We start from the raw sequence: 132,376 nt of genomic DNA on the forward strand, positions 1-132,376 counted from the left end.
CCAGTTTTACTTTTGATAGCCGTGCTTTTGTATACAACATACTATGATGTAGTGTAAATACACCTGACAGCAATAACTTAAGCATACCCTTAGAATGACCCTCTATGGCAGATGCACCTGAATGTGTGTTCTGAGCTAGGGAATCCAGGGCATGGCCATCTTGGAGATTCATTTCTTATCTATGATAAACATCTGATGCCCCAGACTTTCCCGTAGAACTTGGGCAGCACAGGAGATTGAGGCCCTGAGTTTTGAGTTAGATGAAGGTTGCCAGGTAGAGGTCATTATGGGGAGATTGTTAAGTGAAAATGCTATATAAACTACATGCTCTTTGCAGGCAGTTGTAGTTTTCATGCCCAGCGCCTGCCACTGGGCTGTGCAATTATGTTGTCTAGCCTGCCGCCACTGGACTCTCCCCTGTTTGTAAGCCCCTAATAAAACCCATGTCTCGTTTGCTGGCTCTCGGTTTCTTCTTTAGCTTTTTGAACCTGATGCCTTCTCTAGTGAGGTTAATGGGGCTTCTGCACAACATATGAACAGCCAAATGTAAGTTTTATTAATTTTTAATTATATTTTTCCTTACTTATTGTGGACATTTTACTTTCCTCACTTTCTCTCTCCAAATCAAGTATGAGCTTTTTAAATAGCAGCAGCTGTCTTTAGTTACATGTGAATCCCCAGCATTTAATGCATTGTCTGGTACACAAATATAAAGTGAATATTGAATAAGTAACAGCCTTAAAATACAAGGCCCTCTTATTAAACTGTTAAATTGTTTATAATTACTTTATAAATTATAATAATTTATAATTATACATTTATCTTTATAATTACTTTAAACATATAACAGTGGTAGGAAGTAAGAACACAGTGAGGAAGAGCAGTGGAAATCTGTGGGAACTGCTTTTTTCCAAAGTTGTGTTGAAAGCTTCAGAAACCAAGGAATTGAAACCTATTTCATCATTGTTTCTAAATAGCAGGGGTTGATAATATGCAGATCCTCCATTAGCAGAGATGGATCTTGTAGCTTTGTTCTTTCCTCAGACATTTTGGTGGTTCTTAGGGTTACTGAGATTGATGATTCTTCTAGGTCTACCCGCTTTCAGCAGATTTCATAATTGCTTTTAACCTCACAATACCAGGAACAGAGTAATCTTGGGGAAATAAACACTAGATATTGTCAGATTAGTTCAAGATATAGTAATGTTTGAGTATCTGGCTCACATTTTAGGATACCTTTATTACGTTTTTATAAAAATTCAATAAGAAGACTGGTGATTTGAAAATAACATTGATGTTGAGTTTTAAAAAAAGGAGCCAATTGGCTTATAAATTTTATATGGACCTGTATTTTGTAGGAGGAGTTGTTGAAATGGGTGTAAACAATACCTCATTGGAGAGTAAAATAGGAAAGTTCGTTTTCACAGGCCCGTGAATTTTTGGCGGCCAAGGGGACAAACATTTATTAAATCTCTACTAAGGTATAAATAACATGTTTTAGACCATCTCAGCAACTAGAAGTGAGATTTTTGCAGAGGTGAATAAGTCATGCTGGCAAAGCAAAGGTGAAACAGTTCGAGGTAATTTTTTTTTTTTTAACAGAGTCTAGCTCTGTCGCCCAGGGTAGAGTGCAGTGGCGCGATCTTGGTTCATTGCAACCTCTGCCTGCTGGGTTCCAGCGATTCTCGTGCCTCAGCCTCCCAAGTAGCTGGGGCTACAGGCATGCACTACCATTCCTGGCTAATTTTTGTATTTTTAGTAGAGATGGGGTTTTGCCATGTTGCCCAGGCTGGTCTCAAATTCCTGGCCTCAAGTGATCCACCCACCTGGGCCTTCCACAGTGCCTGGATTACAGGCGTGAGCCACTGTGCCTGGCCATCCAAGGTATTTTTAAAGGTGAAATTCTTTTTGAAACTACAGTTTCAGAAAGCTTAGCTCTATAAATTAGTAAAGAAGGGAAAAGATGGGCAAAAGTAGTGAGGGGTGGAGTTTTACTTGCCATTGCTGTGATTAAGAAAATCTGGGCTTCGGCAGCTAGACTGTTAGCAATTTCTGTTACCAATTACAGAACCCAGTTGCTGAGTTGGTAGAATACTATGAAAGAAACTAGAGGAGAAAGCCTTCTTCTAAAGATACTGGGGATGGCAGAGGTGGAATCTCAGATTTTCTAAGATGTCTGAGTGTCCTTTTGAGGATGTCATTCATTATAGATATCAGGGTATTTAGACTCAGAGTTGTCTGTCACCTTGCTGTTTCTGCTCACTTATTCCCAGATGAATACAGTTCCCCTTAAGGACAATTAACATATTTGGAACAGGAATCTGGATCAAAGTGAATTGAAAGCTGTCTTAGGAACAGCATGGGAAAATTTAGCTGAGGCTGAAATTGGAAGTAGGTGCTGGGAACTTCCTGCAGAGTATGCGGTAGTCAGAAGACCTAATAGGTAAGGCAAGAACCTCATGCATTGCCCAGGGCTCTAAGTGACAGCACTGAAAGAACAGCCAGTAAGGTGAGGTGGGTCAAGTAGCCTTACCCTGAGTTCAAAGCAGAATGACTATTCCAGCATGAAGTATTACTACCAACATCATTGCTTCTCTGAGGATCAGAAGGGACAGAATGATGACAACTGAAGCTGAACTTATTCAGTGACAATGCCTATGTGACTTAACCAATCTAATATAATTGTGATTTAAATCAACTTTAACAACAAATCTTTAATAGGAGTGATCTGTGCCCCTTCAGGTTATATGTTTGTATGTGAGGAAAGTTGGCCTCATCTCCACTGGGGATGAGGATTGCTTTTTGGCTCATTTATTGCCCCCTATAATTAATGGCAATGACACCAAAGACCAGGTTAGTCCAAACATGGGTACTTGTACCCAACAAAGCGATAAAAGTTTGAATCCCTTTTCTCTGCAAAGTTCCTCAGCATACTCAATTTTTTCCTTAAAGCAGCTGAGGTTTAGGTAAAGGGAGAGGCAAAAGGCTGCACAAAGGGGCAGAGTCACTCAGTGCCAGGAAGCAAGATTTACTTTAAGATTCAGGCCGGGCATGGTGGCTCATAGCACTTTGGGAGGCTGAGCCAGACAGATTGCTTGAACCCAGGAGTTGGAGACCAGCCTGTGCAACATGGTGAAACCTCATCTCTCCAAAAATACAAAAATTAGCTGGCATGGTGGTGTGTGCCTGTGGTCCCAGCTAGGAGGATCTCTTAAGCCCAGGAGGCGGAGGTTGTGGTAAGCCAAGATCGTTCCACAGCACTTCAGCCTGAGTGACACAGTGAAACTGTGTCTGAAAAAAAAAAAAAAAAAAGAAAGCAGCAAGCAACTGCCTGCTCAGGCACACAAAATGAACTGCTTTACCTCTGCCCAAGCTGTATATCTTCATTGATAACACCACTTATTTGAGCTTTGGGCACTCCATGGCGCAGTAGCCACAACCACATTGCCTATCAGCTGGGGATAAGTAGGGATTGCTGTCCCTTTGTCCTGATAACATTCCTTCCTCTTCCCACTCAAAGAAGCAACAACCAAGTTGCCATTTAGGCACCTTGTTTCAATCCTGCCTCTTACCACTCAGCCAATATAAATTTAACAGATAGCATGCTGGTGGGCTTTTACCCTTCACCTACCTACGACTTGGACAAAAGCATTTGCTTCTAGGTCTTGGGTAGTTTTGAATCTTCTAGCTTGGCCCTCAAGGACCTTTTGTTCTTTCTTTTCTAGAAAGCAACTGCATTCTGTCTTCATCATCATCATCACCAAAACTGTCATGAACTATATAAGCTCTGAGATTTTACCCTATATACTTAGCTTACTCACAAGCTAATCAGCTAGAAGCTGTTACTCTTTCATGATTAGTGGCAGAAGATAAAAGACTCCTGGGTCAGAGACTAAGGACTTTATTACTCACAGCAAAGCAATAACCACAGCTTCATGTTGGCTTTTTCTATTTCCCATTCCTTTACTCCCACAGTGATGACACATGGGGCCAGTGATGGGTACCTATACACTCAGGGAGTTGTACTGCAAAACAGGAACACTGTTTTTTTGCAAGATCCACTGCGTTTGTAGCAAACAGAAACAAGCTTGCTTTCTGTCTGGAGGAAGACATGATTTCATTTCTGAAAATTGCTCACTGCACTTCATCTTTCAAGATTGCTGATTGAAACATAATCCTAAGAAATAACTTAGATAAAGAGCAGTCAGCATTTTATTATTGCCATACTATGGGCAAAGGGACACTAAGGGCAAAGGGACACCAAGGGCACATGGAAAATTGCTTCAATCAGCAGGTATAATCTTTAATGAAGGGGAATTTGGCAGTATCTAACAAAACTACATATGCATTGACCTTTTGACTCTGCTCCTATTTCTTAAGATTTTAACCTGAAGATATGTGTTAAGTAATACAGAAATATAAACACTCAATATTTTTTATTTCAGAATCATTTTAAAATGTTGGAAACCTAAATGTCCAGACATAGGAGAGTGGTTGAATTAAATATTGTACGTCCACACAATAGAGTACTATGCTGCCACAAAAAAGAATGAAGATTTCTATGACGTGATACAGAGTGATTTTCAGTATATACTTTATGAAGGGGAAAAAAAATAAAGTGAAAAAAATTTATATAATGCTACCTTTGTATAAAAAGGAAAGGGAAGGTTAAATACACATGCCTATTTTGTTTTGTTTTTGAGATAGGATCTCGCTCTGTTGCCAAGGCTGGAGTGCAGTGGCACAATCACAGCTCACTGCAGCCTTGACTTTCAGGCTCAAGTGATCCTCCCACTTTAGCCTCCCAAGTTGCTGGGACTACAGGGATGTACCATCATGCCTATATATTTAAAAAAAAATTGTAGAGACAGGGGTCTTGCTGTGATTTCAGAGTTGGTCTCAAACTCTTGGGCTCAACCAGTCCTCCTGCTTTGACCTCCCAAAGTGCTGTGATTATAGGTGTGAGTCACCACACCTGGCCTCACATGCCTATATTTGCAAAAAGAAATACAGGAAAGAAATAAAAATCAAATGTGATTGGTTACCTACAAGAATTGGGTAGGAATGGCATAGATAAGATGGAAGGTAACCATGTTAATGTTTTGTGTACTCAAATATAATAAAAGTCAACAAATATAAGGAGAAAAAATAGCCCAGGGAACTTCCGAATGCACTATTTTGAGCATCAAGCCATGCATGCATGGGGGAGACATTTCAGCCAAAATAAATTAATTGAAATTTGAACAACTGCTCATTTCAGGTAAGACAGAGTGAGTTTTTAGTTTTATTTCTGCCAGGTTAACTGTTTTCTTTAAAAAAAAATCAATTTAAAAATTCCAGAATCTCTACAGCATATCATCCACAATGTTGAGAACATAATCCAAAATTACTTGATACACAAAATGCAAGAAAATGTGGCCCATTCTTAAGAAAAAAGACAATCAATGGAGAAAAGTGAGAAGACAAGGGCTGTGGTTTGAATGTGTTCCCCAAAGTTCATGTGTTGAAAACATGATCCCCAATGTGACACTATTAAGAGATGGGGTCTTTAAGACATGATTCGTGAGGCAGATCCCTCATGAATGGATTAATGTTATTATTGCAAGAGTGAGCTATCACAGGAATGGGCTCCTACTGAAAGAATGTTTGGCCCACTATTCTCTGTCTCACATGTTTGCTTCCTCCTTCTGCCATAGGATTACCCTCTCCAGATGCTGGTGCCATGCTCTTGGACTTCCCAGCCTCCTAGAACTGTGAGAAAAAAAATTTAAAGATTTAACAGGAGGTGGCCAAGATGGTCAACTAGAAGTAGCTAGTGTTTGTGGCTCTCACAGAAACAAATGGAAGGAGAGAGTAAATAACAGCACCTTCAACTGAAACATGCCGGTAGTCACTTTGGGAATAGTCAAGGAAACAACCCACAAAGAACAGAGAAAAGCAAGGCAGGAAAATGGCCCATCTGGAAGCAGCACAGAGCCAAGGGAGCCTCCCCTGCCCAGGGAAGGGGTGAATGAGTGTGTCACCCCGGGAACCCAGACTTCTCTCACAGATCTTTGCAACCCTTGGGTTGGGAGATCCTGTCGTGAACCCCTTTCACCAGGGCTTTCAGTCTGACTGACACACAGAGCTACAGGGAGTCTCAGCAGAGGCCCCACGAGGGGACACATGGAGACTTGGGAGCCTTAGATACTAGATGGCTTTCTGGGCATCCCAGCAAAAGCAGATGCAACTCCAGCAAACTGGGAGATGAGACACCCCACCCCGTACATACCCCTAGGAAAGAGGCTGAATCCAGAGGGCTGAGCAGCAACAGTCTACAGGCCCCACTTCCAAGGCACCTCACAGGATAAGACCCACTGGCTTGGAATTCCAGCCAGCCACCGGTAGCCAAGTTGGAGCTCCTGGGGGAGGGGAAGGGCACCATCTTTGCTGTTTGGGCGACTTAACCATACCAGCCTTTGGGCTTTGGAAAGTCCAAGCCAACCAGGGGTGGAAGGGATTCCCCAGCATAGCACAGCTGCTCTACAAAAACATGGCCAGACTTTTTTTTAAAGTGAGTCCCCAATCCTGTTTCTCCTTTCTGGGTGGGACCTCCCAGCTGGGGTCTCCAGCCACCCCTGCCAGTCAGAGTTTTGAAACCTCCCTGGGACTAAGCTTCCAGAAGGAAGGGCGAGCTGCCATCTTTGCTGTTTAGGTGACTTAGCCATTCCAGCCTTCATGCCAACCACAGGGTAGAAGCGGTACCCAAGCAGAGCACAGCTGCTGTATGAAAATGTGGCCAGACTGCTTCTTTAAGTAGGTCTCTGATTCTGTTCTTCCTCATGGGGCAGGACCTCCCAACTGGGGCCTCCAGCCACCCCTGCTGGCGTTCTCTGGCCGTGAACACCTGCAGGGAGACAGGCACCCCCATATCCACTAGCACTCTGCTGCAGCTGCCACGCCACAGCACTTCCCAGCACAGTGGACCGTAAACCATGAGGAGCCACAGGACAATGGCAGGGTTCAATATGAGTCCCCCAGAGTTAGAGAACGCAGTCCAGGAGTTGGAATCTGAGCTTTGGCCCCCTAAAATCTCTCAAAAATGAAGCCAGTTGACAGAATTCACCTTATACCACAATCAAACCCTCAAGGTCATCAAATAGGATGAAACAAACAAACAAAAAACCCAAAGGTCAGCAACCTCAAAGATTGAAGATCAGCGCAAGAATGATGAAAACTCAAAAAGCCAGAGTGCCTTCTTTCCTCCAAAGGACTGCATCACCTCCAGCAAAGATTCAGAACTGGGCTGAAGCTGAGAAGGCTGAAATGACAGAAGTAGAATTCAGAGTATGGATAGGTACAGAGTTCATTGAACTACAGGTATATGTTGTAACCCAATACAAGGAAGCTAAAAATCATAATAAAACATTGTAGGAGCTGACAGACAAAATAGCCAGTATAGAGAAGAACATAACTTAGCTGATAGAGCTGAAAAACACATTACAAGAATTTCATAATGCAGTCACAAATATTAATAGTAGAATAGACCAAGCAGAGGAAAGAATCTCACAGCTTAGAGACTAGCTTTATGAAATAAGGCAGACAAGAATAGAGAAAAAAGAATAAAAAGGAAATGACAAAACCTTCAAAAAATATGGGATTATGGAAAGAGACCAAATCTATAACTGATTGGTGCACCTGAAAGAGATGAGAATAAAACCAACTTGGAAAACATATTTCAGGATGGCATTCATGAGGACTTCCTTAACCTAGCTAGAGAGGCCAACATTCAAATTCAGGAAATGCAGAGAATCCCCAGTAAGATACTTCACAAGAAGATCATCCCAAGGACATATAATCATCAGATTCTCCAAGGCCAAGATGAAAGAAAAAATGTTAAAGGCAGAGAAGAAAGGCCAGGTCACATACGAAGGGAAGCCCATCTTACTAATGGTGGACTTCTCAACTGAAACCCTACAACCCAGAAGATATTGGGGGCCAATATTCAACATTCTTAAATGCCAACCCAGAATTTCATATCTGGCCAAACTAAGTTTCATAAGCAAAGGAGAAATAAGATCCTTTTCAGACAAGCAAATGCTCAGGGAATTTGTTACCACCAGACCTGCCTTACAAGAGCTCCTAAAGGAAGCACTAAATATTGAAAGGAAAGACTATTTACCAGCCACTTCAAAAACATGCTGAAGTACACAGACCAGTGACACTATAAAGGAGCCACATGTAAAAAGTCTGCAAAATATCCAGCTAACATCATGATGACAAGATGAAGTCCACACATATCAACACTAACCTTAAATGTAAATTGACTAAATGCCCCCAATTAAAGGACACAGAGTGGCAAGCTGGATAAAGAGCCAAGACCCATTGGTATGCTGACTTCAAGATACCCATCTCACATGCGGTGACACACACAGGCTCAAAATAAAGGGATGAAGAAAAATCTACCAGGCAAATGCAAAACAGAAAAAAGCAGGGGTTTCAATCCTAGTTTCTGACAAAACAGACTTTAAACCAACAAAGATTAAAAAAAAAGAGAGAAGGGCATTATATAATGTTAAAGGGTTCAATATAACAAGAAGATCTAACTATCTGAAATACATATGCATCCAACACAGAAGCACCCAGATTCATAAAGCAAGTTCTTGGAGGCCTTCAAAGAGACATAGACTTCCACACAATAATAGTGGGAGACTTTAACACCCTACTGACAATATTAGATCAAGACAGAAAATTAACAAAGATATTCAGGACCTGAACTCAGCACTAGATCAAGTGCACCTGATGGATATCTACAGAACTCTCCGCACCAAAACAGTAGAATATACATTCTTCTCATCGATGCATGACACATACTCTAAAATTGATCACATAAACGTTAGCAAAACACTCCTCAGCAAATGCAAAGAACTGAAATCATAACAGTCTCTTGGACCACAGTGCAATTAAATGAGAAATCAGGACTAGGAAATTCACTCAAAACCATACAATTATGTGGAAATTGAATAACCTGCACTTGAATGACCTTTGGGTGGATAATGAAATTGTATTGGAATTCCTGGCCAGGGCAGTTAGGTAAAAGAAAGAAAGAAAAGGCAGGAAGAGAGGAAGTCAAACTATCCCTATTTGCCGACAACTTGGTCCTGTATCTAGAAAACCCCATAGTCTCAGCCCAAAAGCTTCTTAAACTGATAACTCAAGCCCAGTCTCAGGATGCAAAACCGATGTGTAAAAATAACTAGCATTTCTATGCACCAACAGCAGGCAAGCCTAGAGCCAAATCAGAAATGAACTCCCATTCACAACTGCCACAAAAAGAATAAAATACATAGGAATACAGCCAACTAGGGAGGTGAAAGAGCTCTACAAGAACTGCAAAACGCTGCTCAAAGAAATCAGAGATGACACAAACATGAAAAAACATTCCATGTTTATGTATACAAAGAATCAGTGTCATGAAAATGGCCATACTGCCAAAAGCAATTTATACATTCAATGCAATTCCTTTTAAATTACCATTGAGATTCTTCACAGAACTGGACAAAAACTATTTTAAAATTCATATGGAACCAAAAAGCTCGAATAGCCAATGCAATTCTAAGCAAAAAGAACAAAGCTGCAGGCATCACGCTACCTTACTTTAAAATATACTACAGGTCTACAGTAACCAAAACAGAATGGTTCTGGTACAAAAACAGACATGCAGACCAGTGGAACAGAATAGAGAACCCAGCAATAAGACTGCACACCTAAACAACTATCTGATCCTCAACAAACCTGACAAAAACAAGCAATGGGAAAAGGATCCCCTATTCAATAAATGGTGCTGGGATAACTGGCTGGCCATATGCAGAAGATCAATACTGGACCCCTTTCTTATACCATATACCAAAATTAATATGGAGTAAAGATTTAAATGTAAAACCCAAAGCTATAAAGATTCTGGAAGACAACCTAGGCAATACCATTCAGGACATAGGCATGACAAAGATTTTTGACAGACACCAAAGGCAGTTGCAACAAAGGCAAAAATTGACAAATGGGATCTAATTAAAAGAGCTTCTTCACAGCAAAAGAAACTATCAATGGAGTAAACAGACAACCTACAGAATGGGAGAAAAGGGAAGTGCTACACACTTTAAAACAACCAGATCTCGTGAGACGTCACTGTCATGAGTACAGCAAGGGGGAAGTCCACCTCCATGATCCAGTCACCTCTCATCAGGCCCCTCCTCCAACAATGAGGATTATAACAACATGAGATTTGGGTTGGGACATAGAGCTAAACCATATCAGACATGAACACTTTTCAAAAAAAGATATACATGCAGCCAACATTCATATGAAAACAAGGTCAACATCACTGATCATTAGAGAAATGCAAATCAAAACCATAGTGAAATACCATCTCACACCAGTCAGAATGGCTGCTACTAGAAATAACATGCTGGTGAGGCTGCAGAGAGAAAGGAATGTTTATACACTGTTAATCGGAGTGTAATTAGTTCAACCATTGTGGTAGACAGTGTGACAATTCCTCAAAGACCTAAAGACAGAAATACCATTTGACTGAGCAATCTCATTACTGGGTATATAGCCAAAGGAATATAAATTGTTCTACTGTAGAGAAACATGCGTGCATATGTTTGTTGCAGCACTATTCACAATAGCAAACACATGGAATCAACTTAAAGGCCCTTTAATTATAGACTGAATAAAGAAAATGTACATATACACCATGGAATACTATGCAGCCATAAAAAAGAACAAGATCATTCTTTTTCTTGCAGGACATGGATGGAGCTGGAAGCCATTATCCTTAGCAAACTAATGCACGAATAGAAAACCAGTTACTGCTTGTTCTCACTTGTAAGTGGGAGCTAAATGAGAACACATGGACACATAGAGAAGAACAACACACACTATCAGAAGGGTCCTATCAGAAGGTGGAAGGTGGGAGAGGAAGAGGATCAGGAAAAATAACTAATGGGTAGTAGGCTTAATACCTAGCTGATTAAATAATCTGTACAACAAACCTCCATGACACAAGTTTATCTATGTACAAACCTGCACACATACCTCTGAACTTAAAAGTTTTTTTAAAAAAATATGAAAGGTTGGCCAGGTGCGAGTGGCTCACGCCTGTAATCCCAGCACTTTGGGAGTCCAAGGCAGGTGGATCACAAGGTCAGGAGTTCAAGACCAGCCTGGCCAATATGGTCTCTACTAAAAATACAAAAAAAAAAAAAAATTAGCCCGGTGCGGTGGCAGGCGCCTGTAATCCCAGCTTCTCGGGAGGCTGAGGCAGGAGAATCACTTGAACCTGGGGGGCGGAGGTTGCAGTGAGCTGAGATTGCGCCACTGTACTCCAGCCTGGGCAACAGAGTGAAACTCCTTCTCAAAAAAATAAATAATAAAATAAAAAGTTACTGAGTCTGTGGTTTTCTGTTATAGCAGCAGAAAATAGACTAAGACAGAAAATTGGCACAAAGAACTGGTCATCATTGGTCAAGCCTGTAGTCCCAGCTACTTGGGAGGCTCAGTTGGCTTGAGGCCCTGGAGTTCGAGGCTCTAGTGTGTCATGATCTTGCCTGTGAATAACCACTGCACTTCAGCCTGGGCAATGTAGCAAGATCTCATCTCCATTTAAGTAAATAGGTTTTTTGTGACAAAAAAATGGTACCTAGAAATGGGGCTCTTGCCGTAACAAATACCTGAATATGTGGAAGTGGCTTTGAAACTAAGTAATAGGCAGAGGCTGGAAGAGTTTGGAAGAGCAGGCTAGAAAAATGACCGTATTGCCATGAATGGAGCATTAGGGGCAATTGTAATGATTGTTTAAAAGAGGCAAGCTATAGGGGAAGTCTGAATCTTCTTTTAGATTACTTACATGGTTGTGACTGGCATGTTGGTAGAAATGCGGACTGTAGAGACCATTCTGATGAGGTCTCAGACAGAAATGAGAAGGTATTGAAAACTGGAGTAAAGGCCATCCTGTTACAAAGTTGCAAAGACCTTGACTAGGTTATGTCCATACCCTAGGGCTTTATGAAATGGAGAATTTAAAAGCAATGAATTAGGATATCTGCCAGAAGAAACATCTAAGCAGCAAAGCACTCAGCCTGCTGTGTGGCTACTTTTAACTGCATTCAGTGAGATGTGAGAGCAAAGCCATGATTAAAGACAGAATTTATAATTGAAAGTAAAGCAGAAAGATTTGGAAAACTCAGAGTCCAGCTATTACAGAGTGAACTTTACAGAGTGGAAAACTTTGGGAGAGATTACTAAGCGTGTGGGCCAAGTGCTGTTTGCTAAAGAGATTACTGCTATAAGGGAGCCAGATATTCATCAAGATCATGGGGGAAAAGACTCAAAGGTATTTCAAAGATCTTTGAGGCTTCCCCTTCTACCACAGTCCCAGAGCTCTAGGAGGGAAGGATGTTTCTGGAGGAAGACCTGGGACATCTTCCACAGGCTCACTCTTCAGAGCTGCTTTGGGCCCCTGCTCCCCACATTTCATTGCAGCACCTCTTGGCCACCCCAGCTGTGGCTCAGGCAGGCCCAGGTGTGGCTCACGATACCATTCTGGAGGTTACAAACTGTAAACTTCGGTGGCATCTACATGGTACTAATTCTGCAGGTACACAGAATGTAAGAACTGTGGAGACATGTCTTCCTTCACCAAGACCTCAAAGGAAGGCATGGACAGCCTGGGTGCCCAGGCAGAGATGTATCACTAGGGTGGAGCCACTCAGAGGCTCACCAGGGCAGTGCCTAGTGGAGCTGTGGAAGTGGGGCCACCCCTGAGATCCTGGAACTTTAGGGACACCAGTCTGCAACTCCAGCCCAAGAGAACTGAAGCATGGACTGAGCCCTGCAAAGCCATAGGAACAGACCTGCCCAAGGTTTTGGGGGCCCAACCCCTCACCCCCAACAAGTTATAAGCTGTGTCCAGCATACAGGACATGGAGTCAAAGGAGATTATTCTCTGGTTTTAAGATTTAATGCTGTTTTTACTCTTGAGTTTTGAACTTAGGACCAGTTACCCCTTTCTTTTTGCTTATATCTCTATTTTGGAATGGGAATGTCTATCCTGTGTCTGTCCCACTATTGTGTTTTGGAAGTAGATAACTTGTTTTGATTTCACAAACTTAGAGCTGGAGGGAGTTTGCCCCAGGTGAATCAGGCCTTGAGTCTCAACCATATCTGATTTAGATGAGACTTTAGACTTTTGAGTTGATACTGGAACAAGTTAAGACTCTGGGGCTATTGGGATGTAATCACTGTATTTTACATTGTGAAGACATAAATTTTGGGGGCTGGGGAAAAATGCTACAGTTTGTATGTATGCCCCAGAAGTTCATATGTTGAAAAAAATTAATCTTCGATGTAACAGTATTAGGAATGGGGCTTTTAAGAAGTGATTAAGACATGAGGGCTCTTCCCTTATGAATGGATGAATGCTTTTATCATGGAAGTGGGTTAGTTACAGTGAGAGTGTGCAAAATACATTGAAATACATCGAGCATTTCACAGGAGAGTAAATATACACAGCCAAAAAACTGAAGGAACAAGTGAAGAGGTGTTCAACATTGTTAGTGATCAGGGAAATGCAAAGCAAGACCACAATGATATTTTATGTCCATTAGATTGGTAAAAATAAAAATCAAATGTTAAAGAAGATGTAGGTCTACTGGATTTTTAAAATGTTAACAGGAATGTAGATTGATGGAATCATTTTGAAAAATAGTTTGATATTATCTCCAAAACTTCAAGTCTAGCAGTTTTACACCTAAACATATACACAATAGTAATTGATGCATACATACAACTGGGGACATACACAAGCATGTTTATTGTAGCACCATTCACAATAGCAAAATCTTGAAACAACCATAATGCCCACCAACAAGATGAATAAATTATGATATATTTACATAATGAAATATTCAGCAGTCAAAATTAATGAACTACATCAATATACAGTACTATGGGTGACTCCCAGTAATAAAAGTGAAAAAAGTTACATCCTAAAAGGTTACAAATAGCATACCATTTTTGTAATTTGTTTTAAACATAAAATTTTTCAGGACTATAAGTACAAAAAGAGGATGAACATGGGATTTCAAATGATGGTTATTTGGGGTGGATGAAAATGCATAAATTTCATTGCAGAAATATTAATTTATTTGATTACTAATATATGTATTATGTATTAATGTATTTTTATTAGACACCCACTGAGCATGTAATGTATTATATGTATTGCCTACTAAACTCCAAAATATTACTAATTTCAAACTACATCTGGATACAGTGGTTTCCGTTAAGAGCTTGTGAATCTGTAGAGGCCTGGAATGAAAGGCAGCAATGGAGATATATTTTGAAGATAAAATGGAGGAGACTTGCAGATAAACTTGATTTGGGGGTGAAGAAGAGGGAAGGATCGAGGATGACTGCTAGGTTAGCTGGGCTAAAGGTAGTGTCCTTTCTTGAAATGGGGAATGGGAATGTGGACTACATAGGTTTGGGAGGGTAATCACATCGATCTGGTATTAATAAATGCTTAAATCTGTAACAGTTGCTGTTTGACTGACCTTGATGTAATTTTCAAATACTATTTCCCTGTACATTCCTTCTCAGCTGCCATGACTCTGGGAGATGGCTGTCAATCTCTGGTCCATTTTCCCTCTGTGGATAAACAGAGTTTCTAATTCCTGGCTCAGTTGATTCTTTTGTTCCACACAGGCTCTCTTGGTAGGGAGTAGGCTGTCACTAGCCTCTTCCACAGTCACTCAATTTCTGTTGTTTTCACTTAATTTGCCCACCAGGCTTTCTTCTGACATAAAGGTTTTTTGGAAGTGTCAGTCCACCAAACATATACTGAGCTCAGAGGGAACAATGGAAGCTACAACAGTTGCTGGCCTGGGAAAAAGACCTCTGCCAACAAGGGGTGATGGAGATGTCTTGACCCATTTAATTTTGCTATAGACAATACTTGAGGCTGGTTAGTTTACAAAGAGGCTTATATGGCTCATGATTCTGTGGATTGTGCAAGAAGCATGGAGCCAGCATTTGCTCCTGTTAATGGCCTCAGGCTGCTTCTACTTGTCATGGAAAGTGGAGAGCCTGCATGTGCAGAGATCATATGGTGAGAGAGGAAGCAAGAGGGGAGACACCAGGCCCCTAACAACCAGCTCTCATGGGAACTAATAGAGCAAGAACTCACTTCTCCCTCCCCAGGAAGGGAATTACTCTATTCCTGAAGGATTCATCCTTGATGTAGTTTGAATATATGTCCCCACTAAATCTCATGTTGAATTGTAATCCCCAATGTTGGATGTGGGGCCTGGTGGGAGGTGTTTGGGTCATGGGTGCAGATCACTCATGGCTTGGTGCTGTCCTCATGATAATGAGTTCTCACAAGTCTAGTTGTTTAAGTGTGTTTCACTTCCCGCTCAACTCTCTCATGCTCCTGCTTTCACCATGTGACATGCCTGCTCCTGCTTGGCTGTCTGCCATGAGTAAAAGCTCCCAGAAGGTGAACACATGCCGGTGCCATGCTTCCTGTACAGCCTGCAGAACTGTGAGCCAATTAAACCTCTTTTCTTTATAAATTACCCATTCTCTGGTATTTCTTTGTAGCAATGAAAGAATGGCCTAACAACGCCTGACTCAGATACCTCTCACTATGCCACATCTCCAACATTGGGGATCAAATTTCAACATGAGATTTGGAGAGAACAAATATCCAAACAATAATGGGGATGACCATTTTTACATGATAAAGAATTTTTCCCATATAACTCTTCTCATCCTAAACTACACAGAACACCCAGCCTTGACCCCAGTGCATGCAGGGACAAGTGAGTAGACTACAGAAGGCAGCCACGCTGAATATGCAGAAGGATGATTTCTGGGGCATCCCAAGCTAGAGTGAAAGGAGCTTGAAATGCAGCCAAGAGTAGCTCCCCTTCCAGTAGGGTGAAGTGGGCAACCCTGGGGCTAAGAGAAGGAGGGAGTATGCAAAATGGGACCTAAGTTCACATCCCCAATTGCTCTGGGCCTCATTGTTGGTCCCACATCCACCCACCTAGACCCTGTATCAATCTCCAGTAGTAATGTGATGATGTCATGTTGCTAATTATTTTTGTAGAGGTGGGGTCTTGCTTTGTTGCCCAAGCTGTTCTAGAGCTCCTGGCCTGAAGTGATCCTCACACCTCGGCCTCCCAAAGTGCTGGGATTACAGGCATGAGCCACCATGCCTGGCTACACCTTGCTGATTTAAGAGAATCATATATCCAGTAAATATGTAATCACACTATTGTCCTTTTCTGAGCCTCAGGTGAGATTGAGGTCTGTAAAGGAAAGCTTTACAAATTTAAGAGCAAACTATGATTAAGGCTATATGTCAATGTCACATGCTTATATTTGAACCTATTCTTGGGAAGCATGTCTTTTTAGATAGTAGACACCTAACTTTGAAGTTACAATAGTTCATTTTGGAATTCTGAAATACAAAGCATTATGTTTTTACAAAAAACTTTAAAAATGGTTTTTCCAAAATAGATTATTGAAAAGATAATTGAGGTTAGATTGATAACCTGGCAAATTCTACAAAACATTTGAGGAAATTATACCAATTCTCTACAATCTCTTCCAGATGGTAGAAGCAAAAGGAATACTTTCTAACTTGTTTTATGAGTTCAACATGACCCAGGTATCAAAAACAAAGACATTACAAGAAAAGAACACTACAGACCAATACTTCTCTTGGACCTAGAACTATCTGTTTTGTATCTATATAGATGCCAAAATCCTTAACAAAATATTAGCAAATTGAATTTTAAAATGTATAAAAATTATACACAACAACCAAGTGGGTTTTATTCCAAGCATGCAAAGCTGGTTCAATGTTTGAAAACCAGTTAATGTAATCCGTCATATCAAGACATTAAATAATCACATAATCATATCAATCGATGCAAAAAAAGCATTTGACAAAATTCCACAGACATTCATGATACAAACCCTCAGCAAACTAGGAATAGAGGAGTGCTTCCTCAACCTGATAACTATCTACAAAACACCTATAGCTTACATTATACTTAATGGTGACCAACTAGAGACTTTTCCATTAAGATCAGTAACAAGGCAAGAATGTCCTCTCTCACCACTTTTTCCACATTATACTGGAAGTCCTAGCTAATATAATAAGACACAGAAAATAAAAGGTATACATGTTGGGAAGGAAGAAATAAGACTGTCTGCAGATGACATGATTGTCTATGTAGAAATCCAAAAGAATCCATAACAAAAAATCTGGAACTAATACATGATTATTGTAAAGTTTTAGGATACAAGGTCAAGACATAAAAATCAACCACTTTCTTAATTCCAGCAATGAACAAGTGAAATTTCAAATTAGAAACACAATACCATTACATGAACACCCCCCAAAATGAAATACTTAAATTTAAAACTTCTTTTTATTAGGTATAAAATTTTTAATATGCATGAAATCTATATGATGAAAACTACAAAACTCTGTTGAAAGAAATAAAATATTTCATGTTCATGAATAGAAATAATATTGTCAAGATGTCATTTCTTCCCAACTTGATCTATAGATTCAACACAGTCTCAACCCCAGCAAGCTGTTTTGTGGATATCAACAAAGTGATTCTAAAGTTTATGTGGCAAGGCAAAGGATCTAGGCTAGCCAGCACAATATTAAAGAAGGAGCAAAACTAGAAGACTGACAGTAGCCAACTGCAAGACTTACTATAAAGCTATAATAATAAAGATAGTGTCATATTGGCAAAAGAATAGACAAATAGATCAATGAACAGAATAGAGAGCCCACATAAATACAGTCAACTAATCTTTGACAAAGGAGCAAAGGCAATGCGATGGACAAAAAAATAGTCTTTTCAACAACTGGTGCTGAAACTAGATATCTACACACAGACTTTACCTCCTTCACAAGAATTAACTCAAAATGGATCATAGAACAAAATGTAAATCCCAAAACTATAAGACTAGAGGATAACAGAGAATCTAGAAGACTGGGCTTGGTGATGATATTTTTGATAAAACACCAAAGGTATGATGCATGAAAGAAGTTATTGGTAAACTGGGCTTCATTAAAATTAAAAACTTCTCTCCAAAAGACACTGTGACAAGAATGAAAAGATAAACCACAGACTGAGAGAAAATGTTTGCCAAAGGGATCTTGTAAAAAGGACTGTTGTCCAATATATACAAACAACGCTTAAAACTGAACAACAAGAAAACAACCCAATTTAAATATGGGCAAAAAGAAGCTAGGCATAATGGTGCATGCCTGTAACCCCAGCTACTCAGGTGGGGGATTGCTCAAGCCCAGGAGTTTGGGACCAGCATGGGCAATGTAGTGAGACCCCATCTCAAAAATGGTAAATAAAATAGGCAAAAAGATCTGAACAGGCACCTCACCAAAGAAGATGTACAGATGGCAAATAAGCATATGAAAAGATGTTTGGCTGTGCATGGTGGCTCACGCCTGTAATCCTAGCACTTTGGAAGGCCGAGGCATGAGGTTTGAGCCCAGGAGTTTGAGACCAGCCTGGGCAACATAGGGAGACCTCATCTCTACAAAAATGAAAATTAGCCAGGCATGGTGGTGCAGAGGTTTGTTTGAGCCCAGCAGTTTGAGACCAGCCTGGGCAACATAGGGAGACCTCATCTCTACAAAAATAAAAAGAAAAATTAGCCAGGCATGGTGGTGCATGCCTGTAGTCCCAGCTGCTCACGAGGCTGAAGCAGCAGGATTGCTTTGAGCCTGGGAGGTTGAGGCTGTAGTGCACCATGATCTGCCTCCAGCCTGAGTGACAGAGCAAGATTCTGTCTCACAAAAAAAAAAAAAAAAAAAGAAAAGAAAAAAGATGTTTAACATCATATGTCAGTAAGGAAATGCAAACTAAAAGAACAGTGAGATACCACTACACACTTACTACAATGACGAAAATCCAAAACATTGACAACACCAAATATGAGGGAGGATGTGGAGCAGTAAGAAGTCTCATTCATTGCTGACTGGAATGCAAAATGGTACAGCCACTTTGGAAGACAGTTTGGCAGTTTCTTACAAAACTAAACACTCTTACTGTATGATATAGCAGTCACGCTTCTTGGTATGATATTTACCCAAATGAGTTGAAAATTTACGTCCACACAAAAACCTTCACATGGATGTTTATAGCAGCTTTATTCGTAATTGCCAAATCTTGGAAGCAACCAAGATGTCCTTCAGTAGGCGAGTGGAAAACTAAACTGTGGTACCTCTAGACATTGGAATATTATTCATGGCTAAAAAGAAATGCACTGTCAAGCCATAAAAAGACATAGAGGAGCCTTAAATGCATATTACTAAGTAAAAGAAGCAAATTAAAAAGACTGTGTGATTACAATTATATAATTGTATGTTATTCCGAACAAGGCAAAACTACAGAGGCACACACAAAAAAATCAATGGTGTCAGGGGTTAGAGGAGAGGGAGGATAAACAGATGGAGCACAGAGGATGTTTGTGCTCTGTGCTCTGAGGATGTTTGGGCTGTGAAACTATTCTGTACTGATGGATATGTGTCATTATACATAGCCAAAACCTACAGAATGTACACCAAGAGTAAACCCCAATACCAATAGTAAACTATTTTACACCAATAGTAAACTATGGCCTTTAGGTGATAATGATGTGTCAATGTAGGTTCATTGATTATTGATTGTAACAAATGTATCACTCTGGTGAAGGATGTTGATAGTGGGGGAGGTTATGAATGAGGAGGGGAAGGAGTATATGAGAACTCTACTTTCTGCTCAGTTTAGCTGTGAACCTAAAACTGCTTTAAAAAATAAAGCCTATTTAAAAAAAATACATAACCAAAACAAAAATAACTATGATAAAAAGAAAAAAAAAACCGGTTGCCTGCAGGGGTTAAATGGGTGTGGATGTGGAGGATGGGAGATAAAAGACAGTGGAGCCAGGCTCAATGGCACATGCCTATAGTCCCAGCTACTCAGGAGGCTGAGATAGGAGGATTGCTTGAGCCTAGAAATTCGAGGTTACAATGAGCTATGGTTCCACTCCAGCTTGGGTGACAAAGCAAAACCCTGTCTCTTAAAAAAGTGGGGGAGGGGCAAATTAAGGAGAGGGACCTTATACTGAACTAATAATGATAAAATGTCACGAAATGAAGAGTTTAACTCATTGCTCTTCACTTTCAGTCCAAAGGAAAATGAGATTATTTGTATGTGCTTCATACAAATTATATCAGCTTTAGCAGGTTACTTGTCATATTTTGACACAGTATACACTGATTTTGTCCTTACGTCTTCACATTTTGAACATACCCTTTACAGGTAAGAAGGAATTATCCCCTAAAATATAAGGATAAAAGAATCTGGAATCTAGGCCCGACGCGGTGGCTCACGCCTGTAATACCAGCACTTTGGGAAGCCGAGGCGGGTGGATCATTTGCGGTCAGGAGTTCAAGACCAGCCTGTCCAACATGAGGAAACCCCGTTCTTACTGAAAATACAAAAATTAATTGGGCAGTAGTGGTGTTCGCCCGTAATCCCAGCTACTCGGGAGGCTGAGGCAGGAGAATCCCTCGAGCCTGAGAGGCGGAGGTTGCGGTGAGCCGAGATCCGACCACTGCACTCCAGTCTGGGCGAGAGAGTGAGACCCTGTCTCAAAACACAAAAAACTGTAATCTGCATTCAATTTTTCTACAACACACCCCCAAACAAAAAAAACTTGTCTTGGCCAGGCGCGGTGGCTTGCGCCTGTAATCTTGGGGAGGCCGAGGCGGGCGGATCACAAGGTCAGCAAATCGAGACCATCCTGGCTAACATGGTGAAACCCCGTCTCCACTAAAAATACAAAAAGTTAGCTGGGCCTGGTGGCAGGCGCCTGTATTCCCAGCTACTCGGGAGGCTGAGGCAGAAGAATGGCGTGAACCCGGGAGGCGGAGGTTGCGGAGGTTGCAGTGAGCCGAGATTGCGCCACTGCACTCCAGCCTGGGCGACAGAGCGAGTCTCCGTCTTAAAAACAAACAAACAAAAAACAAAAAAAAACTTGTTTTGTACCTCTCCATAGCTTAGTATTACTTTTTAACACAAACACCTATTGTTCTCTGTCTGCATGCACTGGAATTGAGGTCTGTGGATGTGCCTTTCCTGACAATATTTCTTCACGCTTGCTGCCCACTGGTGCTGTGAGGGCACAATAACGAATGTTTACTTTGCCCTTGCACTCTTCACATCTGGGAACCGCAAAGGAGCGCGGTGGTCGGACTGTCAGCCTCGCCTTCTATTCTTTGATTTCCAGTAACTTATCTTCGAAAGATTGCTGGAGGGAAAGGCTCAACGTCTCTTTTGGGATTTTCCTAAGCAGAAAGACCTCATCCTAACAAAACTGAGGCGCCAATCCTACTGGCTGGCAACTTTCGGCAGGAAGGGTGATTCTATTTGAAGATTAATCCTAACTCTGGGACCCCTTGGGAATGTCCAGGAGCTAGGAACGCAGCGCCGCGGTCTCTCCAGCCTCTGGTCCCTCGGAGCAAGCAGTGCGCCGGTGGAGCAGGTGCCTCTGGGGCCGCACGGAAACCCAGCCAGGCCAGTTCCTCCACTGCGTCGGTAGGCGGCGGAGACGCTGCGCGTGCGCGCAGGGCAGACGGTAGTGCGGAGACGACGCTCCCAGGCTCCTCCGGTCTCCCCGGGCAGCATGAAGACCGCCGAGAACACCAGAGGAACCGGCAGCGACGGGCCGCGGAAACGAAGCCTCTGCGTCCTCTGTGGCCTCCCCGCGGCAGGAAAATCGACTTTCGCGCGCGCCCTCGCCCACCGGCTGCGGCAGGAGCAGGGTTGGGCGGTCGGTGTTGTCGCGTATGATGACGTCATGCCCGACGCGTTTCTCGCCGGGGCAAGAGCGCGACCGGCGGTCAGCACGGAGGGGCGGGGCCTGGGCCGCGGGGCGGGGCGGGGCGGGGACACTCGCGTCCACGCGGTCCTGGGTGATTTGCCATGAGCGCCCATTGCACACTAGACCGTGCTTGGTGTGGGAGGTGAAGTTCGAGAAAAGTGGAGCTGGGTTAACATAGTTACTGCAGAGGGTGAATGCGTTGGCTGTAGAAAGTGGTTACAAAGCCAACTGTTAGAACGATGCATTTTAGAGGCTTATCTGTATATTTGATGCGTGTATATGTTGTATATTCTATACAGTTGAGTCTTCAGACAGGGTCAGGTTCTCAAGTCAGCGTGCAAGGTGGAAAGCCCCTGTAGTCAAATGCACTGTCGAAAATCCCTTAGGAAGTTTCTCCTTAGGAGAGGGAAAGAAGTTCTAAAACTTTAACGTCTAGCTACGGGTGGATTCAGGTTTTGTAATTTGAGGAATCCTCTTTAAGAAAAGGAATAAAAACTATAAGTAACAAAATTTCTAGGGTCCCTCAGAACGATAGAGGCTGTACAAATGCATTATCAGACCTATGAAGCTTCATCTTTGTTCATCTCAAAGTAAATCTGCCTCTGCCAGCTTTGGGAAAGATGGCTGTTTCTTAGTTGACCACCAGAGGAAGTAATGGGTTTGTATTTACGGAACAACTTGTATGTTCCAAGTACATCTCTTTAAGCCTTCCTCATCTCACACTCAGCACAGTGAGATACATCCTCTTGGAGAAGCATGTGGAAACTGAGACCACTGGGGGAAGACTAGATTACATTCGTGTTTCTCATGCTCACTCTTGAGTAAATACTCTGAAATATTCTGAAATGTTAACATTATTATTTTTGTTGTTTAATGCCTAATGTAGATGAATTTACAGAAATCAAATGCACATGTTATGTGACTCTACTTTCTAAGTATATATACAAAAATACAGTACATTTGGTGCATGGGCTCTCCAGCAAAGTGTATCTACTTTCTCATTCTTGGTTAATTGTGAAGTAAGTGCAGTGTCAGGATAGCGCAGGATTGACCTGGATGATAGTATTTTCAACACTTCGGAGAAAGCTGAAAGTTGTCGATAGGGATTGTTGTATTTGCTGGCTTTCCCTTCACTTGTATTATGTTGTTTTTTCCACGCTTTTCCTATGGACAAGGACTGTGGGACTCATCTGCTCACTTAGGAAGTGATATGTGTTTCCAATTTAGTGGGTTTAGCTGATGTGTTTGTTGTATGTAGTGTAATCTCAGTGGTGGTAAGGCATGGGCAGGCAAGTGAGAGTTCTCACTCCCCTGTCCTCGTGTTTTCCCTCCAGCTTAGATTTCTTAACTATGTCAGGATTCTCCACAGCCCTTGACCAGCACAAGATTACTTGTATTCTCAAGCTGTTTATTCCCCTCAGTTTGTTTCCTCCATCTTTCTCCATCCCATATCAACTCATTTGTTAGCCTGAGGTCTTTTCTTCTTGACCCAGAGACTTTTCACCTGATCTTTTTGCTGTCTACTACCTTTCCCATTTCAAGGGAAAACCTGCATTATTATATCTTAGCCAGACTATTTTGGCAGGATGCTGATTTTGACTCCACCTTTCTCTTGGATGATAAATAAGTTCTTTCATTTATTCACTTATTCAGTCAGTCATCCATTTAATATACATTTCTGGAGCACCTATTAGGTGCCAGACCCTCTGCTGGAGGCTGAGTATGCAATGGACAGTGTGATCTAGCAGAGAGAGAAGTGTAAACAAATGTTTAAACTGTGTAAGCACTGCTAGAGTGGAGATATATGTATAGAATGGGGTTTCATGATGGGCAAGGGAGAGGCTGAGCTGCCTTCTGCATGGTTGAGTCTGAGAAAGCTTTACACAGCACTAGTAACATTAGTTTTCCAGGCAGAAGGAGTGGTATATATGGAATCATGTGAAACCAGGTGTGTTAGAGAACTACAGATGGTTCCATATTGTGAGCTGAAATTTTCATATGGGGCAGGGTGGCAGTGAGGCCAGATGACTGACCACCCTAGTGGCCTAATATGAATTGCAATTCTTTGGTCTCTTGTAGCCATCCCAGTGGAAATTGCTTCGACAGGAACTGTTGAAGTACCTGGAATACTTCTTGATGGCTGTCATTAATGGGTGTCAGATGTCTGTCCCACCCAACAGGACTGAAGCCATGTGGGAAGATTTTATAACCTGCTTAAAGGATCAAGATCTGATATTTTCTGCAGCATTTGAGGCCCAGTCTTGCTACCTCTTAACAAAAACTGCTGTTTCTAGACCTTTGTTTTTGGTTTTGGATGACAATTTTTATTATCAGAGTATGAGATATGAAGTCTACCAGCTGGCTCGGAAATGTAATTAAAACTTTTTTTTTTTCTTACACATGGAGATACTTATTCACATATCAAAAACACTATTGTCTTCAATGATAATTTAACTTGATTAGGAGGTTATGTAGATTTACTTAATTTTAAAAGCTAGATGTTCAGTATTGCAAATGCAGTTTTTCCTACTATAATTGTCATAATTTGTCTAATATATGTTTATTTCATATTTTGGAAAAATAGTATACCAGTAATTCTGTCATTTTAAACTGTTTTCAGATTCGTTGGGCTTTTGCCAGCTCTTTTTAGATTGTCCTCTTGAGACCTGTTTACAGAGGAATGGCCAGAGGCCACAGGCACTGCCTCCTGAGACCATCCACCTGATGGGAAGAAAGCTAGAAAAACCCAACCCTGAGAAAAATGCTTGGGAACACAACAGCCTCACAATTCCGAGTCCAGCATGTGCTTCGGAGGCCAGGTATTCCACTCAGTCATCCCTCCCTGGATGCTCCCCTGTGCCAGGTATCATGGTCAGTGCTTTGTCTGTGTTGGTTTAGTTAGTCCTCACACAGGCGTTGGAGAGACATTATTCCCCACTTTGTGTGGAAGCCAAAAGTGAAATGGGAAAATTTAGTTTGTCCAGAAAGATTTGAACCCAAGTTTATGTCTGCTCATAACTGTTAGGATTATACTGTCTTCCAGTAGTTGGAGCAGGGAATTCAGAGAACACATCTTTGATTCTCTTGCTAAAATAGATAGTCTAAATAGGTTGGCTGGTAGTTTTCTTATAGAAAGAGATCTGTGAAAGAGTGCAACAGGTACTGGGTCCTATTTGCCTTAGAGCTCACCATAGTTACACTGCTTTTGCATATGTGAGGCTTGTAGGTTATGCTGTCTAATGCATTTCATTCATTATGTATGTCTTGAGAGTTCTAGAGCAGCATATTTCTAGCAGAAACTTTGCTGGCAATGGAAATGTTCTATATTTGCATTAATATGGTAGCTGCTAGCCACATTTGACTATCGAACCCTTAAAAGTAGCTAGTGTAACTGATGACCTGAATTTTTTTGTTTAACTTATTAATTTAAACTTAAGTAGCCTCATGTGGCCAGTGGCTGTTTATTGGACAGCGCAGTTCCAGAGGTATATTGCCCGCATTTCCTTAGTTCCTGCATATTGTCCACGAGGGATCGGTATCAGCTCACTGCAGGCTTGACCTCCTGGGCTCAAGCAATTCTCCTGTCTCAGTCCCCTAAGTAACTGGAACTACAGGCCCACACTGCCAAGCCCAGCTAATTTTTAAATTTGTTGTAGTGACAGGGTCTCACTATGTTGCCCAGGCTGGTCTGAAACTCGTGGCCTCAAGCAATTCTTCCAATTTGACCTCCCAAATTGCTGGGATTACGAGCATGAGCTATCACCCCCGACTAATATTTTCTTAAATTTTGGGTTACATTGGGAACAGTGTCTATAATTCCTTTTGAAATTCTTTTTAGGAATCTTATCTTAAGGTTATAGTTCCCTTAAAAAAAATTTGCTATGCTTTACCTCTTTTAAGACTGTAAACAAGCTGGGTGCAGTGGCTCACACCTGTGATCCCAGCACTTGGGAGGCCAAGAAGGGAGGATCACTTGAACCCAAGAGTTTGAGGTTGCAGTTGAGCTATGATAACGCCACTGCACTCCAGCCTGGGTGACAGTGAAACCCTGTCTCTAAACAAACAGACTAAATAGAACAAAAGGGCATGGATATGAAAATTAGCTAGTGATCACTGGCTGAATAGTCACTAAAACTCAAATTCTCTCCCAGTTCTGAACACTTTATATATATGGTCTCATTCAGTCCTCACAACCACCCTTAACGGGTAGAAACTACTATCCCCATTTTATAGATGGGATAACTGAGGCCCAGATAAGTAAAGTAATATACCCAGGTAGGAAGTGGCAGAGCCAAGATCTGGACCCAGTGGGATCGCACTCACTCCAGAACCTGGGCTCTTTTCAGTGTGAGGAAGATCGTCTTGAGGTTGAGCTTTAACTTGATGAGCTCACTCGCTTAAAACTTTTTAGTGCCACTCCCATAATCTGAGTAAAATTCAAACTCCTTACCCTAACTTATGTGATCTAACCCAGATTAATTCTCCAACTTCATATTCTGCCACTCTCCCTCCTGGCTTCTTTTCAACCTTTCTCTATGGCACGAACACAAGGAGCATGTTCTTGCCCTGGGGCCCTTGTACTTGCTGCCCCTCTGCCCTTCCCACATTCTTATACTTGACTGCCTTCACTGGCCATCCTAACTAAAGCAAAGAACATTAGTTGGGCTACCCTGTCACTCTTATCATTGTCACTTTATTGTCTTTGCTCACTTATCTACTTGTCACCATCTGAAATTATTTTTTGCTTTATTTAACTGTTTATCTGTCTCTATTACATTATCAGCCTTGGCAAACGCAAGGATCTTGCTACACCCCCAGCTCAGCATGTGGTTGTACAGTATTTTTCATATAAGACATTCAATAAATATTTGTTAAATCAATGAATGAATTCTACCTGAAACCTTCATGGACCTTTGCTCAGTGAGAAACTTTGCTCATCCATATCCAGTAAATAAGCGGGAGCCAGAAAGTAAAGACCAGGCATCTTTCCATAGAGAATAAAGTTGAGCTCTTGTGGCCCCCGGTTCAGCCTTAAGAGGGGAAAAGAGAATGACTTTTCAAAGCTTATTGACATGAGTCTTAGGAAATTGGTATTTTTTAATGAGGGGTCCTTAGCTTATCATTTGTTTTGAGCTACTGCATTTGGATTTTCTACATGGAAGCTAGCTTCTAAATCATTTAGTTTTTTTCCTTTTGTTAAGAATCTTGGGTTATAGCAGTTTCATTCCTCTAGAATTCAGTTTAATATTCATAAATACAAGTTCCTTAGAAGTCAGATGTTGGCTGGGCGTGGTGGCTCACGCCTGTAATCCCAGCACTTTGGGAGGCTGAGGCAGGCGGATCACGAGGTCAGGAGATCTAGACCATCCTGGCTAACATGGTGAAACCCCATCTCTAGTAAAAAATACAAAAAATTAGCTGGGCGTGGTGGTGGGCGCCTGTAGTCCCAGCTACTTGGGAGGCTGAGGCAGGAGAATGGCGCGAATCCGGGAAGCAGAGCTTGCAGTGAGCAGAGATCACGCCACTGCACTCCAGCCTGGGTGACAGAGCAAGACTCCAGGACTCCGTCTCAAAAAAAAAAAAAAAAAGTCAGATGTTGGATATAAGGATCTATTGTATTTTATCCCATTTTCTCTGTAGCCTGGAGGTGACTGATTTATTGCTCACTGCTTTGGAAAATCCAGTAAAATATGCTGAGGACGATATGGAACAAAAGGTAAACTTCCAGTGTAAATTTAATGTAAATGAGAAGGAACAACTTTTTGTAGGAAGATCTTTTGAGCTGAATATAAAATGTGAGTGAAACGAGAGATGCGTTGTCATTGGCTTGGCCTCTCACCAGCACTCGCTGCTGACAGCTCATGCCGGCTGGGCAAAGCGATTGTTAAACTTTCAGAAGTGTTGGAGCCTGTTGATGGTTTGTTGGTAGGAATGTTTACATCACAGAAATTGGCAAACACTACAGATAGGTCTGGGGTTTTTTTCCGGGAGAGTCAGTTATTAGACATTCACCAGCATATCACCGCCCAGCTGGAACCCAGTTTACCACTGGATCTGATTTGGTTGGACTCTCTTGTAGGGAAGAATAACAAACAGAAAAGCCGCTTAAACTTTTCTTTTAGTCCCTTCAAATACATGTGACCTATTCTTTAGCCATTTATTTTCTAAAACTATGTGACTTCTAATAACAATGTCTGTATTAACATAGGACACAGACAGAATTATTTGTTCAACTAACATCCTTCATAAAACTGATCAGACACTCCGAAGGATTGTATCTCAGACAATGAAGGAAGCAAAAGGTATGATGTGTCAGTTATGTGTTCAGTTGGTATGACTGTGACTTTCTACTGCTACTGTTATTCCCGACACTCAGTTTATTAGTTTTCAGTCATAAAAGTTCACATCATGTTTTCAATTTAATTATGCAATTTGACTAAATATAACTAAAAATTCTGCCTCTGGAACTGAGTGTTCATCCATCCAACAAATTTTTACTGAGTCGCCTTACTGTACTAGGCCTTACTCTAGATGCTGGGGAATCGGCAGGGAGCAGAACATTCTAATGAGGAGACAGACAAAACATGATTACATGAGTATATGCCCATGCTCTGAAGAAAATGTAAGTAAGGTAAGGCAGTGTAGTGATGGGAGGATTTATTTTTAAAAAGGTAATCAGGAAGGCTTCTCAGAGATGACATTTAAGCAAAGATGGGTAAGAGCGAACCATGCAGCTATCTGGAGGATCATTCTAGGCAATGAACACATCAAGTGCAGAAGCCCAAAGGTTGGCTGGTTGCAGTGTTGCAGAATCGAGAAGAGGCCATTGAGCATGGGGTGAGGTAAGAAAGGGGGAAAGGTAGTCAGGGGCCAGGTGTAAGATCAGCATGGAATTTGAGTACAGTCAATGTATTATAAATCTGAATTTACATAATAGATGAAATATGTGGTAACGAGAGTTTTACACAGTAATTCCATTAGGTTTTGAATACTGTATTGCTATATTTAAAATTGTACCTTTAAAAACCAGCAATGAACATTTTTTGAGCACCTTTCTATACGTTAAGCGCTTTACAAATACTGTTTCTAATCTTCACAGTCCTATAAGGTAGGTGTAATTTTACAAATGGGGAAATGGAGGTTCATAGAGGAACAAGTAACTTGTCCAAGGCTGAACAGCTACTAAATATTTGGGTAACCTGGGGTCCAGAATTACATCCAGTTCCAGTCTGTGCTTCCCATTCTGCTCCCCTGCATCACCATCATTTATTACCTTTACAAAAGCTTAGAACATTGGAAAAGGAAACAATATACCAGCCATACTGTTTTTGAATTTGTATAGAACTATAATCTACCAGTTGATTTTATATTGTAACCCAGGGTATAACCCAGTACACGAACTCATGTGTGGAAACAAGTTTCACAAAACACCTTCACATGTTTAATGAACTCTGTGTTCTACTTGATTTCATTTTAGAAAAATACCGATTGCCACTTATTAATGGGTAACATTAATAAGTTTGAGAAACAGAGGACCGGAACAGAAATGGCATCATAAATAAAATAGACAAAAAATAGTTCCAGGAGTTCTCACTCAACCATTTGCCTTTCTTCTTTTCTGTCTATAAAATGAAGCAAGGTCCTGGGGGATTGTGGGGGGCAGGGTTATGCCCAAATCACTCTTATATCCCACCTATTTAAAAACATACAGATAGAGAGCCATATATATATACATATATATATATATTTTTTGGGGGGTCAGGGGAGGTAGTAGTAGTTTTTAATTTGTGCTTAATTAAAAATTCAGTTCCTCTACCATCAGGAAAGTGAAAAGACAACCCATAGATGGGAAAAAGTATTTGCAGACATATATCTCTTAAGGGACTTGTATCCAAAATATATAAAGAACTCTTACCACTCAATAATAAACACAACCCAATTTTTAAAAGGGCAAAGGATCTGAGTAGACATGCTCAACATGATTAGTCATTGGGGAAATACAAATCAAAACCATAAGATAGCACTTCACACCCACTAGGAGGTCTAGAATTAAAACGTCCAAGTGTTGAGGATGTGTAGAAATGTTAGGAATGTCAGATGATACAGCTGCTTTGGAAAACAGCTAGCAGTCCCTCAAACATACCGTTAGCACGTGACCCAACAGTTCCATTCTCAGGTGTATACCCAAGAGAGATGAAAACATGTTCACATAAAAACTTGTACATGTATGTTAATGGAAGCATTATTCCTAATAGCCAAAATATGAAAATAACCCACATGTCCGTCAGCTGACCAACAAAATTTGGTGTATCCATACAACAAAATATTATTCAGCCATAAAAAGGAATGAAATGCTGATATATGCTATACAATGTGGAATAACCTTGAAAACATGATGCAAAGTGCAAGAAGTCAGTCCCAAAGACCAAGTGTATGTATACTTCCAGTCATACGAAATGTCTTGAACAGGGAAATCTTGAGATAGACAGTGGATGTGTGGTTGCTTAGAGATGGGGGTGGGGGGGGGGTGGGCAGAAGGGAAGGTGGTAAGGAGGATGATAGCTAAAGGATATGGGTTTTTGTTTTGCTTTGTTTTTGAGATGGAGTCTTGCTCTGTTGCCCAGGCTGGAGTACAATGGCACGATCTCGGCTCACTGCAACCTCCACCTCCCGGGTTCAAGTGATTCTCCTGCCTCAGCCTCCCGAGTAGCTGGGATTACAGGCATGTGCCACCATGCCCTGCTAGTTTTTGTATTTTTAGTAGAGGAGGGGTTTCACCATGTTGGCCAGTCTGGTCTCGAACGCCCGACCTCAGGTGATCCGCCCACCTCGGCCTCCCACAGTGCTGGGATTACAGGCTTGAGCCACCAGGATATGGGTTTTTGAGATGATGAAAATGTTCTAAAATTAACTGGTGATGGTTGCACATATCTGTGAATATACAAAAAAAAACACTGTATCATACAGATTAAATGGGTAAACCGTATGTGAATTATGTCCTAATAAAGCTAACAGAAAAATAAAGTTCAGCTTCTCAGTAACACTGCCCACGTGTGGCTATTGGCTGCTGTATTGAATAAAGCAGATATAGAACAGGTCCATCATTGCAGAAAGTTATGTTGGACAACTACTGTTCTAGATATTATTTATCAGGTTCAAAACTAAATTGTCATCTACTTCTGCTTTTTTGCCTTTCTGCTTAATTCAGTAAGGTAGTAAGTCAGCTGTCTTGAGTTTTCTTGGCAACAACAACAAAAAGTCCCTTTCAGGTTAGTCTTTTCTGCTCACACGTTTCCTAACAAGTTATTTAAATTCTTTGACTTGTTTCAGACGATTTTTGAATATCACATTGAGACCTTTTTTCTATATATTACACTAACTCAATTGTGATTGTTTATAGAATCTAACTGGTTTGTTTAATCAAATTAATTTCCTAATGTCATTAGACACCCCGGATTACTTTAATTTACACCAGTAATTTGAGAATATCTTTTTATTTTAGATGAACAAGTGCTTCCTCACAACTTGAAGCTTCTAGCAGAAGAACTTAACAAGCTCAAAGCAGAGTTTTTGGAAGACCTAAAACAAGGAAACAAAAAATATCTGTGCTTTCAGCAAAGCATTGACATATCAGATGTCATTTCTTTTTTTCATTATGAGAAAGATAATATTGTACAGAAGTATTTTTCAAAGCAGCATTAAAATTTCTGAACTGCCAATCAAATGTCTCATTTTGGTAAGCTTTTACAAATCTGTTAAAACAACGGTGTTGTATTACGATGTTTTCTAGGCTAGTAATGCCAGAGTGAGTCAGTCACTTGTCAGATGTGATGTGGATAATTAAGCACAGAGGCAGCCTTCCTCATGTGCCAGGGCACTTAGGGTAGGGCTTGGGGGACAAGAGTCAAGTTAAATGGATCTTGAATAAAGAGAAGAAACTAGGACGGGGACAAGTTGCGGATGTATGGAGCTGTTTTGTTTTTTAAGTCGTGATAAATCTTCTCAGGTAAGGTATTTTAGAAATTCAAAGCAGTGTAGTCATAAAATCTCTTTCTTTCATTAACTTAACATTTTACTAGCGGAAAATTACTAAAACACTAATTTGATCTTATTTTCCAAAAAAGAAAAACCAAGGTCATTAGAAAGTCTTATTTATTTATTACAAAAGCAAAGCTTCATTCACAATATGAACTGCATACTAGATATAGTTATTTCTGCATTAAACTGCTTTCCGGAATCCCTAAACAATATAGTGTATTGTACAACCATAATGCAAGTTATGTTTTGCATACAAAATATGTTCTTTACATCAAAGCACATGTTAACAAAAACAAGTTCTAGAAAGCATATACCCTCTAAGACTAATGAAAACGTCTTTAGCAGGGAATTAAAAAAAAATTAACATTCATTTGATAAATATTTTGTAGAACTTGAAATGAGGATTTTATCTCTGAGTATTTTTTGTAGTATTCCCCTTGTCCAGTTTTTGCAGAAGAATGGCAAACACTTATTTCTAAAATGAAATAGCCCTGGAAACACCCAGTGGAATTTTTTCAAAGTAAATGTCTAGCCTTAACTTGAATTTCAAGAAGTTGTAGCTACATACTACATTAGTAAAATCTGAAATAAAATTACTCCCAGTTAATCTCTTCACAGTTTCTTAAAAAAATATTAGTGGAGATAAATTATCTACCAACTTTAAAAATCTAAACTTATGTTCACTGAACAAAAATAAATTTAGTTTCAGAACATTGCCTGTTAACGGCAAAGTACTATAAATAGTGCATGTTAAACTCTTCCCAACAACTCATTTCTATAAAATATTTGATTAAAAATAAAATGAGAGAAACATTCAATTCAGAGGGGAAGACACGAACATCTTTTCAAATACAGAATAACTCACAGGAAATTTAAATAAAATCTAAATATTTAAAAAAATACCATACCAAAAAAGCCTCTAAGGTAGATTTGCCTCAAACATTTTAGTGCATTTAGAATAACTGTAGCTTCTTAGCATCAAAACCTTTGGGATATCAACTGTGCTCTTTAAGTCAAGGCAAAATTATAATTTTACATTCCGGTATGTAATTATGAAAAAAATCTTTTCCATGTTTAAATTAAAATGCACCTTCACAACATCCATGGTCAGTTGTTAGAAAAAAATGCATTTGACTGAGAATACAGAGTTAATAAGCTGGTTTTAACAAGGGAGTTCTCTTTGTTTCATGAAAATTTTCATTTTCTATTTTGGGGTACTGCTTTTATCTGAAGAATAAAAATGGGAAAAAATAACCACAAAAACTTCCAAATGACAACCTGTTTCTGGCAACTGATAAATACTAAAGCCAAGTTACACACTTGGAAACTACTGCAGTAAAGTGGATCTGAGCAGTCCGTGATTTAAGCAACAATGTAACAGAATTGTAGAATTTTAAAGTACAAGATTTGACAAAGAAGAGAGTTCCAGTTTGGAGAAACTGTCCTTGATGCTGCTCTTTAAACAATGCAGTAGCTTAGACTGGATGCTAAACTGCAAGAACTCATTACAGTGGCTTTCTAGCATCTGAAAGGGAAAGCAGAGATTCCATTAACTTGGCACTTGGGGGTTTTGTGGGTACATACCACCAATATTTCCCTTTCCTTTACTATTAGAGGTCTTTTTTGGTTAATAGATGCTTAATATTCTCTTTAAGATGCCAATTAGGAGCACATTCAACATATGAACAAAATTAAAAATAGAATTTTTGCAAAGTACACAGAAAAGAAACCAAGTTAGTAACAATGTATTTTATTGTTTGACCAAGCTCTCTTCAGAGTACGTGAGTTATTACACAATATAAAAACAATAGCCTCCTATTCAAAATGAATTACTCTATATTTAGTAAGTCTTATTTTTATAAACAAATTAAATGTCATGTTTAGATGCATTTTATATTCATTTCCACACCTTTTTATCCTTTCTTACTAAAGCGATGATTTAGTTTCTACACAGTTTCGTCACTGTACATGAAGACTGGTAAAACTGCAAATAAGAATTACAATTTGAAGTCACAGAAAATATTTTAAATGGCTAATTCTGAAGAGGAGACAAGAATCCATTTTGGACACGTTCTCAGTTTTGTAAATATGACTTCACTATCACATTCTCTCATGTGTTTCCATACCCACCTTTTCTTGGAAATTATGGGCAGTAAATGGATAGAAGGAAGGAAAAGGAATCTTGAGAAATTTGTTTGGAGGCTGCATTTTAATAATAAGGATGACTTCACTTTATCTCTTTGGTCATCAAAGGAATAGGAAGAATAAGAGATTCTCATTATAGTTATCCACCTCACCTAACAGTAATGATATCAGAATGAAGGATTTAAATGAAAGTCAAACTGACAGGGGAAAAAGGCATCTAGCACTCTAGTGTATTTACCTGTGAAAATAAAAATCCAGTGGAAGACTGACATGTGTTTAGACATTGAATAAACAAGTTATTTTAAATATTAAAAGAATTTTCAATTTCAAGTCTTAACTGTTTTACATTTCCCCTTGTGGAAAAAAGAAAATTTTACTAAACTGAAATAGCTTTACTATTATCAGCTGAAATGAAACTACCGATTCAACTTAAGAAATGTGAACTAAATGATATTTCAATTAATAGCAATTTTTAAGGCAATTTCTGTACTAAACACTGAAATGAGTAGTAATAAATTCTGTAAAAGTAATTTATTCTACCATTTTGAAATATGGCAGAAATAACATCCAGTTCAATGCATATTGAAACATCAAAAGTATGGATAAGCCTTGAAGTTTTTATGGACCATAAATGTGAGAAATTCAAATGAACATCTTGTAAGATTATGACTGCACTCCAATTCTCCAATGTCGAAAGGAAAGGAAAAAAGAGACACCAATGTGTCTAACTGTTCTAATATATAAATGACCCTGACCAGATTTTTATGAAAAAAAGGGGAAATTTTATTCCACTGTCAAATTTATATTCTATAAATATAATGTATAAGCCTTGAATTAGCAGACACTTTATTAGGGATGACCAAAACAAAAAACAAAAAAAACCAAACCACAAAAACAGCAAAACTAAGTAAAATATGACTATTTTCAATCAATGTTGGTTATGTTGCCCTCTTGCAAAATGACAGGCAAAATCATACTTGTTTTTACATTTGCATCCACATATATTACACTGAAAAGGATTTTCATACCCATGACATCCCATATGAATAGTGTAAAGGATGTTGTCTGCAAAGTACATATCACAGTGCTGGCAGTGGTGCAGAAGCTGAGGGTCCTGGACCGGCAGGGCTGGGGCTGGGGTGCTTGGCTGGCTGTTTCCTATGCTGGGAGTGCTCGTGTGGGCACTTGGCTCACTGCTTGGACCTGCCACTGGACTATAGTTCCTTTGACTATGGGATGGCCGAGGTTCTGGGCTTGTGGGAGAGGAGCTCTGAGGAATACTTGCTGATACGGCAGAAACTACTGCTTGGGTAGAGGGCTGCTGAATCATGAAAGGCTTTTCATCAGGGCAGGGAACTACATCAGGGGATGCAGGGTTTTGGTTTTCGGGTGGCAGACTGGACAACTGCCCTGCTAGAGTCGAGAGCTGATTCAAAGGGTTATCAACCATGAGTTCTTGGGGGTCCCTTGGAAGGCCACCAGTTGGTGTGGTTTTTGCCATACTTTCATAGGAGTCAGTCTGGATATTTGGGATTTCGTGGGTAAAATCGTTAAGGTAGTCTGGTTTCTGAACCACCATGGAAGGTGGACTTAAGTTGATTAGTGCTCTTCTGCTATAGCCCAGATTGCTTGTTTTCTTCTGTAAAACCCCCCACATTTTCTTGCTGCTTAAGGAAGACCTAGTACCTTTAATTGGTACCATTTTATGCTTGCGCCTTCGATGATGGGACAAGTTACTTCGATCACTGCAGCGGAAGGAACATAATTCACATTTGTATGGTTTTTCTCCAGTATGAGAACGCATATGGGCTTCCAGATGACGCTCATAAGCAGATGCAAATGGACAAAGATGACATCGATGAGGTTTTTCACCTGTTTCAAAAGAAAAATGATGGAGAAACTACAAGAGTAGTTCATTTATGGAAAGTTTTGCTTGTCCATTCATTGGACAACTGGAAATTGATCAAAAAGAAAATGCTTTCAGAAAGTCATATTTGCATAGCATATGAGATTGTTAAAATTTGTAAATAAACCCACAAACTGAAATAAAGCTTAAGAACTCATCAGCAACAACCTGAAATATGCATTGATGTTGTATTAGTCAATACAGTATAAAAACTGTTATGGCTTCGAATGCATTTAGAGAGAAGAAACAGTACAATTGAAATATTCTAGTAATAGTCTTACATAATAATGAGTTTATCAAAAGTATGTCTCAGAGTTATATGTTCATGTATACATTTATATAAATTCATATTCACACACATACACACATATGCATACCCTTTGCTCACAGAAAAAAAATACAAAAAAAGCTTTTTTTAAAGTCCTTATATGAAATAGAAAGCTCAGAATTGAAATGGGCTTGCTAGTCTGAGATATGCAAAGCATCCCTTCAAAACTGCTAGTGCTTCTCCTCCATCTTCCTACTCTTCAGCTGCCAGAAGGAACAACTATAGTTAATGTTGTTAACTGAAGACTGCCCAATTATGTGAAATAAACATTTGGAATATGAGATTTAGAGTCATTCATCTAGTAAGTATGTGTCACATGCCCTCCTAGGCTCTGGGGGTACAAAGATGGTCTTGTCACAATTGCCCTGTCCTCAAGAGGCTCTCAGGCTACAGTGATGTGATGAATGAGCACAGGATGCATGAAGCACACAGGAAGGACGTCTGACCTGGTCTTGGGCAGGGGGCAGATGTAGTTGGGAAAGTTTCTCAGAAGGGACAGCTAAAGTGAGATCTGGGATTAGCAGTACCATCTGCAACTGTATACTTTCTGAAACTTTTCCCCCTTTCGGCAACTGAAACGTAATAGGATAAAGATTAAAACATTTTATCACATCGCAGTGCTTTAGCATTATTCCTTCCCAATCTGAGAGGCAGACAGATGTTGAGAGATTATTTGGATCAAGAGGGAAACACGGCTAAGGAAGGAGAGGATCTACAAAGGGCATCACTTCTGACCTGTTTGTATGTTGTTATGTTGTTGCTTTGAAAAATGGAGTAACTTTCCCATTTATTCGAACTTTACATAAACCTTCATTTTTGAATACTAAAACTATTTCTATGACAAACCAACCTGCCCCCCTTGGACCCTCTCCTGCCCTCACAGAAATGCTTTTTCCAGCTGTCTTTCCATTACCTGTGTGGATTCTGATGTGTTCAATAAGCCGGGCTGTTCCTTTGCTGGCATAGTTGCAGTACCGACACTTGAGCTTCCCATCAAAGGTCCTTTCAAACCCGTCTACTAACATTCCTGAGTTTTCATCCAAGGAAACTTCAACAGATGGGTGATCAAGTCCATTTTGATCACCATCTGTTCCAGCTATAAACAAAGTACCGCAAAAGAAATTATGCATCTCAGAATCAACTCAATTTAGCATTTCAGTTTTAAGTGGTTGAAAAATCTTATAAATTGACAGTTCACTTCTCACAAAAGTTAAGTCCATTTTATAACAGACTTTCTGAACTGAGGCTAATTTTATACAAAAGCAGCAATACATTCTGTATTATATTCTGAGAACCTTTTATTGAGGGATCTCAAATTATTTACACAAGGCCAGTGCAGTGGCTCATACCTGTAATCCCAGAAGTTTGGGAGGCAGAGGTGGGGGGATAGCTTGAGGCCAGGAGTTAGAGACCAGCCTAGCCAACATGGCAAAACCCTGTCTCTACTTAAAAAAAAAAAAAAAAAAAATTACAAAAATTAGCTGGGCATGGCGGTGCACACCTGTAGTCCCAGCTACTCAGGAGGCTGAGGCATGAGAATCGCTGGAATCCAGGAGGCAGAGGTTGCAGTGAGCCAAGATTGTGCCACTGTACTCCAGCCTGGGCGACAGAGCAAGACTGTGTCTCAAAAACAAAGAAAACAAAATTACTTACACACACATTGTACTGGTCCTTAACATGTTTTTGAAGAAGTGAACAGGTGAGGAGGGAGGGGAATAAAGAGATTCACTGGAGAGTGATGGCACAGTTACACACAGGTGTTTAGCACCCTCGCTATTTCTACAACTGTAACTGGCAGTCAAAGAATCTCCAAAACCCTAACTCTATTTATTTTAGTCTGAAGCACTGAATAAGTTTTCCACATCCCAGTGTTTATATGTACGTTCTAGATCTCTGTTCCATTTAGGATCTTAAAATTCTAATTAAGCCCATAAAGGAAAGTATCATCCCTGATACCTCTGAAGGTTAAGGTTTTAAGAATCTCAGAGATAAAACATGTTTGGCTGTTTGCTTTTAATCTAATCTGACTACTTTTTTGTAGAAAGAAACTGAAGAGACCTGATGCTCATAATCAGGAAAATCGGCAAATGGCTGGGACTACAACCCTGGTCTCTTGAATCCTGTTTGGAAATCTGTGCGTTAGGAGGGAAATTTCCATTCCTACAGCTTCATGGGAAAAGGTCTACTCCATTTCAGGAGGTAACAGTGCTGGCATGCACAATTCAAGCCCCCTGCTTCACCGGTTCCTCACTCCTCACTAGGAGAAGTGATTCTGCTGGTTGAGACAAGACCAATAACCAAGAGGGCTACACTGCATTCGAGGGACAAGGCTCAGTGTCTTCCTCTCTCCCACTGTTTTCCCAAGCCAGTCACTATCATATTTTAATGTGTATGTGAATTACTTGGGGGATCTCATTAAAACACAGATTATAATTCAGTAGATCTGGGGTGGTGTCTGGTGTTTTGTATTTCTAACAAGCTCCCGGGTGATGCCTGGTCCCTGCTGCCAGTCCCTGCATTATAAGGCCGTACCCAGACTATCTAGGTCAGGGGTCAGCAAACTTTTTCTATAGGCATGAAATAGTAAATACTTCAGGCTTTGTGGGCCATATGGTCTCTACCACAACTACTCAACTCTGCTGTTTTAGCAAAACAAACAAAAACAGCTACAGAAAATATGTAAACAAATGAGCATATCTGTGTTCCAATTAAATTTTCTTTATGTGGACTCAAGTTTGAACTTCACAGAATTTTCACGTATCATTACATTATTCTCCTTTTGACACTTTTAAAACCATCTTTAAATGTAAAAACCATTCTTAGCTTGCAGGCCATACAAAAACAGCAGTCCAGATGGGGCCCACAGGCTATAGTTTGCTGACCTCCGAGCTAGGTTAGGAATAAATTCCAGTTTTTTGTGGCAAGCAAATTAGACAAAATTTACCTCTAGCAGGCTCAAGGAGGTCACGACCACTTTCTCTATTTTCATTTCTCTTCTTGGATAGGTAAACATGGTCAGCCCTTTCTTCATTTTAAGAGAGAAGAAACTGAAACCCCTATTTTTGTCTCAGGTCGAATCCAGATTTCCTGATGGCCTAATGGTTTGTATAGTGAAGCTGATGTTCCAATCCCCTTTGGGTTCTTTGTGTCTAATGCTAGCTCATAAAAACTGGAGGACAGGAAGGGTATTTGGAGCCCCTAACCTTCCAACAAGACCATAATGCATCTCCAGACCATGTTAAGTACTCTCCAGCAGAAGTCTGATATGTTTAAAAAAGGGGGAAAAAATGCCCTGTATCTTTCTAGAAAAAACAGAATGATTCACATTAACGCGCAGTGGTCTTCACAGTAACAGCTACACGCAATCATAGTACGTGTATAAAAAGTGAATTGCTTAGTAGTATTAAAATGAGTCTACCTCCCTGAAGAGCCTCTGCTTCTTTGTCCCCACTAACTGATCCAGAAATCATGTTCACGTGATGGGTCTGCTGAGTCAGGTATTCCTGAAAATCTTTCACGAAGTCCAAAGGCTCTGGTTTTTTTTCACCCATCTTTGCTTTTTTAACATTTACAGTTTGTTATACCTAGAAAACAAAACTGAAATAATTTTACACTATTTAGGGAGATCTAGTACATAGCAAACAAATGACAAAAGCTATTTTGTGCAAGACACTATATAAAGCAAGAGAAAACACAGTGCCTGCCTTTCAGCATCTTATAATCTTCCTGGTGAACTAAAGACATACACAAAATGGCAAAAAATCAATATATTTAATAATTAAATATAAATACGGATTCAAACTTAGTCATAGAGGATGGGAAGAAATTTCAAGGGCAGAAAAAAAGAGAAAACAAGTTCAGATTAAAGAAATAAGAACACAAGCAGAGATTATTGATGAAGAAGACAATAAAGAAACCAAGGAGGCCGGAGACCAACATAGGGAGAACTTGTCCCTACAAAAAAAAGTGTTTTTAATTAGCTGAGTGGTGGCACATGCTGATGGTCCCAGCTACTCAGGAGGCTGAGGTAGGAGAATTGCTTGGGTCTGAGTGGTCGAGGCTGCAGTGAGCCGTGATTGCACCACTGGACTCCATCCTGGTCGACAGAAGGAGACTAGTTTCTGGATGATGGACATGTTTCTAATCTGTGCTATTCCTACGCAGTTGCTACTAGCCACATATAGCGACTGAGGCACTTGAAATTTGGCTTATACCTATGACCTGTGTTTTTAATGTTATTAATTTAAATAGAAATAGCTGCATGCAGCTAGTAACTACCAGCAAAGGCTCTTAGACATAGTGTTCACATGAATGAGTAGTCTGCAAATAAGTGGTCTAGAACTAGGGGTTGCAAAGTTTTTATGAAGGGCCAGATAGTAAATATTTTAGGCTTCGCAAGCCATGCTCATCTTTGCTGCAATTACTCAACTGTGTCACTGTAAGGAGCCACAGACAATAGGCAGCCACAGACAATATGTAAACAAATGGGTGGGGCTATGTTCCAATTAGACTTTATAACAACAGCCGTTGAGCCAGATTTGGCCTACAGGCCTTAGCTTCCCAACCCCCGCTCTAGAAATATCCAAATCACCACCTCTACTACCTATCATCCTATCCACTCCAAGACTAGGGAAAAATAAAAAAGTAAAAGAAAATCCCTGACCGTAGTGTAGAAAGGGAAAGTCTCTTGTGGGTTCTGCAATCACAAGCTGGTCTTCACATAGGTTTATGGCCCAAATTCACAAATAAAATAGCCAAAAAAGTTTTGTAGTAAGAATAAGATGAAGTCTAGCACCTGGGATAAAAAAGGTCTTTTCTTCCAGGAAAAACAATTTTTATGAAAATAAGTACAATTCTCTGGTAAATATACCTTATAAAATCTTCTTTTTCTAAACTCAAACTATTTAATGAATAATTTTCCATCTAAAAAAGCTTCCATCTTTAGTAGCCAGTGGTAGACAAAAAATTACTCACTTTCAGCATATATGCTTAACTTTTTCTTGAAGTCTTGTACATATATAGAAAAGCACATAAATCATAAGAGCAGAGCTCAATGAACTGTCACAAAATGAACACATTCATAAAATCAGTACCACAATCAAGAAACAGAAGGATGCCGGCATCCCAGAAGCCCCCCTCGTGTACCCTTCCAATGCTAGGACCCTCGGCCCTGACAAGGGTTACAGCCATCCTGACTTCTGACTCTGTAGATTAGTTTTGTCTGTTCTTCAGCTTTATGTAAATGGAATCACACACTATGAACCTTTGTCTGGCTTCTGTCACTCAACGTTGTAATTCTAAGATTCATCCATATTGTTGCATGCAACTGAAGTTTGCTCAAATTTACTGCTGGAGTCTGTTGTATGACCATGCCACAACTAATTTACCTCTTATACTGCTTTTAGATCATTTGGGTAATTTCCAGTAATTGGCTGCTGTGAATAAAGTTTCTATGAACATATTACTACATGTTTTTTGATTACGTACATTTCTGTTCGTTGTATAGGAGTGAAACTGCTGGATCAAAGGCATGCATATATTCAGTTTTAGATAATGTCAAATAGGTTTTCAAAGTGATTATAGCAATTTACACTCCCACTAGCAGTAAACAAAACTGCTGCTGCTCCACATCCTTGACAATACTTGGGCATTTTTTGCCTTTTTCGTTTTAGCCGTTCTGGTGGGTGTCTGGTGGTATCACATTAGTTTTAATTTACATTCCTTGATGACTAATGAAGATGTAAACTTTTTAATATATACTAATTAACCACTTAGATACCCTCTGTTGTATAATGTCTGCTCATACCTTTTGCTTATTTTTCTATTGTGTTGTCTTTTTCTAATATGGAAGAATGCTTTATAATGAGTCCTTTATTAGGATATGTGCATCTTAAGTATCTTCTCCCACTGTGGTTGCCTTTTCATTTTCTCTTCTTTTCTTTTCTTTTTTTTTTTTTTTGAAACAGAGTCTCACTCTGTCGCCCAGGCTGGAGTGCAGTGCCATGATCTCGGCTCACTGCAAGCTCCACCTCCCAGGTTCACGCCACCTGCCTCAGCCTCCCGAGTAGCTGGGACTACAGGTGTCCGCCACCACGCCCGGTAAATTTTTTTGTATTTTTAGTAGAGATGCGGTTTCACCGTGTTAGCCAGGATGGTCTCGATCTCCCGACCTCGTGATCCGCCCACCTCGGCCTCCCAAAGTGCTGGGATTACAGACGTGAGCCACTGCGCCCGGCCTTCACTTTCTTAATGGTAATTTTTGATGAACAGAAGTTCTTAATATAGGACAATTTACCCATTTTTATCCTTTACATTTAGAGTTGTTTGTGTCCTAGTTAAGAAATCCTTGCCTACATCTTACTTGAAGATGTTCTCCTATACTTTCTTCTAAATGCTTTTTATTTTACCTTTCATATTTTTATCTGGACTTGAGTTTTGTGTATGGTGTGAGATAAGAGTCAAAGCATACTTTTTTCCAAAGAGATATCCAACTGTCCCAGCAATGTGTACCTAACAGATCAGCCTTTCTCTACTAAGCTCTGATGTCTTCTTTTTAAATCAAATGATTATATGCATGTATGTGGCTCTGCTTCTGGATTCTCTGTTCTGTTCCACTAGCCTATGTGTCCTTGCTGCCATACCAGATACTCTTAATAATAAGTCTTGCTATCACAGTAATTTAAGTCCCCCTGCTTTGTTTTTCTTCTTCAAGAATAGGCTGTTCTTGGGCCTTTTCAGCCTAAGTTTTTAAATAGTAGAACTGTAGGGTTGAGGCATGAGGGGGTTCCGCAAAAGCAGATTTTCCAATTTACAAAAATATGACCAACTTTTTAAGAATCAAAACTTCTTCTCTGACTTAACTCGAAATCTACTGGAAATAGACCAACATTTGACATACCATTAATATGAATTATTGTACTTTACAACCACTCAGTAACACAGGGCTGTTTTTGTTTTCCCTGTTTCCTGGCTTCAGACTGATCTATCTTATTTTCGTACTTCTTGTCTTCTCTCTTCACATCTAGTCTCTTCTTTGTTCCAAACATATTTAGCCAAATAAGGACTTACAGGTAACTGAATTCTCTTTTCTTAATTTAATACTTGTGAATCGTTCCTTTCCCCACTTTTTAGAAGCTACGGTAGTTCTAGGGGCTTTTAAAAATTATTAGTGGCCGGGCGCGGTGGCTCACGCTTGTAATCCCAGCACTTTGGGAGGCCGAGGCGGGTGGATCACGAGGTCAAGAGATGGAGACCATCCTGGCCAACATGGTGAAACCCCGTCTCTACTAAAAATACCAAAAAAATTAGCCGGGCATAGCAGCAGGCGCCTGTAATCCCTGCTTCTCGGGAGGCTGAGGCAGGAGAATCGCTTGAACCCGGGAGGCAGAGGTTGCAGTGAGCCCAGATTGCACCACTGCACTCCAGCCTGGCGACAGAGCAAAATTCTGTCTCCAAAAAAAAAATTATTAGTGCCAGGCACGGTGGCTCACATCTGTAATTCCAGCACTTTGGGAGGCCGAGGCAGGCAGATCACGAGGTCAGGAGTTCGAGACTAGCCTGGCCAGCATGGTGAAACCCCGTCTCTACTAAAAATACAAAAAAATTAGCCAGGCGTGGTGGCAGAAGAATTGATTGAACCCGGGAGGTGGAGGCTGCAGTAAGCTGAGATTGTGCCACTGCACTCCAGCCTGGGAGACAGAGCAAGACTCCGTCTAAAAAAAAAAAAAACCAAAACATTATTAGTATTACTACCCCTTTTCAGGCAGAAAAGCCTATTTTTTAGAAAAGTCTAGGAAGTTGAGGCTACTGAAAGTTTATCCTCTGGACAAGTAGAGTATAGTCAACTCTATATCCACAGGTTCTGTTATCTGTTGATTCAACCAACTGCAAAACAAGATTATTTGGAAAAAATGGATGGTTGCATCTATATTAAACACGTACAGACTTTTTCTTTTCTTTTTTCTTTTTTGAGACGGAGTTTCGTTCTTGTTGCCCAGGCTGGAGTGCAATGGCGCGATCTCGGCTCACTGCAACCTCTGCCTCCCAGGTTCAAGCAATTCTCCTGCCTTAGCCTCCAGAGTAGCTGGGATTACAGGTGCCCGCTACCACACCTGGATGATATTTTTTGTATTTTTAGTAGAGACGGTTTCACCAGACTTTTGGGGGGGTCATAATTCCCTAAACAATACAGTATAACTATTTACATAGCATTTACATTGTATTAGGTATTATAAATAATCTAGAGCTTAAAGTATGCAAGAGGATGAGATTGTGAGTTATATGCAAATACTAAGCCATTTTATATGAAGGACTGGAGCACCCACAAATTTTGCTATCTACAGGGGTCCTGGAACCAGTACCTACCAGATACGGAGGGACAACTTTAAGACTATGAACAGGGACCTCCCTCAGCCTTAGTTTCCTATTTTGTAAAATGGAATCATAATCCAACTTGCAGTGCTATCTTAAGTTTTATAGGTAAGTATACATAAAGCGTATTGTGACATGTATCACATATGGTAGGCTATCAGAAAATGGCGGCTATTTTTCTAATAATTATTTTTGTAGCAAATAGAAAAAATGGTTATAACTTGGATTTTAAAGTTCTCACCACCCCTGATTCAGTTATTCCCCTTTTTCTATGGGTTCATCAACGTGGTTGAAAAATATACTGAGCATCTGTTTCTTAGTTACAACGAAACAAACATCTTCCACCTTAGTCTCAAGTAATTCCAATTTGCAATTTTTCAAATCACTTTGCAATTTCTCAAACAGATCTTTGCTTATTTTACTTATAGGCCACCTCTTTAAATCACTTGCTTTAGTCTGGCTCAACTTTCTGAATCTTAAGGATTATTGTTGGCTTTTGAACACATTTGTTTCCGTTGTTTTCTCCCCCATCTTATCATGTTTATTTGAACTAGTTCTCTGTTTCTTTATCATTGCGTTACTATTTGTTTTGTGACTACAGTTGATTGTGCTGATTACCTGTCCTTTAAATTTGCTCTTGGTGGGAAAATGTAAGCTAGTCAGCTCCAGTGAAAGACTATCAAGAATAAGATCTGGGAAAATATTTTTTTAGTTTGTAAAAGCTGTATAGCCCTATAGATTGTCTGTGTTCTAATTATAAAAGCTATAATTAAGAAAGAAATCCCAGTATTTACATTGTAACTTAGCATCACTTCTTGCCAATCAGTTCACATGAAAACTAATACATTTCTCCTGGAAAATGTCTGAATATACTTTGACAGGCTTCTGGAAGCAAGATAATCCTTACCCAGTCTTGATTAGAAAGCATAACGTTGCTACAGTACAACATGTGACAGTGCAGTAAAAACACACAAGACTGCCAGAAAGCAAGCAGAAGAAAATGATATTTTTATACATGCATCTCAAGTTTAAGAACACAAATGAGCCTAATTACAGAGGATGGCTGGCATATTTTGACAGTCTTGGCTATTATCACATTGTCACATTATAAACTTCACTGTGTTCCTTGCCATAAATTGTGTGCTGCTTTTCAACCACAATGCATGATAAACTTAAAAAAAAAAAAAAAATGTCTATGAAATAGAGAACACTGTAACATTGCAAACATGAAGAAAAACTCTTCTTAAATTAGAATTTTAAATATATTAGTATGCTTTATAACCTTAAACATCCTGTCATGATTTAAAAATTAGGTGTCATTTCGTCCCTAAGCATTTTTGTGCCCACTTGACCTGTATGGCCTCTATCCCATATATCCATATACACAGGGTATGACAGATGCTTGCAAAGCCCTAGTCTATAGTAGAGACATATATGAATGAAAGGTGCCTAAAGTGAAGTAGAGTCTTGGGCTCAAAACTCAGCTTTCTACATCTCAAGTCAATATTTCTAAGCACAATAAATTGAAAAATAGTAATAATTCTGAAACTGGGCTGGACATGGTGGCTCATGACTATAATCCCAGCACTTTCAGAGGCTAAGATGGGAGGACTGCCTGAGCTCAGGAGTTCAAGACCAGTCCAGGCAACAGAGCGATACCTCATCTCTAATTTTTAAAAGAAAAAAAAAAAATTCTGGAACTTTTACAAAAGACTTCCTCTTATAGAAAGAAAATAAAGGTTTTCTATCCGAACCATTTTCCTGTCTTTGATGTAATCATCATCAGTCTCAGGTCTCAAAGTTTAATCTAGGAACTCCACAAATTAACTGATACCCAGAGATGCCTCTAAGGCATTGATAAATTTTAAAACCTTTGCAAACATAACAAAATATACTTTAGAAAATCCACAAGCTATAATTTTTTTAGTGGTATCTTTCCTATACTGGACATGAACTCAATACCTTGGTGTTTGTTAGCCAAAAAATTACTTACTTTACACAAAATTTCAATGTGTGATATCATGTCATCTGAACAAGAAATATACTTAAGTATTTTCCAGTATTATTATAGATGTGGGTGGTGTTATTACAACTCAGATGTACTCTTTCTGCTAGTATCGTCATGGACTGAATGTTTATGTCCCCAAAAGCTGATATGTTGAAATTCTAACCCCTAATTTGATGGCATCTGGAGTGGGGCCTTTGAGAGATAATCGGGTTGTAAAGGTGAAGTCCTCTAAATGGGATTAGTGCCTTGTGAAGAGATCCAGAGATCTTGCTTCCTCTCTGCTCTTTGCCATGAGAGGATACAATCAGAAAGCAAGCCCTCCCCAGATACCTGATCTGCTGGCACCTTCATATTAAGATTTCCCAGCCTCCAGAACTGTGAGAAATAAATGTTTGTTTAAACCACTCAGTCTATGGTAATTTGTTATAGCAACCTGAACTAAGATATCTAATCATATCAACCAAAGAGAACAATATCCCCATACTTCATGATGATTGTTCCTTATGATATAGCAAAATTCCCAAATCCTTCCTGTGATTATTCTGATTAAAGTTAAGTTGAATATAGTATGGAATTCCATGGGGTGTAGGTGGATATCTATATAGAAACTGGCTAGGGTATACCTAAAGTATTGTCATGCCAGTAGCGTCCCCCAAATTATTATTCAAGGCTCAAAATCAATGCTTTCAGAAAACAACCAGAGGCTATGCAAGCCGGTAGGGGGAAAAGAGGTATAAGAGAATTAAGCTTTGATATCCCAAAGAACAGGAAAACCTCTACCTCAAGTAGGTAATTTAGGCTAATTTCCGATCTTCCTTGGTTTCTGATAAAGGATTTATTTTGTATGAAGTCGTCTGATCTTTCTTCTTCAGTCTCATAAATGGGAAGCTGTTGATCAATGCAAGCATATATACAAGCACACACACACAATTACATGTGTGTATATATGTGCACCCCCCCAGCCTCTTAACCAGTAGCTAATAATTTAAAACACAGGCACTGAAATGCAAATTAGAAGGCATTCACAACTATGAAACAACCAGAGAAGAAGCTCTCTAACCTATCTTCCTTCTTCCTTCTATCTTTTTTATAAACTGTGGGAGAATTTTGAGAACATGATTAGGGAACAGCAGGATATGTTTCGTTCACCTAGCATTCATGAGAAGTCTTACTTCTCATGGGTAACCATAAGGAAGAATACAATATTAGCAACTAACTTACTTACATAATAATTTATGGGTAAGGCAGGCCTATACACATAAAGTGATTACAGTTCAATAGATGTGTTTACCCTCCATAGCCTAATAATTATGGTCACTGAGATTTACTCTGCTATAGAACACATATAAACAGACAACGTTGACAAATAAGGATTGGTTTCTATGGAGTAACATGGGCCTTCCAAAATAATTGGAACACAATTCCTGATTTCAGAACTGTCAAAAACTCTTGAAGGCAAAAAAGGAAATTATGAGGCTCTGAGAAATCAGAAATCAAAACATAAAAATAAAACATAAGTAAAACCATATTGAAAGAAATCCAGAAGAGAAATTATACAATCTAACCTTTTCACCCCAAATCTGTTCCTCCTTTTTCTTGCCACTCCAACATTGATGAAATGTAGAGTAATTGAAATTTACTTCGGAGATACAGCAAGGGACTCCAAAAGGCCATGGAGAGAGAATTTCAACTAAAATTGAAAAGCCATACAGAGGTCTGCATAAAAAACAAACAGCACACCACAAATCAAAACCTTTAAGATAAAAACTTAATTAGCATCTACAGGTTGAATGAGCTAGTAACTTATGCCAATCTTATCATTACATTAGCTGAAGAGAAAACGAACTGACAGATTAATCAAAGAACAAAGCAGTAGCTTCACTTCAGCAAAAGCTCCATAGGATCACCAAAGAATAACTGGTGTGACTACCGTTTTCTCACTGGTGGATTAGTTTTTGGCAAGATTTTTAATGTCTAAATTTAAGTTAAACTTCAGTTTAAAGAAATTAAGATTAACTTCATTTAGTCACAGCACACTTCTAAAACGGTCAAGCTTAGTACTGCTGAACGGCTGTAGTTGCATAAAAACAACGCATAGTCCTAAGGAGGGAAATGGGAAAGGGCTTTAAATACAAAAACAAAAAAACATGCACACCCGATAAGGGCACATCTGAATTCCATCCTTCTTACCCTATCATAACACAAAACAGTTACGGTTTTCTGGGAAACATCCTGGACCGCTAGGGGAAAATAACACCAGACATTTCAATTCACTGTAACGAACTCTCATCAATAATAATAACCTTTAGCTTCTGTGACAACACGACAGAAATCAAAATTAAGTTGAATTTTTAAAATTGTTAGTTCCGACGTTTAAAAAAAGTTGTTTTAAATACATTCTGTTCTTTCAAAACTGGATTTCCTCAGATCACACAATTTAAGACGCCTTTATGTCTTCTTCCGCTTGTCACACCTCTTTCAGGTTCTGACCAGCACACCAAGGGGACTCTAAGCAGGCCACGTGGTTAGTGTTTGCTAGAACTTGTTTAGCTTCAGATCCAGTAATCGAGCATGCTAGGCTTGGCTACTCGCGCTCCACACAGTTTATCCAAACATCTAAACCCCGAATGAACCTGAATAGTTATTTGCTACAATGTCTTTCTCAAATCTCACATGTTCCTAAAATAAGGGTGCCCATGCAGTAGAGACGGATCCGGGCAGGATCATTAGATAAAATACTAAGGCTTTAAACGTCCTTCTCCCAACGATCAGCCTGGGACCGGCGTCGGGGCAGCAGCCTCACCAAGATTCGGAGCGACATCCTCGCCAGGATTCGAAACACCTAGGAGACCCGCGCCCGGCTGACTCCCAGCCCCTGGGACTCCGTGAAGACGCAAACCTCGGGACGCCTCCCGCAGAACCACCTGTCAGAGCCAAGCAACAGTCCCCGCCCCGGAGCCTCCGAGCTCCTGCTCGAAGGCGCTGACAGCAGGAGACCCCGCTCCCTCGGGGTTCTCGCGGCCATAGGCGCCGCAGTCCACCGCCCTCCGGCAAAGGAGGTCCCGGGCCATCACCTGCCCGCCTACCGACCACGCCCGACCCTCCACTGAACTGAGTCTCCGTCCGGATCAGCCGGCCCGCCACGAACCCAGCTCCAGTCTCCGGCCGCTCCTTCTTATCCGCCCTGTCCCGCCGCGTCGCCGCCGTCCGAGCCGGCAGCCTGCTACTTACCTCCTGACAACTGCATCGAGTAAACCACACCGCCTTGTTAAACGCCGTCGCCGCCGCCGCCGTCTTCGTCACCGTCGCAGTCTCCGCCGCCATCTTTGTTGTGTCTCCGACTCCCTTCCCGCCCCCCTGCCTTGCTCAAGTCTCGCGTGAGCAGGATGGAGGGCGAAAGCGAGGAGGGGCCTGTTTGTCTCTCTTGGGGTTCCGTAGGCAGCAGGGGGCAGGGATTAAGGCGGGGGTGTGTGCGGGGCGGGTACTGAGTGGGCGGGGCCTTGCTCGCTAACTCCCAGGGGCTGGCTAGAGACCCAGAGGCGCAGAGCGGAGAGGCCTGCGGCGAGGATGGAGGGCCTGGCAGTGCGGTTGCTGCGCGGCAGCAGGCTGGTGAGTGCGTTCGAGGCTGGCGTCCTGGGGGCCCAGACCTTGGCCCCTGGCATCGCAGCTGGCAGAGTCTTCTAACGGGCCTCGGGGCTCCGGCCTGAGCCCCGCTCCACGTCCTGGGTCCCCAGACTCTTTACCCGCGGGCAGTCTATGACCCCGACCCCCTTCAGGCCTCTGGTGGAGGCAGCTGGTGGCAAGGGGGTCGGGGCTGTCTAGAAGCTGCTTTGGCGGAGCAAGTACCTTGAGTGCAGTCGGAGGGTCGCGTCCGCAAGATGTCCTTTGCAGGCCGTTGCGTCCTGAGAGCCACCGAGTCTGGATCTCTGGATCTCTGGATGCATTTTGCACAGGTGTCACCTCCCTGATGCCCTCACCCACCTTTCCCGAGTGATTACATTTCACACCCCCTCCCCCAAAAAAGATAGTTAAAATATAGGCCCAGTCTCATTCTGAGCAGGTGTCTCCCTGTCCTTCCTTCCGCGGCCCCGCTCAAAGGTAGTAAGGGACTTCGGAGTTGTTCGGGCTTCCCGGCCAGGGACAGAGTTCCCTCTGCCCCTTATCTCATGTCTGGAGCCTGGGTATCTTCCGTGGATAGACTCACCGCCGCCCAGGGGAGCCGGAGCCGGTGCCAGTCCCTCTTCCATGAACTTAAGCTGAAACCAGCCTCTTGTTGTGCTTAATTCTTATCTGTGCACCCACACAAACTGTTGATTCTTTAACAGCCCCTGTGTTAAACATCCTATGCTCTTCACCCCTTGGACCTATTATATAGCATGCTTTTCAGAACATACACATTTGGATACACTTGTATTTGTCAGTACACTTCACTGGGAATTTTCCCAGTGCTTACGTGTGCTTTTCATGTTTCCTTTGCATTTGCTTTAATGAGTTAGGCTTTCCAACTGCTGCTTCAGTCTTATGCCCAGAGGCAGAACTCTTACCTTTTTTCTCATTAGAGATAATTAATGTTATTTGACTGTTTTACAGGCCTGAAGTGCAATAAAAAATAGTAAGTGATTATTGTTTAATACTGTTTATAATTGTTGGTTAATAACTTAGCAAAGAAAATTTCTTTGGTTTTACAATTTGACTCTGTTTTAGAGCCAAAATTTATTGACCGCATACTCTGTGGTAGGCACGTTCTCGTTCTACCTGAGTCATCTCAATTCTCACAACCATCTTAACAAGTAGTTTAATCTTGCAGATGCTAAAAAAGAATAATAACTTGCCCACAGATAGAAAGTGATAGAGCTGGTGGTATTCGAACTCTGGTCTGATTCTAAACTTAACCTTCATATACTACTGTCTCCCCTTCCTTAGAGACATCAAAAACGTATTTTGTTTGAACTTTTGGTTTATTGTGGCTTATAGTCCTTTATAGTTTTTGAAGCTCTTTTACATAAATTAGCTAAATTGATTGAACATCGACTGTAGCAAAGTGGTTAAGAACGTAGGTTCTGCAGCTAGGCTGCTTGGATCTGAACCCAGGCCCTCTCACTTCCTAGTGGTATAACCTTGGACAGGTTATGCTTTGGGTCTCGGTTTCCTGGTCTGTAAATGGAGAGAATAATTGTGCCTATTCCAAAATTGTTGTGAAAATTAAATGAGTTCATATGTTCATGTAAGGCACTTAGAATAGTGCTCAGCATATAGTCAGCGCTCGGTAAATATCAGCTCTTACTGCCATGCATGAAGCATTGTGTGCTATGGCAGATGTAATAATGAGTAAAACACTCTATCTCCAAGAAGTTTATCTTTTAGGGGAAAGGTTAGAACTATATGCAACTAACCCTCATGTAGGTGTGGAACAAATCCTAAGGGGCTACAGTCTGCGTGCAGATTCAGAAGATAGAAATGACTAGGACCATTGGGGAAGTGATAGGCTCTTTGGAAGCTGGGTTAGAGTTTAGGAGGGGAAAGGAGTGGTCAGAAAACTGCAACAAAAGGGGACTGAGGCCACTTTAGGGAATTGGGGGTTGATCCTTTTGGATTGTGAGGAGCCATTGAAGGTCAAGAGCTTTGGAGTTTCCTCATGCCACAGTGTAGGTAGATGGCTGTGGACACAAGTGGCATGGAGTGGGGAGAAATGCAAGGTAGGGCTAATTTTGGTTTCTATCCAGAGGCAAATGGAGAGCTAGCATTTACTCACTTATTGTAGACCACGGACAGCATTTTACACCCACTACCCTATTTACTCTTCCTGTAAACCTCTGAAGTAGGTATATTAGTGGCTTCATCTTGCAAATGAGGAAGTTGGAGGCAATAACCAGTGTTCCCAAGTCACATAACAATCAGATTGCAATGCTGACCTTCAGCCTACCCCTGCCTTCTCAGAAGGTCTCTCCTAGTCCTGCAGATGGATTAGAACTGTCCTGCCCATTTGGTCTAAGCAACCCAATTAGTGGAGAATTGGACCTTGTAGTTAACCTGTGGTTCCAAAGCATTTTAATGTAGCTTGATATCTTTTTTTTTTTTTTTTTTTTTTTGATACGGAGTCTTACTCTGTCGCCCAGGTTGGAGTGCCGTGGTGCGATCTCAGTTCACTGCAACCTATGCCACCCGGGTTCGAGCGATTCTCCTGCCTCAGCCTCCCGAGTAGCTGGTATTACAGGCGCCTGCCACTGTGCCCGGCTAATTTTTGTAGTTTTAGTACAGACGGGGTTTCACCATCTTGGTCAGCAAGATGGAAATGGTCTCAAACTCCTAACCTCGTGATCCACCTGCCATGGCCTCCCAAAATGCTGGGATTACAGGCGTGAGCCACCACACCAGGCCACTTGATGTCTTTTAAGAGATGATTTTTTTTTTTTTTTTTTTCAGACAAGGTTTCACTCTCTTGCCCAGGCTGGAGTGCAGTGGCGTGATCATACCTCACCGTAACCTTGAACTCCTGGCTCAAGTGATTCTCTGACCTCAGCTCCCCGGGAGCTAGGACCACAGGCATGTGTCACTGCACCTGGCCAATTTTTAAAGTGTTTTGTAGAGATGAGGTCTCACTGTGTTGGCCAGGCTGGTCTAGAACTCCTGGCCTCAAGCGATCCTCCCACCTCACCCTCCAAAATGCTGGGATTACAGGCATGAGCCACTGCACCCAGCCAAGAGGTGATTCTTGACAAATATCCTTGAGGTGAATTCTTGTTCAGTTAATTCTCTGGACATCTGCCGGACAGCAGCTGCCAAAATACATATAATTCTTGTTGTTCAACTTTTTGCTCTTCAACAAAATCAGAAGTATTTTTTCTGGACATATATTTGGCATCCAGGTAGAGAGAACACAAATGGTTTGAATGTGTCCCCCAAAATTCATGTGTTGGAAGCTTGATCCCCAGTGCGGAGGTTTTGAGTGGTGGGGCCTAATGGGAAGTGTTTGGGTCATAGTGTGTCCAGAATTGGTGGGTTCTTGGTCTCACTGACTTCAAGAATGAAGCCGCGGACCCTCACGGTGAGTGTTACAGTTCTTAAAGGCGGCGTGTCCAGAGTTTGTTCCCTCTGATGTTCGGATGTGTTCGGAGTTTCTTCCTTCTGGTGGGTTTGTGGTCTCGCCGGCTCAGGAGTGAAGCTGCAGACCTTCACGGTGAGTGTTACAGCTCTTAAGGTGTCGCATCTGGAGTTGTTCGCTCTTCCTGGTGGGCTCGTGGCCTCGCTGGCTTCAGGAGTGAAGTTGCAGACCTTCGCGGTGAGTGTTACAGCTCATAAAGGCAGTGTGGACCCAAAGAGTGAGCAGCGGCAAGATTTATTGCAAAGAGCTAAAGAACAAAGCTTCCACAGTGTGGAAGGGGACCTGATTGGGTTGCCACTGCTGGCTCGGCAGGCTTATTGGTCTGTTTTACAGACTGCTGATTGGATTGGTCTGTTTTGACAGGGTGCTGATTGGTGCATTTACAATCCCTGAGCTATACACAAAAGTTCTCCACCTCCCCACTAGATTAGCTAGATACAGAGTGCTGATTGGTGTATTTACAAACCCTGAACTAGACACAGAGTGCTGATTGGTGCATTTACAAACCTTGAGCTAGATACAGAGTGCTGATTGGTGTATTTACAATCCCTTAGCTAGACTTAAAGATTCTCCAAGTCCCCACCAGATTAGCTAGATACAGAGTGCCAATTGGTGCATCCACAAACCCTGAGCTAGACACAGGGTGCTGATTGGTGTGTTCACAAACCTTGAGCTAGACACTGAGTGCTGATTGGTGCACTCACAATCCCTTAGCTAGACACAAAGGTTCTCCAAGTTCTCACTAGACTCAGGAGCCCAGCTGGCCTCACCCAGTGGATCTCGCACTGGGGACGCAGGTGGAGCTGCCTGCCAGTCTCCCGCCTCGTGCCCACACTCAGCCCTTGGGCGGTTGATGGGAGTGGGCATAGTGGAGCAGGGGGCGGCGCTCGTCGGGGAGGCTCAGGCCGTGCAGGAGCCCACTGGCGGTGGCGGGGAGACTCAGGCATGGCGGGCTGCAGGTCCCGAGGCCTGCCCCGCGGAGAGGCAGCTAAGGCCTGGCAAGAAATCGAGCACGGCGCTGGTGGGCCAGCACTGCTGGGGGACCCGGCGCACCCTCCACAGCTGCTGGCCTGGGTGCTAAGCCCCTCAGTGCCCGGGGCTGCAGGGCCCGCCGGCCGCTCCAAGGGCAGGGCCCGCCAAGCCCACGCCCACCCGGAACTCTAGCTGGCCCACAAGCGCCGCGCAGCCCTGGTGCCCGCCCGTGCCTCTCCCTCCACACCTCCCCGCAAGCCGAGGGCGCTGTCTCCAGCCTTGGCCAGCCTAGAGAAGGGCTCCCACGGTGCAGCGGCAGGCTGAAGGGCTCCTCAAGTGTGGCCAGAATGGGCGCCGAGGCCGAGGAGGTGAGACACCGAGAGCGAGCGAGGGCTGTGAGGGCTGCCAGAATGCTGTCACCTCTAAATAGGGGAACTGGCCTCGTAAATTATTAATGCTGTTTTTGAGAGAATGAGTTCCTCATTAAAGGACAACTTTGGCCTTCTCTTGCTCTCTCCTTCTCTCCCCTCATTTCTCACTCTCTCTCACCTTCTCTCACCCTCTTGCCTTTCTCTTTGGAATGACACACCTTTCAACCTGAGAACTTGGAACAGCTGACTCATAATAAATGTTCTTAAGTACTTAGAACAGCTGACTCATTATAAATAATCAGTAAACATTAGCTATTTTTAAAATTAATTAATTAAGTTAGTTTTTTAGAGACAGGATCTTGTTCTGTCACCCAGGCTGGAGTGCAGTGATACAGATCATGGCTCACTGAAGCTTCAAAATCCTGGACTCAAGTGATCCTCCCGCCTTGGCCTCCCAAAGTGCTGGGATTGCAGGCATGAGCCACTGTGCCTGGACAACACTAGCTATTAATGTAGGCAGAACACATTACCAATAACTTTGATAGGATGTTTTAGGGTATCATTGCCTTACACAAAGTACACAGGTAAGTTTTGGGGATCTGTAGGTTTACAACAGGGTTCTTGACATCAAAAAAAAATTACATTTTTAATTGGGGAGGTAGGGTATCTGTTTTAAAAATGAATTTTAGGACAGTAGAAGATAGCATGTTGCTAATGCTAAATAAATAATATGGGCAGATGTGCTTATAGGAGATGGGGCTTCAAGTGACCATTCAAAGGAGCAGTTTTAGGTAAAGCAGCAGAGGGGTGCGGATTCCAGGGCAAGGAAATGTGCACGCAAAGGTATAGAGGTAGGAATATGCTCAGCTTGTTTAAGAAATAATATGCCACTATAGGTGATGTAACAATTTTGCAGAAGGTTGGAATGGGTTCAGATGTTAACTGCCTAAGGGTTAAGTTTATCCTTGATCTCACAGCAGTGAGGAGCTGATAGCTGCCAAGCAGTTTTGGCTTCTCCAATCTAGGAAGCTAGAAAGAATCACAGAGTGAAGCAAGCCTGGATTTCTTCTGCCAGTTCCTACATGGGTGTTGCCCAGACAGGGTTGCCCACAGTCCTGGAGAAGAGCCCTTTTATTTACCAAAACACAAGAATTTATAATGTTTACTACTCAACACAGAAATGGCAGTTACTTTGCACATGCAAATATATCTTTGTCTTCCGTTGATCTCTCTCTGGTGCTAAGAAGACTAAGTAACCATAAAGACACTCTCCCTGGCAACCATCAAAGAGTCTTTCTCCTTTCTCTCGGGATCCTGGCACACTTGCCCTGTCTTGGGCCTACATTGTCGTTTTTGTTGTTGTTGTTCCTCATGCCACCTTGTCTAAGAAGGCCCACATTATCTTGACTCATTCTCTGTAAGGGGTGGACCAGGTTTTCTGTGTTTTGTAGGATGCTAAGCAGTATCCCTGTCCTTTACTCATAAGAGGCCAATAGCATGCCTGAGCTATGACAACCCAAAATGTCTCCATCCGTGGCCAAATGTCCCGCGGGGGCAAAATTACTGGACTGAGAACCACGGGTGTAGACCTGTGTAACAGTGTACTCCATGAAGGAGGGGAAAGGTGGCCTTTCTCCTTATAACCTGGTAGGGAACTTTCTCTCTAAAACTATTTGCCATACTCAGTTTGTTGGCTATAGAAACTGATCTACAGTTTCAAAGATTTTTGTTGAAAGATTTCAATAGCAGCCATTGAGATTTTAAGGTGCCGTTTGCCAAGGAGTTTACAAGATAAAACAATCAGCAGCTCACAAAAGGAACTCATCACGTGAGACTCTGAAGCCACATCCCACTTAGACCATTTCACAAGTCCACTTTTAGTGTAACAAGGCCCCCAATGAGGGTGATAGCACCGATGATCAGAAAGGAAGACATGTTAATAAAAGAAGACTTGAGAAGATGTGGGAATTATCTTGAAATGGAGGAATTAGATGGACTCCACATTTTCTAAATGAAATAGCTTGGTGATAGGCAAAGATTGGGACATCTGGAGAAAAAGTAATTTAGGGTGGCAGAAGAAAGGTAATTCAGTTTTAGACATGTTTTAGGCATTAATAAAACTTACAACTGAAAGTGTCTTAGAAGCTGGTCAGAAATGGGTCTAGAAAGTGGACCAGTGCTAAAGCTATGGTAAAAGGAAAACTTCAGCTGAATTAAATTTAAAGGAGTTTAATTGAGCAGCAAATTGGGCAGCCCCCAGAACCACAGCAGATTCGGACAGACTCCAGGGATGCCTTGTGGTCATAACAAATTTATAGACAAATGAAGGGAAGCGACAGAAATCGGAAGTGAGGTACACAGTGGCTGGATTGGTTACAGATTTGCAGTTGCTTTATTTGAACACAGTTTGAACACTCAGCAGTCCATGAGTGGTTGAAGGATGGCTGCTGGGATTGCCCAAGACGCAGCTACTGTTACAGGCGCATACTCCTAAGTTAGGCTTTCAATCTTGTCTACTTATTAAGCTAGGTTACAGTTCATCCACAAGGACTCAAATATAGACATACGGAGTCCTTCTCAGGCAATATTTAGTTTGCTTTAAGAGCTATAAATGCTAGCCAAAACCATAAATGGGTATGGGGCATCAGAAGGATAGTGAAGAAACAGGAGTGGAAAAGTCAGCCTTTGGGGTACAGTTCAGACCATCCTGGGTAAATGTTGAGAAGCAAAGAAGCAAAAGGAGACTTAGTAGGATATCAGAGGAAATTCTGTGACGTATGTGTTTTATTCAGAATTGGAGCAAAGGAAGGAAAAGGATATTTAAAAGCAAACATACAGAATTTGTGTCACATAAAAAAAACAAACCTGTGAGAGCAGAAGCGGTGTGTTTTGAGAAGTGCAAGACATGGCAGGGCCAGATAATGGAGCTGGTGGAATGCATACTGAGGAGGCTGTGAACGTGGTTCATGCTCCCTTCACTCAATTTGGTAACCCCCTGTCCCCAGCCAGTGTTGAATATGCAGCCCCTGATATGGAACTCTGGTCTTTTGGCATCTGTTTAAGTGTTTCTTCTGACTATCTTCCCTGAAAAAGAGGGTGAGTTGAAGAAATTCCCAATGCCTGTTAAGTTGTTGGACCCAAGTAATTACGTGATTAAAAAAAATTTAAACTCCATAATAGTCCTATCTTTTAAAATTTCTTTGAAAATAGAAGTGAGTGTCTTGTTTCATTTTTGTCCACTGGTAATTTGGGAAAGAGAAATTGTTGACTTGGCTAAGGTCACAATAAAGGCAAGCCCATCTCCTTTACCTTATATTTCTTTATTTATTTTTTTGAGACGGAGTTTCATTCTTGTTGCCTAGGCTGGAGTGCAATGCGTGATCTCAGCTCACTGCAACCTCCACTTCCCGGGTTCAAGTGATTCTCCTGCCTCAGCCTCCCAAGCAGCTGGGATTATAGGCACCTACCACCATGCCCGGCTAATTTTTGTATTTTTAGTAGAGACGGGGTTTTACCATGTTGGTCAGGCTGGTCTGGAACTCCTGACCTCACGTGATCCGTCCACCTAGGCCTCCCTAAGTGCTGGGATTATAGGTGTGAGCCACCTCACCGGGTGGACACAGTTTCTAATGGCCGGCATTTGCATGTCTAAGCTTGCTGTCCCAGCTGGAAGAGCCGGGCTTTCCTGCTAGACAAGAAACGTTCCTGGAGCTGCTTTAAAAGAAACAAAAACTTCCCAAGGACACCTTTTCCTCTCTATATGCCTAAAATAATTTTTTAATAACTCCTATAACGGAAGTGGGGGGTGGCTTCCAGGCTATAGGTAAATTTAAACATTTTCTGGTTGACAATTGGTTGAGTTGGGCTAAAAACCTGGGGTGAATAGAAAGGAATGTCTGGGTTGTGATAAGAAGTTGTAGAGACCAAAGTTTAATCATGCAGATGAAGCCTCCAGGTAGCCGACTTCAGAGAGAATGGATTGAAATGCTTCTTATTAGGCTTAAAGGTCTGTGTTGATGTTCATGCTGGTGAGGTATAATGAGGTATGTTCGACCCCCACTTCCCATCATGGCCTGAAACAGTCTCTCAGGTGAAATTTTAAGACCCCTGGCTAGGGAGGAAGTCTGTTCAGCTGGTTTGAGGGGCCTTAGAATCTTATTTTTGGTTTACACATGATTAAAAAATACTTTAGCTCCATAATAATCCTATCTTTTAAAATTTCTTTGAAAATAGAAGTGAGTGTCTGGTTTCATTTTTGTCCACTGGTAATTTGGGAAAGAGAAATTGTTGACTTGGCTAAGATCACACTACAGGCAAACCCATTTCCTTTGTGTTGATTCCCTTGCCTTGTGTCCTGTCTTGGCTTATTTAACCCTCTTTTGAGGGAATCACTATAATTCTTAAAAGGGCAAGGCATTGTTAGGAACTCCTAAAGACTAGAATGAAGAATCAGAGACTGGTAGATGGGAAAGGTTGCATTTTTAGCAGTTTTGGAGAATACCTAGAACAGAAGCTATTATTTATGGAGAAAGCAAGCAGAGGTTGGACAGATTCTGGTGTAGAAGTTTTGGCTTGGGGATATGAAATTGGGATCAACTTAAAATCTAATCCATTGGTACACTGCCAATAAAGGCATACCCAAGACTGGGTAATTTATAAAGAAAAAGAGATTTAATGGATTCGCAGTTCCACGTGGCTGACGAGGCCCCACAATTGTGGTGAGGAAGGTGAAGGAGGAGCAAAGGCACGTCTTACATAGCAGCAGGCAAGAGAGAAGTGCAGGGGAACTGCCCTTTATAAAACGATCAGATCTTGTGAGACTTATTCACTATCACGAGAACAACACGGGAACAACCCGCCCCCATGATTCAGTTACCTCCCACTGGGTCCCTCCCATGACACATGGGGATTATGGGAGCTATAATTCAAGATGAGATTTGGGTGGGGACACAGCCAAACCATATCAAGCAGGTATGAACAATTTGGCTTAGGAAATCAAAATCAAAACTGAATATAGTGTTAAGTATTTTTTCATTAAATTCTAATAAATTGTTGACACAATTCTCATAAGCCGTATCAATTCCTGTAATTTTAAAGCCCATAAAGTAGTTTAATTTTCCTTTGGGGGTGGTGAGAGAATTTGTTTAAACTTCATTTCAGATAATTGTAGATTCTCATGCAGTTATAAAAAGAAATACAGATAGATCCTGCATCTTGTTATCTGATTTGCCCCTGTGTAACACTTTACCAACCTATAGTACAATATCACAACCAGGAAATTGACATTGATACTGTCAACCTAAATAACAGAGAGAGGCTCTCTGAAAGAAAAGATGCTTCTTTGGGAATAGAGCATTGCCATGGAAATACACGTGCCATAGGATTACATAATTGTTTTAAAATAATTATAGTTGGCTACAAGATCAATAACAAGGATGACGCCAGTCCAGGATTGAACAGGCAGTTACTGGGACAGATAGGCCTTGCAGAAGTATTTTTTCTGTAAGATTGTGATGGCCTTTGTGCAATATTTTGGTGTTTGCAGTCTTTGGCGATAGTTTTTTATCAGGCTTACAAATATGAGAACCCTTTTTTCATGGCCTTGCCTCGCTCTATTTGTCAAGGTTTGTTTGTTTGTTTTACATTACTGACTCCATTTTGATTCTGACAACTTTTACAATATGATACAGCAAGCTTTTTCAGATATTCCCAGTTTTACATGTATATGTGTGTGTAGGACTGTGCAGTTCTATCACATATGTTTGTGTATCCACCGCTATAGTCAAGCTACAAGACAGTTCCAACAGCATAAGGATCCCTTGTGTTGTTTGTCCTCTTATAACCACTCGCTACCCCTAACCTCCTGTCCTGGTCTCTAATCCTCGGTAAACACTAGTCTCTAGCTTTATAAATTTGTCATTTCAAGAATAAATAGAATCATCCAGTCTTTTTTTTGTTTTTTTTGCTGAATAGAATTTATTGTGAGGGAAGGAAAAAAATTTTCATCCACCCTCTTAGATTCAGTGACTGGGGCTTGGAAATTAAATAACAAAAGACAGATTAACAGTAGTAAAAGGTTTATTTCCTATGCATAATGAGCAAGTACCTGGCTCATTAAATAGTTAAGGGGTTTTGTTTATATACCTACCTTAGGTATATAAAGGAAGGGGGAGAAAGGGCCTCTATAGGAAAAACAAATAGGTCTCTTTGGGAAAGACAAACACGTGGTAAAAAATTGTGTAATGATATTTGCCTATTCATCTTCAGGGCCAAAAACTCCCCAGGAGGGGGAATTTCTAATAGCCTCATTTCCCAGAGGTTGCTGCTTTAGTCAGTTAAGGGAAGCTCCTAGAAGGCTTTTCCTCCACTTGTTGAATCTCAGATGTCTTCAGCTTAAAAGAAGCATTATGCCAACTCTGGGATTCCAAATGGGTCGCTGCACCATGATAGGGATGTACCACAGATGTTTAACCATTCACCCACTGAAGGACATCTGGATTGTTTCCAGTTTTTTACTACTGTGGCTAAAGCTGCTGTGGACATTTGTGTGCAGATCTTTGAACTTCTGTTCTTACTTCTCTTGAATAAATATAAAAGAGTACAACTGCTGGGTCATATGATAATTGCATAAGAAACAGCTAAACTGTTTTCCAGAGTGACTGTACCATTTTACATTCTCAAAAACAATGTGTGAGAGATCCATTTGCTCATCTCCCTTGCCAGTGCAGCAAATCAAAATATTTTACCCCAAAATGTACTTTGACATATTTTGAAATGGTTGCCATAGTGCCAGCAGACCAGGCTGACCAACATGGCGAAACCCCATCTCTACTAAAAATACAAAAATTAGCTGGGTGTGATGGCACGCGCCTGTAATCCTAGCTACTCAGGAGGCTGAGGCAGGAGACTCGCCTGAACCCGGGAGGCGGAGGTTGCAGTGAGCCAAGATCGTGCAACTGCACTCCAGCCTGGGTGACAGAGCAAGACTCCGTCTCAATAAATAAATAAATACATACATACATAAGAAGACTTAGCTTTCCAAACAATCTGTCTCCTGTCTTCTTCTTCTATTTGGTAGTTTATTTGCAAGGCAAACAAGCATCTTTCATTATCCTTTACAATTAAATGAAAATTGTGTTCAAGGGAGAGAAAGCCAAATTTCACCCCTGCATTAGTCCACCATTAATATTAACCCCAGTATTTTATTTTTAAAATGAAACCTTATAGACAAATCCATTCAATCTTAATCAGTTTGACCATAAGATGGGATTCTCATAATCCCTTTACAAATTTTTGTTAAAGAGCACATCAGTGCCTTAAGAAAACCTTGTGCTTTTATTCCAATGCTCAATTTATGGAAAAATCAAATACCCTTTTGAATGTAGTCAATATGTTCACACAGAGAATTTCTTTTACAAGATTAATTTTTACAAACCTTCCACAACTTGTTCAAACCTTTAGCTTTATCTTATTTAACTGAAAACAATCCTTTAACCCTCTAAACTAGGCAAAAATTTACATTCCCATGGCTTCTTATAATCTTTTACCAAAAACATATTTTACTTTCTTTACACACCTTGCATGTCTTTTTTATATAAACATCACACGCATAACACATATATAACTACATAGATAGACAAAATGTGCAGTAGTTGTAAGATTTTTCATTTGCCAATCTGCTAATTGGATTACTGGCCTCAGGGTGGAGCTCTTCACGCAACAGGGCCAGGAAAACATGCAGTTTCTATGACTTAATAAGCAGATGTAGCTGGAAGACAAGAATAGATTTTGAGAGGGATCTATCATAGCACTTTTAATTCTTGGGGTTCTGAGGAAAACAGGATTTTTCTCCCAAAATAGGGTCCTTGGTAACTTTTCTGTTTTTCCCAAAGAGTCCCATGCTCTCAGAAGTGATGTTAGGGCCTCTCATGTGTGCATTAAGAGTGGCAAGACAAAATGGAGAAAAATAACTCAGTCAACTGTGAAGAGAATTAAAAAAAGCTTCTTTCCAGCAAAACAAGATTCAAGAAGAGAAAAAAAAAATACATAAAGGCCTTTTAAGTATACATATAGCTTGGATATCCACTTTTAGTTAGGCTTTTAACCATAATGCTCTTTAAAAACAAATTCTTTTAAATCTCCTATTACCCAACTCTAGCCATGCCAAGTGGCCAATATTTCTGGCTTTGAACTTTACCAAAGGTAACCTCCCAGGTTCTCAGAGAAAGGAACATTTGAAACAGTTCATGGAGGGGAAGAGAATCAGCAAATGGTAAATGTCACACAGATATCAAACCAGAAAGGACTCATTCCCCAAGCCAAGATTGAACCTATGACACCATTGTAAAATGATGAAGCCACAGCTACTGAGCCACTGCATTGGACAATCTCCACTGCCCCTCCCAGAAGGAGTCTAGAGTAGTTAATTTTGAGCTTGCAAAGACTTCCAACTACTTAAGATTATTTTAGAGCTAACTATGACATGAATCCCAAAATTCCTGGTCTGGGTGGTGGAGACTAAGAGAAAGTACCGCACGTGGTTATAAGGGAACCTTTTCAAATCTGTGATTTGAGCTAACTTTTAGATAACTTCTGAATTACACAAAATTATACTTTTTCTCACTAATAACACAACCCTTTCTGGCATATTTTGTATTCAGAATTATGTGTTAATTTGAATTCTTATCCTTAGTAACCCAAGGATATCCTTAGCAACCTAAAACTTTAATGAAACCAAAAAGAACAAGAAATCCTGAAGTATCAGATATGGGCATTTATACATAAGAACATTTGCACAGTTTTAGAAACATGTTTCCCCATATCACAACCCTTTCTTAATTGAAAATGAGCCAGATAGTAACTGAGCATCAAAATTAACTTTAAGATTTTAATTTACACAAAAAATTTACCTAAAACATTTATCCCATTTACTGTACTCAATTCCTTCATTTTCAACAGTTTATCTAGATTACTTCTGCAAACTGAGATATTAGACACTATAATTGCTTTTAATAGCCAGTGAACATCCAGTGCTCACCTAAACCTAAGTAAGGGCCTTAAAGTTAAATACACAGATATTTTTACCGATAACTCAGAAGATTTGGCTAACAACATTAAATTACTCTCATTTGTCAAAACAAACAAACAAAAAGGCATGCAAACGAAGATCATTTTGTTTTGGCTGGGTTTATAGTTTTATAACCTTCTATGCCAAACTCTGACACCTCAAAATATCTAGCAGAGACAAATATAAAATCTAGACAAAAATGTATGTTGGCAATTCTGAAGGGATTTCTATTTTTGTTTTATCAATAGTTTTAAAACCAGCTTGTTTATACTTAAGTCACGTGAACTTGAAATTTGCTTAGACTTATGTACTTAATTTATGAGCACTCTTTTACTTAAAAGCCAATTTGGTAGACACAACATATAATAGTAAGTATACATACAAATAAACACATCTAGACAGGTATACACACACACTCAAACAAAGATCCAATAGCTTTTACCTTGGAACTCTAGCCATGAGATAGCAATACAGGCTCACCAGTTTTACTTTGTATGCCCCAATAGATAATCCAATGAAGGCTGTGAACCAAAACTGCGGGTAAAGCAGTTTCCATGGCAGTTTGGTTTTTAAAGGCCAAACCTCCCCAGGCTCCAAAGAACACTGGGGCCAAACAGCACTAAAGGACAGCATCCCTCGCTAACCAGGCCCCCTGCTTAGAACAGCAGCACAAAAGCCTGGGTACATGCAACTCCATCCCACTTTCCCATTCAGCAGCAAACTCCAGATTCCAAACAATATTGGGACCAAACAGTATTGCAAAATTTCCCATTGTCATCTGTGAAAGAAAATTCTAAGGAGGGCTTAGTACTGGACCTCAGAACCTCTGCCTAGGGTGTCCCCTTTGGAGAGGTTGAAGTCTGGAGTTCGATCCCCTGAGGCGTCCCCCTTTGGGGTCCAGTCTTAGAGTGTCAGACGTCTCTGACCTTAGGTGGGCACCAATCCCACTTTGCATGTTTTCCCTCCAGAGGCAATGGCCTACTATGAGCTTTCCTTTGGTTCCTGGATATAATCCCCAACTTTTAGCATCCTCATAATTTGATAAGGCCACGCTTTCCCATGCTTCCCATTCCACTGAAGTGATAGCCATGAATGGTAATGATAGGAGCTGGAGGCTGAGTGGGTTTCTTTTGTCCTTAGCCAGTCAAATAGAGGAAGGGAAGAATTTAGTATAAGAAAAGAAGGTTTAAGTTGACTGAAACATGTTCGAGTTCTCTCCAGATTACCTGCGCCACATGTAGGGATTAGGGACCACAGCCGGAAATGATAGAAAAGAGTCCTTACCTCTTCCAGGGAGGGCAGCTGTCCTCAGTCACTCCTTGGCCTTCAGGCAACACTGGAGAGTGGGCCTGGCCAGAAACCTGCAGTTGCCTCCGTGTTTAGGTGCTGCCCACCAAGGATCCTGAGTTGGAAAGGAAAAGAGAGAGAGATTCCCCTGGATGGAGCAGAAAGGAAAAGGTGAAAAATAAACCCCAAACTTTGGGCTTACCACCTGGCTGGCTAACCAAACTATGCTACCAGTGTAGGGTGTCCAGGTTCTTGGCATTTTGAACAAAGAGTTGGACAAAATGCACAAACAAAGCAAGAAAAGAATGAAGCAACAAAAGCAGAGATGTATTGAAAATGAAAGCACACTCCACGGGGTGGGGCCGGGCCCAAGCAAGCAGCTCGTGGGGCTGGGCCCAAGCAGGCAGCTCAAGGGCCCAGTTACACAATTTTCTGGGGTTCAAATACACTCTAGAGGTTTCCCGTTGGTTACTTGGTATATGATGTTTCCTGCCATAGCTGAAGTATAGTTACAAAATTATTTACTTGGCTTTAGAAGATTGGAGGCTTTCCATTTAATTTAGTTCTAGGAAACCCTTAGGTTCCCTGCCTCCAGACCCTATTTCCTGCCTCAGTTCCAGCTATCCTGGAGGCTGAGGTGGGAGGATCACCTGACCCTGGGAAGTTGAGGTTCCAGTGAGCAGTGGGCGTGCCACTGCCCTCATGCCTGGGCGACAGAGTGAGACTGTCTTGAAAACAAAAAGAAAACAAAACAAATGTTAAACCAGATCACCCTGAAGAAAAAGTAATTAGTAAAAATAAAAGGCTTTTAGGCCAGGCACAGTCGCTCATGTCTGCAATCGCTGCACTTTGCGGGGGCCTAGCCACAAGGATCGCTTGAATCTAGGAGTTTGACATCAGCCTGGGCAACATAGCGAGACCTCGTCTCTGCAACAACAACAACAACAACAGAATTAGCTGGGAATGGTGTGCACGTATAGTCCCAGCTACTTGGAAGGCTGAGGTGGGAGGATCATCTGAGTCCGGGAGGTCAAGACTGCAGTCAGCTGTGATCACATCACTGCACTCCAGCCTGGGTGACAAAGTGAGACCCTGTCACAAAAAATAAATAAATAAATAAAATAATGTGTTTGCCTGGCAAAATACCCAAAACTATAAGCGAAGTCAAAAGACAAATCACAAACTGGCTTTTTTAAAAGTTGTAATTCCTGCCATCAAAGAGCTAATTTCCCTAATTTGTATAAAGCTCCTGGAAATCAATGGGAACAGAAAAAGAAATTGAATAGAAAAATGGGCAAAGAACATGAATAAGCTATATGCAGAAAAAGAAATACAAATGGTTTGTAGACATATGAAAACATGCTCAAATGCATAGGAAGAGAAGCACAAATATAAGAATGCCTGGCCCAGTGTGGTGGTGGCTCACGCCTGTAATCCCAGCACTTTTGGAGGCAGAGGTGGGCAGATCACCTGAGGTCAGGAGTTGGAGACCAGCCTGGCCGACGTGGTGAAACCCCGTCTCTACTAAAAATACAAAAATTAGCCAGGCGTGGTGGCGTGCACCTGTGATCCCAGCTACGCAGGAGGCTGAATCAGGAGAATTGCTTGAACCCAAGCAGTTCTTGGGGGGAGGTTGCAGTGAGCCAAGATGGCGCCACTGCACTCCAGCCTGGGAGACAGAGTGAGACTCCGTCTCACAACAAAAAAACAAACAAAAAAGAGAATGCCTTGTGATACAATTTTTCACCTATCAGATTGGCACAAAAATTTAAATATTAAAACAGCATACTGTTTTGGCCAAGGCTCTGAAAAACAGAACTAATAATAGTCCACCAAAGTATTATGAAAATTTTAAACTGAAAACATCCAGTCAGTAGCCACAGGGAAAAACATTATATAAACTTAAACCGAGCCTTCTGAAAATACAACTGCCTGTGTAAATAAACCTTGTCTCTACTATTGTTAATCTGTCTATAGTTAGTTCAGAGCCCCTCTATCATCACCATTTAACCTGGTTGGTTAGAGAAATATGTAAATGTATCATTCTTTGGTATTTTATCACGTGTAGATTTGCATAACCACCACTACCATCTAGATGCTCACAAAGATCTCCCTCATTTCAGTTTACTTACAACAAAAGGAGTTTTGTTGTACCTTCCCCAGCCTACCCTACCCCCGGAGTTAATGACTTTTATTAGATTTCTATGCAGTCTAAGGTGGAGCCTAGTTCTAAAAACAAAAACCTTGGTACTTGTACACAGTGGACTATTTTGCAACTATTTAAATTTTAAAAACGAGTGAAAAAGCTCTCTAAGTCTTAATATGCAAATATCTCTTGAATATATTGCTAAATGAAAAAAAAAGGAAGGCACAGAATAGGATACATAGTATGCTACATTTTTGAAAGGACAGGGAGAAAAATAAGAACGTGTATTCCTATTTGCTTATATTTGTTTTAAGAGAACACTAGAAGGATACGTAAGAAACTAATTTAAAAAAAAAAGAAACAGGTTGCCTGTGAGAGAGGTTGAGAAGTGGGCTGGATGAGGATGTGATAACAGAACTTTTTTGAGCCTTGTTTGTATGTTACCTATTAAAACCAGAAGAAAATATTAAAGCCAACTGGAGAAGGGATGTCATGGGGTAGGGCACGTTCATAGATTATTACTTGAACTCTAAGCCGTAAGTGAATGGTTTGGTTTTTGAAAATCATAAGATGGGTTGAATTTTCAGTCTCCAAAGTCATGTATGTAAACCACAAATTCCAGCGCAAGCTGCACAACAGAATGACCTGGGGTGCTTTTTAGCAGTAAGGATGCCCAGGGCAGAGTCTACTCTTGAATCACAATCTTAAATGTTGTGGCTATGATAGCTCTTTTTTAAGTTCTCCAAGTGATACAGCTATGCAGCTGATATGATTTGGCTGTGTCACCACCCAAATCTCAACTTGAATTGTATCTGCTAGAATTCTCGCATGTTGTGGGAGGGACACGGGGAAGTAATTTAATTGTGAGGGCCAGTATTTCCCGTGCTATTCTTGTGATAATGAATAAATCTCATGAGATCTGATGTGTTTATCAGGGTTTCCACTTTTGCTTCTTTCTCATTTTCTGCTGCTGCCATGTAAGAAGTGCCTTTTGCCTCCTGCCATGGTTCAGAGGCCCTCCCAGCCATATGGAACTGTAAGTCCAATTAAACCTCTTTTTCCTCCCAGTCTCAGGTATGTCTTTATCCACAGTGTGAAAATGGACTAATACAGCAGCCAACGTGGTAACCCCTTGTTCCCATACAACGGGTGTGTATGGTCCCTTGGCAGATATCAATCCAGTGTCCACAACTAGGGAGGATTTAGCAAGGGGATTTTATTACTTGTAACAAGTAAGGAGAACACTGGGATTATTCCCACAACAGTGTCTTCCCTGAGCTTGGGGCTGGATCAGGTTTTGTAAGCATGGGGTAATGAGGTGTGATCTGATTGGATCCTGCAATGAGTTGATACCAGGAGGCATGATCTGACCAGATCCTGCCAGGGTGTGACCCAAGAGCTCATCTGATTAGATCCTTGATCCTGCCATAAAGTGTCCACTTCTTATAATAATTAAGTCCTTACTCCTCAGTCCCAGCACTTAGGTTCTCTTTGTGGTTGCATGCTTGATTCATCTGGGTATGCCCAGTTTTATGTAACCTGAGGTCCATGACAACAGAAAAACAACTCACCACTTTGTTACATAAAAATGGAATCAGATTGGCCTGGGGAGGCTACACACTGATTTAAATCTCAGGGACATTCTTTCTCAGACACTAATAGATTAGTTGGTAAATGTTACTGTAATAAACTAGTTTAATTATTGGAACAATATTCAGCAGTTAGGATCTTATCCTTAAAATTGTTCTGTGTCATACTAAACACATTATCTAAAACCTACTTCTAGCTTTTAAAAGCAAGCCTACTTTGAATCCCTTTGAAAACAGGCTGGGCATGGTAGCTCAGGCCTGTAATCCCAGCACTTTGGGAAGCCAAGGCAGAAGGATCACTTGAGGCCAAGAGTTTGAAACTAGCCTGGGTAACATAGCAAGACTCTGTCTGTACAAAAAGTTAAAAAATTAGCTGGGTGTGGTGTTGCACACCTGGAGTCATAGCTAGTCAGAAAGCTGAGCCGGGAGGATTGCTTGAACCTAGGAGGTAGAGGCCACAGTGAGCCATGGTCCTGCCATTGCACTCCATTGCACTCCATCCTTAGTGACAAAGCAAGACCCTATCTCAAAAAAATAAAATAATAAAATGAAAATGAAATCCCAAAGCATACGTGGTTCAGGCAATTGTACATACTTTTAAGTCTTAAAATTTTTGCTGGGCATAATGGCTTACAAGTGTAATCTCAGCACTTTGGGAGGCTAAGACAGGAGGATCACCTGAGGCCAGGAGTTCAAGGCCGGCCTGGGCAACATAGCAAGACCCCATCTCTATTTCTAAAACAGAAAGAAAAAACTATGTAAAGTTTCTTAATTAAAGTTTTTTCTTGTTAAATATTTCTAATATACAGAAAAGTCCAAAAACTAATATAACTGATACCCATATACACACAACCCACCTTTGCTACAGATTTGTTTTAAAGGTTAGTCAAGTGAAGCAATATTACATATTTTTTCAAAAGAAATAAAACAGACCAGGCATGGTGGCTCATGCCTGTAATCCCAGCACTTTGGGAGGCCAAGGTGGGCAGATTGCTTGAGGCCAGGAGTTCGAGACCAGCCTGGCTAACATGGTGAAACCCCGTCTCTACTAAAAATACAAAAATTAGCTGGGCATGGTGGCATATACCTGTAGACCCAGCTACTTGGAGACTGAGGCACAAGGATCACTTAAACCCAGGAGGTGCAGTTTGTAGTGAGCTGAAACCACGACACTGCACTCCAGCCTGGGTGATAAAGCAAGATTCTGTCTCAAAAAAAAAGAGAAGAAAAAAAAAAAAAAAGAAAGAAAACAATGCTAACACAGAACTCACACTTCCACCCTCTCCTCAGATACAACCTCCATCCTGAAGCTCATCTGTATGCTTCCTGTTTGTGTTTTTAAACTTTTACTATATCTTTATGTCCTCATAAGAATATGTACTATCATTTGGTGTTTTAAAGTGTACGTAAATGCTGTCATCCTGAACAAATCCTCTCGCTAACTGCATCTTTAACTCTATACTATATTTTCAAGATTTGTCCATGTTGATCCACGTAGCTCCCTAGTTCCCTTTAACTGCTATAAGATATTCTGTTGCGTCAATATATGACAATTTATGCATGCTTTGTTGACAGGTAATTGGATTTTTAGTGTTTTGCCTTTACAAAAATCACTGCATCTTTTGCACATGTCTACTTGTGCATATGAACTGAGGTAAAATTGCTGGGCCTTACTGTAAATATGTTGTTTTAATTCACTTTGTGCTGCTGTAACAGAATACCATAGACTGGGTGCTTATAAAGAAAAGAAATTTATTTCTCATAGTTCTGGAGAATGGGAATTCCAAGATCCATTCACAGGTTCGGTTGTCTGGGGAAGACTTTCTTCACACGTCCTCACTTGGCAGAACAGAAGGGCCTGGGTTGATGCTGTGTGAAACCTCTTTTATAAGGGCCTTAGTCTCATTCCCAAGGAGGAGCTCTCATAACCTAATCACCTCTTAAAGGCCCCCCACTCAATACTATGACATTGAATTTCAACATCTGAATTTTAGAGGGGACACATGCAAACCATGTCATATGTCTTTATCTTTACTATCACTAAATTGTCCAAAGTGATTGCAACAGTGATTTATATACTCAACCCACAGAGTATAAGAATTTCTCCTTTCTAGCTGGGCACGGTGGCTCACGCCAGTAATCCCAGCACTCTGGGAGGCCGAGATGGGTGGATCACTTGAGGCCAGGAGTTCAAGACCAGCCTGGCCAACACAGTGAAACCCCATCTCTACTAAAAATAGAAAAAATTAGCTAGGTATGGTGGCGCACACCTGTAATCCTAGCTATTTGGGAGGCTGAGGCAAGAGAATTGCTTGAACCTGGGAGGCTGAGGTAGCAGTGAGCTGAGATCGTACCATTGCACTCCAGCCTGGGTGACAGAGCGAGACTCTGTCTCAAAAAAAAAAAAAGAAAAGAAAAAAAATTTTCTTCTTTCTCCCCACAACCTTTCCTAACTCTTAAGGGTCAAGTAGTTGGGGAGAAGCTTCAGGAGACAACACAACATCTCTGATACGTCTTCCTTTGCCTTTCATATATTGTGAAAGCTTCTAGGTTTAAAGCACTTTAAGAATGTTTAGAGCAATACTTCATTATGCTGGAGCATAGCGGAGGAAGGGAACTAACTCAATTCTTTTACTAACTGGGTTTCACAAATGAGCCTTTACCAGAACATTCCACAGTCAGGAGTTCTTAAACTTCTTTGTGTCTTGAATGAAGAGTAAACCACAAGATTAAACAACAATGTAGTAAAGTTTATAGACCTTTTCTCAAGGATTCAAAATGCATAAAATATAGAGGGTTACAAAGGAAATCAATCTATTTTTTTCCACAAAGACGCTAGATATAAAAATACTTTTTAATTGTGATATAGTAATGTGTGTTTGTTAATTAAATAAGATATAGCAGTAGTTCTATTCACAGATAACTGCTGTGAATTTGAAGTAGTGAAGAGCACAAATAATATTTCAAGATATTTGCACCAAATCAATGTGATGTAAAAGTATCTGTAATTTCTTTTGATGACAGAGTCACAGATACTGCTAAAACTGCTGTAACTTGTTGCTTACATTCATAATAGAAGGAAATGCTGTATTTTAGTTAGAGGTTAGTGAAATGAGGATGTAATTTTACCCCCGTTCAAGTTCATGGACTTTATTATTCTGTCCACGAGGCCCAGATTTGATCATCAACACTTCTAAGTGCAACAGAACTCTGGTCAGTTGAGTAAGAAACAGATCAGACTCAAGCTCTGGAAAGTATTTGGCAAGGCATAAATAACCATTATTCCATTCAAGTAGCAATTGCTGTTCTATACAAAAAAATGTGATGATGTGGTGCAATGGGTTATAACTGTGGAAAATCATTTTGATGGAGAGGACACCAAAGCTGCAAAGGCTGAGGTCAACACTGAAGGGCAGGGGACATTAGAAAATCAACATCAAAACATCAGGCTGTGCAGTCAAAGGCAAGGAAAAGAAAAGCTTCTTTTATTAAAGACTGTCATAGTATTAATAAATGGAAATTTTTTTCTGCCGAAAAATGTTAGGTAATATCTGTCAATGCTTTGGTTAAAAATGGATTCCATTCACTTAGCATATGTCACTGTATTTTATGAAGAGCATCTTCAATAATTTTACCCTGTGATCCTATACCATTTCTAACCTTTTTAAGTACAATTGTCTCTGTTATCGTGTCTATGAATCTAAAATCACTGCTATGTTTTGAATGGTCCTGTACTTTGTCAGTAGCAATACTGAAACCAAGAGGCTCACAGTTGTGTCCGTGGGAAAAATAGGTGTTAATGTAAGATCCACTGGCTTTTAAGTTTCTCAGTAGTGAGCTTTCTTTTCTTTTCTTTTTCTTTTTCTTTTTTTTTTTTTAAGATGGAGTCTCACTTTGTCGCCCAGGCTGGAGTTGCAGTGGCGTGATCTTGGCTCACTGCAACCTCTGCCGCTGGGGTTCAAGCAATTCTCCTGCTTCAGCCTCCCGAGTAGCTCGGATTACAGTTGCCTGTCACCACACCTAGCTAATTTTTGTAGTTTTTAGCAGAGATGGGGTTTCACCATCTTGGCCAGGCTGGTCTTGAACTCCTGACCTATTGATCCACCTGCCTTGGCCTCCCAAAGTGCTCGGACTACAGGTGTGAGCCACTGCACCCGGCCTCGTGAGCTTTCTTTTAAAGATAAACTTAGGTACAAAGGTGATATATTAACTAACAGACACATAGAATTCTGTCACGGGTTTAGTGAAGTAAACAATCTCCCTTAGAAATAAGAAATGTGGGCAATGTATTATAGTTTTTGAAATGTAATAGGTAAGTTTCATGAGCATTTTGTGAAGAAGACTAGTTGACACATTCTTCCATTCATTCAAATATATATCAAGAACCCCATTCAAGGCTCCACCACCAGCCAGTGAGCGGACTTGGCCCCCATGCTTACTTCTCTTCCTACTCCAATTTCCATTCTTTTTTTTTTTTTTTTTGAGACGGAGTTTCGCTCTTGTTGCCCAGGCTGGAGTGCAGTCATGTAATCCAGGCTTACCGCAACCTCCGCCTCCTGGGTTCAAGTGGTTCTCCTGCCTCCGCCTCCCAAGTAGCTGGGATTACAGGCATGCGCCACCATGCCTGGCTAATTTTGTATTTTTAGTAGAGATGGGGTTTCTCCATGTTGGTCAGGCAGGCCTTGAACTCCCGACCTCAGATGATCCGCCCGCCTCGGCCTCCCAAAGTGCTGGGATTACAGGCGTGAGCCACCATGCCTGGCCTCCAATTTCCATTCTTTCCCCACTTTCTTCCTTCTTTCTTCGTGCCAGCTGCCACTGACCATTCTCTCCTGCTGCTGCTAGCAGCGTTCTTCCCCTTCTTGAGCCTCTTTGCACTTCGATTCTTACCTCACTTCTCCTTTACCCTTCTTTTTAATTCTTCCTGTCCATCTCATCAAGGAGAAAATACCTTATGTCCCCTTTGTCCTCCTTTCTAGCCCAAAGTTTTCCTGTCCCAACTCTGTCTTTAATGAGAAAAAATGTTCCATGCAACTTTGCCCCAAACTGACTCCTACTTCTGAAAACAAAACAAAACAATTAGCTAGGAAAATTGAGACGCATACCACTTTTCTTCTAACTGGCCAGTGTTTCTTGTTCCCAGGTGAATCCAGAGCAGAGTATGTCTGCTCCTAGGCACACAGTTGCAAAGAGTGACCAACGTGCAGCAAAGATTGACAGTGCTTTCAAACGTAGTGACTCGTCCACAGTTTCTCTTTTTCTTGACTTTTCAGCATGTAATCAGAACTACTCAGAAAACATATTTCAGTATTTTACTGCATTTGTTAAAGGATTTGGGACACTACAACAGGAAGGCACTCTCATGGCAAGCAATGATGGCTGGCAGTTTAACTAGATCGTTACTACTGCTGTTTCTATGATGACCACCTCCACTTCTGTGTTCTTAGCAGTTGTGTAGAAATAGTCATTACAGCGTATTGAGCTCTTACTATATGCTCAGCCCTTTTATGGATGGTCTTACTAATCCTCACAAAACTCCAAGAGGTTGCTACCTGCATTTTACAGCTAAGGAAACTGAGACTCTGAGAGGTTTTAACTGAGAGGTTAAAAATCACTTGCCCAAGACCACATAACTTAAATATCAGAAGCTAGGATTTGAAACTAGTTCTTTCAGACTTCAGAGCTTATTTTCTTAATTTTTATGCTGCCTGTAAGATGCTGAAAAAAAAAATTAGCCATGGAAATTACAAAAGCCCAGCTGCCTGGGCTCTCTTAGCGCAGGGCAGGTAGCTCTATGTCCTCCCCAGCTCCCTGGGCCCACTCAGGGCAGGGAAGGGCAGGTAGCTCTGTGCCCTCACAAGAGAAGGCTCTTGATAATGGTGAGTTTTAGACATCAGTGGTGCTGTAGTTCCAGTTTCCCCTTCTAAAATGTCAGTGAAATGTGAAATACATTGGAGAATGAAATCTTTTGAGAAAGTTCTGTCTCCTTGATTGGTAAAAGTTAATTATCTGGGAAATTTGTTTATTTAAAACAGCTCATAGCTGGATGAAGAAGGTATCACATCATGTTAACAAACTAATTTGTGTTATGTTTAAAAGACTGGATTTAAAAATGCTCTAGGTTAAGTTTCCTTATTTTGGTGACATGAAATATAAGAATGGGTTATAAAGTCATTCCCAAAGAAAATGATATTCAAGTACCTTTCTTTCGTGTGTGTATGTTCCCTACAGCTAAGAAGAAATTTCCCGACTTGTTTGTCTTCTTGGAAGATTCCTCCTCATGTCTCAAAATCTTCCCAGTCAGAAGCTCTACTCAGTGTAACAAATAATGGAATACACTTTGCTCCCCTGCAAACATTTACAGATGAGGAAATGATGATAAAGAGTTCAGGTAAGTAAATTTATCAGCGTCACCTTTTTCTCCCCAGACAGGATCTCTGGAGCATAGTGGTGCAATCATGGCTCACTGCAGCCCCACCTCTGGGCTCAAGCTATCCTGCTTCAGCCTCCTGAATAGCTGGAAAAATATCACCATATTATTCCTCTGGTCATGAATTGGGTCTACAATATGAAGTCACATATGACAGGATTGAAAGATATGTTCATCTAAATTTGTGAATGTAGTTTTTTTGACATAAATTCTTTTTGAAGAAAAGCAATGCATATCCAATATTAAAACAACAGAATAAAAGGCTATGTAGTTAAAAGTGAAGACTCTCCCATCCATGTTCTGTAGTTCCCCAGTTCTTGCCACCTTGTTACCAGTTTCTTATATAGCCTTGCAGAGTTAGAAGTACGTTTATATTCCACTTTTCTTTAGATAGTGGGTTTTCTTTTTCTTTCTTTCTTTCTTTCTTTTTTTTTTTTTTTTTGAGATGGAGTCTCACTCTGACACCCAGGCTGGAGTGCAGTGGCGCAATCTCGGCTCACAGCAACCTTTGCCTCCTGGGTTCAAGCAATTCTCCTGCCTCAGCCTCCTGAGTAGCTGGGACTACAGGCACGTGCCACCACGCCTGGCTAGTTTTTTTGTATTTTGTTTTTTAGTACAGACGTGGTTTCACCGTGTTAGTCAGGATGGTCTCAATCTCCTGACCTCGTGATCTGCCCTCCTTGGCCTCCCAAAGTGCTGGGATTACAGGCGTGAGCCACCATGCCTAGCCTAGATAGTGGGTTTTCATACTTTACATGGAATTTCAATTTTACCTTTCTCTGTGAAACACCTGTGGTTGAAACACGGAGCTCAAATGAAGCAGAAGTTGTATACCACTAAACCTTAAAGCAGTTTGCATTCATTTATTTATGGGTATAGATATAGGTGTAAAATTATGATATATTTAAAAATCCGTAGCAGAACATCAGAATGTTGTTCTTAGAGAATATGGATGGTAAGTGTATTCGTTTTCTATTGCTTGGTATTGAATCACTACAAACTTAACAAGTTAAAACAGCACCCGTGTAGTGGCTCACAGTTCTGTAGGTCAGAAGTCCAGCTGGAGCAAGTCCAGGCTCAGGGTCTCAGAAGGTCAACATCAGTGTGTCAGTTGGGCTGTGTTTTCCTCCAGAGCTCAGGGTCCTTCCAAGCTCCCATGGTTGTGTCAGTACACAGTTCTTTGCAGTTGCAGGGCTGAGGTCTTGTTGCCCAGCTGGCTGTCAGCCAGAGGTTGTCCCCAACTCCTGGAGGCCTCTGTATTCCTTGCCATGTGGCTCCCTCCATCTTCAAAACCAGTAATTCTCCCTCCCAGCATCAAGTCTCTCTCATCCTTAAAACCTGTTTCACCAGAAAGAGCCCCACGTTTTTTAAGGGCTCACCTGATTAGGTCAGGCCCACCAATCTCCATGTTTTAAGTTCAGCTGATTTGGGAGCTTGATTGTAAACTCCCTTCACAGCAGCACTTAGATTCATGTTTGAATAACTGAGAGAGGACATGTATACACCAGCGGCTGGGAATCTTGGCACTGTCTTAGAACTCTGTCACAATAAGTAAATTTCTTTTCTTTCTTTTTTTTTTGAAATGGAGTTTTGCTCTTTTTGCCCATGTTGGAATGCAGTGGCACTATCTCGGCTCACTGCAACCTCTGCCTCCTGGGTTCAAGCAATTCTCCTGCCTCAGCCTCCCAAGTAGCTGAGATTACAGGCGTGTGCCACCACGCCCAGCTAATTTTGTACTTTTAGTAGACATAGGGTTTCACCATGTTAGCCAGGCTGGTCTCGAACTCCTGACCTCAGGTGATCCACCAACCTCGGCCTCTCAAAGTGTTGGGATTACAGGCATGAGCCCCTGCTCCCAGCTAGTAAATTTCTTTTCCTTTGCTCCCTCACCTTTTAGATATGGTCTCAGGGAAGTGAGTTTGGGATAGCTAAGGAAAAGCAAGAGTGAGTGGTTAAATAGTTTACATAAATCAAAGAATTTGCTTAGAGTATCTTGATTCTCTGTCTTCAGTCGTATTTATTTCTTTAGTATCCACCTAGTCTAAGCACAGAAGCAATAAAGATGGGCAAGAAAAAAATCACTGCTTTTAAGGAACTCGGAATCTAGTGGCAAAGACAGTCAAATAAAGGAAATAGTTTCACAATAACATGGTAAATGTCATGGAGGTATTTGGGGAGCAAAGCAGAGAACACCTAGAATTTGCTAGGCATGGCAGAAGTGGGCTAAGGAAGCAGTCAGGAAAGGCTTCCCAGAGAGTGTGGAGCTTGAGCTGTACCATGAAGGACAAAGTGCAGTTGGCCGGCTGGACAAGGGAAGGGAAGAGATTCTACATAATGGGAGTCGTGTGTGCAGAAACGAAGGAATACTGAAGCAATCCACATGCACTGAACCCAGTTGCCTTCTCTACCGACTTGGTATTACGTTGGTAGTAAACTTAAGAAGGTATTTTCATCATAATGATTTCTAAATGCATCTAAGTCTTAAAAACATTAAAAAATGAAACAGTGGTTTTCAGTGGGGGCAAGTTTGCCCCCAGCGGACATTTAGCAATATTTAGAGACATTTTTGATTGCCACAACTTAGAAGTGGGGGATACTCCTGGCAGCTAGTGGGGTCGTGGCTGGGATGCTGCTCAACATCCTGCAATGCACAGGACAGCCCCAAAACAAAGACTCACCTGCCCCAAAATGTCAATAGTGCCAAGGTGGGGAAACCCTGTTCTGTATGACCATGCAGCTATGAAAAGGACCAGGTTAGATGGGATATGCTGACATAGAAAGATCATCAAAATATAGTTGAGGGGAAGCTAGGCACACACCAGTGTGTATCTCATGATTCCTTTGTGTGAACATGTATGTGTACAGGTAAGTATAGATGATTTTCAAAGAAAAGTTTTCAGAAAGAATACATAATAAATTTAAAATTAGTCACCTTTGGGTAGAGTGGAAATGGCTTTCATTTTTCATTTTGTGCTTTCTTTATTGCTTGTGTTTTTGCACCATCTACACATATCATTTATTTTGTGACGTCATCAAGAGTTACAAAGGGATATGGGGAACTACACCTTTCTATGTTAAAAAGAAAACTTTATAAATTCTATTTTAAAAATATAAGAAGGGTACCTGTGTATATTTTAAGTTAGTTAAAATGTAAAATTTTGTCAGCAAACTATTAATGTGACTGTCACTTTAACATAGACTTATCAGTAATTCTTTTTCCTACAGTTAAGAAATTTGCTCAGGAACAAATTGCACCTTTGGTTTCAACCATGGATGAAAATTCGAAAATGGAGAAATCAGTAATACAAGGATTATTTCAACAAGGGGTACATTTCATAATTCTTCCACTTTCAAGCTTCTATAATTAAATTCAGGGACTGTAATGATAGCATAATGAACCCTGCATTTCCCCGTCAAAATTATCTGTTTTCTTTTTTTGGTTGAAATCCTACTTGATATTTATGTACTTAAAAGTTCTTAAAAATGGAATTAACATTTTTTAATTAGAAATACTGTATATTTTAAGGAAAAGTTTGGAAGTAAGATGGTAATTTATTTGTATCTTTAGACCAGTGGTTCTCAACTGGGGGCAGTTTTGCCCTCCAGGGGACATTGGGCAACGTCTAGGGACATCTTTGGTTGCCACAGCTAAGGCGTGCTACTGGCATCTAGTGGGATAGAGACAAGGGATGCCACTCAACATCCTGTAGTGCACAGGACAACTGCCACAACAAAGAATTATCCAACCCAATGCCACCGTGAAGAAACCCTACTTTAGATAGTAAAACTTCATAGCATAGTTTATATTCTACCTGAAGCTCTATATAAGTGATAAACTTAGAAGCAGAGGTGATACATGAATTCCACATTAACCGGGCAACAGATTCCCATCTTCCCAAGTCACATAGCTCTTTAATGGAAATACAACATATGAAATAGATACAAGTAAAACCGCTCTCACTGTGAGTAGGGGGAGAGGCTATTAGCATAGGGGCTTCTAGAAGAACATTTTAAAAATCACCGCACGCATCATTTCTCACTTCTGCAGAGGTATAAAATTTTTTTTTTTTAATTTTTAATACTAAAGATGTCCCAGAACAAGTGGCTGCTATTCAGAGCCATTGGCCTAAATCTTGTCTGCCATCCAGTTTGAAAAATAACCATTGCCACTTAGCTAGATAGTTTTATTTATTTCTGTTTTAAAGCAACCAGCTTTTTTATACCGTGTGTAGTAGCGATTCTTCCATCTTTCTTTTAGCAGTCAAACTCTTGGGAAACTGGAATCTTATGTGGAGCCATAGTGGTCAAACAGGAGGCCGATGTGGAGAACAGATGGACTCTGTGAGTCCATTTCTCAGCCAGGTTTTATTTCTATTGCTTGCAGACCCTCTAGGCTTCTGGGAGCAGTCTCACGGTTTCACAGTGTGAGATCTCCCCTGCGGTGGTCGTTCCTGCAGCGGGGCTGTCTGCAGAGTGATGCATTGCCTGCACCCTGCTACTCATCTCCACAAACCACTCCTGTGCAGATGCAGCCTCACCTGCCTTCTCACTCCCATTGTCCTGGGTTTTTGGCATAATGGCTTGCAAAAACACTATTTCCACTTTCGGAGAGATTAGTGACTTTTTTAGAGAAGCAATGTCTCTGATATCTGTTCGAGTCATTGTAATGAGGTTTTCGGAGTGCCCTCCTCAGTTCTCAGGCAAACCCAGATCCTTCCGTTCTTCCTCGTTTCTGGTTTTCTCACCATTCAGTCGCTCCCATTTCTGGTTCTCTTTTCCTGTTGTAGCCCAAAATGTAACAGCCACAGCCCTGACTGCAGCATAGTGTGGCTCCAGGAATGTCTAGAGAGAGACTAAGAGAATTATCCTTCTATTAACAGCTGTGGGTTTTGAATTACACATGCACACATTCTCTTTGTGAAATTGAGAGTACTATGTGAGTTTCAGTAACGATGGAACTGGGTCGTTGGAAAGGCTTGGCTGGCACTGGTCGTGTTTACCAGGCCCTCGTGCTTTGGCTAGTGTGGCTCTAGCAAACACCACCACATGTTCTCTGCTAACCATCCTGAACTTATGAAGTGGCGTAAAAGGAATGGTCATTCAATTATTAACTTGGCTGAAAAAGTCAAGGCGAAAGAGCCTGACTAGAAGAAACTTTGCCAAATGAAACTATAGACATCCCATTGAGGAGTAGGTTATTTTCTTCTGTTTCCTTATTACATTGAAATCAGCATAAGGTGGGTAGGGCACGTTGAAAAATCAAAACCCCACCTACCTTCTTTCAGCAGGCAACAACAGTTCTTAGCAAGAAAGATCATCTAAGTATATAAGATATTTTCTCATTCCATTAAGCTACCCTTTAAAGCATTTTACCCCTCATTATTTTTTGAATCCCAAAAGGAAGCAGATGATAGCATATAATTTTATCCTTTTCAAATATACAGTTTCTGTTACAGATTTTTTTGTTACTTATGGCAAAATTGCTATACCAAATTAAAATAAAATATAAATACAAAATTTTAAAATTAAGAATAATTATGGTGGCTGGGCACAGTCGCTCACGCCTGTAATCCCAACACTTTGAGAGGTTGAGGTGGGTGGATCACCTGAGGTCAGGGGTTCGAGACCAGACTGGCCAACATGGCGAAACCCCATCTCTACTAAAAAAAAAAAAAAAAAAAAAATTAGCTGGGTGTGATGGTGGGCACCTGTAATCCCAGTGACTTGGGAGGCTGAGGCAGGAGAATTGCTTGAACCCAGGAGGTGGAGGTTGCAGTGAGCTGAGATTGCGCCATTGCACTCCAGCCTGGGAGACGGAGCAAGACTCTGTCTCAAAAAAAAAATAATAATAATAAATATGGTTACAGTTTATTTTTTAACTTGTTCTTGCAAGAAATTTCGCCATATAAAAATAGCTTTCTTAATTTATGTTGCCTTGTTTTTTCTTTAGTTGATGGGTATTGAAGTTGACCCAGAATATGGAGGCACAGGAGCTTCATTTTTATCCACTGTGCTCGTGATAGAGGAATTAGCCAAAGTTGATGCATCTGTGGCTGTCTTTTGTGAGATCCAGAACACACTAATTAACACACTGATTAGAAAACATGGAACAGAAGAACAAAAGGCCACCTATTTGCCTCAGCTCACTACAGAAAAAGTGAGTTGAGATGAATTGTTGATCTAATGGATCTAATCTTTAGTAAGTTTACAATATTTTCGGGAAAAAAGTAGCTGCAATGTCGACTTTACTATCCAAGACCACAATGCAGTATCATTAATTCAAGCAATGCTTGATAAATTAATGCTGCTGGAAAAGTACACTCTACCTCTTATTTGCCAGTTGGAAATTTAGAAAATAATCATGAGATAATAAAATTATTTCTTTTTGTCCTAATTATATTTTCTAATACCTTTGTTGATGGTTTCATTTACGTTATGATGTCTTTCTACTGTAATTATTCAAATCAATTTCAATGAGTCTGTGTTCGTAAGTCTTTAAATTTGTCTTAGACAAATAGGGTATATTTTTGGAAAATAATACTTTCAGAATACCATTGCTATTTTCATAAATATAGGCTTTTTTAAAAAGCAGCTAAAGATTTGATTTACAAATATCCATTTTTCCATAAGTATTTGTTATACAGAGTATAAATACAGTTATTAATTTGGACATTTTTTTCTCCCATATGTAGGTAGGAAGTTTCTGCCTTTCAGAGGCTGGAGCAGGTAGTGACTCATTTGCTTTGAAGACCAGAGCTGATAAAGAGGGAGATTATTATGTCCTCAATGGATCAAAGATGTGGATCAGCAGTGCTGAGCACGCAGGGCTCTTTCTGGTGATGGCAAATGTAGACCCTACCATTGTAAGTTTGAAAACGAAATTTCTTTCTTTTTCCAAACCCCTTCTTTTCTCTTCCTTTATCTTTTCCTCCTTCTGTTTCCTTTTTAGGACTTCATCTTGAACTCTTTAGTCTTCTCAGTACTGAAAATGTCAGACTTGAGCTGGCATTTTTTCACTTCATTAATCTCCTAAAGTAAATATTGTTGACAAAATTATTAATTAGAATTGGCCCACCATATCTGTGGATTCAACCAACTCTGGATTGAAAATATTTGATTAAAAAAAAAAATTCTGCAAAGTTCCAAAAAGTAAAACTTGAATTTGCTTTGTGCCAACTACCATATTGAATTCACGTGAATAAAGTGACATGCATGTATTGTATTAGGTATCAAATAATCTAGAGATGATTTAGAGTCTACCGGAGCATATGCATAGGTTATATGCAAATATTACACCATTTTATGTAAGGTACTTGAGCACTGTCAGATTTTGGTATCCATGGGGGGTCCTGGAACCACTCCCCCACAGATATGGAGGGATGACTGTTTGTGGAGGACCAACTGTTACTTAGCTCCTAATGTGTTATGTAGGAAGCTAATCTTTTTTCTTTTCTTTTTCTTTTCTTTTTTTTTTTAATATGGAGTCTCGCTGTATCTCCTAGGCTGGAGTGCAGTGGTGTGATCTCACCTCACTGCAACCTCCTCCTCCTGAGTTCAAGCGATTCTCCTGCCTCAGCCTCCCAAGTATATGAGACTACAGGTGTGCACCACCACGCACAGCTAATTTTTGCATTTTTTGTAGAGACAGGGTTTCGCCATGTTGGCCAGGCTGGTCTCAAACTCCTGACGTCGGATGATCTGCCTGCCTCGGCCTCCCAAATTGCTGGGATTATAGGCATGAACCACTGCACCCGGCCCTAATCTTTAATTTTGTTGAATTTCCAATTTCTGTTTAGTAATGAAGAATTTAAGTACCTATTTAGTACATTTATTTTTAAGAATATTTTATTCAGTTGGAAAATAGACATATAGCAAAATAATAAATACATTTTTTCACCAGTAAATACAGTATTTTCACTAATGTAACAATTGAATTAAATTGTTAAAACTTTTTTTTTTTTTTTTGAGACGGAGTTTCGCTCTAGAAGCCTAGACTGGAGTGCAAGGCTGTGATCCCAGCTCACTGCAACCTCCGCCTTCTGGGTTCAAGCAATTCTCCTGCTTCAGCCTCCTGACGGGTGCCTGCCACCACACCCAGCTAATTTTTGTATTTTTAGTAGAGATGTTGTTTCACCATGTTTGCTAGGCTGGTTTCAAACCCCTGACCTCAGGTAATCTGCCCGACTCAGCCTCCGAAAGTGCTGGGTTTACAGGCGTGAGCCACCACGCCTGGCCTAAAACTTTATATAGTAAAATTAAATTGAGAACATGGCATTCTCATGATTATATAATAGTGTAATAATAATTTTAATATTTATGATGGTCTCTGAAAAAGTGAAACAAATGATAAGGTTCTATAGTTTGGATCTGATGTCCTCTAGCTGCTCTCGTTTCATAATGCCCATGTTGCAATTCTGAGTCCATTAGTATTTATTACCAAAGTCCATTTTTAGTTTTCTTTTTACTTAAACTCTTCAGAAACAAGGCGTTTTATAAATCCAAGTGGTAATAGCGTTTTAATTCTTCTTTTTAGGGATATAAGGGAATTACCTCCTTCTTAGTAGATCGTGATACTCCGGGCCTTCATATAGGGAAACCTGAAAACAAATTGGGGCTCAGAGCTTCTTCCACCTGCCCATTAACATTCGAAAATGTCAAGGTGGGTATCGTAGACTAATCAGTAAAAGACTGATGTGAAATAAGCCTTGCATGGAACCACAGGAGGTGTGCAAGACAGGTGTCAAAATATTAAGTGGCTATAAGCACACGCAGGAGAGTATTTTGTAAAACCATGAACAGTGCTCTTTAGTCTTGACCAGATAAATGTACTTTTCACAAAAGTGGAAAACTTTCTGCCCAGAAGCTGTCCTGGGAAGCAAGTGCCAAGAATTCATCCCATTTATGTTTTATAACTTATGTGCTTCTGACCACGTATACTTTATAAGCTTGAGACTTGTGAACCAAATGGGGCTGCAGAGAAGGAAGTCTGGTGTCACTGCACTAAAGGCCACAAGATGGGGGTGTTGCTCAGTGAGAGCGGAAACAGCCAGGCTATTAAACGTGAGCAGCAGAAGATCCAGATCGTTAGTGCTGATGCTGGAGAACTCTCTGTAGGTGGGGCGGGTGGTGTCGGCTTTTCCACCACTCATCACAGAGCTTGATCTTTTTTTGCATGGCTGTGGGGAGCGAGGGGGAGGATGTCTTTACAGATGTCACTGGGGCCTCATTACTTCACCCCAACTGTTTTCCTCATTCTTACTTTCCCATTTCTTTCTCCATTCTTCCTGCTCTCTCCCCCAACTACCCATATTACAAAACTAAGTATAGTTTTTTATTATTCTTAATTCTTTTTTTTAAACTATGAATAAGCATTTTAGTCTGTTTCTTCTCTCTTGCTCTTTCTTGTGCATACACCTGTGTACACACATGCACACACACATATACCCTACTGTTGATTTTTATGAGGGTGAATGGTCTCGACAGCAGAAAGGCTTACTACACTTGTTTTTGCAAGTATTTGTAGATCTTTGTAGTTCCTAATATGTTATCTCACACTGTAGCCTACAGATAAGAATTGGGGGGGAAAAGTATTAATTTATGTTATTGATGAATTCTATGAGATTCCCTTACTCTAGATTCACTCATCCATTCAATACCTGTGCAAGGCTCTGGAGGATGCAATCATGAACAGCATGGACTTGAGTCCTTTTCCTCAGAGAGCTGTGGAAAAACAGCGTAGAGGGAGACACAGATGCCGGCAAGTTCTGTGAGAGGGCTAGCACACGAATTGAGAGTCTATGCGTACTTACAAATATATAATCAAAATGAATCATGGAAAATGAAACTGAGAAATAAGTGCACATTTGTATTTTCAGGTTCCAGAAGCCAATATCTTGGGACAAATTGGACATGGCTATAAGTATGCCATAGGGAGTCTCAATGAAGGTAGAATAGGAATCGCTGCACAGGTAAGTCAGATTTAAACTCTTCCATGATGTGAGTCAATTAAACTGTGAAAAGAAAAAAATGCAATGAGACCAGTGAATATTTGGAAGCTTATGGACACAAGATGGCACCGTTCCCTTACATGAGGGATAGAATGGCTTATCATTTCTTTCAAATTCCCTTTTGGTCAATTATGTAAGTGTCCATAGAACCAAACAATGGCTTGGTGGTAACAGTGTTTCTGCTTTGAGAACATTAAAGTATTATCTAATACCTGAACCGATAGCTTTTAAAATGTATTGTAAATTAAATATGGTACTTTAAAAAAAATCAACTTTTCAAAGCATGAAATTCATTCTGGAAGGAATTTTTTACATTAAGAATAAATAATATTCATTCCACTGTGTAGTAAAGATCTCTTATCTGTAGTTAATAAAAGATTTGTTGCTTACTGTTTTGCATGTGAAAACTGGGCAAGTTTTTTGGCGGCACATGAAATAAAATAGCCACAGTTAAGTAGATACATAAAATGAGAACTATTCAAAATTTTTTTTTACCAAATTTGGCTTTTATAATGCATATTGCATTTTTCTATTAAGTAATTATCAGTTATTTTGTTAATCTATTTGTTATAGATTAACAAAATGAATAAAGGTCTTTGGCTTTAGTGTCGGTTTTGTAGAGTGTATATATATATATATATATATATATATTTTTTTTTTTTTTTTTTGAGATGGAGTCTCGCTCTGTTGCCCAGGCTGGAGTGCAGTGGTGCGATCTCGGCTCACTGCAAGCTCCGCCTCCTGGGTTCATGCCATTCTCCTGCCTCAGCCTCCCGAGTAGCTGGGACTACAGGCGCCCGCCACCACGCCCAGCCAATTTTTTGTATTTTTAGTAGAGATGAGGTTTCACCGTGTTAGCCAGGATGGTCTCAATCTCCTGACCTCGTGATCCACCCGCCTCGGCCTCCCAAAGTGCTGGGATTACAGGCGTGAGCCACCGCGCCCGGTGTTTGTAGAGTATATTTTTAATCAGTGATTATACAAAACTCAAGAACTTAGAGCTTTTCAATTTTGAAGATGTTACATATAAGCTATTGGAATAAATATTAGATTATTACTCTAGATCTTTTTCTGCTGCTGTTACTTTGCTATTTTTAGACCAAAACTTAGTCCAGTTTTCCTACAATGCTAGACAGTGTGTCACTAAAGAATATTGTTTTATCAGTTCTCTTAAAAGTTTTTCTGTGATTCAACTTAGACATGACATTAGAAACTGCAATACTAGAGCTCATTTTTTTCAGACATATAAATAATATAGATGTTCTGGCAATAAAATACACGGCCTGGGCTTCCGTTTAATTACTCCAAGTTATCTAATAACCTAATTAAAAGTTAAGATCAGGTAGTTACTATCTCAGTGGATGCCTTTGAGAGGAAGAGGCACATGGAGTATAACAGTGAACTGAAGGCATCTGTCCTCGAAACCTTGCAGGCAGAGAGAATTCAGTTTTTCAGTGTTTGTAGTAGAAACATTTTACTGAGGTAGAAAAGCCCATTTTGATGGATAACTCATCATTTCAGTCTTCGTGTCAATATAGGGTATTATTTATGTACAAATTTTAGCTGTAAGGGTATAGTGACATCATCTTATCTCACAGCCAAGAGTGCAGTGAGTCTGCTGCCTCATTTGAATTTGGGGTTTGTGGTTTTCTTGTGCCTTTAATTTTTAATGTATTATTCTGTTCTCTAGAGAGTTCAAAATAAAAGACTAAAAGAAAATGTGAATGAATACTAATGAAATAAATTGATAAGTCTGCTGGGCATTTCCCCCAAAAGCTTTAGCTATTGATTTTCTAAAACCATAATTTGACATAATTAGTGATTTAGTGGCTACCTAATGTTGAAATTTAGAAACCATTTCTAAGCTTGAATCATATAATAGATATGAAAATTGGTTAGCAGTGAGACAGTTCAGCTAAAATTGTCACCACGTCCTGTGTAAATTAATGTTTTTACTAGATGCTTTCTATCCATTGTTCTCAACCCTAGCTGTGTATTAAGTCACTAAGGAGTTTTACAGAGTTGAGGTTTAGGTCACACTCCTTCACCTACTCTACTCCCAAGATTTGGATTCAGTCATTAGGCCTGGGTATCAGTATTGTTTTAAATCAGATTCCCCAAATGATTCTATGGTACAACTCGGGTTCAGAACCACTGCTCTCTTATTCTAATGCCCTCCCATTGAAGCTCTCATTAATCCTAATCATATACAAAATAGACGGAAAGGTAGAAAGTTAAGAAGTGACCTTCCATATTTTACTTCTGGAAGAACTGGAGGGCATTCCTCTGTAGCCTTCAAGGCCAGTTCTGAGCAAAACTTCTATGGCTCACTTTATACCTGGAGAAGAATCAAAGCTTAAAGAAGATTCCTAAAAAGTAATCTTAACCTAAAAAGGTTGTGTGAACACAGCCTTGCTGGGAGATTTACCTCTGCTAGAATTAAATGTGCTCATATTCACATGAAATCACTCAAAATTTTCTCCCAATTATTGGAAGTTCAGTTCTACAAATGCAGTGGGTGAGGTGTGTGTTATTAACACACACCTCACCACCTCAGCATCTCCAGTTCTTCCCCTACCCCAATCATTCAATTTATGTTTAGAAGGAATTCACAACTTGGATAATTAAACTTGTAACAAAGTAAGAAATTCTGATCTTATTTTTTTGTTTTAACAGATGCTGGGACTGGCTCAAGGATGTTTTGACTACACTATTCCATATATTAAAGAAAGGATACAATTTGGCAAAAGACTATTTGATTTTCAGGTATGTAATTATTAGGGTCTTTCTGCTGTGCTGGACTTCCCCAGCTTCCTGTTAATGAAGGGCTGTGTTGAAATCCATGGAGGGAATCCCTTCAGGGGGATTTTAATGGGAGATGGGTAGGGGAGGAAAGAATAGGTCTCAGGGAGTGTACCTGTGAATGCCTTGATCTTTGCCAAGGGCAGAGCAGTAGTCCTTGAGGCCCAGGATATCTTGGTGAGCACTGTGAAGCTGTCTCCTTACTGCTTCAGAAGCTCAGGACAGGGGGTCTGGAGTCAGACTTCCTGGATTCAAATCCTGGTTCTTTCACTTACCAGCTTTAGGCCTTAGGCAAGTGACCTCATTCTAGTCTTAAACTGCCTCATCTGTAACATAAAGGTAAAACTACTTACTTACCCAGTTTTAAATGAGGTATGTGTAAAGTGTTTCACACATTGCATTGGTATAGCATGTGCTCAGTAAATGGTAACACTTGTTATGGGTCCCCTATTCAGACCAGAACCATGTGGTGATCCTCAGAGGACTGTACTTTGATACCTACGTCTCATGGAAGATACAGTTTGCTGCATTAAATACAAATGAGGTGCAGTCAGCCAAGCACTTGGGTAATACTGATTTGGTCTAGTGCTGCGGCTTCTCAGAGCTCACCAGGCAATCTGGGGATTCCTTGGTGGCAGTGGTATTCTTCCTGCCCTCCTTGAGATCTTGCCAGGGTGGGGGCAGCCTGGAGTGGCAGCTTACCAAACCTTTTAGGCAACCTGAAGGCATGTCACCTAAAATTCCAGAATAATTACTTTACATGGTTGCAAAACCTCCCCTTAAGCAGCTCTAGGCTCCAAGTACACTTTATGATTGCATTGCCAACTGCATGTTGCATTGTCTTCAGGTTTATAATAATGACTAGGCATCCTACAAGCACACTCAGATTGCACATGCGTAGAGATACGAGGCTGTGGACATGCACAGTCAGTTCAAGACCCAGAAGGACTGAGAGTGGCAGGCCTGGCCAGTGCCTACCACAGCCCATGCTGTCATTCCCATCTTATGCCTAGGAACCTGAAGCACACGGAGGCTGAGTTCCCAAGGTCATAAAGCTAATATGGGGCCAAAAGTAGAGGTTTTTTTTTTTGTCTTGGCTTCTAGTCGAATTTTCATTATACTAGAGTACTTTCTCAGCCAGCTACCACAAAGATTGCAGTGAAAGAGACAGAATGTAAAGGTTGTTTTGAAGGGAGGCTTTTGATCTTCTTTATGCACAGGAAACTATGTTCTTGTGCATATAGATAGATAGATCAATAGACAGAAGGGGTCAGGTATACTAACAGGTATAATCATAATGACATCTTTAGAGATGCCTAGTATGGGTAGTTAAAAGAACACTTAGATTTTTAAAATTTAAGTATTTATTTATTTATTTATTTATTTATTTATTTATTTATTTATTTTGAGACAGAGTCTCGCTCTGTCACCCAGGCTGGAGTGCAGTGGCGCTATCTCGGCTCACTGCAAGCTCCGCCTCCCAGGTTCACACCATTCTCCTGCCTCAGGCTCCCGAGTAGCTGGGACTACAGGCACCCGCCACCACGCCCAGCTAATTTTTTGTATTTGTAGTAGAGACGGGGTTTAACCGTGGTCTTGATCTCCTGACCTCGTGATCTGCCCGCTTCGGCCTCCCAAAGTGCTGGGATTACAGGCGTGAGCCACTGCGCCCGGCCTAATTTATTTTTTAAAAATTTTGTGGGTACACAGGTACCCATAAACATTTATGAGGTACATGAGATGTTTTGATAGAGACATGCTATGTGAAATAAGCACATCAAGGAGAAGAAATTTTGATCTTAAAAAGCAACATTATTATAGCTGTATAATGCTTTGATTAAAGTTAGTAGAGTTTTTTCTAACACATTATCTTATGTTTGCTTTGCATGCATTCGTTCATATCTTTCTGACCTCGAGACTACATGGTCCTTGAGGGTAGAGACCAGCCTATTCATCTTTATTAATTTCAATTGTTTATTCAGTATAGATTTATTTAGCATGTTCTCCATGCCAGGCCTTGTGTTCACAATGTAGTTAGGGAACGAGTATTCAGCAATGGTGAGTTCTTGTAGAGCAGGAGACATGCCTCAGTCACTTTCCTGCCTCTCTCAGTACTTAATGTGGCAAATGGAATAGACAGCATGGATGGTGACTGTAAGTTTAATTGAACTGAATGTAGTTTGCAAAAATAATCAGAATCTCTGAGTTCCACATAAAAAGCCAAATTCCTAGAACAGTGATACTTGTATAGAAACAGACAAATTCACTGATGGAACAAAACAGAAAAGCCAGAAATAGACCCATGCATGCAGCAGATTTGATGTATGATAGAAATGGCATTACAGATCACTGAGTGGGAATATTCTTTCTACGTGAGAAAATAATGAAACTGTATTCCTACCTCACACCATACATACAAAATAGATGTCAGATGTAAAGACGTGATCTTAAAAGCAAAACTTTAAAGATTTTAGGAGAAAACAGAGAATATCTTTATAACCTCATGGTAGGAAAGGTTTTTGTAAACAGACACAAAAAGGACTAATCCTAAAGATAAGATGGGTGGTAAGATTGGTAAGTTTTTTTCCTTGAAATATGCCATAAAGTGAAAAGATAAATCACAGGGGAGAAGATAATGACTCTGCACATAGGTTTGTGGGTGTTTAACTTACTATTATGCTTTATAGCCTACATATACGGAACATCGTCTCTTTTTGTACATACGAAATTGTTGTGTGTATCACATATTTCAGAAAGAGAAAGAGAAGAATCTGTAGGGTATTAACAAACAGTGCTGTTTTTCTCCAACTTTTCCCTCCCTTTTGTTTAGGAAAGGCCATTCCTGGGATTCGTGTGTGATTGCCTTAATCAAGGTTCACTGTCTTAATATTCATCACACATTATTATAATTATTTAATTGTCTGTTCTCCCTGCTGGACTATGTATTATAAATCATGAGAACAAGGAACTCTGGCTGTAATGTTCAGTGTGCTGCCTCCGTCACTCAGGGCAGTGCCTGCCATTTCAGAGGTGCCCAATAACTATCTGGGTGGATGGATAGGTTAGGCATGAGAAACATTTCAGTTTGTAGTAAACATCTGTGCCTGTTATTTGCAGGAAATTGTTTATAAATGTTAATGTTTGTATTCTGGCTCACTAAGTTAACTGTTGTTTCTTTCATTGGCAAACATTTAGTGTGGACCTAATCACCCTCTAAAATTTCAGGGTGGTAGTAATTGGTGCTTCAAATATTCTTCATTACTTTGTAGCTAACATTTTTTAATGCCTGGAAGCCATATGCAAAATCAAAATTTTCTTAAGTCAAGCAAATAAAGAATATATTCAAAGTTTTGCTGTGCCAGGATTTCATTTAAGCTCAATTTTGATCAAAAGAGAGTTGAAATAATTATTAAATATAACAGTCAAGTTTTTAAACCTAACTTTGTTATACTTTACTATTTAAATCTTGAAAATCATGAAGACTTACATGAACTTTGAAGTTTTTCTAGGAAAAGAGGATTTAACAATACTTATAGTGTCACATTTCATTTTAGATTACTCATTTTAAAGTATTTAAAAGACGTGAATGTAAATTTCCTTTGGGGTGTATTTTGAGTCTGTCAGTGTTGTGTATCTAGGCAGGACTTTGAGGTTGAGGTGCTTGCTTTTTTGAAATCATAATTCTCTAACTTGGGCCTGACTGTTACAGGGCCTCCAACACCAAGTGGCTCACGTGGCCACCCAGCTGGAAGCTGCAAGATTACTCACATACAATGCTGCTAGGCTTTTAGAAGCTGGAAAGCCATTCATAAAAGAAGCATCAATGGCCAAATACTATGCATCAGAGGTAAAAAAAAAAAAAAAAAAGGAAAAAGTAATTCAGCCTTTTTTGTTTTTTCAGATATATACTTATTAACATTTTCTCTTGGGAATGTTGATTGTACTTTGGTTGTTTTTCAAGTTAAGATAACATGGACTTTTATTTCTTACAATAGAAAAGCAAAAAAGGAAAACTGCCATAGGAAAACACTTGAATTCTGTGAGGTCTCAGTGTTTCGTTGAGTAGCCCAGCTCAGCTAGACCACCCATCTCAAACTGCCATAGGAAAACCTTCAGTTCTGTGAGGTCTCGATGTTTCATGAGTAGCCCAGCTCAGGTAGACCACCCATCTCAAATCCATGGCTGAGCCTCCTCTGAATCAGGGTGTCATGCCTATGGTGTCAAGTTCGGGCAAAGTGAATGCCGTGGAAGATGATGGGTCCATCATATGAACAAATCAGATTTAAAACACCAAGAAAAGATTGTCTAAAACTTTGTACTCATACATTTGCTTTCTAGAGCTAACACATTAGACTGAGGCTAGAGAATTTAGCCAAATCACTGGGCAGCTGTTTCGTAGCCTCAGCAGTATCTTATTCATTCCATGGCTTTAAATTCTCATTTAACCTCTCCAGCCCATAAATTAAATATCCTACCTCAACTTCTTTCTGAATTCCAGACTAACATGTCCAACTTCTGCTTCACCATCAGAACCTGAGCGTCATCTTGACACCCTGCTTTCCCTCACCCCCCACATTGAGTCCAGCATCATTTCCTATGATTCTACCCCTAAAAGATTCCTTAAATGGTGTGTTTGTCTCCCTCTCCACTGCCACCTCTGTACTTCAGTCACCTCGCTGCCCTCCTGGTCCCTGGTGTTTCCTCCCATCCAGCCTCTCTCCTTTTTCAAAGTGGCGGTGAGGCCATGTCACCTTCCAGCTTTAACCCTTCAGTGGCTTCTCACAACAAATGGAACTCTATCTGTACTAGATTCCAATTGCTGCTATAACAAATTACCAAAAAGTCAGGGACCTAAAACAATGCAATTTCATTTTCTGTCACTTCTAGAGGTCAGAAATCTGAAATGGGTCTCACTGGAATACAGGGGCTGCCTTTCTGCGGTTCTGGCGGACAGTTGTTTCCAGCTTCTAGGGGCTGCTCACATTCCTTGACTCGTAGCCCCTTCCTCCATCTTCAAAGCCAACAATGGCATGTTCAGATCTCTCTCTGACTCTGCTTCCTGTCTCCGTGGTCACGTCACCTTCCATGACTAACTCTCCTGCCTCCTCCTTTTCCTTATAAGGATTCCTGTGATTATATCACAGCCACCCAGATAATTCAGGGTAATCTCTCCATCTCGTGTCCTTACCCACATCTGCAGAGTCCCTATTGCCATGGAAGGCAGCATATTCACAGCTCTGAGGGCTAGGATGTGGACGTCCTTGAGGGGCCATTCTGCAGGGTCTCTGGCTCCTCCATTCTCTTTTCACATTTCACCCCAATCCCGGCCCACTGGCTGTCTCAGGGGCTGGAAGTTGAAGAGCTCATTCTCCCCTTGGAGGATTTCGACGTGTTGGTCCTCAGCTTGAAATGTCCCTTAGCTCGTCCATTAGGCCCCCAGTAAACATTTCCTGAATAAATGATATCTCTCAGCATGCAGATTCATGTGAACAATGCTCTAATTTCTTAAGAAAATGGGGATTCTGTGAATTAATAGGATGTTTTACAGAAATGGTATGGAGAATGGGACTGAAGAGACAATGCTAGTTTAGAAGATAACTTTAGTCCTTCCAGTGCCACTAACAGTGAATCCATGTTGCTGAAAATGTTACCCAGAAGTGTTTATCATGTATAAGTTATGTGGTTTCAGTGTGTGATTTGCACTTGCTTTTGGTAGATTGCAGGACAAGCAACGAGTAAATGTATCGAGTGGATGGGGGGAGTAGGCTACACCAAAGATTACCCTGTGGAGAAATACTTCCGAGATGCAAAGATTGGTAAATAGATTTTTTTTTTTACATTTTATTTTGTTTTATTTGCCTCTGTAGGTATTTTGGCTGTTTTATTTGTCGACTTTATCCTAGGCAAAAGCAATTTTAATTTCTTCAGTATATGTATGGTGGCTCTATTTATGTGGCTGGATTTTTTTCTTACCTCGTCCTTCAAAAAAATTGTTCTGTATTTTTTAAAAATATCAAATTGCCTTTTTAAATGCCTCAACAGGCTTTTTAGTAAAACTGCCACAAATAACAGTCTGAGCTTATGCATCGATTGTTGAAGAATCAAAATCTTCAACTTTTGTTTACACTTTAGTCAGTTTAATACTGATCCTGGACATCGAGAAACCAAATGGAAAATTGTCATCTCTTAGTCAAAATTACTGAGAAATAGTACCATATTCAGGGGACATGAAGTGATGTGACTAGTAACTGTTTTATAGCAAGCTCAGAGGTGATGTTTATAGAGCTATTTCTTGTCTTAACCATGCGCCAACTCCTCATTGTTCCTTCTGCTTCCTTTTGCTTAAGGTACGATATATGAAGGAGCTTCCAACATCCAGCTGAACACCATTGCAAAGCATATCGATGCAGAATACTGATGTCTGTAGGAGTGGGACCCCTCCCTGGTGTCACTGCTGTAAAATTTTAAACTGTTGTGTCTTGTTGGGAGTAAGTGCCTTGCATGGGAATAAACTTCCACAGCATTCAAATATTTTAATGAAGCCCTTAGTCAGGGTCCTGGGGTTGGCCTTTTTGGTTTTCTCTTTTCAGGCTGTTTAACTTAGGCACAGGAGATCCACTTTTAAACTTGGGAAATAAGCACCTGTATTTTTTTCCAAAACCGTTTTTAAAGCTGTATACACATACATATATATATTTTTAATTTGAGACAGAGTCTTACTCTGTCACCCAGGCTAGAGTGCAGTGGCACGATCTCAGCTCACTGCAGCCTTGACCTCCTGGGTTCCAGTGATTCTCATGCCTCATCCTCCCAAGTAGCTGGAACTACAGGTGTGCACCACCATGCCTGGCTCATTTTTATGTTTTTAGTAGAGATGGGGTTTTACCATATTGCCCAGGCTGGTCTTCTGGCTTCTAGATATCGCCCATCTTGGCCTCCCAAAGTGCTGGGATTACAGGGATGAGCCACCGTGCCTGGCTGGATATTTATATTATCATTCTAGTTTCAGAGTATACAGAAGTTTCATCCCATCATTTGGAAAATTAAAGGCATCTGAAGTACAATATTACTTATAGAAATATTTTATATTCCTATTAAATCTTAATCTTGTGGCATCAGAGAAATATTTGTTACATAGTAGGCAATTTTTATCCAATACGTTATAGATTCAACTCTAAGTTGCAAGTGAAGTCAAAACCGATGAAAATTTATTTAGAAAAATCTAAAAATTCTGGTTTTAAATATGAGAATCAGTGGAAAATAAGGGTATAATTTTGTAGGTCGTATGATTGAAGAAAGTATTATTTTAACAATGTAAAGCAATATGATTTGTTACTATAATTAACCTGTATAAAAGATACATTTTATGATGGTTTCAGTAGGTCATTTTAAAAACCAATGTGCATTAGTTTTCAAGTATAAGGTTTAAGTAATTTGGTTTAATAATCAGAAAATATTCAATACAGTGTTGGATATTCTGTCATGCACTATTTTTCAGTTGACAATTTCTGTATTTTAATTGAATACTGTTTCTTCAGTCATGGTTATTGCACTTTATCCTGAATAATAATTCAGAAATTGGGTTTTGGTTCAGTGATTCTCAAGAAAAAGATCTCTTGCCCATTAAGAAGTGTATCAAAATCTCATAAGGAATGAGGGAGAGAAGGGGGCTGTAGAGTTTGAAAAAGCATATTCAATATTAAAATAATTTTATATTTGGGAAGGCAAAAATGAATCTATTGTTTTGCAATATAGGTTATAAACAGGCAAAATGCAATAAAATATATATCTGGTTGTATTAGTCTGTTTTCATGCTGCTGATAAAGACATACCCGAGACCGGGAGGAAAAAGAGGTTTAATTGGACTTACAGTTCCACATGACTGGGGAGGCCTCAGAATCATGGTGGGAGGCGAAAAGCACTTCTTACATGGCGGCAGCAAGAGAAAATGAGAAAGAAGCAAAAGTGGAAACCCCTAATAAACCTATCAGATCTTGGGAGACTTACTATCACGAGAATAGCACAGGAAAGACTGGCCCCCATGATTCAATTACCTCCCCCGGGTCCCTCCCACAACACATGGGAATTCTGAGAGATACCATTTAAGTTGCAGTTTCAGTGGGGACACAGCCAAACCATATCATTCTACCCCTGGCACCTCCAAATCTCATGTCCTCACATTTCAAAACCAATTATGCCTTCCCAACAGTCCCCCAAAGTCTTAACTCATTTCAGCATTAACCCAAAAGTCTGCAGTCCAAAGTTTCATCTGAGACAAGGCAAGTCCCTTCCACTTATGAACCTGTAAAATCAAAAGTAAACTAGTTACTTCCTAGATACAATGGGGGTACAGGTATTGGGTAAATACAGCCATTCCAAATGGGAGAAATTGGCCAAAACAAAAGGGTAACAGGGCCCATGCAAGTCCAAAATTCAGCAGGGCAGTCAAATTTTAAACCTCCAAAATGATCACCTTTGACTCCACGTCTCACATCCAGGTTACGCTGATGCAAGAGGTAGGTCCCATGGTCTTGGGCAGCTCCGCCCCTGTGGCTTTGCAGGGTACAGCCTCTCTCCTGGCTGCTTTCATGGGCTAGCATCGAGTGTCTGCGGCTTTTTCAGGTACACAGTGCAAGTTGTCCGTGGATCTACCATCCTGGTGTCTGGAAGACGGTGGCCCTCTTCTCACAGCACCACTAGGTGGTGCCCCAGTAGGGACACTGTGCGGGGGCTCCGACCCCACATTTCCCTTCTGCACTGCCCTAGAAGAGGTTCTCCACGAGGGCCCCACCCCTGCAGCAAACTTCTGTCTGGGCATCCAGGCATTTCCATACATCTTCTGAAATCTAGGCGGAGGTTCCCAAACCCCAGTTCTTGACTTCTGTGCACCCACATGCTCAACACCACATGGAAGCTGTCAAGGCTTGAGGCTTCCACCCTCTGAAGCCACAGTCCAAGCTGTACATTGGCCCCTTTCAGCCACAGCTGGAGCAGCTGGGACACAGGGCACCAAGTCCCTAGACTTCACACAGCATGGGAACCCTGGGCCCAGCCCATGAAACCACTTTTTCCTCCTGGGTTCCAGGCCTGTGATGGGAGGGCCTGCCAGGAAGTTCTCTGACATGGCCTGGAGACAGTTACCCGATGGTCTTGGGGATTAACATTAGGCTTCTTTCTACTTATGCAAATTTCTGCAGCCAGCTTGAATTTCTCCCCAGAAAATGGATTTTTCTTTTCTATTGCATAGTCAGGCTGCAAATTTTCCAAACTTTTATGCTCTGCTTCCCTTATAAAACTGAATGCCTTTAACAGCACCCAAGTTGTCTCTGGAATGCTTTGCTGCTTAGAAATTTCTCCCACCAGATATCCTAAATCATCTCTCTCAAGTTCGAAGTTCCACAAATCTCTAAGGCAAGGGAAAGATGCTGCCAGTCTCTTTGCTAAAACATAGCAAGAGTCACCTTTGATCCAGTTCCCAACAAGTTTTTCATCTCCATCTGAGACCACCTCAGCCTGAATTTTATTGTCACTATTGCTATCAGCATTTTGGGCAAAGCCATTCGACAAGTATCTAGGAAGTTCCAAACTTTCCCACATTTTCCTGTCTTCTTCTGAGCCCTTCAAACTGTTCCAACCTCTGCCTGTTACCCAGTTCCAAACTTGCTTTCATATGTTTGGCTATCTTTTCAGCAATGCCCCACTCTACTGTTAGCAGTTTACTGTATTAGTCTGTTTTCACACTGCTGATAAAGACATTCCTCAAGATTGTGAAGAAAAAGAGGTTTAATTCGACTTACAGTTCCACATGGCTGGGGAGGCCTCAGAATCATGGCGGGAGGTGAAAAGCACTTCTTACATGGTGGTGGCAAGAGAAAATGAAGAAGAAGCAAAAGTGGAAACCCCTGATGAACCCATCAGATCTCATGAGACTTACTATCATGAGAATAGCACAGGAAAGACTGGCCCCCATGATTCGATGACCTCCCCCTGGGTCCCTCCCACAACATGTGGGAATTCCAGAAGATAAATTCAAGTTGCAATTTCAGTGGGGACATAGCCAAACCATATCACTGGTGATGCCACTTCTTCAGTATTACGGATTCTCAGTCAGAAGAGACCCCCTCTGTGGCCTGAGTCACCTCAGGAGGAAGGTGGACAACAGAGAAATGAGAGTTTTGATATTTTCTGAAAGAGGAACATGTGTTAGAGATGAAGAATCTTCCAAGGCTCATGCAGTTGCTTAGAATACTCATTACTGTTACATGAGAAACATTTTAGTACTTTAATGAAAGGATAATGTTTATTTAAAAAACCTGACTTTTCCAGAGTAATTTTGTTTTGCACATTCATGTTTATTGAAGTGGACTAATTTCTATAATGCAAATCAGAGTTAAATATTAAAAATTGTGTAAATACAATTGACATAGGAATTACATTAAAATATTAGGAAGAAACAAGGACAAATTTAGACCTTGAATCCGAAGAGATAAAGCCTACTTGACTTTCAAATAGAGAGATGATGAAAACCCACTCATTCAGTCTTTCGGAACAAAAAGACAGTCATCTGATAAGAGTAGGACATGGATGAAATGCCCTACAGGGGCCTTGGACATCTTTAATTTCGGCGATTATGTGAAAGAGGTGGACTTTACAGATAATGGAGCAGAAGCCAACATTAGTGAAAGGAATCCCAACTTCTTCCCATAGAATTAGAAACATGTGAAAGTACAATAAACTTCTTGTTCAAATTACCAGCATCAGAGAGCTTCCCATTTGCATCTAGACCTTGAATTTATATTTATTGATCAAGTTCTAATTTGTATGTATATTTTGTGCATATTCACCAATAACAGTTAAAATTAGTTATGTATTATAGTTAATATATGCACCTACCTTCTTCCGTTAGTGAATCAGTAAATGTGTTATTTTGTCATTTTTCCAAAGAGAGTGTTGTAGGTTTTCCCTGTAGTTCTTCCTTTATAGCTTTTCTTCTGATAACCATGACTTCAGGAGCTTTAAAACTATCTATCTTGCATTTATGTCTGGCGGAGAACTAGCCATTAGCCTCCTGAAGCCTGCCATCATTGTTAATTTGAGGACTGGGCTGTCTTGGGGCTCAGAAGGTAAAGAACTATTTGAGCAGATGTGTGTGGGCGGCACTGGATTCCACCCAACTGCCAAGTTAGTATTGTTAGAGATTTCATTTTACAACACAAAAATAAGCCTGTGTCAAAGATTTTAAAATCATGGAAAGTTAAACCTAGAAAGACCTCAGAGAACCAGCCAACCAACTCTCTCATTTTAAAAGTGAAGGATTCATAGCACAGATTACTTGCCTAAGATCATCCAGGAATGAAGACAAGAATCCAAATGTACTTGGGGACAAGAATTAGTCCCCAAATTCAGTGTTCTTCCTAGTATTAAACATTGCCCCTTTCAACAAATTTTGGATTTCATTCTTGTTATATTTCAGTACTCTTGTTGATTTATTTTAGGTTTAACTGGTAAAGAATGAACATTTCAGAAGTGTTAGGATTAGTCAGTGTCATCGCTTATGTATATGAATCACTTGCCAAAGACACTGGCTCTCCTCAGCTGTAACCAGCATGTCAAATGTGAAGATTATTGTGTGGGATCCTTTGGTTTCATTGTTATGATGTATTTTATAAATGTACTAGTTATATCCTTGTTTATGTATTTTTGCTGATCTTTCATAAAGCAGAATGGTATGTATCAGATTGTTTTAATGGTATATATTGGATTGTATTCGATGTTACAAAACCAATATTCTATGGAGAATGAAAAAAATAAAGGACTAAATTAACTGGAGATTTTTGGTACTCTTATAAAGCAAAATTGTTATACATACGGATGAAATAAGAAAATAATGTAATCTTTCTGTAAGATATATACATCTTTGTTTACCAAACCAATAGCTTGCCTCTCATATAAGCCAATTTTGTTTGTTTTCAGAGAAGAGGTCTTATAATGTAGACTAAGTTTAAATTCATGATACTAAAGAAAATGTTGCCAGAGGACCCTTTTTTTTAAATGGCAAAATAAGCAGCTCTTCAGTAGAGAGTTCACCTCTTCTGAGCGTATCCTCGCTGTACAGATATTATCTGGCTGATATGTATGCCTGTGCTTTATAGTGTTACTTTTAGAAAATGTATATTATTGCACTTTTTACTCAGTGGTACATTGTAGCCTAAGGCTATAGGAAATTTCAACTTATCTTCTCCCCATTATCCTCTACATCATTTTAGAAATCTAGGTATTAGTCCCTTTTTTTTCCCCTTTGTCATTCAGCAACATGTAGTGAGTGGTCGCTATGTCCAAAGTGCTGTGGACACTGAGCCACCACGCAAACATGAATAAGAACAGCTCCTTGTTTAAATGTGCGCCCATTCAGGTGTCTTTTCTATTCATCACAGAAAGATTGAGTAGAAAGCTACCAAGGTCACCCCTACAAAGAAATATTTCTTTACATCCATTAGAATGATAGCAGTAAGCGCTGACATCTCTTGAGCTCCTACCATGTGCTAGCCATGATTCTAGACTCTTGACACGTATTAACTCACAACAGCCCTATGAGGGAGGTGCTCTTTGTTATCTCATTTCATAGGCAAGGACACTGAGGCATAGAGGGGTTAGATAAGATGCTTATTCATAGATGGCAGAAATGGAACTCAAACTCCAGCAGTCTTGCTGATGAAGGCCCTCCTAGATTTATTCTTTTGGGTCTAAGTCTTGTTTATCTTCAGGAGCCTTCCAGTAAAATATCACCACCAACTAGTCCTTTATTCATTAATAATTCTTCATGAATGAGTTTCAGATACTTTGAGGCAGAGAAACTAGCTGAGAATGGGACCTTCGAGACAAATGGGTGTGGTGGAAACGTGTTTGGAGAGAAGACCTGGCAGAGTAGGTAAAGCAATGGGAAGATGCAGTTAGAAGGATGAGAAAAGCACTGAAAACAAAACTAAGGAAATACCAAATAATCTCACTCTAGAGTTTTGCCTGGGATTTGCTATGTGCCATGTTTGATTCTTGATCTTAAAAAGATAAAAATAAGTAATTTCTTGAGCCCAGGAAATTTGAGACCAGCCTGGGCAATGTGGCGAGACCCCTTTTCTACACAAAAACACAAAAATTAGCCAGGCATGGTAGCACATACCTGTAGCCGCTGCTACTCGGAGGCTGAGGTGAGAGGATCGCCTGAGTCTGGGAAGTCGAGGTTACATTTAGGTGTAATTGCATTCCAGCCTGGGAGACAGAGTGAGATCCTGTCTCAAGAAAAAAAGAAAAAGAAAGGAAAAAAAAAAGTAAAGACTCAAAGTTACCCTAGGGTGGGGAGAATGACAAAAAATCATGATAGAAATCTGAGTGGTGGCTACGCAATTATTTGTACGGATAGCTCACAATATAAGGAAAAAACCTTATTTTTTTTAAAGAAATCAAGGTAAGTAGAAAATAAGACGGGAAGATAGGCAAACATAGTATTATTTGTAGTTGCAAATGGGTTAAACTCAGATGTTCAGATGGTGCAAACGAAAAATTTAAATCCCAGCTACATAAAGTTAGAAACACCTAAAACAAAACAGCACAATAAAGTTGAAATAAAGAGTTGGAAAAAGACCATACAAATGCTACAAAAAGGAAAGCATGAATAGCAATGTTGATATCTAACAAAACGGAATTAAAGGCAAAAATAATTTTAAAGGCTATGTCATAAAAAGGAAGAGTTCACCAAAAAAGTCCAGCAGTCACAAACTTTATGTCCCTAACAACATAACTGGGAACTACATAGAGCAAAGCGAATAGAAATACAATGAAAAAAATTGACAAAGCCATAATCATAGTTGCTGACTTAGAAATCACCAAGTCAAGTGGAAGGTAAGAACAGATGTAGAGGATTTGGGTGGCGTAATTAACAGATTTGATAGAACTTTTTTGTTTCTTTTCAAATGCAAATGAATGATCATTAGAATTTTGTCTCAAAATTTCTACAAATTCCAAAAAGATAAATTTTACAGGCGGCACTCACTGTACACAATGATAAGTAAATATATAAACAAAAAAGATAGGATATAAAAAAGCTAACCACGCCGGGCATGGTGGCTCATGCCTGTAATCCCAGCACTTTGGGAGGCTGAGGCGGGTGGATCGCCTGAGGTCAGGAGTTCGAGACCAGTCTGACCAACATGGTGAAACCCCGTCCCTACTAAAAACACAAAAATTAGCTGGGCGTGGTGGCGTGCCCCTGTAATCCCACTAGCTACTCGGGAGGCTAAGGCAGGAGAACCTGGAGGCGGAGGTTGCAGTGAGCCAAGATCGCACCACTGCATTCCAGCCTGGGCGACCAAACGAGACTCCATCTCAAAAACAAACAAAAAACTAACCCTAGACTTTAAATAACCTGGATTAATTAATAAATAAAAATATAAAATACAAATTGTTGGCCGAGCACGGTGGCTTACGCCTGTAATCCAAGCACTTTGGGAGGCCAATGCGGGTGGATCCTTTGAGATCATGAGTTCGAGACCAGCCTGGGTGGCGAAACCCTGCCTCTACTAAGTAAAATACAAAAGTTAGCTAGGCGTGGTGGCTCGTGCCTGTAATCCAAGCTACTCAGGAGGCTGACATGGGAGGATTGCTTGACCCTGGGAGGCAAAGGTTGCAGTGAGTTGAGATCACAGCACTGCACTCCAGGCTGAGTGAAAGAGCAAGACTCCATCTCAAAAACAAACAAACAAACAAACAAAAAACAAATATTGACAATGATGTGACAAGCCCAGGTCTCTTGAATCTTCAGTGCTTCTTGGAGGGGGTGCAAGAAGGCATGTCAGGGACATCCAGGGCGGCATGGTTTGTAGTAGTGGAAAGTTAGAAATGGCTGAGTAGGAGAATAAATAGGTAAATCATCGAAAACGCACACAAAAGCCGTTTTAAAAAAATAAGGAAGATCCGTGTATGGAGATGAAATCATCAAGTCATATTGTTTAAGGAGATAATAAGTCACACAGTATTTGTGCAGAACAATACAAAGCTACATATATTTCTGTAAATACAAAGGTGTATAAATTCTTAGGAAAAAAAAACTTGGAAATTAGCCAGGCACAGTGGTGCACACCTGTAGTCCTAGCTACTCCAGAGGCTAAGGCAGGAGGATCACTTGAGCCAAGGAGTTCAAGGCTGCAGTGAGCTATGATCATGCCACTACCCTCTAGCCTGGGCAAGAGAGTGAGACCTCATCTCTTAAAATATAATAAAATAAAATACAGAAAAAAGTGGAAAGTATACTGCCACACCAATAACCACATTTAACTCTGGGGGCCTGTGCTGGCACTGGAGGTCATTAGCATCATCAAATAGTAAATTCAAATATACTATTTGAATTTTTATATTAGGAATATATTCTTGTATTACTTGTGTAATAGGAAATATAAAATTAAAACAACCTACTGGGCTACTGATATCTTTTACTTTTGTGCATCATTCTCCCTTTAACTGATTTTTCTGCTTTTCTCAAGTAGCCACAGTGAAATCGGCAGCTCTATTCAGCCTCACGGGAAAGTAGACTCTGACATAGAGAGCACAGAAAAGAGATCTGAAACCTATGAAGGTTTGACCTCTCTAGGTAAATAGCACTGTTCAGGTTTAAATGCTTGTCCTAAGCAAAGCAATGCATGGCTTGCTTTGCCAAGCAGAACTTCACAGAGAGGGCTTTTTGCTTTCAGGTACAAATTGGGCCATTTGCACTGGCTTGGGATTGGGATCTTGTCTTTAGTTGTGATTTGATTTTCTATGATTTGACCCAGAGTATTCAAATGCAATATTTCCTTGAACATGAAGCATTTGCATTAAGGAAAAAGGAAAAATTCAAAACTTCTACTCAAGTCAAATGACACAGGTCCTTTGTTTAAATTGGATGGACAAAGTATGGCCCATGGGCCAAATCCAAGCCACTGCCTATTTTCGTTATGGCCTACAAGCTAAGAATGTGTTTTTATGTTTTAAGTGTTATATAGTTGTGTACAGTATCCTCAATTTTGCCACTTTCCCACAAAGCCTAAAATGTTTACTCTCCAGAACCTTTAGGAAAAAGTTTTCCAACACCTGATTAAATGATTGCCCCTAAATCAAATTTTGACTGAAAAGGTTGGTCAGTCTGTCTTGACGTCATACCGAAAGAAGAGAAAGAGAGAACACTTCCCCTAGGAACTTGAGCCATTATTCTCTCTTGATTTCCTTTGTAGACTTTCTAGCCCTATGGGCTCCCTGCTATAACCTACAAACATGATTGTCTTCCCTTACCCGCAGTTTCAGTTACCTGCATCAACTGTGATCTGAAAATATTAAACAAAAAACTCCGGAAACAAACAACATACAAGTTTTAAATTGCACGTCGTTCTGAGTAGCATGATGAAATCTTGCACAATTCTGCTCCATCCCAATAAGAACGTGAATCATCCCTTTGTCCAGCGTATCCAATGTTGTCTGCTCTACCCCCTTCTTGGTCATCAACATTGTCTGCTCTTGACATCCCGCCATCTTCATTGTCATGCTTGGTGATCTAGGATCACACAAAGCAGAGGCTCCATCTTCTGAGACGTTGTCAGAAGGTCGATAGTGGCCGAATCACTAGTAGGCACATCACAGTGCCTACGCCATTCACACAACTTCATCCTATCCCATACACATTTTACCATCTCACACCATCACAAGAAGGGTGAGTATGACAATGAGACAATGACAAAGAGAGAGACCACGTTCATATAACTTTTCTTACAGCCTTCTCTCTTTCTCTTCTTTCGGTATGACATCAAGACAGACTGACCAACCTTTTCAGTCAAAATTTGATTTAGAGGCAATCATTTAATCAGGTGTTGGAAAACTTTTTCCTAAAGGTTCTAGAGAGTAAACATTTTAGGCTTTGTGGGAAAGTGGCAAAATTGAGGATACTGTACATACCTATATAACCTAAATATTATGATTGTTGCTCCACTTTATTATTATTGTTAATCTCTTTCTGTGTCTAACTTATAAACTTTACCATATGTACAGTAAAGAATACAGTATATATAAGGTTCAGCTCTAACTGCAGTGTCAGGCATCCACTGGGGATCTTGGAACATATCACCAATGAATGGATAAAGGGGGGACAACTGTATGTTCATGTCTTCCCACCCTAAAAAATCAATTTCCTGTGAGCCACTGCTCCACAGTGCTGAAAAGATGGATAGTGGTTACTCTACAGCAGTTCCTCATCCTCATTACTCCTGGATCCCTTTTTACCTGGTGTTCATTTTGTCAGTGAGTTTAAACAATGTTCTCAAAAGCCATCTTTTTACCTTTAATTGGTGGCCTATTATATTTGTCCCAATTTATATAGTTTCAGACACCCCTCATCTTCCTACAGGCTCTGCTCCTTTGACAAAGCACCTCCTCTTTTTCACTGACTCTTCGTTGGCTTCTTTGGCCTTAAGTGGAAATTTTTTATCAAGACTCTGCTATTGTGCCTCTTCATTTTCTATACAATTGGTTCTAAACCTCACTGTGCTTTTAGAATAACTCCAAGAGACCTCAAAGTGCACACTGTGGAATACTATTCCCAGAGTGTTCCAGTCATTGGCTATAGTGTTTATTTTTAGATCTGTCTAGCAGGCTTTGGAAATTTATATTTATTTATTTATTTATTTATTTATTTTTGAGATGGAGTCTCACTCTGTCGCCCAGGCTGGAGTGCAGTGGTGCGATCTTGACTCACTGCAACCTCCACCTCCCAGGTTCAAGCAATTCTCCTGCCTCAGCCTCCTGAGTAGCTGTGATTACAGGTGCCCTCCACCACACCTGGCTAATTTTTGTATTTTTAGTAGAGATGGAGTTTCACCATGTTGGTCAGGCTGGTCTCGAACTCCTGACCGCGTGATCCATCCGCCTCAGCCTCCCAAAGTGCTGGGATTACATGCGTGAGCCACCACACCTGGCTGGCTTTGGAAATTTATGTCTAAAATGCAGGTGAAGGGTGAGAGTAGGAGACAGAGATCAGGAAGTCTTACATAAGTCTGGTGGTATAAATGTCAGATGAAGTACTCAGGAAGGACTGGCCATCTCCTGGGCTTTCTGCCCCCAGATCACTTGAGATGTCTGTAGAAAGGCACATTTCCTGACCTATGAGTTTTATCTTTGGGGCTGGGGCCTAGGAATCTGCATGTTTAGTAACCTGCCAAGGGATTTTCATCGCACACTAAGACTTGAGTAGTTGCTCAAAATGATTCCATCCCCAAAGTCCACGTTCCTTTCCAACTTCTCCCCAGCACTCCAGTCCAGCAGGACCAACGAGGTAAACCCCAAGTTCGCTAGAGACCCACCTGCTTAGTGAAGAAGCAGAAGGGGAGCAGGCGAGCCCCTTCCCTCCATCCTCCTGAGGTCAGAGGTCCTTGCGGATCCCCATTCACTCTCCCAGTGTGAGGCAGAGAAGCCAGGCACCAACTGTTCTCCGAGTTCGGTAGAACCAAAAGCAATTTAGGGCAATGTGTTCACAATTCTCCACCCCAAAATAGGAGCCTCCATGGGGCTTGCTTTAATGAGATTTTACTTCATTAGTTCAAGAGTTAATGAAGAAACTGCTGATAAGATAAATCACCTTAGGTGCGGTGTTTTGAAATCTAACCATTTCTCTTAGAAATGGATTTTTTTTTCCTTTTGGATATGCAAACTAATGATGAAGTCATAGTAGGGATGTAAGTTTTGGTGCCTTTGGAGGGTCAGGACGTCTGAAGGGAGAACATCTGGCTGAGTGGACAGCTCTTTGAGCCTTACCTTATTTTACATTCTGTCTATAACAGAAACCCATCGCTGTAAAATGTACATACAGTTCCTTTATGCATTAATACTCCATTGTAGCAACCCTATTGATTTTTCCAAGTAGACAAAGGCTAAGGATGTGTTTATTGATTGTTGCTCAGTGCATTTTAAGTGTATTTTGTAATAAAGAGCATTTTGAGACTGAAACAAACTTTCCCTTAACCAATGGGCAAGTTGAAATTTTAATTAAATGTTACTAAATATTTTTTGTAAAAAATAAGACTATTCACAATTCTACGTTCAATGTCCATCAGCTAATGTAGAGAATTACAATCACGTGCCATGCATGTTACAGCTAGACCTATGGAGTTAATATAATGTAGGAGTAATGGGAATTAATAATATTGCAAAATGTTGCTCAGGCACTGTGTGAAACTGTTGGAAAGACAAGCCAATTCATGGAACTTCTGGAACTGACCATTGGAACACAAAGAGACAGAAAGAGGGAAGAGAAGCCAAACCCTGAAGAGCTTTGGTGGAATTACCTAATTTGGGGTAAAATAGAAAGAACCTTCTCTTTCCCCAGCCTCTTTCTAGAGCAGCCTCCAAAAAGGCTGACAGTAGGTGCTGAGAAAACATATCTGTCAGACGGATGGCCAGATAGGAAGCCCTGTTTGGTTAGTGCTTTTTCTTTAAAGAGTAGCTGCATAATAATGATTTCTCTTTTCGTTTACTCGTTGTCTTTATTTGAGTGGGGGCAGCTAAGATTTGCTTGGCGACATTAAAACATCATTTGGAAAATCAACCTTTGGTATTTGTCAGCTCATATTAGTGGATTTGCAGTTTGATAAACCACTTGGATAGAGGGGGTGCCATCCTTGTCTCAGGTACCTCACGTGGCTTGAAACGGTGTCCACACTGGAAGAAGACATGTCCTCCATCAAGGGCATCCATGAAAATCAATGAGTGGTCCAAAACAATTCATAAGGAGGGTGAGTCGGTTTAACTCCAAATGTGGTTTCAGAGTGGAGTGTGGCACCTGGGTCCCAGTCACCAGTGGGCTGCCACCACTGGTTCCACCTCCAAAGTAATTTTTAAATCTGTCCAGTCTTTATTCTCCACTAACACCATAGTCTAATCTAAGATATGACTTCTCACTCAGAACAGCACAATAAGCCTCTCAACTGGCTTCCAGCTTCCACTATTCCCACTGTTCAATCCACTTTCTATCTAACAGCCTGAGACATTCTTTCAAATGTAAGCTGGATTACACTCCTCTTCCATCATTTCTCTAGAAGTGTGCTGTTCAATACAATGGCCACCAGCCAGCCATGTGTGTCTATTTAAATTATTTTTTGGTCTTTTGCTATTTTATTCGGAGGATTATTGCATATATATTCATAATGAGAGTCATCTATTCTTCTTTATGCTTTTAATCAGATGTTGGTTTTGTATTGTATTTCTTTATAAAATGATTTGAGAAAGTATATTTTTATGATTTCAAATACCTATCTAAATTTAAATGAGTTAAAATTTTAAAAAATGAACAATCCTTTCCTTGGTTATACTAGCCATGTTTCAAGTGCTCATTAATCACATGTGGCCAGTGGCGACCATGTTGGGCAGCACAGACATCTAGCACTTTTGTTTTACCTGAAAGCTCTGTCCGTCTGTACTGCTCTTGAAGATGCAGCAGTTTCTCCCTCAAAGTAGCAGGTAGTGCCCAGAGCTCCTGACCAAGCAAGCTGTATGGTCTCTAAGAACTCTGGGCTTTGAAGGAGTATGGCAAGCTTAATTTGGGGAGCTATTACTTTTTTTTCCCTTTTCTCTTCTCCCTATTCAAGCAGGCTCCAACGATTCTTGCCTCCGTTGAGGTTGGTGGCAGCACCTCCTGACTTTTGTCTAAAAGTCTAAATCCGTAGAGAAGGACAAGGTTTGAAAGGAAAGGAGGAAATTAAGTCCCATGTGAAGAATAAGGCTTGAGGAAAGAAGAATTTTCCCCAAATTAAAGAGAAATTTCCCTAGGTTGGGGAAAGAGAGAGAGAGAGATGATCAGGTCCCATAAGTAGCCTAGACTAGTACCCCAAGGAAGTGCATCAGAGGGCAAGAGGGAATGGCATGGGGGACACCAGGAAGCTGGTCCTGGGCAGAGCCCTCCAGCCTCGCGAAAGATGTTGGATCTCAGGCACATCCCAAAGAAAGCAGAGAAGCTGGCCTGAAGGAAGCACCTGGGCCAGGAGAAGGGACCTCTCTCTCAAGGAGGTAAGGAGCATAGGAGGTGATGGAGGCTCAAGAGGCTCCTTTACACCATGGCCTTGGGCAAGACCCCAGAACCCAGATAGAACTCCTGGGGGAAAGAGCCCTCACAGAGTTAGGTATTCCATGGAATTATTGGGCTGAGAGCTCAGAATTGGTGCCACACTGATTGAGGGTGTAAAAGGATATAGGGTGTGAATTTTACTCTTTCACAGAACGAGAGCTAGAGTTCAGAGCTGCTTATGGGTCAGGTGGCCATAGTCTTAGTATCCCTGGACAGTCCCCGCCTGTTATTCTTAAGATTTGCTTGCTATCCCCTTATTTTGTGTAGAAGGCATCTGAGCCCAGAGAGGCAAAGGCCCTTGCTCCCAAGTTCCCACAGCAGACGACTAAGAGCTTAGGCATTGACATCAGACTGCTGGAGTTTGGCTGTCTGCGCCACCACCTCTTAAGTGTACAACCTGCAGTGGGTGTCTCATGGCTGCCATGACAAAATACCTTATACTGGGCAACTTACAAACAATAGAAATGTATTGCTCACAGTTCTGGAGGCTGGGAAGTCTAAGGTGCAGGGAGATAGGAATCTATCTGGTGGAGGCTCACTCCGCTTCATAGATGCTACTTTTTCACTGCTTCCTCCCATGGCAAAGGGGCCCACAAGCTCCCTCAGACTTCTTTTCTAAAGACACTAATCCCATTGATGAGGGTGGATTCCTCACTGAGGCTCCACCTCTTACTACCACCACATTGGGAATTAGGTTTCAACATATGGATTTGGGAGGAGGGGGACACAAACATTCTGACCAAGATTGTGGTTATTTGACCTCTGTAAGGTTTTGTTTTCTTAAGGGTGAATGGGACATGATCATGACACTAATGCCCACTTTGAAAGGCTGCTGTAAGGTATAAGTTACACAGTGTGTATGAGCCTCAGCAGACTACTGAGTCGTTCCATAAATTACCAGCTGGGGCCACAGGCTGGCTCTCCTGGCTCCTCATTCAACATTCCTGCCTCATAATAAAGTCAAAGCAACTGCTAATGAGCAGATCAGAAAGTAAAGTTGTAAAACTTCTGAAGTCCCACTTTTTCTCAAATTACAGCAACTCCTTTAGCCAAGGGTAAAATACCCTGACCCACCTGGTTAGAGGTTTGCCATCAAGGCCACTGCCGCGTCTAGCTGTGCAGCCAGCAGAAAATGCGAAACCGTCCGAGCACTTTGGCTTCCACTCCAAGATGACCTGCATGACACTTGGGTCAATCAGTCTAGAGATGATGGTTCCTGCTGCAGAGCTGTGTGTGTCCAATCACACACACAAAATAAGGGTTCCCTATTGATTTTTGTGAACTGGTTTCATTTTTTCAGAAAGCATTTCAGGTCAACGGTGAAGCTAGGGTGCTGAGAGGAGGTGGCGTGTCTCCACCTAATTTTGCCCAGGAATGTCTGGTTCTCACTGTGCTCTGTGGAATAAAATTGGAATCACCAAGCCCTTTGAGGAATTACAAGGACATTTTAAAGCAGGACTTTTAATGCGGGGGAATAAGCATAGAGCATCTGCCTGGAGGAGATACACACATACACACACACACACATACACACACATACACATACATACACACACATATACACACACACATACACACACACATACACATACACACACGTACACACACACGCATACACACACACATACACACATGCATACGTATACATATATATTCACATAGGTTTGTCTTTCCAGAATAAGTTTCTCACAGCAACACAGTGACAGTTAGGAATCTGTGGGTACTCTTTTCCTGGGCTATTTTTCCACCTTAATGTGTGAACTTCATTTATAATATCCTCAAAATTAAAGCACAAGGAAACCTAAATGAATAGTTAAAGGGGTAATTAAAAATAGGCAACTGTCCTTGTTTCTCTCCTAAACTGGTTGATTTATGCCTTGTTGTGGTTTTTTTTTTTTTTGAGAACACAAAACTATTAATTTATGTGTGAAAAGAACAGTGAATTAATCCTAAAGAGCCCTGCAGCCTTTAAAGACCTGAATCATATGTTGAGCTCATTTAAAACTTGCATAGGAAATTAAGGTAGAATAAAGCCCTTTAATTTGAAAAGTGCATCTATAGTTGCCATCCCTAGGATATCTGCAGGGTCATTATTCAGAAAGGTTAAGGAGGACTTTATTTTTTTATATTCACTATGTATTTCCCAGTTACAGCTCACCATGGTGCATTTCAACTTATAAAGAGAGGGAGATAAAAGGGGGGAGGGGAGCTTTTTATTCACTTTCCACTTAATTTCCTTGCCGCCACGCCAGTCCCAGCTTAATGAATGTAATTGCTACCTTTGATGAAAATACTATTATCAAGATCACACATTACATTGGAAAACAGTTTTTCTTTAAACACAGCTACTGCAGTCTCTAATTATGCATGTAACAAGTGTCTCCCAAACAAAAGAGCATGTTGTCTACAATTGCTAGGAATTGGAGCAAGGCAAATTCGAACAAAGGACAGATTAGATTTGCTCCCCGCTCCACAAAGCCCGTCCCTCTGATTAATTTCCTGCAAAAACTAAAACAATTCTCTTAAAAGGCGCTCGCCCCCTTCTTCAGAATGATCCATATGCCATTTGGGTCTTTCTATAGGATGATAATGGCCTCTGATTTGAACCCGTGTTAGAAAATAAGAAAGGGCTTTTATGAACTTCCTCTTTCATATGCAAATGGGCAGCACAAGATCTTGAGGGATAATGAGACCCCCAAAAAGTGACTTTTTAGTGGCTATAAAAGAGCTCACTGGTAGGGGAAAGTCTGCATTGAGCCTGTTCAACCCAATTATTTTATTAGCTTCAAGAAATGAGGCATCTCTGAGAAAATACCTCTGTGCCTGTTGAGACAGTGGCAACAGCTTTTCTGGGGTGGCCTTTCCTAAAAGACAGTTTCTTGATTTAGGAATAGAATTTTAAAAATGGATTCATGATTAAACAGCAAGTATGCTTGTTAAAGTCTTAGGAGACCCTAGGTTTTAACTGCGCTTTGCTATTCATTTGGGAGACTGCACTGGGCAAGTTATCAGGCAAGTTGGGCACGATGTCCTGACTCTTCATTTCTTTCACTTACCCAGTGCGAGAGGGGAGCGAGATGATCCTGAATGTGCAACTGCCACAATGTCCCCATTCTACCCCCAGCACTATTCAAACCCAGAAGGAAAAAACCAGCTTAGTCCCGAAAACAATATTAGTTATGAGGATGAGGTCTACAGTCAGACAGCCTGGGTTCAAATCTCAGTTCATAATTTACCTCCTGTGTGACCTGGAAAACGATCATCTTTCTATGTCTTTATTTCCTTGACTTTATTTATTTATTTTTGGTGTTTGCTTTATTGTTTGTGTTTATTTATATGTATCTCAACTTTTTTTTAGATTCATGGAATACATATGCAGGTTTGTCACATGGGTATGTCGTGTGATGCTGAGGTTTGGGGTACAACTGATCCCATCACACAGGAAGTGAGCAGAGTATCCAAGAGTTAGCTTCTCAACCCTTGCCCCATTGCCCCCATTCCCCTCTAGTAGTCCTCAGTTTCTACTGTTATCATCTCTTTTTTTCTTTTTTTGAGATGGAGTCTTGCTCTGTCACCCAGGCTGGAGTGCGGTGATACAATCTTGGCTCACCGCAACCTCCGCCTTCCAGTTTCAAGCAATTCTTCTGCCTCAGCCTCCCGAGTAGCTGGGACTACAGGTGTAAGCCACCACACCTGGTTAATTTTCAGTAGAGATGGGGTTTCACCATATTGGCCAGGCTGGTCTTGAACTCCTGACCTCATGATCCACCCACCTCAGCTTCCCAAAGTGCTGGGATTATAGGCGTGAGCCACTGCACCCGGCCTATTGTTATCATCTCTACCTCCACGTTTACCCAATATTTAGCTCCCACTTGTAAGTGAAAACATGTGGTGTTTGCTTTTCTGTTCCCATGTTAATTTGATTATATTTCCTCAACTTTAAAATGAAATTAACACCAAAAGGACAGTGAGAATTAAATAAAAGCATACTTGTAAAATGCTTCCAACAATACCCAGTACCTAGGAAGTGTTCAAGGAAGGAAGTATTCAATCAATTTTACTTGTTACTCTTATTATTTAAGACCTGGAAGACCACTGGTGCTTGATGAAATGAATTTCCCAAAGTACTGCCCGCTGTCTCCTTGAGGCCTGGGGAAATGGCAAAAGGGAAGTGTCATCTTGGATTGAACCTTATGTCTATCCAATAATGGGAAGGCTACCAGAACTCAATTTAAGGAGGTCGCCGTTAGGTCTGGAGCTGTTTTGGTAAAGCTCTACTGTATTAGACGTGACTTGATTCTTTTCAGAGGCTCCTGCCAGATACGGTCCAGAGAGAATCAGCAGAGCAAACGCCAAATGAAGCAGGCTACCTGCACTGCTCTTTCTCATAGGAAAGAGGCTCTGGATACATAAAAAGAGAACCACCACACTCCTGGCTCCTCATTATCTTAGGATTCATTACCTGCATCCAGATCATTTCCTTAGGGCAGTGAAAGCCATCATAAAGCTATGCTCACTAAAGAACTGAGTACCTATGAAAGTAGCACCCACCGGAATGTCCCCTTCTGCTGAACTCTAGCTGTCTTTGCTCAACCCTGATCACCTTTACTGTCTGTCTCACTAATTGTCAGATGTTCCAACAATACTTTGCAAAGCCCATATAAATTGATGGCAAAATGAAACTGCAAATTGTGCCACAGTTGCAGGATTTCTTGGAGTTGTGAAAATGACGCTGGAGAGCCATTAGAATTCTATGAAAAGCCATTGACAAGTGAGGATCTGGCCATTCTTGAGTTAAAGAAAAAAATGGGCAAGAGGGATGACACAGTCGACACTCAAAAGAGAATGATTTGAGTGCCGTGGGTGAAGATATGCCCTTGTGAAAATGCATGAAGCCTTTGGATAATTTTGCAAAAATGACACTCTAAGACCATGCTGTGAAAAGCAACCACAAAGAATGGCCCACAGAGTGAGCCATCATACAATTTTGTACTGAAAAACGTATGCCACCCCGCAAATTAACATTCGATTCATTCTTTGTTCAGTCTAAGATTATAGGTGCAATTATAGCCTTAGTCTAAAAATGAGATACATCTTTTTTCATAAATGTTAAGGCAAATTGTAAGTTTCAAGACAAACTCTACATCAAACCTCTTTTGTTTCCACCATTTATTACGAGAGGGTCCCTATTTTAAAGAGATTTGTTTAAAGTGGAATTTTTCCTGCACCAATTTGCTAGTTCAGCAAGGACTTCATGTACTGTAGGTGATATCTTGGGAGCCGCAGGAGACAGTGCACACCCTTTTACATTAAGGCCTCAATGCTGCAGAGCTCCATCCCTTACATACTTTGATCAGTGTGAGCAGGACACACACACACGCGCACACACACACACACACACACACACTTTACCTGCAGATTCCAGGTGAAGTCAGGCTCTCCAGGCCTGTGTTATCCTTGTAGGGAGGGCTTTCCCAGTTCAGGTGGCTTTCCCATAGCACAGGACTCTATGACGAGTGATCAGAAGGAAAGGGGCCAGGAGCACATCACAGAATATGAAGACCAAACTCCGCAAATCCCACCCTCGCCCACTGCCCCATGAGTCATAGAGAGAGTGACGGGGCTGAGAGTCAGCAGAGTCCAGAAATGCCCATTTGTATCCACAATTCTGTTCTCTCAGGAGCCTTCTGGCCCTCGAAGCTGTGTACCTGCCACCTGGTCCTGGCCACAGCCCTGGAGGAGTCCCCGGAGCACAGCAATCTCAATTTCTCAGAAGCAGAAGTGGAGGTGCTGGGACCAGCCCAAGGGTACCCAGTGCATGCTGAGAATCAGGGCAGCCTGAGCACAGATGGAGGGCTCCTCAAAGTACTCCCCGGAAAGCCCCACACATCCATCACTCTTCCCATTCCTCATGCTGCCTGGAACTCTGGAAATTGGCTGCTGAGATCGCTCTAAGGAGCCTCAATGGGGACACGGCATTACAGACAAGAGAGCTTTAAGGCGGCATCTCTGAGTCTCGATGGTCTCACAAATGACCGGCCATTTCCTGGTCCACTGGTCAGGGAATTAGCATACTGTGCATGGGAGCTGCCTCCATCTGTCTTCTGTGCTCCTCATTACCAGTGGCAAGGTGGAATCGGCACCTAACCTTTGAATCCATGAAGGGTAATGCCCCAAACACTCCTGAGTAGATGCACTCTCCTGTGACGGCCACATCGAGGGACTCTGGAACGTCCTCCGCGGGCCCATGCAGGCCACATCTGTGTCTGAGGCCCAGGGAGCAGGTGGATTCCACGAAGAGCAAGGGGTCGAGGAAGGAGCCCTGGCCTCTGCTGGTTCCATGCACTGTTTGTGGGGGACTCAGGCTGTTTGCTTGTCTTATCTGGCCTCATCAGTAAATCAGGGGTCTTCCTGGCAGGTCTGAGAGGTCTTCTGAGCGCCAACTCCAGGGCTGCCCTCCCTAGAAGCCTTTTTTAACCCAGTCCTCACCTTCTCCCAGTCCTGGAAAACCAGCCACGACTCCATCAACTCCCCCCTGGCCTCCCACAGGCTCTGACCCAGCTCCCCCTGCCCTTAGCTGCATTCTCTGGCTCAGTTTCAGCAGCTTCCCCTGTTCATTCAGTGGGAGAAAGTGACCCTGGCTTCTTCCCTGTATTTGCTTCTAGCCACAGCTGCAGTCGGGGTTGGAGGACAGAATCTCCAGGGGAAGGAAAGGATGATAAGGCTGAGAGAAGGCAGGGTCCCTAGGATGCCCTGTCTGCCAGAGGGCACCTTCTGACATTGGCTGGCTCCTGGAGCTGTGGCCTCTATCCTGCAAGGTGGCAGGCGTTTGTTGACAATGCAAACTGAGCCACCTGCGGCTCCCACCCTGGACAGGACTGGGGTCTGTGCGAAAGGACATTTGACCGCTGCTGGGTGCCCCAAACAATTGGTTGCAAGGTGCTCTTTATAAATCTACCGGGTATAGTTTTTTATTGTAGATTGCACAGAAAGGCCCCATGGTGGGCCAGGAAGACCAGTGCTCAAACAGAGCTGGGCTGGACCACGCTGTGGGACGTCACCTTGGACAAGTTCTTTCTAGAATTCAAAGCTCAGTTCATTCATCGGTTAAATGGGTGGTTGTACCAGATCGTGGCTACGAAACTTCCCAGCCCTGACCGTCCAGAGGACTCCAAAAATGCTGGAAGGCACTGGAGAATGTGCTAACTCAGGGGCTTTCCAGCCTTGTTTTGCAGAGTGTTAAGTTTTGGACTAAAGAAACTGGGCCATGTGATTCAAATGCCCAGCAGCTTGGGGCTGTCACAGTGAGGGTGTGACTGCAGCCTGACCAGAGGCCAGGAAACGCCATCTGGCTCCCAGGCAGCTCTGTCCACCCTGTGGGGATGCTGAAGGCTCCCTACATCTGACCTTCTCTCTATAGGGAGGAGAAGGGGTCCCATGGTTGAGGCAGGCCAAGGAAGGGGCAGCCTCATTGCTTAGTTAATTTCATCTATTTGTCCATCCATCCACGGCTGCATTCACATCTTGAGTGCTCAGGGAGCTCCTGTTTGTCCCTCAAGACTCCACTCTGTTTTTGCCCTGCTGTCCCCCTGCCCACCCCCAGGAATAATGAGGCCCACCTCCCCCTGCCTGAACCACCATCGTCACACAGGCCATCCCTCTACAGTGGCACTTGGAAGGCTTCACGAATGACAGTGAGTCTGTAAACCCCCGGAGGCAGGGCTTTCTGTCCCCCAGCACTTGGCATAGCAGGTGCTTAATCAAGGTTTGCTGAATGAATTAATGAATGAGGGGAAGAAGTGAGATGAGGAGGCATGGAGATGACATTCCAGGGGGAGGGGAAGTGTAGGCAAAGGCCAGTGGAGGGAAACAACTCAGTGTCCAGGGACCTGGGAGTAATCAGCACTGATGAACATGGGGACACCCTAATGCCCCATTTTGTTCCTCATCTCACAGGTACTTGGGTATTTGCCTTAATATCTGTATTATTCATTGGACTGTGAGTCCCATAAGCCCATCTGACTATCCCCAGGGTTTTGCCTGTGACCTAGCACATAGTAGGCACTTAATAAGTGATCCTTAAATGGATTAATCGGATAAGGTAGGAGGGCAAAAAGATGGAAACTGCAGGGCCCGTATGGCAGCTCCACAACCATCAGAGACCCCATGGCACGGCAGGTGCTTAATCAAGGTTTGCTGAATGAATTAATGAATGAGAGGAAGAAGTGAGATAAGCAGATGTGGTGAGCAGGTGTGATGAGCAGATGGGCCCCTTAAAGGGTTGCTATAAGAAAGGCAGGATGCTCAGTTAAACTAGAATTTCAGATAAGCAATAAAAAGTTGTGTTTCTTTTTTGTTTTTTGTTTTGTTTTGTTTTCATTTTTGTTTTGAGACAGGGTCTTGCTTTGTCACCCAGGCTGGAGTGCAGTGGTGCAATCTTGGCTCACTGCAGGCTCGACCTCCCAGGTTCAAGCGATCCTCCCACCTCAGCCCCCCAAGTAGCTGGGACTATAGGCATGTACCACCACTCCTGGTTAATTTTTGTATTTTTTGTAAAGATGGGGTTTTGCCATGTTGCCCAGGCTGGTCTGGAACTCCTGGGCTCAAGTGATCCACCCACCTCAGCATCCCAAAATGCTGGGATTACAGGCATGAGCCACCGCATCCAACCAACAATGAATAAGTCTTTGATAACTATGTCCCAAATATTGCACAGGACGTATTTATTAAAAAATTATTCATTGTGTTCTGAAACTCAAACTCATGTTTTTGGTGTTTTTATTTATTTGCATATTTGTTTTTTGTATCTTATTTTTAAAGTTTGTTTCTTTGTTTATTTTTTACTATTCTGGCAACCTACCATTCCCTCTTTTCACTTAGCCATAATCATCCCTGGCTTTTATCATCAGTATGACCTCAGAGTCACAAGATGGCTGCTGGAGCGCCAGCCGTCATGCTCGTGATTTAGGAAAGCAGAAGGATAAAAGGAGAAGGGACGAAAGGACACCTCTCTCCCATCTGAGTCAGCTCTCTGTAAGAGATTTCCTCCACTAAATATGGGTTTGTGCTAGATTTGTTCTTTGATAATAATAAGAAATTATTGTTTATTTTGTTAGATGTAAAAGGTATTATGGATATATGAGAAAATGTTCTACCTTTTTGGACATGCATCCTAAAATATTTAAAGATAAGATACGATGTCTGTAATGTATTTTTAATTATTTTCAGGAAAAAAGGAAGCAAATATGGCAAAAAGTTAACAACTATTAGATCTGGATGAGGGGTATATATGATGCCAATTACCCTTGTCTCTGGACCTTTTTTATGCTTGAAAATTTTCTTTGCAGGTTTTTTGTTTTTAGTTTTTTTTTAGATGTAGTCTCACTCTGTTGCCCAGGCTGGAGTGCACTGGTGCGATCTTGGCTCATTGCAACCTCTGCCACCCAGTTCAAGTGATTCTCCTGCCTCAGCCTCCAGAGTAGCTGGGATTACAGATGTCCACCACCACGCCTGGCTAATTTTTGTATCTTTTTAAGTAGAGACGGGGTTTCGCCATGTTAGCCAGGCTGGTCTCGAACTCCTGACCTCAAGCAATCCGCCCACCTCAGCCTCCCAAACATTCTCTAATAGAAAGTTTTGAGCTGGGCACAGTGGCTCACATCTGTAATCCTTGCACTTTGGGAGGACAAGGTGGGAGGATCACTTGAGCCCAGGAACTTCAAGCTACAGTGAGCTATAATCGCACCATTGCACTCCAGCCTGGGAGACAAAAGAAGACTCCAACTCTTAAAAAAACAAAAAACAGAAATAAACAAAAAATAGTTTCCGTTTTGTTCTTCTTAAAAATTATTTTATTTATTTATTTATTTATTTATTTATTTATTTATTTATTTATTTATGTTTTGAGACAGAGTCTTGCTCTGTCGCCCAGGCTGGAGTGCAGTGGTGCGATCTTGGCTCACTGCAACCTCCACCTCCTGGGTTCAAGCGGTTCTCCCACCTCAGCCTCCTGAGTAGCTGGGATTACAGGCACATGCCACCACGACCAGCTAATTTTTGTATTTTTAGTAGAGACGGGGTTTCGTCCTATTGGTCAGGCTGGTCTTGAACTCCTGTCCTCAGGTGATCCACCCACCTCAGCCTCCCAAAGTGCTGGGATTACAGGGTTGAGCCACCTCGCCCAGCCTGTTCTTGTTTTTTAAAGGACAGATTACCCATAATCTTGCCCAACATTGGATTTCTTCTCATTCCCTTACAGAATGGGAGGCTGGGAAGGGAAGTCTTTGAGCTGGGTATACTGATGCCTGATACAATCAACATTCAGTCAGTGAGGAGGAAGGGGAGAATGGTTGTCAGGCAGGAGCTCACAGCCTCGGCCCAGGGCTCAATTTCTCAACCCCTCTGCACAGAAGAGCAGGGGCCACGGTGCCTGACGTGCTGCCTTGCCTTCCTTGTTGGAACCAGCCCCTCCTGATCTCACCCAAACTCCTAGAGAATTTCTTCCCTTAGTACGGTGACTAAGGCGCCACCAACCCCTCACCCCAGGGAGAGGAGAATTGCTGAGCTCCCAGTCTGTGCATGGTACAGCTTGTATGATCTCTGTGTCATACAGGTACCCTGTATGATCTTTGCCAGGGTAATTTAACCTCCTTGGAGCCTGTGATCACCTCTCTAAAGAATACACAGCCCAGCCCCTTCCTTCCCTCATTAGATGGAGTTTAATTTCCCAGCTCACTGGCTGGGGCTACTGTCGGGGAGAAAAATCCTTGAACAGAGATCCTGAGCTGCTGTGTCAGGTGAGGCAGCCTATGCCACTTGCTTTCCTTTCTGCCTTGATGCCCTAGTTGTCACCTGCCGGAAACTGATAGTACCTGGCATAGTGTTCAGTGTATAGAAGAAGACCTTGAAGCCATGGATAAATATACGTGTTATTGCACTCTACATAAGTGGCACGTAGTAGGCCTGCTATGAAGATACGCGGGGAGAGCAGGTCCACTGGTCTGTCAACTGACTGATGAACGGATAGATGAAATGTGGCACATCCATGCAATGGTATATTATTCGGCCATAAAGAGGAATAAAGTACTGATTCATGCTACACAAAGATGAACCTTGAAAGCAGCGTGCTAAGTGATAGGAGTCAGTCACAAAGGAGCACATACTGTTTGATTCCATTTAGATGAAATGTCCAGAAGGGCAAATCTATAGAGACAGAAAGTAGATTAGCGCTTGCCTAGAGTCAGTTGCGGGATGGAGGAGAAATGGGGAGTGATTGCTAATGGGTATGGGGTTTCTTTTTGGCGTGATAAAAATATTCTGAAATTGACTGTGGTGATGGTTGCACATATCTGCAAATATATGAAAACCAATTGAATTGTACACCTTGCATAGGTGAATTGTATGGTATGTGAATTAGAGCTCAATAAAGCTTTTTTTTTTTTTTTTTTTTTTTTTTTGAGACAGAGTCTTGCTCCGTTGCCCAGGCTGGAGTGCAGTGGTACGATCTTGGCTCACTGCAATCTCCACCTTCTGGGTTCAAGCGATTCTCGTTGCCTCAGCTTCCTGAGTAGCTGGGACTACAGGTGCACCCACAACACTGGGCTAATTTTTGTATTTTTAGTAGAGACAGGATTTCGCCATGTTGGCCAGGCTGGTCTCCAACTCCTGGCCTCAAGTGATCCACCCTCCTCGGCCTCCCAAAGTGCTGGGATTACAGGTGTGAGCCACCAGGCCCAGTCAATAAAGCAGTTTTTTAAAATGAAAAAATCCTGGCATGGTGGCTCACAACTCTAATCCCAACACGTTAGGAAGGCCGAGGTGGGCACATTGCTTGAGCCCAGGAGTTTGAGACAGCCTGGGCAACATGGTGAAACCTCGTCTCTATAGAGAATATGAAAATTAGCCTGGTGTGGTGGTGCACACCTGTAGTCTCAGGTACTTGGGAGGCTGAGGTAGGAGGATCACCAGAGCCCAGGAGGCAGAGGCTGCATTGAGCCATGGTCACACTGCTGCAGTCCAGCCTGGACAACAGAGCAAAAGCCTGTCTCAAATAAATAAATAAATAATAAAAGTTAAAAAATGGGAGATGTTTATATCCATAGCAACAATATCAACAATATGTTGCCCAGGAGGCCCTGTGGCCACTAGCGACCTGGAAAATTCCCAGCGGCAGCCAGAATTCCAGAAGCCAAGTCCAGCTAGAACCATGGGTAGGGAGCTGGGGGAAGAGCCCTGTGTGGCTTCTGCCAGCGGTGAATGACTCGAGCTAATGTGCCTCCACTTACATGTATTGATCGTTTACCTCCCTCTGTTCCCCACGCTAGATCTATGAGCAAGGAGAAAGGAAAAAGGAGTTCAGGTTTAAACTCTTATCACTAAAGTGAGTCTCCTTCTACATTAAAAAACTATCCAGACCCTGTGGCAGGAATGGGCTCTGTTCTTGGGGCATAAATTTGTGTGTGTGGAAAAAAGACTTATTGGTGAATTTAGCAGTATTTTTCGTTGAACTGGCAGTTGCTAACCATTACACCAGTATTTATTTGATTCTTAAAGAGTACAAAACCATGGACCACAAATAAAGAAGATGGAGTAATAGTTTGTGGCTGGGCCACTAGCTTTAAACTTGAAATGAAGTGTCCAGTTTTGAGTTACTGTGTCCAACCACCATTTGTACAGTTTGAAAAGTGGGGGCATTTTTCCAGCCTGTCAGTGTGACTGTAGTTCATTCCCATGAATGATATCGCTGAAGGAGCAGTTGTTCTGCTATGAGCACCTCACTCATGACCAGAATATATTAAATGTATTAATCTGTGCCTCCCGGCGTAATTTAGGAAGGCCCTCTATTTGACACATTCCTGTACATCCTTGTTTTATTGCCTGCTCCTGCAGGTAACAATGTCTCAAAAGTCTTGCTCCTGAATGAAGTTAAAATTACATGTCACCCAATAGCATATGCAGTTTTGTGGCTTATTTTGCTGTCAAAATTACCACCGTGCAACAACATGAGGTGTTAATGGGGACGTAGCGTGATTTACCTCTCTGGCTCTGGGCTCGGTGGTGAGGGAGGACTCCTTCGTCCACGTGGCCACATGCGAAGGGAAGCCCTGGCCACCTCTGCCCTTCCACTCTGCCTTCAGTACCCAAATTGTGTCTCTGACCATGGCAGGTCTTTCCAGAGATGAAAATAAGAGGTACTTGAGATTCTCTGCCAAATAATTGCTAAGCTTGTTTTAAGTCATGAAGGGAAAACTGCAAATTTCAAGCAGGTTAGTCTTCTACCAACAAACAGCATTCATAACTTGTTTCCCAGTTAGACTGGTGACTACTATCCATTAAGAATGTGCCCAAGACTTAATGCAGAAATGTCTTAATTTTAAGGCTAATGGGAACAGCTCTGACTTACAATTTGAAGCAATGTTTTTCTACCCTGCCAAGCCTATGTCTTTGGAATGTTTATTATTTTAGGTAACAAGAAAGCCACAAAGCCAGGTTGCATCTTTTAGTGAGATTATGGATTCCCCATCCAGGAAGAGTATGGAACGTAGTTTAAGCCAGCCTGGGAGCCTGGACTAGAGGCTGCACTAGGAGGTTAATGAGTCCTAGGCACTTTTGCTTGTGTGGGTCCCTTCCTCCCTAAGAAAAAAAATATATATTTTATAACTTCTTGGGTATCAAGACAAATATAATCAACTGGGCATGGTGGCTCATGCCTAAAATCCCAGCACTTTAGGAGGTCAAGGCAGGAGGATCACCTGAGGCCAAGAGTTTGAAACCAGTCTGGACAATATAGCGAGACCGTGTCTCTTTAAAAAAATAAAATTATTGTTTAAAAACGATATATTTTCCAAGTGGGAGAACAGAAAAAAATAAAAAATACAAAAATAAAAATAAAACAAAAAGATGGATATAATCTAGGCTGGACTTATTATTATATAGACATTACTATTATATTCATTTTTAATTTCTGATTTTAAAAGAAATGAAAATGAAAACATTTCTGTGGGCCTTAGGCGCTGTGCCTACTGTGCCTAATGGGTATGGCTGCCCTGACCTGTGCTGCGGGATTGAAGTTTCCAATCTTTCCCCGGGAGTTTATTTCAAGACCAGGACAATCTGGCCAGGGCACCTCATGGAGGGACTCAGCCAAAAGGCATCCCACTTCCCCAACTCGGCACACAGTGTTTGCCAGGCCTCCCCCAGGGGCGACCCCAGGGCCTCTTCTTTCCCTCTCGTTGATTTGTCTTTATTTTAAATAAATAGGCCAAGGCCTGTGCTATGGATTTTCCCATGCATTTGAGAGCTGGGGACAATTCATGAGTGCGAGAGCAGAACGCTCCACCTGCGGGTGTGGATGGCCACGATGATGGGAAGCGCGTTAGTACTGGGCCACCGCGGCTGACCCCCGACCTCATCGACCGCCGCCCCTCTCCCCAGCCAGGTTCTGCTGTCCAGGCAGCTGCAGAGGAGTTTAAAGGGCAGCCATCGTCCCTGGTCAGCCAGCCTGCCATTAATAACGTTTGCATCTGTGACAATGACAAACCTGCAGTACTTGAGGGGAGTTTATTAAGGTCAGTCTATAAATAAGAATTAAAAATTTTAAAAAATCGGTTGACACAGACGAACAGACAGACGAAGAAAGTGACTGGGTGAAACAATAAATATGAAAGTGGATAAGGAGCTCCCAGAGCTGGCCTGGAAATCAGAGCCCAGCCCAGTCTTCCTCCGACCTTGCCTGAAGTTTAGATTTCATGAAGACACTCAGAACTTGTAGGTTTTGTGAATCTAGGCCCTGGCTAATATTTTGTTATTTAATGCCTGTTCTGTCAGCTGATAAAAAGAATTGCAGCCATTTCTCTATGTCAAGCCCATAACTGAGAGCTGGTAAAATTTAAATGTCTCATCTGTCCTCCGGCTTGCATGCAGATGCCCTTCCCCAGGAGCTTGGCTCCAGGCCTGTGGGCTAGTGACAGTCCCCCGGCTTGCCCAGCTGGCTCTTGCTGTCTCGGAACGGACTGCCTGAGCAAACTGGCCAGGGGGGTTGGAAGCGAGAAGTGTGTCTTCCTGTAGCTTGGTCCCCCATCTCAGAGAGTGGGATTCTTCCCCGCAGTCCACAGGTCTTTGGGGTTTTGGTGCAGACCATCCCAGTCCACTTTCTCAACGAAGTAACTCCTGCTCTGTAGGCCTTTTCAACGATCGTGGTGATTTTTAATCGTATATTTAAGCAACTCTTTTCAAAGTTCTTTTGCATCCGTTAGCTCATTTGGCCCTCACAAGAAGCCCAGGAGAGACTCAGAGCAAATTTGATTATCTCCATTTGGAAGATATACGGGGCACAGAGAGGCCAGGCTAGTCTGAGGTCGCTCCGCGTGTAGGCGCAGAACCAGGTCACTGTCCACTAAATGTACGAAGAGAGGGAGAGAAAGCAGCGGGTAGGAAGTCCAAGTGCTGCAAAGAAATGAAACTTAGCCAGCTTTCTACCCACCAGGAATGCATATTAGCATGAAAGTTAACTTGTCCTCACTTCGGTGACAACCAGGGAACACTATGGTAGCTCTGCAGGGCTGTCAGGCCAGAAACAACCTTCAGAATCATCATATTATTAGGATGTGGTGCTTTATTCCAAATAAAGGAGTAAATGTCACTGTGTCTCATCCTTCAGAAAAGACAATTAGATGGAAATACTCGTGGTAACTTATTCTCAGTTAAGCAGAATTATCAACAAGCCAGAATGTCACAGTAAGAAAGCAGGCAGTAGACAGGATGGAGAGTTCTCCTAAATGCTCTGCCCTCTGTTAGTCCTTAGATTCCCCATGACTCAATTCAAGCTTGAGGGTCTTAGGGGTGCAACACAGATTGGGAGCTGTACAGAGCTCAGAACCACAGGCAAGAAAGAAGGAAGACTTCAGAGCCGGAGTCTAAAAGAGAGGATTCTGCCATTCAATTCTGCTTATCAAATGTCTGGTGATTATGTCCCCCAAGCCAGACCCCAGACCAGGAGCACCAGAGTGGGGACAGAGTGAAGTGACCCCAGTCCCTGAGCTTCAGGTGGAGGACAGGCAAGTATGTGACTAATTGTGAGATGCAATCTGAGAACTGTGTCAGTAGTGTAGACACCATTCTGCCATGAAGATCTCTACCACAGGAAAGGAATTCTAGGAAGGCTTCACAGAGCAGGTGTCCCAAAAGAACTAAGCTTGAAGGAAAAGTGGGAAAATCCCATATGGGAAAGGAAACGGCATGCCAGGTGCTATAGGCTGTGTCCCCTCAAAATTCATATGTTGAAGCCGTTACCCCCAGAACCTCAGAATATGACTGTATTGGGAGGTAGGGTCTTTAAAGAGGTGATAAAATTAAAATGAGGTCATTAGGGTGGGCCCCAAGATAATCTGACTGATGTCCTTATCAAAACAGAAGATTAGAACACAGATGGGTACATAGGAAAGACCTTGTGAAGACCCAGAGAAGACAGCCACCTACAAGCCAAGGAGGGAGGCCTCAGAAGGAACAACCCTGCCGACACCTTGATCTTGGACTTCCAGCCTCCAGAACTGTGAGGAAATAAATTTCTGTCATTTAGGACACCTAGTTGGTGGTTATGTTTTACAGCCACCCTAGCAAACTAATAACACCAGGAAAGCAAAGAGCTGGGCACAGTTCTGGGAGTGGGAATGTGTCTGAGTGTTTAGAGCATGGTGGTGCTTTGAGGAGTCCAGGTGGCCAGAAGGGGACAGAACGTGCTTGCTGGAGGCACCAGGATGCCAGAGTTCTTGCCTCATTACCAACCGTTGTCCTCATGGGAGTGCCACGGCAGCCTTTCCTGGCTGTGCCCTGCTCCACTCCTGTCTCCCAGGGGAAGGTGGGCACTCATACCCTTTGCTTTGCTTTAGTGCAAACTTAAAGGCAGCTCCCAGCTCAGAATCTCCAACTCCTTCCCTGGGGTCTCCCCAGTGGCAACCACGTGCCTCCCACATGTTTGTGGAGGACGGAGCCAACAGACACCTGTGTGAGTTCAGGGTTGCCTGCTCTCCTCCAACACCCTTGGCTTGCTAGCTTTCCACCCTAGGAGCTTCCCAGATCTCCCCTAGTAGATGGCTGCTGGGGGAAACCACTCAACTCAAAGCCACGGCCAGCTGGAAGATGTTTTGGAAACTCTCAGCTGACATTGCAGCCCTCTGTGGTGTGGGAGAATGTGGTAGGCTGAATAATGGCCCCTCAAAAATATCAGGCCCTAATCCCTGGAACCTATAAAATTTTCATATACAGAGAATCTTTGCAGATGTGATCTTGACATGTGGGATTATCCTGGATTCTCACAGTGGGCCCTAAATGCAATCACATGTATCCTTATAGGAGGGAGGGAGAGGGAGATTTTATACACACAGAGGAGAAGGCACTGGGAAGACAGAGCTAAGAGATTTGAAGATGCTGGCCTTGAAGACAGTGTGATGCAGCCACAAACCGAGGAAAGCCAGCAGCTACGAGAAGCTGGGAGTGGGAAGGAAGACTTCTTCCCAGAGTCTCCGAGGGAACAAGGCCTTACCCACACCTTGATTTGATACTCATTTCAAACTTCTGGCCTTGGTAATGGTGAGAGAATAATCCTGTTTTAAGCCACCACATTCCTGGTCATCTGTTACAGCAGCACAGGAAGCTCATGCAGAGTGGCAGGTCAGGGATCCAGGTGGGGCTCTGACACCTGCTAGTTCCAGGCACTTTATGCTTTCTCCAATCTCAGTTTCCTCCCCTGAGCTCCCATTGTGTAATGCATCATTGCCATTGTGACAGCCAATCCTGGCCTGCCTGCATATGCATCTGGGTCAGGGGGCACCCACAGCACTCTAACCAGGCCTGGCAACTGCAACGTTGCCCCACACGCAGCAGAATATCATGAACTTCGGCCTTGCTATCTGAGAGTCTGAGCAGCCCAGATCATGGGTGTTCACCTCGACGTTCCCATTTGTTGCACCCAATCTGATGATAAACGTGGAGACCCCAGGAACACTGGCCTGGAAAGGCCCTGACAACTGAGAGATGTAGCTGAGGCAAGAGGAAAGAAAGGAAATGGCATTTTCCCTCCAAAAGGCCTAGGCCTTCTTGAATGAGCCATAGCCAGGGAGCCCCAGTGTGTGCCTGGGAGGTGTCCACCAGCAGTAATCCCAGAGGCCATTGCCCCTGGTTTCACCCACAGCGATGGGCAGCAGTGATGGGGGCCAAGTCACTGAAAAAGAAAGGGAAAGTGGAAGTGGGGCTAGGGGTAGGAAACGTGTACATCTGAGTGGGTTTGCCAGGAGATGGGGAGGCCTCATGTTTGAGGGGAATGTCCAGATGCCACCTGCTCAGGGGAGCAGGCTGCTCTGGAGCCCTCACTGCAAGCCTGGGAATGGGTCCTGGCCAGAAAACATGCAGGTGTTGCAACCAGGTGCAGGGAACTCTTCCTACAGACACACCTGTGCTGCCTGGCAGCACATCCTCTTGGGGTCCTCATCTGGCTCGCAGCCACCTTCCTCCTTGATCTCACTAACTGCCAAGTCACCCTCTATGATATCATCCTCACTCTTTCTTCACTGCTCCTAACCCAGTCTGAAATCGTATACTTTGTCCTGATTTATCGTCGATCTCTCCTCATAAGAATTTAAGTGCCTGGGCCAGGCACGGTGGCTCATGCCTATAATCCCAGCACTTTGGGAGGCCGAGGTAGGCAGATCATGAGGTCAAGAGATCGAGACCATCCTGGCCAACATGGTGAAACCCTGTCTCTACTAAAAATACAAAAATTAGCTGAGCCTGGTGGTGCATGCCTGTAGTCTCAGCTGCTTGGGAGGCTGAGGCAGGAAAATCACTTGAACCTGGGAGGCAGAGGTTGCAGTGAGCCAAGATCATGCCATTGCACTCCAGCCTGGGTGACAGAGCGAGACTCCGTCTCAAAAAAAAAAATTTTTTTAAGTTCCTGGATAGACCAGGCTGTGACTTCAGTGCCTCATCTCTGCCATAGAGAACTCACTCAGGAAATATTGAATGAATGGGTGAATGAGTGAGTGAACGAGTTGATGAATGAGTGAGTGAATGAATGAATGAGAGAGTGATGCATGAATGAGTGAATGGATGAGTGAGCAAGTGGATGAATGAGTGTATGATGGATGAATGAGCAAATGAATGAATGAGTGACTGATGAATGAATGAGTGACTGAGTGATGAATGAATGACTGAGTGATGAATGAATGAGTGAATGGGTGAATAAGTGAGTGAATGGATGAATTAATGAATGGATGGGTGAATGAGCAAATGGGTGAATGAGTGAGTGAATGGATGAATTAATGAGTGAGGGAATGGATGAATGAGCGAGTGAGTGAATAGATGAATAAATGAGTGGGTGAGGGAATGGATGAATGAATGAGTGGGTGAATGGATGAATGAATGAGTGACTGAATAAATGAATGAGAGAGTGGATGAATGCATGAATCAATTAATGAGTGATCAATGAATGAGTGAATGGATAAATTAGTGAATGGATAGATGAATGAGTGAATGTGTGAGTGAGTGAGTGAACGGGTGAGTGAGTGAGTGAGTGAATGGGTGAATGAGTGACTGAGTGAATAAATGAATGAGTGAGCGAATGGATAAATTAGTGCATAAGTGAATGAGAGGGGGCACTCAAGCCCCCACACCGATATTCACAGATATTTCGGAAGCTCCACGGAGCCTCTGGGAGCTCAGAGGAGTGAGGGAGGTTCCTGTCCTCCTCTCTCTGATCTCCAGCCTGAGGTCCAGGGCCAGGGAGACCCATCAGCTGCCATCGTACCACAGGCAGGTTATGGTGATGGCCGTGCCTGGGGGCCAGACAGGGTCACGGAGGTGGAGGTGGGAGACATGGCCCTGGGGGACTGGGGTTCAGTGGTTTCTCACAGTGTTCAAATCAAAGCCCAAAGGCAAGGACTTGGGCTTCTTTCAAAGAATGGGAGCCTTATTTAATCCATAATCCCACCATAGCTGATGATGCCTGTAGACCCCATTCTCAGCTCCACGTGGCTGCCCCCCTCTCTCTCGTGGAGTCAGATGTCCCACGGTCCCACCCACCTCAGGGGCATGAAGGTGCCTCTTTCAGTTCTTCTCTACATTCCACTCTCTCAGTGACGTTTTAATCCATTCAAACTGGAAGGAAATCTTTGCTAATCACCCTCTGAAAATCTTTAGTTGTTAAAATTCTTTTTGTTGTTGTTGTTGCTGCTTAAAGTTTCATTATTTTTAAACAATCCAATTTTACGGGCATTGCATCCTTAATGTGCCCTAATTATGGGGGATGTTTTGGTAAAGCAGTGGGATGCTTCATTCTGGAAGTTTCACCTTCTCCAGGAAGGGGCTGCTGAGGGTTTTTGGGGATTCCTACATCGTAATACATCATAATTGTGCATATTTTTACTAGGGGCTGTGAAGAGGCTTTGTTACAAATAATTAAATTCAGCACAACCGGAACTGCACCCAGAAAACGCAAACCTTGCATAAAAGCAATAAAATTAGCAGCTTCCGATGAATCTTCAGAACTACCTGTATTAGAATCCAACCAATCCCTTCTCTTCAGTCAGTCCCCAACAAGAAGCAGAAGAATGCAACTCCCATGACTCCACGTGTGTGGGATGGAGTCAGGAAACCTATGTTTGAGTTCTGGCTCTGCTTTTTAACCAGAACTGTGGCCTTGGGTGAGTTCTTTTCTCCCTGAGCTTTGGTTTTCTTATCTGTAAAACGGAGAAAATAGCAATGCAAGCTGTGAGAGTCCAATAAGATAATAGATCTAAACATGCCTTAGAAACTATGAAGGGCCAGATATACTACTCAGAGACCCAGCCTCTCCTGAAGAATGAATCGGAGGAACTGGAGGCCTTCTTACCAAAAACTGCTGCCTGCCAGCCAAGCCAGATGGTTCCATCCACCACAGGCACTCTGTCCCGCCCTTGGGCCTAAACAAACCTAACATTCCTGCTGCTATTTTGGGGCCCCCACTACCCTCAGGGCCCCAAGGTCAAACAACCTGGCATCTCTATTTTCACTCCTGTTAGGAATTGGAGAGCCATAAAATGGATATTTCAGAAAGCCCAGTGCATGGGTCATGGGGCCAATACCAGCACTAGCAAGCTTCTTTAATTTTACTTGAAGGTAAAATTCAGTCACATAATGGGTGATTCTTTGAAATCCACCACTAATGTTTTTGGTGAACTCTTTTATGAAATAATCGCATAATTTCAGCAGGTTGCCCAGGGTCTAGAAAATAAATAAATAAATAATCATATAAGCCTTCAATCCACATTTCTTAAATGATTGACCAGAGAGGCATTTAAAAAACACAGTTTGAGAGTATCAGTGGAGATTTGGCTGGAAAATCTTAAACTACAAATTCTACAAATGGCTCCTCCTTCCTTAAACCCGAGCCTGGTCTCTGTTCAAGCAAGAAGGCAGGATCTCAGCGTCTGCACTGCAAGCAGTCTGAATACCCGAGTGGGGACTCGACTCTGTCAACTGGCCCATTCTCCATGTGTCATGGAATTCTCAGCCCGTGTGGATTTATCCTCAGCCTCAGACAGGGCGTTTTGGGTTTAAATATGCATATGCATATTGACAGGGCCACTTTCCTTAAAGAAGGGGAGGGCACAGAACAGGCCATGGCCATCTTTGCCATCTGTGGGTGCCCACGTGCCCGCCATCGGGAGTCATACTGGAGCCATGGTCACCTGGGCATACTGGCAGATTGTAGAAACACATGTTCCTCTGCTTTCTTTCAACAGTACCTGCCGCTTGTTTATTCTTTGGTGTGAATAAAGATAACTTTTGTTCAGAGAGTGAGACAACTTACCAGAGACCCCTTCAGATGCCATGAGATGGGCCTGGGGCCTTCTGGAACAATGAGGGGACACAGGCCATCGTCTTATTGAACACTCTGGGGAGCCACTCTGGGGAAATGCTGCTGTTGGAATATGACCAGGGCCCACCGAGAGAAGCCTTGATGCTGAAAGCAAGAGTTACTCCTGCCATCAGGAGGGCAGATGGAATGGACAGGGTAGGCTCTGGGGTGGGGGTACTGCTGAGGGGTTTCCTGCCGAGGGGTTTCCTGCCCTGGCTGCTGCACTCGGCCAGTGGATGCCATTGCCAGACCTCCTGCTCCAGAAGCAGCAGCTTTCCCCCATGGTAGAGTTGGTTCCCAATTCCCTCAAGACAAAAGGCACTATGGCAACTAGACATGATTGTTGCGATTAATCACTCCTGACATCTAAAGGGTTTTGCTCCTGAGGTCATCTGGCACAGTGGCAAAGCACACATACCCGAGGGACAGCACTGCCACCTTCTTCTAGCTGGGGGAGATTGGGGACATCACTGTCATCTCTAAAACAGGAACAGCAATAATGATAATTACAATGGTAATTATATCATAGGGTCATCATCAAGATTAAATGGGATCATCTGTGTCAATTACCCAGCAAACACTAAGTGTTCAATATATTTTGTTATAACTTGCACTTATGTTAATCACATTTTATCCTCATGGTAATTTTGTAAGTTTGTAATTATTATGACTATTTTACTGGTAAGGAAATTGGTGCTCTGAGAGGTCCCATGACTTTCTTGTGGTCACTGAGCAGCAGGAAGTGGAGGTGGAGACAGTCCCAACATCCTCACGTGAAGCCCCCAGCACTAGCAGAACCACCTTGAATCTTTCATGCACACCAGCA

At 41.6% G+C, this 132,376-nt stretch overlaps 3 protein-coding genes across 9 annotated transcripts; 2 read left to right on the plus strand and 1 right to left on the minus strand.

Moving 5' to 3' along the window:
• The first annotated feature begins 21,559 nt into the window (after positions 1–21,559).
• Positions 21,560–31,699, plus strand: PSTK (phosphoseryl-tRNA kinase). 3 transcript variants are annotated; one of them, XM_019034911.4, is made up of 6 exons: positions 21,560–21,981; positions 24,043–24,334; positions 24,584–24,782; positions 27,604–27,679; positions 28,172–28,265; positions 28,635–30,394. In XM_019034911.4, the coding sequence occupies exons 1-6, from the start codon at positions 21,766–21,768 to the stop codon at positions 28,802–28,804; spliced, it is 1,047 nt and encodes a 348-aa protein (XP_018890456.1). In that variant the 5' UTR covers positions 21,560–21,765; the 3' UTR covers positions 28,805–30,394. The 3 variants fall into 3 exon arrangements, with proteins under 3 accessions (XP_018890456.1, XP_018890457.1, XP_018890455.1); XM_019034912.4 differs by having other exon boundaries at positions 21,616–21,981; positions 30,219–30,394; XM_019034910.4 differs by lacking the exon at positions 28,635–30,394 and adding an exon at positions 31,466–31,699 and having other exon boundaries at positions 21,621–21,981.
• A 2,036-nt stretch (positions 31,700–33,735) lies between these two features.
• Positions 33,736–50,122, minus strand: IKZF5 (IKAROS family zinc finger 5). Of its 4 annotated transcripts, none has more exons than XM_004050227.5 (5): positions 49,990–50,122; positions 48,324–48,474; positions 39,799–39,977; positions 37,294–37,476; positions 33,736–36,018 (listed from the first exon to the last, which is right to left on the minus strand). In XM_004050227.5, exons 3-5 carry the CDS (start codon positions 39,929–39,931, stop codon positions 35,075–35,077), a joined length of 1,260 nt encoding a protein of 419 aa, XP_004050275.1. In that variant the 5' UTR covers positions 39,932–39,977; positions 48,324–48,474; positions 49,990–50,122; the 3' UTR covers positions 33,736–35,074. The 4 variants fall into 4 exon arrangements, with proteins under 4 accessions (XP_004050275.1, XP_018890460.1, XP_055208256.1 ...); XM_019034915.4 differs by having other exon boundaries at positions 39,799–39,964; positions 49,990–50,119; XM_055352281.2 differs by lacking the exon at positions 48,324–48,474 and having other exon boundaries at positions 39,799–39,964.
• A 53-nt stretch (positions 50,123–50,175) lies between these two features.
• On the plus strand, positions 50,176–96,329 carry ACADSB (acyl-CoA dehydrogenase short/branched chain). 2 transcript variants are annotated; one of them, XM_031015710.3, is made up of 11 exons: positions 50,176–50,367; positions 75,524–75,683; positions 78,948–79,048; positions 81,673–81,879; positions 82,415–82,585; positions 84,256–84,381; positions 85,598–85,690; positions 88,406–88,495; positions 92,241–92,378; positions 94,248–94,347; positions 94,879–96,329. In XM_031015710.3, exons 1-11 carry the CDS (start codon positions 50,326–50,328, stop codon positions 94,947–94,949), a joined length of 1,299 nt encoding a protein of 432 aa, XP_030871570.1. In that variant the 5' UTR covers positions 50,176–50,325; the 3' UTR covers positions 94,950–96,329. The 2 variants fall into 2 exon arrangements, with proteins under 2 accessions (XP_030871570.1, XP_055208255.2); XM_055352280.2 differs by lacking the exon at positions 50,176–50,367 and adding an exon at positions 68,637–68,739.
• The last annotated feature ends 36,047 nt before the right edge of the window (positions 96,330–132,376 follow it).

This window comes from Gorilla gorilla, chromosome 8 (assembly GCF_029281585.2).
Source record: "Gorilla gorilla gorilla isolate KB3781 chromosome 8, NHGRI_mGorGor1-v2.1_pri, whole genome shotgun sequence".
Taxonomy (NCBI): domain Eukaryota; kingdom Metazoa; phylum Chordata; class Mammalia; order Primates; family Hominidae; genus Gorilla; species Gorilla gorilla.

Bases quoted from the DNA above. Each gene is read 5' to 3' on its own strand.
- PSTK (XM_019034910.4), top strand. From the start codon at position 21,766: ATGAAGACCGCCGAGAACACCAGAGGAACCGGCAGCGACGGGCCGCGG. The intron at 24,335-24,583 runs GTAATTAAAACT...AACTGTTTTCAG, and splicing joins CTACCAGCTGGCTCGGAAAT to ATTCGTTGGGCTTTTGCCAG. The intron at 27,680-28,171 runs GTAAACTTCCAG...GTATTAACATAG, and splicing joins AGGACGATATGGAACAAAAG to GACACAGACAGAATTATTTG.
- IKZF5 (XM_055352281.2), bottom strand. From the start codon at position 39,931: ATGGGTGAAAAAAAACCAGAGCCTTTGGACTTCGTGAAAGATTTTCAG. The intron at 37,477-39,798 runs GTAGACTCATTT...CTTTGTTTATAG, and splicing joins AGCAGAGGCTCTTCAGGGAG to CTGGAACAGATGGTGATCAA. The intron at 36,019-37,293 runs GTAATGGAAAGA...CTTTTGAAACAG, and splicing joins ACACATCAGAATCCACACAG to GTGAAAAACCTCATCGATGT.
- ACADSB (XM_031015710.3), top strand. From the start codon at position 50,326: ATGGAGGGCCTGGCAGTGCGGTTGCTGCGCGGCAGCAGGCTG. The intron at 50,368-75,523 runs GTGAGTGCGTTC...TGTTCCCTACAG, and splicing joins TGCTGCGCGGCAGCAGGCTG to CTAAGAAGAAATTTCCCGAC. The intron at 82,586-84,255 runs GTAAGTTTGAAA...TCTTCTTTTTAG, and splicing joins CAAATGTAGACCCTACCATT to GGATATAAGGGAATTACCTC.